General features: G+C 37.0%; 4 protein-coding genes and 1 pseudogene across 6 annotated transcripts in view; all 5 read left to right on the top strand.

Moving 5' to 3' along the window:
- The window catches only part of LOC141584822 (putative caspase recruitment domain-containing protein 17P), a 30909-nt gene extending 11215 nt beyond the window's left edge, over positions 1–19694 (top strand). The window contains exons 1-3 of one of the 2 annotated variants that reach the window (XM_074400499.1): positions 1–16846; positions 17470–17736; positions 18855–19694. The exon at positions 1–16846 is cut by the window's left edge and continues 11215 nt beyond it. In XM_074400499.1, the coding sequence (XP_074256600.1) occupies positions 16840–16846; positions 17470–17736; positions 18855–18895 (315 nt within the window). In that variant the 5' untranslated portion in view covers positions 1–16839 and the 3' untranslated portion in view covers positions 18896–19694. Of the gene's footprint in view, positions 18572–18854 lie in introns of both variants that reach the window. The other variant, XR_012518023.1, reaches the window with a different exon arrangement.
- A 3366-nt stretch (positions 19695–23060) lies between these two features.
- Positions 23061–48035, top strand: CARD18 (caspase recruitment domain family member 18). 2 transcript variants are annotated; one of them, XM_074400498.1, is made up of 3 exons: positions 23061–34615; positions 35292–35558; positions 36265–48035. In XM_074400498.1, exons 1-3 carry the CDS (start codon positions 34609–34611, stop codon positions 36267–36269), a joined length of 279 nt encoding a protein of 92 aa, XP_074256599.1. In that variant the 5' UTR covers positions 23061–34608; the 3' UTR covers positions 36270–48035. The 2 variants fall into 2 exon arrangements, with proteins under 2 accessions (XP_074256599.1, XP_010332910.2); XM_010334608.3 differs by having other exon boundaries at positions 35292–48035.
- Positions 48036–48122: 87 nt separating this feature from the next.
- Positions 48123–56461, top strand: LOC104650681 (putative caspase recruitment domain-containing protein 17P). Its single transcript, XM_074400497.1, has 5 exons — positions 48123–50508; positions 51128–51394; positions 51985–52186; positions 52471–52533; positions 56380–56461. Exons 1-3 carry the CDS (start codon positions 50502–50504, stop codon positions 52041–52043), a joined length of 333 nt encoding a protein of 110 aa, XP_074256598.1. The 5' UTR covers positions 48123–50501; the 3' UTR covers positions 52044–52186; positions 52471–52533; positions 56380–56461.
- On the top strand, positions 52606–61336 carry LOC101048706 (caspase recruitment domain-containing protein 16-like; annotated as a pseudogene).
- A 4637-nt stretch (positions 61337–65973) lies between these two features.
- On the top strand, positions 65974–137735 carry LOC101048062 (uncharacterized). Its single transcript, XM_010334611.3, has 26 exons — positions 65974–66082; positions 66702–66968; positions 68048–68110; positions 69868–69983; positions 70646–70819; positions 71245–71479; positions 71879–72022; positions 74193–74302; positions 74796–74891; positions 87215–87401; positions 91704–91810; positions 93983–94156; positions 95424–95658; positions 115355–115609; positions 118913–119022; positions 119831–120004; positions 121174–121408; positions 122260–122403; positions 123849–123958; positions 125325–125428; positions 127195–130600; positions 133702–133767; positions 133938–134016; positions 134843–134909; positions 136367–136476; positions 137565–137735. The coding sequence occupies exons 1-20, from the start codon at positions 66076–66078 to the stop codon at positions 125421–125423; spliced, it is 3042 nt and encodes a 1013-aa protein (XP_010332913.3). The 5' UTR covers positions 65974–66075; the 3' UTR covers positions 125424–125428; positions 127195–130600; positions 133702–133767; positions 133938–134016; positions 134843–134909; positions 136367–136476; positions 137565–137735.
- Positions 137736–144179: the final 6444 nt, after the last annotated feature.

Genomic DNA, 144179 nt, shown 5'->3' with positions numbered 1-144179 from the left:
ACCACTTCAAGTTGCCAGAGATAAACCTGTCAGGAACTTTCCAAGACTGTGACAAAGACTGTGATCATCTCCCCACCATCCATCTCCTATTTTTCTATAGAAACAGAACTATCCCATCTTTCTCATAATTAGTCTTGCTTAAAATTGGACTTTCCTACAACCTACTTCTCAAGTCATAAACTTCCTGACATAGGAATTGTACAAAATAGAGGGCTACATCAGGGTCACCTGGGTATTCCTCTCAAAGTTTACTTACCTGAAAAGGAGATTAATAATAAAAATACTTGGCTGATTTATTAAATCAGCTTTTGTGAATACATAACATTCAGTATATATTGTAATGTTCCTTGCAATTTGAAGCCAATAATGCTAACAGACAAAAACCAGGAATGCCTGAATGCAGCCAAAGCCACTGTCACATCTTCTTCTTCCTGTGAGATTGCCAAATGAGATACATACCCAGGAAACGATGCAAGAAACCTACTTGCTGCTTCTTCAATCAAGCTTTCCTCTGGAGGAGAAAGCAGAGCCAAGGCCAGGTGGGCCTGAACAATAGCTCTCTGCCAGCTCTTTGGTAAAGCCTGTTTCCTCCACATGCTGGCATGATTGCCTCCAACACAAACATCTCGTTTACCAACTTAAAGTCTCCCTACATGATGATGTAAGCTTGAGTAGATAATGGCAGTGGTGTAACAAGAGTGCAGCTTCCCTTTCACCTCTTGAGAGGATACCTGAGCAGACTGTCCTGGGGAAAGCCACAGGATAAGAGGGTCCAGGGTAAAACTCCACGTGGATATACCACGCCTGACCTGCTCTGCATAGACCCCTACTTCCAGTGAGTTCTGACCCAATTCATAGCCTCTTGTATCTAGTGCCCATGTTCAGTTTCTCTTCAGGATCCTGTCCCCTTTCTAAGATGCTGATGCTGCAGATTGCCTTAGCCAAGGAACAGAAAGGAAGACACACATCTTCAGCCACTGCTTCATTCTAGAAGAACTGTTGGAAGTCAATGGAAGGAAGAGAGAGATGCTCAAAGGGAAACCTGAGAGCTGTTTCCGAAGGAATTTTTCAGTCTTTCAGCAGTCTGACCACTTCTCTCCTGCCTCCCCTGCTTGAACCCGCTGTATAGATTCAGGGAGCCAAGCCAACACAAGGGAGCTCAAGCACAATTCCTTACCTTCTTATTTTGTTAGCCCAGTCAGCGGGAGCCTGGCAAACTCGCAGAGAGAGTTGACAAAGTAAGCGCTTACCTTTTGGCCAAGGGTTAAATTTCTCAAATGGGTTATATCAACACAATACTCAGTTACATATGTATATTTCCAAAGTGTCCAAGGTTTTTAATTTATTATTATTATTATTATTATTATTATTATTTGAGACGGAGTTTTCACTCTCGTTACCCAGTCTGGAGTACAATGGCACGATCTCGGCTCACCGCAACCTCCGCCTCCCGGGTTCAGGCAATTCTCCTGCCTCAGCCTCCTGAGTAGCTGGGATTACAGGCACGCACTACCATGCCCAGCTAATTTTTTGTATTTTTAGTAGAGACGCAGTTTCACCATGTTGACCAGGATGGTCTCGATCTCTCGACCTCGTGATCCACCCGCCTCAGCCTCCCAAAGTGCTGGGATTACAGGCTTGAGCCACCGCGCCCGGCGTGTCCAAGGTTTTTAATGTGGTACGAAGGTTTTTGGATCTGAAAAATAAAAAAAAAAGAATAGAGGATAGGTTAAAGGGTTTGAGCCCACAGTCAGGTTAAACTGTGCACAGAAATCCTAGACACAATCATGCTAAACAAACAAACAACCATACAAACAAAACAAAACAAAACAAAACAAAAAAACCCTCTAGCTGGTTGCCGTGGCTCTCGCCTGTAATTTCCAGCACTTTGGGAGGCGAAGGTGGGTGGATCACCTGAGGTCAAGTTTTGCGAACATGGCAAAACTCCATCTCTAGTAAAAATACAAAATTAGCTGGGCTTGATGGTGTGTGTCTGTAATCCCAGCCACTCGGGCGGCTGAGGCAGGAGAATCGTTTGAACCCAGGGGCAGAAGTTGCAGTGACCCAAGATCACACCATTGCACTCTACCCTAGCCAACGAGAGCAAAACTTTGTCTCAAAAAAAAAAAAAAAAAAAAGAAAGAAAGAAAGAAAGAAAGAAAAAGAAAAAGAAAAAAAACTCAGGAGTTGGGCAAAGCATCAGTTACAACCCGAAGAAAGAGCACCAGAATGAAAGGGCAAACTTGAGTCCCAGGAAGGGACTGTCGGATATAGGACAGAATGCGAAATACTTCTGAATGCTGTTTCTCTAGTAGAGGAGGGGACTGATTGTTGCTCTACCACAAACTTGGGCAGAGACCAGGGCATACTGGCTTTCTCATCAGGACATATCGTAATCCACAATAATGCTGTCTTCTTTAAGTTGGAAGACTGTGAAACATCGAGATTGCAATAACTGATCCACTTAAAACTTTTCAGTAAAGCCTGAAAAGATTTGGCAATTCTTACTATTACTGTGGTTGTACATCATGTGATTCTTAACTAGATTTTGTAAATGTTGAATATTACAAGACTGCAATAATAAACATCTACATTTACCCAATTAGTTAGAGTGAAGTGAAATATTCAAGCTAACTAGCTAAAAAGACAGAGTAATGCTCATGCCCATGAAAATTTAAAGGGATGTTTTCCACAAAATCTTACAGGTTCTTATTTGATTGTTTTCATCATAGCCTTTGTTTTGACCCAACCCTGTGACAATTGCTGTGATATTTCAAGTGGTTTAAGTTTACGAAAGACTTTTTTTTTAAACTTGGAGGATGTTAGTATTTTTAAGCAATTAATACTTAGGTTAACATCAGGAAAAAAATACCACCTATACTTGTACAATTTGAGACCACAAAGGAGACGCGTGCTGAGAAAGGACTATTTACTTATATTATTTATACTTTTCTAAAAGGGGCATTGGAAGCTTTCTGTCATTTATTTATTCAATCATTCCTTTATCGTCATGCATCACTTAATGACAGGCATGTGTTTCAGAAAAATATAATTAAGTGATTTCATTATTGTGCAAGTATCATGGCATGCACAGCCTATTACACACCAAGGCTAAAATCCGACAGAAAATGATAAATAAGCAAATAAGTGGAAAAGTAAATGAATAAATAGGTGTTCCCAAGTTTGAGGGAAATTATGGAATTATGGCTTGGTATGACTATGTGTAACTTGATAGATCTAGTAGAGCAGAAAATAGGGGAAATGGGCTAACGAGCTTTCATTCATATTACCACAAGGTCAAACAAAACAGAATTGAATTGAAGACATAAACATTAACTCATGGCCCCTTTGAGAGAAGAAAAAAATGTTCTGTTTCAGGATTGGCTAATCATACTGCTTCACTGTACTGTACATATTCGTGTAAAAATTACAAGATGTATTTCTATAGGCATCTAAATAAATTGGAAGCATCAAAATTTTTTTTCTCTAACACTGTTCCTCACCAAATTTAATCAGGGCTCATTGCAAAGTAGCTATTTCCATATTTGGGGAAAAGGAAATCAATATAACCCGGAAACATTTCCCACCCCCTCAAGAAGCCAATAATTATTTACAGAGCTTGAAGTTCGGGAAACTATCTTTTAAAAAGTAGGCTAGGAGAGGTGGTTCCTGCCTGCAATCCCAGCACTTTGGGAGGCCGAGGTGGGTGAATCACCTGAGGTCAGGAGTTTGAGACCAGCCTGGCCAACATGGAAAAAATCCTGTCTCTGCTAAAAATGCAAAATTTAGCTGGGTGTGGTGGCAGGCACATGTAACCCCAGCTACTCGGGAGGCTAAACCAGGAGAATCTTGAACCCTAAGGTGGAGGTTGCAGTGAGCCAAGATCACACCACTGTATTCCAGACTGGGTGAGAGAAAGAGATGCTGTCTCAATAAATAAATAAATAGTAAAAATATTAGGTAGCTAATGGTTCTAATATGAATAATTTAAATCCTCAAGATATCTGAATGTCTGGAAGTCTATGGAGGTTTTCAAAACAGACAGATGTATATTTTTGCCTGCTTTTGCATGGAAAGTTGATTGCTGTATCTAATAACATGACTCAGTGGAGGGTGGGAGATAAGGGGAATCAATTTTTAATTGTGATCTTCATACCAAACTCAGTAGGAGAATGCCCTAGGTGAAAGAGCATAAAGTCAAAGATGCTTAGAGACAAGGGATTGTTGAAGCAAGCCAGTTATGGCTACAATGTTAACTGTATTATTCCAAACATGCAGTACGAATTTGTCCCCCTCTCAAAAAATGGTAAAAAAAAAAAATCAGAATCGAGGGGTGGAAGGTGAGATAAAACTCTAATTTTGGAATGTGATATTAAACAAGCTGATTCTGATTTAAGAAACAAAGTCCTGACATTTGTAAACATGTTTTTAAATGGCACTGCATAGACTTTTAGTTTAAATCTTCCAAGTGCAAGTAGTAGCCTAAATCTACATTTTAAAATGCAGTATTCATCAAGAAATTGGCTTCTTCTTTAAGTGTGGTAGGATCCTACTTTGGAGGGACAAGACAGAATTTCTGTAGTTGCTTTCAACTGTTTGTTTTTGTATAGCTGCCTTCATGCACAACATAGTATAACCTTGGCTGAATAAACTGGGACTTTATCCCAAGTGAAGGTGTGAGTTTGGGTGTTTTATTTCTTCCCATCTATATACTAGCCCAATTGCAATTAAGAACTTTCATCTATGGTAGACTTTAATACAATGCTAAAGCCTAAGACAAAAAGATCTTTTGTTCTTTTTAAGGCAATAACTGGTTGCAGAGACAGAGGTGTGAGAATACCCAGCACATGTGTCCAAAAAAAGGGAAGCCATGAGTTAGTCAGTCTGCCTTCCAAGAAGTCGTGGACACTCACTCCACTCACCACTGCTGAAACATGGAATGAGAAAATTAAGAGCATTTATGCAGAAATGACCTAAGTCAGCTATGCCTTCCGATCTGCTGCACTTTTCCCTGTTCCTCTGGGCTCATTGAAGGAGAATGGTGAAGGAAGCTTCACTCTCAAGACAAAGTCACTTTCTTAAACCATTAGTGCGTGTGGTTACATTAATGCTCTAGAGCCCTATGTCAGAATAATAATTATTTTAAAAAACTATGAAAAGAGAGAGAGAAAGAACTAAAATTGGATTCATTGGAACGCTGGGTAAAGTTTCTAGATGTATGTTATTTGCAACCCATGAAATTAAACTTAAGGAGGACACAGTCAAATATTTAATTGTATCATTAGCTTTATGTATCTGTATTTGAACATCTGCTAGGGTGTCCTCCATTCTCCCTCAAAGAGTGATGGATATCATGAAAGCAGCTTTAGAATCTGAGTCATGCTACCCTCAGCACCACGTGCTTTATCAGTGCCTGCTCCCAATCCAGGAGGCCACATCACCCTTTGTTGTCATATCTGAGTCTTTGATCTGTGACAGTATTTCTGTATCTTCTTGATTTTGTGACCTTGACATTTTAGAAAAGGCATTTTGTAGAATGTCTCTCATCAAAGTTTTTCTGATGCTTCCTCATATTTAGACTGTGAATTTCAAGGAAAGTGACCACAAAGGAGAAGGGTGCTGAGAAAGGGCTATTTACATATATTATTTGTATTTTTCTAAAAGGGGCATTACAAGTTTTCTGTCATTTATTTATTTATTCAATCATTCTTTATCATCATGCATCACTTAATGACAGGCATGTGTTTCAGAAAAGTGTAATTAAGTGATTTCATCATTGTGCAAGTATTATGGCATGCACAGCCTGTTACACACCTAAGCAATATGGTATAGCCTATTGCTCCTGGTCATAAACTTGTGTAGCATGTTACTGCATTGAATGCTGTAGTTAACTATAACACAATGGTAAGTGTTTGTGTGTCTAAACATAGAAAAGGTACAGAAAAAAAAAATGGTATAAAAGAAAAAAATGGTGCATCTTTATAGGGAACTTATGATAAATGAACTAAAGGGCGGAAAGTCAGTGAGTGAGGGATGAGTGAATGTGAAGGGTAGGACATTACCGTAAACTACTATAGAATTTATAAACATTATAGACTTATCCAATATCAAATTTAGTTAAAAATACTTTATGTCTTCATAATATATTTATTTTAGCTTATTGTAACTTTCTAACTATGTAGTATTTTAACTTCTTAGTATTTTAAACTTTTTGACTTTTGTAATAACACTTAGCTTGAAACACATGCAGTACAGCTGTACAAAAATATTTTCTTTCTTTATATTTTTATTCTGTAAGCTTTTTTCTGTTTACAATTTTTATTATTAATTTTAAAAATTTTTTATTAAAAACTGAGACCCAATACACACATGAGTCTAGGTCTACACAAGGTCAGGATCGTCAATATCACTCTTTTTCACCTCCACGTCTTGTCTCGCTGGAAGGTCTTCAGGGGCAATAACATACATGGAGTTGTCATCTCCTATGATGGCAATGCCTTCTTCTGGAATCGTGCCTGAAGACCATGCCTAAGGTTGTTTCAGAGTTAACATTAAAAAAAAAATAACTGTAAAAAGTACACTATAAATAATGAAACAATGTATAGTATAGTAAAAACTATATGACAAATTTTCAGCTCTGTTATAATTTTATGTGACCATCATCTTATAGATTCTATTCTTGACCAAAATGTCTTTATGTAGTGCATGACTACATATCAGTCTGAACTCATGAATATTTATATAATTTTTGTGATGTCATTCAGTTCATTATTTATTTTGAAAAAAGTACGTACTTGGTTCACATAAATCCAAATGCAAATGATACCTGCTTTTTGCATCTGGATATACCTAAGTCTCTTACAAGTATTTTTTGATTTTCCCTCTTTTAAGTACAAAAAGTTTTTAAAATAATTAGGTAAATTGTCCTATAGAATAGTTGGCATTCTGGATTTGGCTGACTGCTTGCCATTAGGGTAACAAATTCATAGATGCAGGTAATTAAGACACAGACAGGTTTGGGAGTCCATTATTCTGCCAACCATGGAGGTAATGTTGAGAAACAAGGCACTTGGTGGTGTCTACCTAGGTCATCTGTGACCTAGATTTGTTGTCAAGTGAAAATTACTTTTTTTTTTTTGAGACAAGATCTCACTTTGTCACCCAGGCTGAGTGTAATGGCACAATTTCGGCTCACTGCAACTCTGCCTCCCGCATTAAAGCGATTCTCTTGCCCCAGCCTCCCGAGTAGCTGGGAATCACAGGCATGTGCTACCACACCTGGCTACTTTTTGTATTTTTAGTAGAGATAGGTTTTTGCCTATGTCTACTAAACATGTTTGAGAAAGGTGCCATTAGGCAATTTCATCATTGTGCAAATATTATGGGGTGTACAGCCTACTACACTCGTAGGCTATATGATATAGCCTATTGCTCCTAGGCCATAAACCTGTATAGCATGTTACTGTATTGAATGCTGTAGTTACGGCTGTTGGTCACACTGGTCTCAAACTCCTGACCTCAGGTGAATCCCTCCCAAAGTGCTGGGATTACAGGCGTGAGCCACCAGGCCCAGCCTGAAAGTTATTTCTAAAATTGTGATTAGATTCAGGCTGATTTTATTTTGCAAGAATACTTCTTAGGTGATGCTGAGTACCTCATACTGTAGAATATTAGAAGGTACATAATACCTGAAATGTCTCAGCTTTAATGACACTAGAAATGATCTGTGGGTTCGGCTTGGTCCTTTCTTTATAAAGGTCCTGGTCAACCTTCACTAATGATTTTACCATCCACTGATTGCCACTGCCGTAATCGTACCTGTCATTACAACCTGTGAAATTATAGATTTTCTATTTTTTTTCACCATTTATTAATTACCTGGACTTCTTAATACAATAATTTTCCCTTATGTTCTGGCTCCTAATTTTATTAGGCTGAAGCACCATTGACATGAGAAGATCACGATAAAGACTTAATTATTTCACTTTCATTATCAAATTCAGAAATATAATTCACATGAAAAGATCAAGATAAAAACTTAATTATTTCACTTTAATTATCAATTAATTGGTGCACTGGTAACTTTTACTGGTACTCAAGAGTTTTGTTTGGTTTCTCCTACCCTCTAAGAAACTCAGTTCAAACTCACTGCTTTTAATATACCCTATGTGTTTTAATAATTATTTAAAGACATTATTCTTTCTGAAGTTAAAATTTTCATATTTCGGCTGGTGGAAGTCCTTTAGTTTGGCTCCTTTGTCTCTTTAGCATGACCCATGAGAACTTCCTTGCTTTTTGCTTCAAGAAAACGTTCTACATTGATGTTGTAAATTTTTTGACCCCTGCCTGGGATTAGCTACTTCTCCAAGAAGTCCTTACCCCTTTTAGAGGTAAATAATATTTAGAAACTGTATTGGAAACTAGAGGTGATTATTGAACTACTAGACTGTCATAATGCTAGGCCTTTTTCACAAAGATAGGAAATACATATTTTGTTAAAACTGGAGGTATTATGAATTTGCAATTATATTTTAAAATCATATTTAAGATTTCAACACTATTACTTATTATATTTGATTTTATGTTGGCAATTCTTTTATTTCATGATGACAATGATCATAACAATCATAACACAATTACATGCTTTTAAATTTACAATCCACTGTAAAATGGGCTCAAAGTCACAGTATTCTATCACATTGCAATTTCCCTATGTCTTCATTTTTCAGATTTGAAAATTCAATATTCTGTAGTTTGCCAAAAAATTATTTAAAATTAATCTCCAAAGATAAAAGAAAACTTTCTCCATATCATCTAGGTAGTTTCAGAATGAGTGGAATGGTGATTCCCCTTTAATTGTTTCATAGAATACGTAGTATCACCAACTCAGTAAGAACTTTCTTACGGAAATTTTGCTGCCCCCAAGCGCCTTGTTTCTCAGCATTACCTCCATGGTAGGTAGAATAATGAACTCCCAAACCTGTCCATGTCCCAATTACCTGCATTTGTAAATTTTGTACCTTACATGGCAAAAGAAACTGCAGGTGTGATTAAGTCCCTTGAGATTGAGAGAACACCCTGCTCATCCAGATGCACCAGATTTAATCCCAACAGTCTTTATAAGGGAAAAAAGGCAGCAAAAGAGTCAAAGTAGATGTGAAAACAGAAGCACAGATCAGAGTGACACAGGGCCATGAGCCAAAAGATTTGAATAGCCTCTAAAAGCCAAGAAAGATAAGGAATTGTCCCCTAGAACCTCTGGAAGTAACACAGCCCTGCCCACACCTTCACATGAGCCCAGTGAAACCTATTTCAGACTCTGACCCCCAGAACGATAAGCTAATGGACTTGTGTCATGTCAAGCCACTACGTCTGTGATAATGTGTCACAGAAGCAGTAGGAAATTAATCCACCCCTCCACGTATTTGTTTTTCATGGTATGTATTATGACTAGCAAGTATTTTACTTATTGGCCTGTGGACTTATATTAAGTCCCTCTTTTCTACTGGAATGTAAGTTTTACGAAGTCAAGACTCTATGTTCTTATTAATGTATACTATTCTCACTGAGTATAATCTATGATTAGTAGGGTCACAGTAAATATTTTGAGTGAATTAATATGAATACAGCCTAAAAATTTTTTGGTCCACATTAGACTTACGAGAGAATGAAATAGCCGCAGGCTTTTGTTCTCTGAAATCAGCTATTGCCAAATCTGTTCACCTCTCAGTGGAACAATGGATTCCATACATCACCTGCCAACCATGCAGACTTTAACTTTGTAACTTCAATCGGCGTTTAGTTACTAATTCACATGTCAGCATTCTCTAGTAGTCAGCAAAAGTCCTTCTGGAAAAGGTTAATACCATATTCTTGTTTTATTAATAAATCCTTATATCCTAATTCAATTCCCTGACATTTATTAGATACTCAATAAATATTTCATAGATGAAAATAAAATGAAGAAATGTGTTATGATTAACTCAGTAATTCATATTCTTCAACATTTATCTCCCTTCACAAATTTCATTCACAAATATGCTATATTTGATATTTATTCTTCCTTTCACTCTAAATCATTTATATTTTACAATATATACTGATAACCATCATTTTATGTGATGTGACCATTGTTTTAGGTGATGAGGGTATTGAAGCAAAGAAGATGGACAAGTCATTATTTCCTAGAAGCCAATTTTTTAGAACTAGACAGACAAATAAATAAAGAAAAATATCAGTTACTAATAAGTGCCTTATAAAGAAACCAAATCATCCTGATAATTTTGTTTTTACAGTCTGCATTCTGATTTCTGTGCTTTAAATTTTTATGACATTCTATTGGAATGGAGTATCTTTCCATTGCTTATATTTGCACGTGAAATAGTCTGGGTTTTTTAATTGGAAGAGTGAACTTAAGTTTGATATCCACTGGATATTAACAATGTGATTTTATACAAGAGTTTTAATCTGGTTGAGGCCAGTCTGCCATCTGAAAAATGGGAATATACTACTAACATCTTCTTCACTGTGGTGCTGAGTGAACAATGCCCATGTACATAAAACACTCACCAAAATGCCTGATATACAGTAGGCTCTCCTTAAAAAGAGTTACCTTTGTTCTTCATTTGTGGATTCAAAGCACTGTCATTCTTTAAAGCCCTGAGTACTTTTAAATCCATGCTTTTCTGAAGTCCTTTTATAGCACTCTTAGATTGTCTTGCCCTTTAAAAAATTTTTACTTCTCTTTTGTTATCATATATTTTTCCCTGTGCTTACGCTTTTGTCCTTCGGTCTACACTTAGCCTTTTGAAAGCAGACCTCCCTCTACCCTCAGTATTATCTTCCTTGTCTTCTCAGAGGACTTGGCACAATACTTGCAAGAAAGGTGGCTTGTGATACTAGAGAGAGCTGGCCTAGGGATCAGAAAAACTAGATTCTCATTCTGACTCATCTCATCCCTTGACAAGTATACAGCCTCAATATTCATCAGATGAAGAAGCTATTACTTGCCTGTGCTATCTAGCTTACTTGTGAGGGTGCAGTATAAAAAGTACAAAAGAAAGCAGGTGGCACAGCACCTGCTTTCAGGGCTGTATAAGACAGTAACACTAATCTAACTCTAGCAATCAATAGAATGTATTAAGCTCTTACTATGTGCCAGAGTCCTGTCATCTTTTCTACAACCAGGTTCTGAGAGATGGCCTGTAATAATGATGAAGAACCAGATTCTGCAGCTGGGCCTCCTGGATTTGAATTCTTGCTCTACCACTTCCTTGCTTTGTGACACTGGGAAGGTGTTCAAGCTCTGTGCTTCAGTTTTCTTATCCGTAAAATGGGATTAATAATATTATCCACATCATATGATCGTTATATGTATTAAATGAGTAAGAAAGTGAAATGTCCATATACATTGCACTATATATAAAGAACCAATTTCCCAAATCATCACATTCAAGGTAATATAATTTTTAAAAGGAGATAGTAGAGAGAAGATTAGGTCCATTGGGGTTTAAGGCCTGGACAAAGCAGACAGAATTTCTAAAATGCTCAAGCAAAAGTTTGTTCTTCTTTAATATACTATTTATGTAATTATTTTTGTCTATACATAATAAACATATTTAATATTTAGCACCAATGTGTTCATGGTTAGGAAGAATCAATATCGTGAAAATGGCCATACTGCCAAAAGTAATTTACAGATTCAACACTATCCCCATCAAGCTACCAATGACCTTCTTCACAGAACTGGAAAACACACCTTAAACTTCATATGGAACCAAAAGAGAGCCCACATAGCCAAGTCAATTGTAAGCAAAAAGAACAAAGGCACACCACACCTAAGACCATGTCTATCTGTCCTCAGGGTTTTGGCTCTATCTGGTTCCAAGATGAGACTTTATAACTTGTAAAGGTTTTATGCATCAGTTGTTATCTGCACTGTTGGTATAGAAATCTGACACAAGGGACCACACACCTCCTGGCTTCCTGCCTGTCCAGGCAAGCTCTTTACTGCTTCATCCTAGCTCCTTCCTACCCTTCTGCAGCTTCTTTCTGTAGTCAGCACCAACTCCCAGACATTCTTACCCCTTCTCCTGTCACCAACACGCAGGCCACTCAGGGCCCAGCTCCTGGTTCATATGGGACCAGCAATGCCTCAAATAACATGCCCTATTAAATTCTGGATGTTGTGGTGCATGGAGTCTCAAGGGTGAGACTCAGGATGGTATTTTGATTTTATAATCTGAGGTTAGTCCAAGTACCAGTATTTTTAAATGGTTTGACTAGCAGAACCAATACAGATGAAATACCTATTGCAGGGCCTAGGCCTTGTTAAACACTTAATATGAAATAGTTACTTGAGAAGCATGTTAACATGGCTCTCCTACCTAGAAAGCTGCAATAGTTTCCTATTGCCCATCTGATCAGTTTTAATATGTTTCTGAGCCTGATTGTTATAAATTCTCATAGTCTAGAAGCTTTTAACTCAGAATTTATTTTTCACTGACACAAACAGCGCCTTTTGTCTACTTGCCTACTTCAGATTTCCCAGGGTACTGGCCAGTGGGAGGAAGCACATCAGATTGAGCAATGAGTGAGGCTGTGGACTGGCTTCTCACCCAATTTTCTAACATGTGCTTACCAAGGTTTTGAGCCAACTTTTTACCCGGTCTTCTTATTCATAAAATGAAATTAATGCTTATTTAACATACTGAAATGAAGCATAGAAAAAATTTTGAAGTAGTTAACCAAACAGTACATTTTGATATGACCTTGCTTCTGGGCTATAGGTGAAGACTAACATAAATGATAGGTGATGTGGCATGCCCTCCACACCTGGCATTGCATCCTAGAAGGTAAGAATGATTAAGAGCCTCCTCCTATACATGAGAACACAGAGGCTGAGAGACACTACATAACTTGTCTAAGATCTACAGCTCATAAACAGAAGTTGACCTCGGGACTATCAGATGCTAAAATCCACACTGATAAGCTGTGCAGAAGGGAGGAAGTTTTTAGACAAGGAAAAAATAAAATAACATGTTACAGTTGATGAGTGCTCTAAACTGTATTACTCAAAATGTGCTTATAGCCCATAAATATAAATAAGAAGAGGAGTGGGATAAACTGAAAGGGTGCATGATGTTCTAAGGCTTGGAAAGGGGACGGCCAAAACCCAAACTCAGGAATTTTCTGTCTTCCGTGTTGGAGATTATTGTAGTATCTACTCTGTCATTTAAGATAATATTGTTTCACAGTCTTCACACTGATGGAAGGATTTTTAAATCATTATGTGCATTTTAAATATTACTTATAGTAGAATTGCTACATTCACTCATTTTAAGATAATTTTACTTATGTAGTGCTACTTCCAGGTACATATTTCAGTCAATAAGTTAGGCCTATAAATTATCTTCATTCTGTCTACATATCCCCATCAAACGTGGATGGCAGGTAATTACATTTCAGTCACTATAAGAACCACTTACTCTTACCAGAATTATGACTAATTTGTGTGTGTCCTGAAATTAAAAAAAAAAAAATTCTAAATTAGTCTATTATTACTACCACCTTTTTCATTTCAAAACTGTAATGTTATTATAGAATAATTTACATCAAAAAAATGTACCCCTTTTGAGACTACAAATTGGTTATTAATGATATGAGGATATTTAGTATAATCATTTCCCAATGAATAGGCAAACCGATTTTGTCACTCCAGAAAGTTTTGTCTTGCCCTTTGTTCTCAATCTCCTTCCACTTCCTCCTCAGATAAGTAGTGAGTGAATTTCTATAACTTTACGTTTGTTTCTCCTAATCTAGAACTTCATATAATTGGAATCACAGGGTATGTGTTTCTTCTTATATGGCTTCTTTCACTCAAAAAGAAAGTTTTATTCATGTTTTTATTCATGTTATTGCATATCTTAGCAATATTTCCCTTTCATGACTAAATAGTGTTTTAGTATACATTCATAGTACAAATTGTTATTTTATGTTCCCAAGTTGGATATTGGTTTGTTTCCATTTTTTGAGCTCTTCATTTTTGAGAAAAACAGTGGGCTCTTGCAATCTAGTAACTCAATGTTTAGCTCCCCAGGACATGAGACTTGAGGCTTATGGTTCTTCGTTCCCAGGTATATGGACTAGTCTTGGCTTCTGTGTCCTAGATGCCATGTTAGCATGCTTCTACTCAGTAGATCATGACTATGGCTGGAAGTGAAACCTTTGTGTGAAATCATTAAGTTGACAGAGAAAATAAATAAATTTAAAAGCGAACGAATGGAAGAAAATTAATGCACAGGCAGTTTCTGCTTTCTTGCATGCTGCACATACTCCCAGTGGCAAGGAGCACAGATTGTGCTGCAAACAGATTAGGTCATTGGCAAAGTAAAGATAAAAACCTTGGTCAATTCTGTCACCCCAGATAGTTTTGTCATACCCTTTGTCCTCAATCTCCTGCCCCTTTCTCCTAAGATAAGCAGGGATTAAATTTTTATCACTGTATGTTAGTTATCTCTAATCTAGAGGTTTACGTAATTAGAATCACAGGGTATGTGTTTCTTTGTATATGGTTTATTTCACGCATAATGAAAGCATAATGTTTTCATCCATGTTATTGCATATATTTGTATTTTTTTCTTTTATGACTGAATCGTATTTCAGTGTATGTGTATAGCACAAATTATTTCCTTTGCTCCTAAGTTGGATATTGAGTTGTCACCTGTTTATAACATCTTCATTTTTGAGGCAACAGTGGGATCTTGCAATCTAGTGGCTCAGTGTTTGCTTTCCCAGGACATGAGGCTTGAGGCTTATTATTCTACATCCCAGATATATGGTCTAGTCATGGCTTCTGTGTCCTGGATGCCACTTTGGCATGCTCAGCTCAGTGGTGTATGGCTCTGGCTGGGAGAGAAACCTTCATGTGAAATCCTTAAATTAATAGAGAAATAAATGAATCAGTAAATAATTTGAAAAATAAAGGAATGGAAGAGAAGTGATGCACAGGTAATTTCTGCTTTCTTCCATGCTACAAATCCTCTCAGTAGCAAGGAGCACAAGATTCTGCTGCAATCAGATTAACTCATTGTCAGAGTAAAGATGGAAAATAAATCATGAGAAACTCCAGGGATTAAAAGCCACATCATCGTCCTCTTACACAGTGCATTCTACTCTAACCAAACACATTTATCTCTTAGCCTAGAGCACAGGAGGTAAAACTGGTGGCCCACATGTCAAAAGGTGGATGTTTTTTGTAACTTCGGGTCCTTATTCTCTAAAGATAAGGCAATAACCCAAGAAAAATTTTGGTAACGAAATTGATCAACATAAAGTACTATCTCCATTTTGTTATTAGTCCATGTTCCATCAAGGAGATTCATAAAATAAATTGGCCACATTGAGTTTATTTCTGGTGTAATCAGTTGAACACGTACTTGCAAAGACAGAGACCTCTTCTGGCCTTCCGTGGCTTCTCTCTCTACAGTTTTCATGAGTCTTCAAATATTTTGTCTCCTACTTCTCCAATTAATTTCTTATTCTTCTCATCACTTGCCATCTTTGCACATTCTGAATATCCCAGTTACATACTACATTCAGGGCTTCACATTTGTCTTCTGCTTTTGTATGTGAGAGCAAGGGGTAAATGACTGTGGTATGTGTTGACTGAACCCCTGGCTCCTCCCACCATATGGTCCATATATATTAGTTAAATGAATAACTGGATGCACTGCTTGAAGAGTCTAACAAAACTTAGCTGTATAATCCACAAATAATTATCCTTAATTTTTTTTCTAATGTAAAATATTTGTATTAATCATACTAATATCACTCATTATCTGCTTACCATTTGCCAGGCAATGTTCCATGCATTTTTTACATTTTTCTTTCACTTAATGCTGAAAACTGTAGGTATGTACTATTAATAAAATTATTTTACTGACAAAGGAACCAATGCATAGGAAAGTTCAATTTCTTGCTCACAAAATGAAGTTTAAAATGCTAAGTTCAACATTCTGAGTCCAGAGTCTTGGCTCTGGGCCTCTATGATGCAATGCCCCTCAAAAGAAAACCATCCTAGATGGGTAGATGGCTCATACCTATAATCCCAACACTTTGGGAGGCCAAGGTGGGTGAATCGATTGGGTGCAGGATGTCAAAACCAGCCTAGGAAACATAGGGAGTCTCTGTTTTGCAAGAAAAAATATTATCTGGCCATGGTAGCATGTGCCTAGGTTCCTCTGCTGAGCCCAGGAAGGTGGAGGCGGAGGCAGCTGTGAGCCGTGTTAGTGCCACTACACTCCAGCATGAGTGACAGAGTAAAACACTGTATTGGGAAAAAGAATCCCCTGAGAAGGAAGGACATTAAATAAGAAAAGCTTTAATTCTGGTAAAAATGTTTTCATTTCTTAAAGCAAAATTGTTTTACAGGGACGTAATTTTCCATGAATTCCCATGTGAGGTTGGCCCGGGAGAGCAGTGGACCCAATTCTCTAAATGTTGTGCTACTTTCTTAATGAATGGGAAACTCTTCACTGTGTGAGTTTAATTGTACACATACTTTCTCATTCTTTTCTTATTCTCCAAGTCCCAGTCCTCTCTCACCCTGACCTGTTCCAAGGGCTGGTGAAGAAATTCTTCCAAAGATCCACTCTCCGATGCAATCTACAGTTCAGGAATCTGATTTTCCCTGAAAAAAAAATCCATGCATATGCATGTGCAGTGGTTGTTTTGAAATATGTGTACATGCTCTGCTAAGAGAGGATAAAAGGAAGGTAAAAAGGAAGGTGAAACATGCTTCACTTTTACATCACACAAGAACAGTAGGAGAGAAAAGCCATGGCTGGTGAGTCTTTCACTGTTCCAAGGACATGTCCCTGGGAAGAAAGAGTTTTGGAAGGGGCTCACTCTTCTGGAAGCCATAATTAGTATCTCTGGAAGTTTAGGTGAGCCGAAGTGAGGCAGAGGAAGTACAGGAAGGAGAGAAGGAACTAGAAGACTCTTGCAGCCTTTAGAAAGGAAAAACAAGCCCAGAAAGGAACTGAGGCTTTAGGGGTAGCCTGCTGTCATTTTGTAATCTTAATTAAACTCTTACATATTGTAAGTCTAACAGAGGGTACAGAATTGGCATAGGAAGAGTACTAGCAGCTGTTGTTCCTAAAGGAAATGGGCTATTTCTGTTTTATTACTTCATTATTTAGAGTTATATAAACAGGGGACACAAAAGGATGGTCTCTGCTTTTCCAGAGACTAACCTGGAAATGGTAAAGTCAGTCTTCAGACCACTCCATGTACTTGTACGGGGACTATTGAGGGAAACAAGTAAGACAGCTATATAGTAAGAAGAGGGATTAAACAACTCTGGGGGCATTTTACTAATGAAACTTCAATAAGATCTCTTTCTGTTGATAACGTGAGAGGAATATGAGGCTGTTTTCATGATGTGAGAAATCCTTCTGCTCTGAACAGACAAGATCCTGAAGGAGAAGAGAGAGCTGTTTATCCAATCAGTGAGTGAAGGTACAATAAATGGCTTACTGGATGAATTATTAGATAAAAGGGTGCTGAACCAGGAAGAGAAGGAGAAAGTACAATGTGAAAATGCTACATCTATGGATAAAGCCCGAGCTTTGCTTAACTCTCTTATTTGGAAAGGGGCTTGGGCATGCCAAGTTTGCATCACATACATTTGCGAAGAAGACTATTACCTGTCAGTGAAGCTGGGACTCTCAGCAGGTAAGGATCAGGGACTCACGCTCAAGTGCACATAGGGCTTATCAACGTGCCTACCATGTGACGTCTATATTAGTCATGTTAAGTTGCAGACAACTTTCTTATCTCTGGCTTCAGGGCCATATTTCTCCAACAGGGCTCTTATTGCCTGTCCCTTGACTCTCCTTTCATTCTGTTTCTTCATCCTCAGTGGCCCTCTTCTGATTAAAGCTCATTTACTGTTCTGAGTATGTTGTAGTTCATTTGCTGAAGCTCATGAGAACTATCTGAAAAGCTTCACACTGTATGTTCCAGTGTTCCTGTCAAGGCATAATATTTGTTTGTGGATTTATTTATTTATTTTTTTAGTGATAGTGGACCTTAAGCACTTAAGTAGTTGTAAAGGCACATGAAGCTTTAAGGTTTGTAATCAAATACTTTTTATAACTTTTCTCCAAAATTTTCCCCTCCAAAAAGAATACAATATATTTCAGTGATGGTGATACACTCAGAGAACATATTGAATGTACAGAAAAATAAAGTTTTCTAGTGGGTTCGTTCCTCCAGTTGCCTCCTTTTATATATATATATATATATTTTTATTTTTTATTTTTTTTTTTTTTGTGTGTGTAAGATCACCCACTTGCCTGTTACCAGGTTGCAGTTCATGCTGTGAGGCCTGGACTGCCTCTACTTGAAGCCTTCTTCAGACCTGATACAGTGCTCAGGAACTGAGATGGCCAAATTTGATGACCACTTAGACCTACCACATGGTGAGGATGAGAGTTCTGGTGGATTCACAGTCACTGATCTCAGTGGAACTTCTTAAAGCCACTTCGGAGGGAGACGTTCTTTGAAAGTAAAAACCTTTTTTTCTAAGGGTTAGGGAAAGTTTATGGCTGTCTTAGCAGATATTGCAGATGTTTCTGTTTCATCTATATGTAACAAACACGTTTTTTATTGCTGTCTCTTTTATTTAATACCTCTCATCACTCTCTAAATTAAATAACATCTTGAACATTATTTAATGTCAGTCAGTCAGTGTTATAGGAGAAATTTTTAGTGGGTAGTGAATTGCACACTGGGGTAAAGTTTTCCAGAGATGATAAGTGACTATTTCAATATCCTTTATCTTTTCATAGTTCAAGCATCTGGACATCACCTTAATATGCAAGATTCCTAAGAAGTACTTCCTTCCTTCCCAGGTAATGCTGTTTTAAAGCAAGGGCATTCTTTGACCCTCCATCTTCCTTGACACTAATTTTGTAGTGTCATGGGTAAATGGGTAAATGTGCTATGGAGCATTTTCACAGATTGATTATATAATTTTCTTTTCATCATCTATTCTGCTTTTGTAGAAACTGTCCCACAGCTTCACTATCCATGTTTATATTAAAAATTTTGAATTTGTCTCAAATACTGATTACCCAAATAAGTACCAAATTTATTATTTAAGCCTACTGAAATATTCTCTCACATATCCCAGAGACACCCTTATCTAAACAATTCCAGAGCTGAGCATGCCATTCTTCCCCACCCTGATTCTCTTCCAGTTTTGTGTAACTTAGGTATTGGTCCTACCACCACCAGTTGTTCAAATCAAGAACTTGTAACTCATATGGAACCCTTTGTTCTCATATACCTTCAGTATTCAAGCCATGGCCAAGTTTTATGCGGAGTTTCTCAAATTCGGAACTATCTCTCCATTTTTACTTCTATTATTTTATTAAAGAACATTTATTCCTATAATGTCCTCTTAAAATAAAATAAACATATCTGAAAGCAATTTAGGGGGTAGGAATGCAAATTATTTATCAGTTTCAGATATTTATTGCATTTATTAAGGTTGGTTATCTCATGAATATTTTTTTCTCTCTCTCTCTTTTTTTATGAAAGTGAGAAAGAAAGAAGAAGAGAAAGGGGGAGAGAGAACAGGAGTCTTGCTCTATTGCCCAGGGTAGAATGTAATCTAAAAATGGTGTTAAAGGCCTCTTTTTTTTTTTTTTTTTTTTTTTTTTTTTTTGAGACGGAGTTTTGCTCTTGTTACCCAGGCTGGAGTGCAATGGCGCGATCTCGGCTCACCGCAACCTCCGCCTCCTGGGTTCAGGCAATTCTCCTGCCTCAGCCTCCTGAGTAGCTAGGATTACAGGCACGTGCCACCATGCCCAGCTAATTTTTTGTATCTTTAGTAGAGACGGGGTTTCACCATGTTGACCAGGATGGTCTCGATCTCTTGACCTCGTGATCCACCCGCTTTGGCCTCCCAAAGTGCTGGGATTACAGGCTTGAGCCACCGCGCCCGGCTCTACTAAAGGCCTCTTTTATGCCAACAATTGTGCTTAACAACAAAGATGGGAAGGAATAAGGGAAGAAAAAAACAAACAGCCAACCAATATTTCATTTAAATTTATGAAATTTATGCAATTGCCAAAAAATGATTTACTTCCAATTGTGTGGTCACTTTTAGAATAGGTATAATGTGATACTGTGAAAAATGTGTATTTTATGCATTTGGGGTGGAGAATTCTGTAAATATTTATTGCTTACTTGTTCAAGGACTGAGTTCAAGTCATGGATATCTTGTTAATTTTCTATCTCGTTGATCTGTCTAATGTTAACAATGGGTGTTAAAGTCTCCTGTTATTATTGTATGGGAGTCTCTTTATAAGTCATTAAGAACTTGTCTTCCAGTTTCACCCAAGTCCCTACAAAGAACACGAACTCATCATTTCTGATGGCTGTGTAATATTCCATGGTGTATATGTGCCACATTTTCCCTGTCCAGTCTATCATCGATGGAAACCATCATTCTCAGCAAACTGACACAAGAGCAGAAAATCAAACACCACATGTTCTCACTCATAGGAGGGTGTTCAACAATGAGAACACATGGACACAGGGAGGGGAGCATCACACACTGGGGTCTGTTGGGGGGAGATGAGGGAGGGACAGTGCGGGGTGGGGAGTTGGTGAGAGATACCATGGGGAGAAATGCCAGATACAGGTGAAGGGGAGGAAGGCAGCAAATCACACTGCCGTGTGTAATATGCAACAATCTTGCATGTTCTTCACATGTACCCCAAAACCTAAAATTAAAAAAAAAGAACTTGTCTTATGTATCTGGGTACTCCTGTATTGGGTGCATATATATTTATGATCATTAGCTCCCCTTCTTGTTACATTGATCCTTTTACCATTATGCAATGTCCTTCTTTGTTTCTTTTAGTCTTTGTTACTATTAAAGTCTAATTTATCAGAGACGAAAATTACAACTCCTGTTTTTTGTTTGTTTGTTTTTGTTTTTGTTTTGTTTATTTTTGGGTTTTTGTTTTTGTTTTTTTGCTCTCCATTTAATTGGTGAATCTTCCTCCATCACTTTGTTTTGAATCTTTGTGTGTCGTCGCATGTGGAATAGGTCTGGATACAGTGTACCGATGGGTTTTGACTTTATATTCAATTTGCCTGTCTGTGTCTTTTGATTGGGACATTTAATCCATTTAAATTTAGGATAAATAAATTTAAATTTAGGATTAATATTGATATATTTGAGTTTAATACTGTCATTTAATACTAGCTGATGTTTTGCTCATTAGTTGACATAGATTCTTCATTATGGTGATACTCTTTACCTTTCAGTAAGTTTTTGGGATGACTGGTACTGGTTTTCCTTTCTGTATGTAATGCTTCTTTCAGAAGCTCTTGTAAAGCAGGCCTGGTGGTGATGAAACCTCTGAGTACTTGCTTGTTCACAAAAAATTTTGCTTTTCCTTCACTTATGAAGCTTAGTTTGGCTGGATATGAGATTCTGGGTTGAAAGTTCTTTTCTTTAAGGATGTTGAATATTGGCCCCCCACTCTCTTCTGGCCTGTAGGGTTTCTGCTGAGAGATCTGCTGTGAGTCTGATAGGCTTCCCTTTGTGGGTAACCTGACCTTTCTCTCTGGCTGTCCTTAGCATTTTCTCCTTCATTTCAACCTTGGTGAATCTGACGATTATGTGCCTTGGGGTTGCTCTTCTTGAGGAATATCTTTGTGGTGTTATCTGTATTACATGGAGTTGAGTATTGTCCTGCCTTTCTAGGTTAGGAAAGTTTTCCTGGATAATATCCTGAAGAATATTTTCCAGCTTGCATTCATTCTCGTCGTCACATTCAGGTACACCTATCAAACATAAATTAGGTCTTTTCACATAGTCCCATATTTTTTGGAGACTTTGCTCATTCCTTTTTACTCTTTTTTCTCTAATCTTTTCTTCTCGTTTCATTTCATTAAGTTGGTCTTTGACGTCTGATATCCTTTCTTCTGCTTGATCAATTTGACTGTTAAAACTTGCGCATACTTCACAAAGTTCTCATATTGTGTTTTTCAGGTCCATTAATTCACTTATATTTCTCTCTAAATTGTCTATTCTCGTTAGCATTTTGTCAAACCTTTTTTCAAGTTCTTAGTTTCTTTACATTGGGTTAGAACATGTTCTTTTAGCTTACAGACACTTCTTATTATCCACCTTCTAAAGCCTAATTCTGTTGATTGATCGCACTTGTTCTCCATGAGGCCTTGTTCCCTTGTTGATGAGGAACTGTGGTCCCCTATAGAAGGAGAGGCATTCTGATTTTGAGTGTTCTCAGCCTTTTTATGCTGGTTTCTTCCCATCTTTGTGGATTTATCCTCCTTTCACGTTTGTAATTGCTGACTTTCAAATTGGGTCTCTGAGTGGACATCCAACTTGTTGATTCCCAGCACCGGAATCTGAGCAACGCACTGCACTGGCTGAAACAGTGGCATTGAGATTCGTGGTTTTTCTCTGCTGGGGAATCTCCAGTCTGGCTTCCCTCTTCAGTCTGTTTTTCAGTCAGCTAAATGGGCGACTCTGCCTTCCTGGAGCTCCAAATGTCAACCAAAAGGGCACCCAGTCCTGCTTACTCTGCACAGAAACCTGCCACACCGACCATAAGAGTTGTGTTGGCGACCCATGGGGCTCATCCGCTGGGAATCTCCTGGTCTGTGGACAACAAAAATTTGTCTGGAAATGTGGCGTCCACTTGTTCTCTGCACTTTCACTGGGAGCTACCATCATGAGCTGCTAGCAATCAGCCATCTTCGATCTTTCTCCTGAATATTTTCTTAAATGTTTCACAGCATGGGATATTCAATATATAAACAAATACTGTATTCTTTGCTATGGAAAAATAGCTAAAAATAACCTAAATACTTCTATATTTTTTTCTATTGTTTTCACACTTCTTTATGAAGGAACCAAACATTTCATCTGCTAAATGATTATTTTATAAAATTCTCTAATATATTTATTCTAATTAGTTCTTTTCCACATCAACATATTTCATAATACATTGTTTAACTGACTGTATAACAGTTTTTCAAATTTGTTCTTAAATTAAATATTATTTTTTGCCTTAATAGTTTCTAAAAGATCCTCCACATATCTAGGAAACTTATTTCTATTTTGAAACAAAGATTACATTAATTTCTTTAACAAATATATCACATTGTCAGATTGTGTTGAACCTGTGATGAAATAAATCCATGCTTCTCTGAAGTCCTTTTATAGCACTCTTAGATTGTCTTGCCCTTTAAAAAATTTTTACTTCTCTTTTGTTGTCATATATTTTTCCCTGTGCTTATGCTTTTGTCCTTCGGTCTACACTTAGCCTTTTGAAAGCAGACCTTCCTCTCCCCTCAATATTATCTTCCTTGTCTTCTCAGAGGACTTGGCACAATACTTGCAAGAAAGGCGGCTTGTGATACTAGAGAGAGCTGGCCTAGGGATCAGAAAAACTAGATTCTCATTCTGACTCATCTCATCCCTTGACAAGTATACAGCCTCAATATTCATCAGATGAAGAAGCTATTACTTGCCTGTGCTATCTAGCTTACTTGTGAGGGTGCAGTATAAAAAGTACAAAAGAAAGCAGGTGGCACAGCACCTGCTTTCAGGGCTGTATAAGACAGTAACACTAATCTAACTCTAACAATCAATAGAATGTATTAAGCTCTTACTATGTGCCAGAGTCCTGTCACCTTTTCTACAACCAGGTTCTGAGAGATGGCCTGTAATAATGATGAAGAACCAGATTCTGAAGACTCTACCACTTCCTTGCTTTGTGACATTGGGAAGGTATTCAAGCTCTGTGCTTCAGTTTTCTTATCCGTAAAATAGGATTAATAATATTATCCACATCATATGATCATTATATGTATTAAATGAGTAAGAAAGTGAAATGTCCATATACATGGCACTATATGTAAAGAACCAATTCCCCAAATCATCATATTCAAGATAACACAATTTTTAAAAGGAGATAGTAAAGTAGAGAGAAGAGTAGGTCCATTGGGGTTCAAGGCCTGGACAAAGCAGACAGAATTTCTAAAATGCTCAAGCAAAAGTTTGTTCTTATTTAATATATTATTTATGTAATTTTTTATACATATAGACATATTTGATATTAAGCACCAATGTGCCAGAGAGGCTTTACTGTCTCATTCTTACTGATAAGGAAGCTGAAGCTCACAAAAATCCCTTACATTTCCTAAATAAACACTGGTAGTATTTGCCAGGTATAAATTCAAGTTAGTTTGATTCTGAATTTTAAGCCATTTCAGGTAAACCAACAAAAACAAGGCAATATTATTTAGAACTTTGAACCATTCCAAATTCAGAACATCCTGCCTTTTGTGCCAAGAAAAGGGCTACAAAGCCCGAGTGTGGTGACTCACACCTGTAATCCCAGCACTTTGGGAAGCCAAGGTGGGTGGATCATGAGGTCAATAGATGGAGACCATCCTGGCCAACATGGTGACATGGTGAAACACTGTCTCTGCTAAAAATACAGCAATTAGCTGGGCGTGGTGGCACATCCCTGTAGTTCCAGCTACTCAAGAGGCTGAGGCATGAGAATTGCTTGAACCCTGGAGGCAGAGGTTGCAGTGAGCCGAGATTGAGCCACTGCATTCCAGCCTGGTGACAGAGTGAGTCTCTGTCTCAAAAATAAAAGAGAGATACAGAAAAGAAAAAAAAAGGGGGGCTCTCCAAAAACCCCCAAGACACAGCCACCCTTAGCAAAGGTAGTCTGTTCCTGACTGCTATGGGAAATGAACTAATCAGTGTTAACTCAGGTAAAGTGTCTTCAGCCTCACCTGCTGGCTGGTCTGATATCAAAAAAGGGTATCTATGATAAAGTATAGAAGAATCTTCAACAACACAAATGTGGGTTCACTTGCTACTCCATCACTTTGTAGCTGTTTGGCCTTAAGCAAATTGTGAAGTTCAAATGAAAGAATGTTTTCTAGAAAACATGACGTATAGTATCAAATATAAAAAAATAGTCTTGCATTCTCAATTACAGAACTGTGGTCCTAGAACCCTATTCCTTTAACTGTGATGCACCTTTGCATATGCATTTTATAGTAATCTAAGTCCATCATGTTACTCTTTATATATGGACACAGAAATCAGTCTTTATTTTTCCTACTTGCTTTTAAAACTGTCTAAAGTTATTTATAATCTTGGACTTTTTTAAAAAAAAAAAAAGAATGAAGGCTATAGCTCAGGATTTATTATTTCCTTTATTCAAAGGTAATGTTTTCTGGAGAAGTGCAAATGGGTCACTCTTAATCACACAACTGATAATGTTAAGTCCAAACATATTCTTGATGTTGTCACCTTGTGGAAATATTTGTAATAATAAGACCCATATTATATATTACATTCATTTATTCATTCATATAACCCAAAACAAATGTATTTGATAAGCAACCTGCATATTTTACACAAATGATACACAAACATATTTTATGTATATTATTCACACTCTGCTACATTTTGCTTTTTAATTATTCCCAAGCACTAAGTTCTGATAGCAAAGAAAGTAAATATGTGCTGAATATATTTATTGAAATATTAAAATTTTGAGAGTTAAAAAAGATATAAATTTTTTTTCTCTGAGAAAAAATAACTATGAAGATAACCTGTGATGTGGAATAATAGTTAATTATATATTTAGATTGTGAAAAACATTTGGTGTAAACATTTTTTGATAAATAGTAAGTTACTGTGTAAACAAGAATTGAAAGTTTCTAATCCAGAAAATGGAGTAAAAATAAACAGACACAGTCCAGGCTTTTTTTTTTTTTTTTTTTTGGAGACAGAGTCTTGCTCTGTCACCCAAGCTGGAGTGCAATGGCCTGATCTTGGCTCACTGCAAACTCCACCTTCTGGATTCAAGTTCTTATGCCTCTGCCTCCTGAATAGCAGGGACTACAGGCACATGCTACCACATCCAGCTAACTTTTTGTATTTTAGTAGAGATGGGGTTTCACCATGTTGCCCAGGCTGGCCACCAACTCCTGAGCTCAGGCAATCCACCGCCTCAGCCTCCCAAAGTGGTAGGATTACAGGCTGAGCCACCACGCCCCATCAGTCCCTGCTTTTATAACTAAAATTCTAGCAAAAATTATAGATGGTACAAAGCACAACACTCAAAAATAAGTTATCTCCAATTTCTAAAGTAAAGAATAACAGGTTCTGTGAAAGAGAACACAGAAGCTTTATGTTAGATGTGTTTGTGCATAAACTGAAAGTCTGATGAAGTAGGGCAATTCGTGTCTAATTTTTGTTGGCATAAAAGCAGACACATTTACTGGTCAATGGAAGAGATAAGGAAGGGAGTGGGAAGTGAGCTAAAGGAGAATCTGAAATAAGGTGTTATGGAAGAAAAAAACTTGAGACTAGAATCTCAGAGGACAGAGAGGAGCAGTTCTTGATAAGAACTGAAAGAAAGAATCTCTTTAAGGTTAGTCTCCAGTACATGAACCTGAGGTGAAAATTTATGGTTAAAATCAGAGATCTGAGATTCCTACTTTCTGTCAAGATGGCTTAACAGAGATTAGTTTTACACTCTTGTCTAAAACAAATAAAAACAGACCAAATGTATGAAGCAGCAGTTTCCAAAATGCTTAACAATGAGAGATACTGATTCCTGGAAAATAAACATGTGTGAGCCCTGTAATTATCTTGAGAGGGATTCCAGGGCACAGCGCAGGGAGGCAGAAGCAAGGCATGACACTTAACACCCACAATACATACTGGATGAAACCATTTATATGAAAATAAAGAACTAGCAAAGCTAATCCCTGGTGGTAGTAATCATAGCAGTGGTTTTCTTAAGCCTAGGTTTTTTTCTAACTGACTGTACAAATGGACTTACTAAGATAATATAAACATTGTATAAGTAGACTTTGGTAGTGTGCACATTTAGCAAAGCACTTTGAACTTCACACCTAAAATGGGTTTACATTAGCATGTGTAAAATATATCACAGGAAAGTGAATTAGAGATGAAGAAAGGTAAGCAGATCAAAGTGTATTTTCTATAAAGCAAGAGATAAAGATTTAAATACTGTTGGTATAGCAAGTTTCAAGTAGATATTAATAGTAGGTATTGATTTATATGTACTAACCCAAGAAAACAGGTGAGCAGATTATTCATCATTACAGATGACTCTCTTTCAGAAAATAGTATTAACTATGGTGAAACCAGTTATGTGAGTGACTTATCTGCAGCTACCTTTAACTTGGATCCATCTGTTGTTAGCATGAGGTACATGGAGGTTTAGCCGACATTTAAATTGACAGTAGTCTCATTGTACCACATTCAAACACAGCAATGCAACTCATAGGCAACTTACATTTCATGCGTAGAAATTTAGATGAGTCACTCTTTCAAGTACGTAAGCTGACAAATCAAATTTTCTCTGTTTGAAATCCTTCCAAATAAGTATAATAAGTTTAGAGTCAGAAGTTCACTTTCTTGACACCAGTAGTACTTATCTTGTGCAATAGATTTATTTCAGTTTGCTTACACGTAAACATGTGTCAAAATTTTATTCTAAAATAAACTTTATTACATTAATTAGTCATCCACCTAAATTCTTTTTCCTCATATCTCCAACACCAAACATCTAAACACAGGCATTTTATTTTTGATTTTTAAATTTTTACTTTTATATACTTAGGGATACAACTGTATATTTCTTACATGAATATATTTCAACATGGTAAAGTTGGGGTTTTAGTGCACCCAGCACCTAAATAGTGAAATTGTGCTCAATAAGTATTTATTCAAACCTAATCCTCCACCTATTCTCTCATCTTTTGGAGTCTCCACTTTTTATCACTCCACTCTGTATGTCCTTAGTACCCATTGTTTAGGTCCCATTTATAAGTGAGAACACATGGTATTTGACTTTCTATATCTGAGTTACTTCACTGAAGATAATGACCTCCAGCCATTGATGTTACTGCAAAAAAATGGACGTTATTCTTTTTTATTGTTGTATAGTATTTAGTATTCCATGGTGTGTGTGTGTGTGTGTGTGTGTGTGTACATATACACACATATACATATCACATCATTTTCCTTATTCAGTCAACTGTTGGTGGGTACTTAGGTTGATTCCTCAGCCTTGCTATTGTGAGCAGTGCAGGGACAAACATAAGTGTGCAAGTGTCTTTTTAATATAATGATTTCTTTTCCTTTGAGTGGAAGTGGAATTGCTGAGTGGAATGGTGGTTCTATTTTTAGTTCTTTGTGATAGCTATAGAGTTCTATTTTTAGTTATTTGAATTTTCTATAAATGTTGAGAGCTAAACAATGGGGACATATGGACATAAATATGAAGATAATAGACTCTGGGGATTCTAAAATGGGAAAGGGTGGGAGGTTTAAAAAATTGACTATTAGGTATAATGTTCAATATCCCAATGATACATTAGAAGCTCAGTCTCCACCATTACACATGTAATACTCATGTAACCAACAAGCACATGTACCCCCTGAATCTAAAATAAGTAAATAAAAACTCTTTATGTCCTTTCTTTCATTATCAAGATTTTCTACTCTTGATTTTGCTCTTATCATTCTCAGTGTCTGAATTGTCCTGGTCTCTCAGCTCTGCTTTGTACAGATACACAGTTATGGTCTTTCAACTTAAGTAATCAAATCACATTTCTCACTTCCCCTGACTTTATTATCTTGCATAAGAGGTTCATTTTCTGGAAGTATCAGTTTTCTCATCTGCAAAGCTGGGTTACAAATGCTGTTTCTTAGTGTTGCCGGGCTGGTTAAACAACCTTCTGTATTGTGCAAGGAAAGGATCCAGTTACAGCTTCTGCATATGGCTAGCCAGTTTTCCCAACATCATCAAGGTGGATTAAAGACTTAAAATTAAGACCTAAAACCATAAAAACGCTAGAAGACAACCTAAGTAATATCATTCAGGACATAGGAATGGGCAAAGACTTCATAACTAAAACACCAAAAGCAATGTTAACAAAAACCAAAATAGACAAATGGGATCTAATTAAACTAAAGAGCTTCTGCACAGTAAAATAAGCTATCAGAGTAAACAGGCAACCTAGAGAATGGAGAAAATTTTTGCATCTATCCATCTGACACAGGCTAATATCCAGAATCTACAAAGAACAAGTTTACAAGAATAAAACAAACAACCCCATCAAAAAGTGGGTGAAGTATATGAATAGACGCTTCTCAAAAGAAGACATGTATGCAGCCAACAAGCATATGAAAAAAACCTCATCATCACTGGTCATTAGAAAAATGCAAATCAAAACCCCATTGAGATACAATCTCACACCAGTTAGAATGGTGATCATTAAAAAATTAGGAAACGACAGATGTTGAATGTGGAGAAATAGAAATGCTTTTACTCTGTTGGTAGGAGTGTAAATTAGTTCAATCATTGTGGAATATAGTGTGGCAATTTCTCAAGGATCTAGAAATAGAAATACCATTTGATCCAGCAATCCTGTTACTGGGTATATACCCAGAGGATTATAAATTATCTTGCTGTCAAGATACCTGCACATGTATGTTTACTGTGGCACTGTTCACAGTAGCAAAGACTTGGAACCAACCCAAATGCCTATTAATGATAGATTGTATAAAGAAAATGTGGCATATATACACCATGGAATACTATGCAGCCATAAAAAGGAATGAGTTCATGTCCTTTGCAGGGACATGGATGAAGCTGGAAACCATCATTCTCAGCAAACTAACAGAAGAACCGAAAACCAAACACCACATGTTCTCCCTCATAAGTGGGAGCTGAACAATGAGAACACATGGACACAGGGAAGGGAACATCACACACTAGGGCTTGTTGGGGATTGAGTGTTAGGGAAGGGATAGCATTAGGAGAAATACCTAATGTAGATGATGGGGTAATGGGTGCAGGAAGCCACCATGTCACATGTATACCTATGTAATAAACCTGCAGGTTCTACATATGTATCCCAGAACTTAAAAGTTAAAAAAAAAAAAAAAAAAAAAAAGGCTGGGTGCAGTGGCTTTTGCCTGTAATCCCATCACTTTGGGAGGCCAAGTGGGTGGATCACAAGGTCAGGAGATCCAGACCATCCTGGCTAACATGGTGAAATCCCATCTCTAATAAAAATATAAAAAATTAGCTGGGTGTGGTGGCAGGTGCACCTTTAGTCTCAGCCACTTGGGAGGCTGAGGCAGGAGAATGGCTTGAACCTGGGAGGCGGAGTTTGCAGTAAGCCAAGATCGTATCATTGTACTCTAGCCTGGTGACAGAACAAGACTGTCTCTTAAAGAGAAAAAAAAAAAAAAAAAAAAAAAAAAAAAAAGCCAGGCTTCTTGGCACTAGCTGTAACCCCAGCACTTTCAGAGGCCAAAGTTGGTGGATCATGAAGTCAAGAGATCAAGACCAGCCTGGTTAACATGGTGAAATCCCGTCTCTACTAAAAACACAAAAATTAGCTGAGTATGGTGGCACATGCCTGTAGTCCCAGCTATTAAGGAGGTTGAGACAGGAAAATTGCTTGAACTCAGGAGGTGAAGGTTGCAGTAAGCCAAGATCGGGCCACTGCACTCCAGGCTGGTGACAAAGCAAGATTCAGTAAAAAAAAAAAAAAAAAAAAAAAAAGAAAGAAAATAAAAGAAAAAACTTAACTATATTACCTAAAAAAGGGCAAGCTATCAGCAAATTAGCAACCTCTTTCAGTGCTTACTTAAATGCCTTCATCCTACAGAGTCTGAAACATTTTATGTTACCTGTGTGAAATCTTCCTAATTGCTTCAGATTATATTTAATCCTCCCATCATTGATACCTCATAGCATCTTAGTCCATTTTCTCCTGTACTGAAATACAATATTTTCCTGTGCCTATGCCTTATCAGTCAAATGATTTTAAATTCCAAAAGGGCAGGCACTGAGTCCTCTTTTACCAGCTGATGTTCTTCATATATTCAACCACAGTGCTATGATGAGCAACAAGTAGCATATCACACAGAGCCTAGGATTGAGTGAGAGGCTCCTTGTGCCAGGTACATCTCTGAACCACCGGTAATTAGTATTTTCTGTAAAATGGGCATATAAATTTGGAAGCATTTTATAAAAAAAATATAAAGTACCAGGATACCTTCTTCCTTCAAGACTATTGCTAATGTAATAGCAGTCACTTACACATATAGCCAGGCAATGATTTCACATATTTATCTTAAACAGTCACAATAAATCTAGTAATAGTAATGATACAGATGAGGAAAGTGTCTGAATGGGAAAACTGAGGCTTAGATAGTTTAACCAAGTCATTCATCAACTCATACAACTAACAAAGTACACTTGAAGGGGTGATTTTATTCCAAATCTGGGAAGAGGGGAGGGCTTCTGGAAAAAATAAATAAATCTTACCTTTGATTAGTGATCCCACTAATGTATATTCCCTAGATATGTTCCAGAATGTTTATACCCAAGAACAGAGGAATGATAGAAAATTGAGTATCTTCAAAGAGTTATAAATGACACAAGTAAAGGTGGCAACTAGAGAACTTATGCTTTTATGTCATAACTCCTCCCTACTCCCACAAAAGTAATAAGTACTCTTATCATAATGACAAATCTGAACTGTCAGCAGCAAATACAAATCCAGAACTTTGAAATGAGCCTTGATCTAAATTTTCAACTCATCATTCATCATTTAAAACACTACCTATTGTTTAGCATGGAATTTTATGATAATCATATCTCAATTCAAATTACATTTTGCCTATACAAATACATTACTGCCTATACAAATAAGGTAGTAGATAATTCCAGTTTTGGTCGTTATGAGGTCTCTATTCTTGTACTCTTACCAGACTTACATATACTTGGATGTTCAGAAAAACAGGAAAAGAAAATCCTGCCTTTTCCATTGAAACTTCTAATCACTGGGACTTTGATTTTGAAGCCAGCAGTAGAGTGGCATATCTAAGAGTTCTCTCCTTAGCTTCTAGAGATCTGGGAAGCATATCTGAGTCTGGGAATCCTCATGCTTACAGTTTTGCTTTCTATAGGTACCATTTGGCCATCAGCAATCGTCAGGCACCATCTCCTGTACTTCCATAGAATAATGTGCTTTTCTGGCTAGTAGAGAATGAGGATAATATCATTCTCTCTGTGATTTCCACAGTGATGTTCCATTCTTTTTGTACCTTGTCTTCTTGTTCCAGGTTCCAGTGTCTTTCGGACCATCTCTAATTTCTATTCTGCCGTAAATATTCCCTAAAGCAAGAGGACACAGAGCCTGCTATAAGCTAGGTTGGGAAAATAGGGAGAAAAAATAGTGTCAAAGAAGTCAAAGATTCAAATCTCTGCAGTGTTCGACTATATGCTACCAAGATAAAAGTTCCCACTCCCAAGAAAATAAATGCCATTATCTGCCAAGAAAGTGGAAAGTAAATTGGTAGACTACAGGTGAAATGTGAACCACAGGCAAGCTTTGTTTAATTTTCACAGTGTTCTAAAGCAATAGCAAAAGTACTGAAAGAATTTTTAAAATTAGAGATATAGTACCCTCAAAATGAAAGAGTAAACTGAATTTTTATTTTCCCAGGCAAAACTAGTTGAGTCTGAGCAGCTCTGCCCCTTCAAAGAGGGTTACCCTTACCAGGTAGGCACAGCCTCCCCTCTCCAATTCACCTCATTTGGTGTATTCCCGGACTCATGAGCACCTAAACTGTAGCACCTTGCCCAGATTTTAAATATTTACCAACTTATGTCACATATATAAGCTAATACAAGTATTTTAGTGAAGATGATTCCTCAAATCTTCTGAAAATAGTTTTCTTTCAATTATTAAAGAACTCTGAAAATATTTTGTATCCTTTTTTTTATAAAAAATTATACAATATTTTGTCTCTTCTACTATAATACAACTTCTAATAGGGTAGAAAATTTTGTCTGTTTGGTCATTACTACATTCCCAGCATCTATAATAATGTATGGCACATACACTTGGGTCTCAGTAAATAACTATGCTGAATATTTATGTTGAAGAATTTATGGGATGAATAGCAAATTTTACATGGACACACATGATATAATTGAGGTGCTTCCTTTATGCCAGGGGCTATTTTAATGACTTATATTTGCTCATTAAATACTCACAATAACACTGCAAGATAGGAATTATCACCAATCCTGTTTGGCAGAAGGGGAGACTAAGGTTTGGTTAATTTTGTTCCCTGAGATCAGCAGTTAAAATGTGGATGCAACCATTCTGGCTTTGGAGTCTGTGCCATTAATCTTTGTGATACAATGTTACTTAAAATGGTACCATCTTTAGATAAAGAGCCTTAGAAAACAAAGCACTTTTATTCCAAATAGCAAAACTGCTTCATAGGAGCATACACCATTTCTGTGTCTGAAGACACTCTAGAGCTCAGGTGAAAAACATGAAAGGAAGTTAAGAAGCCAAGTCCATCTCACACCCATTAGAATGGCTATTATCAAAAGAATAGAAAAATGATATGTATTGGCAAGAACATGGACAAATTGGAACACGTGTGCTTTGTATGTGGGAATGTAAAATAGTGCAGCTGCTATGGAAAACAGCATACTGGTTCCACACAAACAAAAAAATAATAATAATAAATAAACAGAACTACTCTATGATTTACCAATTCCACTTCTGGATATTTATTCAAAATAATTGAAAGCAGAATCTCAAAAACATATTTCTATACTATGTTCATTCACAATAGCAAAAAGAGGGAAGAAACCTGTGTCCAATAAAGAATGGGTAAACTAAAATGTGATACATACACAGAATGGAGTATTATTCAACTTCAGAAAAAAAGAAAATTGTGATCTACGCCCACCATGAATAAACAGTGTGGACATTATGCTAAGTGAAATAAGTCAGGCACCAAAAAATTAATACTGAATAATTTAGAGAAGTCAAATTCATAAAGACAGACAGTAGTTGCCAGGGGCTGATAGAAGGAAAGAATAGTTACTGTTTAATGAGTGTAGAGTTTCAATTTCCCAAAATGAAAAGAATTGTAGTTGGATGGTATTGATGGCTCCACAGCAATGTGAATGTACTTAATGCCACTGGACTGCATACTGTAAAATGATTAAGATGGTAAATTTTGTATTATGTGAATGTTACCACAATTTTAAAAAGGAAATGCTTAGTACTTGATTTAGGTGGCAAAGCTACTCTATACTCTGGCTTTACTTTCTATTTAAATCTCAGTGAATTAAAGATTGTTTACTGCATATGTTTACCTCTGTATGTGCCTTCTCATTTCTCTTTTATTCTTGTTTCTCACCCTTCAAGGAATGGTGAAGTAATTTTCTTATGGTCACAGTTCATGCTACAACCTGAGGTTCAATTACTTAAAAATATCTTGGGAAATGATAATAACTAACAGCTTCTTTGGAAATAATTAAAAATGCACATGCGTAGGTGTAATAATTATTCATTCATCTGTGTAACACCCTACTTACAGGAATGTGCTTGTCGTTGCAACTGTAACACACATTGCAAGCACCAGCGTGAGGAGTCATGGCTGGTGAGTCTTCCATAGTAAAAGAATAGGTCCAAGGGCAGATTCATTTGGGAAAGGACTGTCTTTCTCATTAGGCTTGGTGAAGGTTTTTGTGAGCAGCCTTGAGGTGCACAGGGAAAGGAGAAAGGAGAGAGAAGGTGGGAAGATGCCCAGACTTTCATTTTTGAAGGAAAAGATAAAGGCCAGGAAGAATCTGGGCTCCTTCTGGTATCTGCTATAATTTTGCTAGTGTTGTCCTCATTTGAAGGATTATGTAGTTAAGGATAAGAATGGGCACAGGATGGGTATCAGCAGCTGTTGTTCTCAAAGGAAACGATAAATTCCTTTCAAAATTCAAGAAACTGCCATTTCCCTTCAAAATTCAAGAAATTGGGATGTGTCAGAGCAGAACGGCCTCTCATTTTTAGAAGATTAACAGAAAAATCATAAAATTAGCTCTTCCAGGTTACTCAGTGAGCATATGTGGGTAACGCTAGAATCAGAAGGAAGTACATGAAGTAAATGCAAAGTTGTAAGATTGTTCCTTGGGATTATTGTACTTGTCCTTGGAATAAATGTGCTTGTGGAGAGAAATGTTTATTTAAACATTTCTCTGTGTTTTAAACTGTTTTCCTGTTGGTGAATTGAGAGGAAAATTGTATCATGTTCATTATTTGAGAAATCGTCGTGCTTCCAACAGACCAACTCTTGCGTGAAAAGAGAAGAATTTTTATCTGTTCAGTGGGTGCAGGCACAATAAATGCCTTGCTGGGTTGCCTATTAGAAGATAGAGTTATTAGCCAAGAAGAGACAAACAAAGTGAGAGATGAAAATGATGCCATCCTGGATAAAGCTCGAGCCTTGATAGCCCTTGTTATTGGAAAAGGACCAGAGTCTTGCTGCAAATTTATCAAGCATCTCTGTGAAGAAGACCCTCCACTTGACTCAAAGATGGGTGTGCACAAAGGTAAGGAGGAATGATTTAACCAAATGTCCAAACGGTCCCTGTATCTTGAATTCAGTTACGATTTTCTTCTCTTGTCTTGCCAGTTGATAACAGGCTTCCTATTATCTCAGCCTCAGATCCCATTCCTGTGTACATGGCTCTAGTTTATGTCCCTTGTCTCTACCGTTCTATGTCCCTTGTACATTTTCTTTCAGTATCCTCTGCTGCACACAGCTCATCTCCAGTTCTATGTAGGCAGTAGCTCATCACTACAGTTCATTTAAAGAGTTTAGATGTTTTTATCCTGAATCCTTTACTTGTCCTGGGGAGCAATGTACAGTATCACTCCTTCTTTACCCTAAGAAGCCCATGTATTTATTAGTATAGAAGGTATAAGCTCTTTTTGTACTACCACCCTGCTCTTACCTCATCTCCCTATTAAGCACTTTTCAGAATATACAATGTTGATGAGTCTCAAAGAACAAATGTAACGTGTACGTAAAATTAAATATCCAATGAATATTTTTCATGAAATTATATATGGATTCTCTTTCGTAGTCATCTCCTTTGCCTTTTTTTTGGGGGGGGTAATATGGTCTACGTGCATGAGTCCAGTCTGCAGGCCATTGTCTGTAGTCTATCCCCTTCTATTTCTAGACCTACTAAGCCCAGATGCAGGCTCTTTTATCAGAGCTGGCCCACTCCAGTAACACTTTTTCCCCCACAGAGTGAAGATGGAAACTCTTGTGAACTACCACCACTTCCTGAAGCTTTTCCAGAGAAAATACATTATTGTGAGGGATAAAAAAGCAAAAAAACACAAATGTGTTTTTCATAAAGCTGATTAATGACATCAGTTTCAAATAAATCTCTCATTCACATGACTTGCTTCTTGTTATTTCTCTCCCCATACCAAAGAAGGATAATTCCTCAATAATAGTGAAGGTCATGTTGATTATAGTGTAACTGAGAAAGTCCCTCCCTTTCCTTTTCTTTTTGTTCAGCTTCTTTGCAATCCTGTAGAGACATGTACAGCCCACTTTGGTGCTTTTAGCACTGGGAGTCTGCTGTGATGGGAAACAAATGAAGGCCCCACTCAGAGTTTTAAATAACATTGCTTCTTCGTAATGTTCTCATCTAGTTTTTCAGGCCGAGGTCTGTAAAAATTACTCAACGTAAAAAACAAAACTTCCTTTCTGGGAAAATAATAGAGAAAATCCATGGACAAATAACCCATTGCCATAAATCAGGCTTTCAGAAAAAAAGTTTTCATGAAAGTACTGATAGCTTCACGTGCCGCATGGGCAGGGTGCAACAAGATATTACTTAACGTCGAGGAATGAAGATTTGTGGAGTCAAGATAGCGTGATGACATGCCATCGCTCTGCACCCTTCAGAGCAAAACACTGGCTATTAATTATGCTTAGGCTGCCTTTTCCCTGTGTACATGGTGTTAAGTCACGAAGCACTATCTTCTGGATGTCTCAGGAGGTCTTTTAATTTGTTAGCGCATGCCAATTCTTAAAATTTCTGGCATAAGTGGGAGCAAAGTATTTGGTTCCAGGAACAAAGGCCAAAAAATTTCCTGAACTTTTTTATGTTTTTGCACTTTTTCCAAGCTCTTTAGAAAACTAAAATAAAACTTAATGTGGTTCCTTTAATTTTAAATTTGTCAGTCATAAATTATGGCAAAAACAATCATTGTAGGTTGACATCAAATACAGGAAATAAGAATGTTTGATATTTTCCTCCAAAGAGGAGGTATATGCCACTGATAGGAAGTGTTTCTTTGAGACAAGTGATTGGAGTTAGGGTTCTTCTCATTGATAATCAGATAGTTTATCTGAGAAGATACATTTTGAGGGTGATTCTGTTTGACTGCGTGTCCGCACCAAAATCTCACCTTGTAGATAGGGTTTTACCCTGTCAGCCAGGATGGTCTCAATCTCCTGACCTCAAGATCTGCCCAACCCAGCCTCCCAAAGTGCTGGCATTACAGGTGTGAGCCACCGTGCCTGGGCCCATGGTAAATTTAATTAGAAAAATTGAGGCCCAGATATGTAAGCTAGAAATTAAGTATTATTATTCTTATGCCAGTGTTCTTCCCATTGAAAGTTCTACTTTCCCATTGTAACACATAAAAGTAAGTTAATTTTTCAGAATAGGCAGGCTGAAAAATCTAAGAATGAAAATTGAGGATGAGTAGGGCATAGAATGTTATAGGCGATTGAAGTCATACGTGCTAGAAGATAAGGTCACAAGAAAGTGGAACTATATAAATTTTAGAATCTTTGAGGAATGGAGTTTTCTTCTTTCAATGTATAGAAGTTGAAGTTTAAGACCTGATATGAAGAAATTGGAATCAAATTAGGAGAACAAAAAGCCTCCTCTAACTAAAGATAGAGTAACTCTAATGTGCTTTTCCATAAATAATCATAGAATAAAGATTTCTCACATAAAGGTTTGAAAAGGTAACTGATAATCACAAAAAATGAAAAATCATTTACTGACCCTTCAGAGAACATTCTGAGTTGAGATAGGGAATTGTGCTTTGAACCTCTCAGAATATCAAAGTTCACGGCATGGCAAAGAGACCTGAAACCAGCTTAAAAATGGATTATGAGGTCAAGATCTATGGCAGTGGATGTCTCAGTGGTCAGAAAAATGAAAAGGTTTTAGAGGTCAGGACTTAGGAACAAAAGTTTGGAATTTAAGCTTCAAGAGAATCATTTTGAGAAGATCAGTCCTCGATGAGATTGAGAGCAGACAACTTTGGGGTCCAAATCTCCAAAGAGTTTCCTCTGAAAGATATTTAGAGTCTCTATTTGGTGATCATAGAAAGAGATTACATGAGGTAATAAATGTCAAAAGATCTTGGGTTTAGATAGTTTATTTCAAGGTAAAGCTTCAACTGTGACCAAGGTAAAGGTCACTATAAAGAGATGGTGTGACTTGGATGATCCTCAGAATATCTAAGGGCTAGATATCCTTCGGAATTAACAAAGCTCTTCTCTCCTTATAATTCCACCAAAATTCTCAACTCAAGTTATCTTCACCTTGGTTCATGGTGCAATATTTATTTTTCTATGAAGGAATTCGAACCTGAAACACTCGTTTTATTTTCAGGTACAAGGATAATATGAAGAACTATATATAAATGCTCAGATGCCCCAAATTGAAATAGTATTCATCACAGGATATTTTTATTATTTCACAAGCAATTAAACATGGTATCATTAGCTCTTTTGGCAACTTACATAAATGACCAGAATGAAAGATACAATTTGTGATAAACTGAATCCTAATGCACCATCACTGACATGGTGATTACATTTACCTGCTGCTTTTTTTCTTGTGTTCTCCTGACCTTAGACCAAAAAAAAAAAAAAAAAAAAAAAAAAAAGGAAGCAAGGATATTTTCTGTAATAAAATGGGAATTACTTTCAAATAGTAATTTGTTTATCCCTACCCATGCAGCAAGTCCACACACATTATTATCTATCAGTAGGAATAACTGGACCTTAATTCAGCAGGAATAGTCAACTACAGAAAAGTCAGATCTTTGATCATCAGAGTACACAATTATCTTTAAGTGAATCCAATCTGAAATTATTATGAGGTATCCCTATGTATATCTAATGTTCAGTGGTTTTATTGTTGTGCTATAAAAATATCTTTCCAGAATGCAGAACCGAGACACTCAAAATCTTACTTCAGGGACTAAGTTAAGGTTCAGACATAGCTTCAATTTCTTATGCTAACAATCAAAACTCACTGTGGTCAAAACCTTTCCAATGTATACACTGGTGTCAATCAACAATTCATTTACAGACATCAACAGACAAAGATTATATTTAGAAAACTTACATATATTTTAGTAGGCTTTCAATTAGTAGTGCACTTAACAAATATGTTCTGAAATCAACTAAGTGTGGCAATTACTAAGTGACCTTTCGTTAATATCTAAAATTTGTCATCAATCACCCAGTCACAGAAATTCAAGCACAGTACCCACCACCATCTATGCCAAAACTTGTTGACCATTTCTCATCATCTGGGGATATTGCCACACACCACTATAAACGTTTTCTTGCAATTCCTTACCCATCTATTCTTTATCATTTCTGCAGGAAAAAACAATCCAGCCTTTCGGGACTACAGTCAAATGTACCATCCTGTTCAGTTTTTGCTGTTTCTTGCTGTAATCCAAGAAAATACAAAACAAACTGATACTTTATCTTAATGGTAAATACAATTGTCCATGAGGAGTGGATAAGTGGAAGTTTGAGATCAAAAGAAATAATTTACTAATTTAACACTATTTTACCATTTGTTCAATTGGGCTTACTGAGTAAACTGTACTTCAGCCGAATCAAAATTCAGTGACTCTGGAATCTTTTGAAGACATAACTTCCATGATAAGCCATTTGGTACTTGCCCAGAACCTTGGAATGCTTTTGGTAACTATTTTTGTTTTTGTATCTTGTGATATTTTAGAGGGTATTAGTTGGCTGAGGCATTTACAGCAGTGTTCTGAAACTTAATATTAAAAAACAAAAACAAAAAAAAACCTGGTGATCTTGTTAAACTGCCAACTCAGATTTAGCAGCTCTGGGTAGAGCCTGAGATTCTGTATTTCTAGTGAGTAACGGGTAATTTTAATGCTGCTGGGGTAAGACTAACTTTGACTGTCAGAGATCTAGTAGATACTCCCAAGTTTGCTGCAATACCATATTTGTAACACAAGAAACCTGGGACTGTTTCTGATTTTATCCAAAACTACTATTGGGTGACTGTTGTGTTGCTTTGGTGCAGGAAACATAAGGAATTTGCAAGTTTCTTGTTGTCTTTCAGTCTTGTTCACTGAATCCAACGGTTACTGCTAGATAACGACTTCAGTTTATTAATTTTCAAGATTTGTTGAGCACAATTAGCATTCTTCTTAAGAAAAAGAAATTATCCTTGGCTATTTGTGAGAAGGCATAACAGTGAAGTAGTGTGTGTGTGTGTGTGTGTGTGTGTGTGTGTGTCTGTGTGTGTGTGTGTGAGAGAGAGAGAGAGAGAGAGAGAAATGCTATTAAATTTCCTTTCGTTAATCAATATAGTGTTACATCATTTCATCCTCCCCTCTTGCATGAAATAGATACATTTACCCACTTTTTTGAAATCATCATGGATATATGCTGTTGTTTTTTCTATGAAAAATTTTCTTTTATGTTACTCATCATATTTTGCTAGTGAAAGAGGAATAGTAGGGTGAATGGTGGGTAAGAAAAAGAGACTAAGAGAAAATAGGAAATATGAGGATGATTACACCAACATTTGCTTCTTTTTCATGACTAGTAGCAATATGAAGAATCCATTCTGTGAAAAAAGAAAATGCATGTGTGAAGAACTCAGTAATATGACTGCAAACACTTCTTTGCTGGCCCCAGATGAAATCATTAATAAAGCCTGTAGTAGAAAGGATTTTTTTAAATACTGCAATCCCAAGGAAGCAATTTCCTAGACAGTTTTTGTGATTTGTTAGTATGCAGACTTGAATAAATCCAACAGGAGGCCATGCAATATGCAAACCTAAGCAAAGATGTTTAAACAGCTCAAATGAGGATCTTAGTATTTACAGTAATTTATATATGATTTTATACATTCATCTCTATGGTATCTCACATTCCACTTACAGAAGATAATTCTACATATATTATCCCTACCGTTTGCAGTTTACCTGTCATTTAATATTCTCTTCAAAGAGTAGTATGAGAATCACAGAAGAATATGTAGAGTTCTGTAAGACAAAAACAAAACAAAACCCCCAAATCTAAAAGTATGTGGTGTGGCTAGGCAGATAATACACATATAAATGGACATTATTCACTAGCTTGCTTGGCCTCAGCTAGTGAATAGACACTGTGGAAAAGGCTAAGACATAGCCTTTTAAGTCATCTCAGGAGCATAGTATCAAGGCTTGAAAACCTAAGGTAGGAAGGTTGTGCTAAGAAGTAGAGGCTATTAAAAATAAATGATTCTAGCACTCTGCTTAAAGAAAATTGCCAAAGTATAACTAATCTGGATTTGCATGCAAATCTATCCAAATTCACCTCTGCCCCATACTTGTTATTCGATGTGTGATTATATGTGTAATTAACTTAGCTATGGAGTTTTATCTGTGAGGAGAGTTAATCCTAGCCATTTTGTAATGTTGTAAGAATTACATGACATGATATGTAGAAAATTAGCCATAGTTCTGTTCATACTTAAAGTGCTCAATAAAGATGATGGCAACAATGATAGTGGTGGTGGTGGTGATGATAAAAACATAACTTGGTTGATTATGAAATAAGAGGAGTCAGGAACTTGAGTGTAGGTATTATTTGGAAAGTATTTCTAAGAAGCAGAAGTGAGGGAGTGGGGAAGGAGATGAAGGGACGACAATCTCCCAAAAAGTTGCATTAATGAATTTATTACTGCTCTGAGAAACTGGGTTTCAATCTTTCTTAGGGATCCTCTACAATTATGTACATTCTACCTTACTAGAAGATAGGGAGTTAGAGACATTCATCAACTGACTAATGCCATTCATTGGCTGAAATTAGCCCCCAGGAGCAGGTTCTCCCACTCCCACAATTCTGGATCCACATATGCACAGGTAAGCAGCCCCAATCCTTTGGTGAACATCTCCAATCTTCAAAGCAGAAAGAACCTGTGGGATAGTGGCTTGATGTGTGACAACAACCACATGAGGGGAAGTCCCCACCAGAGCAGCACTAAAGTCAGGTGGGCTGAAGTGGTGTGTCATGTAATAACAATGATTTTTCTCAGTGGGGGTAGACTTCAATATGTTTTTATGGGACACAATTCAACTCATAACAATGCCCAACTCACAGGGCTGTTAGAAAGCAATTATTTTTTAAACTTCTTCTATTAAGCATACATTGTACTTCTTCTATCAGTGGACACAAATTTTTCCCCAGCTCTGAAAAAATTGGTTTATATTTTGTATTTTCTATTCTCTCTCTTCTTTCTGGTAATTCGATCTGATATATCTTACAGTTTCTCATTCCATCCTTCATACCTCTGAAGCCCTCTCAAATGTTTCTGCTTCTCATTTCTGTTTTTGCAATCTAGATAAATTAGTGTAAACCTATGAACAACAGGGATCTGAAATGTCTTGGTTGGCTTACATGTGTATTTAAAACAAATAAACATATTGGGAAAATTTTTGGAGATCTGCTATAATTTGAACAAAATTGCAAACCATCTACACTAGAAATATGGAAAATTAAGTTAGATATGTAAAATATGCAAAAAAAAATTAAAAAGATGTTAGTCTATTTTATAATTTACTATCATATAAAATATGCACAAATCTATTATAGAAAGTTAAAGTTTGTTAAAGTTTATGCAAACATAGGTAATATGTAATACCATTTGCAATTGAGAGAAATGTAAACAAATATACAGATGTACATATGCAGGGTTAAATCCTAACTGCATAAAATTAATCATGCATACTGTACTCCTATATTTTCATAGCCATTCCTGTTGCTATTTCACTGAGCTCAATTTTTAATCCTGTATTGAAACTGAAGCTTGCATGTGGTTGCAGGATTTTTATACAGAAGGCGTATTTATAGACTCTAATATGATTCCAGAAAATGTTAAGTCATTGTATACAACTTAGAGCAAAAGAACAGGGAAGGATCTAAAGTTGGATATTTTAATGACAGCCAAAGACAGTTTGATAGTTTTGGAGTGCTTCTGTTTAAAAAATGTCAAGATTATCAGGAGATGCAGCTTTTGGTTATCAAGAGGCAGCAGATTAGTTTCCAGAAACTATTAAGAAAATCACTGAAGAGAAACTATACTACCAGAACAGGTTTTCAATACAGATGACAGTGTCTCATTCTAGAAAAAAGATGCCAAAAATGCCATTTATTAGTAAGAAATAGAAGCAAGCACCGAGATTTAAACCAGGAAAGGATAAGCTAATTCTACTTTTTTGAGAGAATGCAGTCGGGTTTATCATCAGGACTGCTCTTTATATAAAGCAACTAACCCCTGAGCTTTGAGAGAATGCAATCGGGTTTATCATCAGGACTGCTCTTAAATATAAAGCAACTAACCCCTGAGCTTTGAACAGAAAGGGTAAACACCAGCTGTCAGTGTTTTAGTTGTACAAGAATGTCCGGGCAACAGGAATATTTTTTTGTCTATTGATTTCATTGATGCTTTGTCCCTGAAGTCAGGAAGTATTTTGCCAATAAGGGATTGCCTTTTATGATTCTTTTGATGTTGGACAATGCCCCTGGCTACCCAAAACCTCATGAGTTCAACACAAAAAAGGTCAAAGTGGTCTACTTGTCCCCAATTGCAATATCTCTAATTCAGCTTCTGAATCAGGAGGACAGAAGGAATTTTAATGCCCATTACACACATTACTCTATAGAAATATTTGTGAATGCCAAGGAAGAGACCATTGGTAGAGATGACATCATGAAAGTCTGGAAGGGCTACACCACTGAAGATGACATCATTGGTATTAAAAAAGTAAAAGCCATGATTATGGGTGCAGTGGTGTGGGCATATGATCCCAGATACTAAAGAGGCTAAGGTGAGAGGATTTCTGGAGTCCAGGAGTTTAAGGCCAACCTAGGCAAGAGCAAGAGCCCAGTAAATTTCTGCTAGAGATAACTGTGACCAGAAGTTTTTCATGACTGCAGTAGGATTTATGAAAAAATAAATCAAGAAAATACTGAAAGAGATTTGTGGATGTGGCAAAAAAAAAAAGTGAAGGGTTTTACCACATGGATCTTATAAAAATTCAAGAGCTAATTGCACATCAGAGAAATTAACTGAAGATGACTTGACAGAGATGAGTGCTTCTGAACCAGCTCCAAATGATGAAGAAGAACATGTAGAAGGAGCAGTGCCAGAGCATAAATTGGCATTATAATTTGGCAAAAAGATTCTGATTATTCAAGGCAGCTTTTGACCTGTTTCACAACAATGACCATTCTATGATATGAGTGCTGAAACTAAAGGAAATGGTCAAAGAAAGATTGGTACCGCCTAGAAAAAATTTTAGGAAAATGGAAAAGCAAAAAAAAAAAAAAAAAAAAGATAGAAATATCTATGTATTTCCACAAAGATACACACAGTATGCCTGTTTTTCCTGCCTTCCATTTCACCACTGATTCTTTCGCCTCTGCAACCCACGAGACTGCAAGACTAAGCCATCCCCTTTCTCCGTCTCTTCAGCCTATTCAATGTGAGGACGATGCGGCTGAAGACCTTATGATGATCCACTTACACTTAATCAATAGCAGATATATTTTCTCTTCCTTATGATATTCTTAATAATATATTCTTTAACTTACTTTATATTACAACATATAATACAAATAAAATACAAAATATTTGTTGATCAGTGGTTTTTCTTACTGGTAAGACTTCCCTTCAATAGCAGGCCATTAGTACTTAAGTCTGGGGAGAGTCAAAAGTTATATGCAGATTTTTAATTATGTATGAAGGCCAGCACCTCTAAGTATTGCACTGTTCAAAGGTGAACTGTACTTCTTTGTATCCAGCTTCTTTACACTTTCACAGACTTTGTGTGTCTGCCTTTTAAGTTGTTAATTATTAAATGTAACTTTTGTATTTATACATGATCAATTTTATTGCTTTACTAATTATTTCTTATTGTAGAATAATTACTTTTTGCTCTCTTTATTTAAATCCTTCACACAGTTTCATTGTATATTTGATATTTTATTTGTCCAACATCTGAATGCCCTTCCAGATCTAAATTTATAGTCTCTTGTTTCTGCTGATAAATCCTCATAGTGGCTTGCTTTCCAGTGCATTTATATACTTCATCTGTCAGTGTAGTTTATATTTTGAGTGGGTTGAAGGAGAGGAATGGCTTCTGCTTCTGCTGCTAGGCAACACAACACATCCAAGACCATGTCTATCCATCCTCAGGGAGTTGGCTCTATCTGGTTCCAAGACGAGACTTTATAACTTGTAGAGGTTTTATGCATCAGTTGTTATCTGTACTATCAGTATAGAAATCTGACACAAGGAGACCACATGCTTCCTGGCTTCCTGCCTGTCCAGGCAAGCTCTTTACTGCTTCATCCTAGCTCCTTCCTACCCTTCTGCAGCTTCTTTCTGTAGTCAGCACCAACTCCCAGACATTCTTACCCCTTCTCCTGTCACCAACACACAGGCCACTCAGGGCCCAGCTCCTGGTTCATATGGGACCAGCAACGCCTCAAATAACATGCCCTATTAAATTCTGGATGTTGTGGTGCACAGAGTCTCAAGGGTGAGACTCAGGATGAGATTTTGATTTTATAATCTGGGGTTAGTCCAAGTACCAGTATTTTTAAATGGTTCGACTAGCAGAACCAATACAGATGAAATATCTATTGCAGGGCCTAGGCCTTGTTAAACACTTAATATGAAATAGTTACTTGAGAAGCATGTTAACATGGCTCTCCTACCTAGAAAGCTGCAATGGTTTCCTATTGCCCATCTGATCAGTTTTAATACATTTCTGAGCCTGATTGTTCTAAATGCTCATAGTCTAGAAGCTTTTAACTCAGAATTTATTTTTCACTGACACAAACAGCGCCTTTTGTCTACTTGCCTACTTCAGATTTCTCAGGGTACTGGCCAGTCGGAGGAAGCACATTAGATTGAGCAGTAATGAGTGAGGCTGTGGACTGGCTTCTCACCCAATTTTCTAACATGTGCTTACCAAGGTTTTGAGCCAACTTTTTACCCGGTCTTCTTATTCATAAAATGAAATTAATGCTTATTTAACATACTGAAATGAAGCATAGAAAAAATTTTGAAGTAGTTAACCAAACAGTACATTTTGATATGACCTTGCTTCTGGGCTATAGGTGAAGACTAACATAAATGATAGGTGATGTGGCATGCCCTCCACACCTGGCATTGCATCCTAGAAGGTAAGAATGATTAAGAGCCTCCTCCTATACATGAGAACACAGAGGCTGAGAGACACTACATAACTTGTCTAAGATCTACAGCTCATAAACAGAAGTTGACCTCGGGACTATCAGATGCTAAAATCCACACTGATAAGCTGTGCAGAAGGGAGGAAGTTTTTAGACAAGGAAAAAATAAAGTAACATCTTACAGTTGATGAGTGCTCTAAACTGTATTACTCAAAATGTGCTTATAGCCCATAAATATAAATAAGAAGAGGAGTTGAATAAACTGAAAGGGTGCATGATGTTCTAAGGCTTGGAAAGGGGACGGCCAAAACCCAAACTCAGGAATTTTCTGTCTTCTGTGTTGGAGATTATTGTAGTATCTACTCTGTCATTTAAGATGATATTGTTTCACAGTCTTCACACTGACGGAAGGATTTTTAAATCATTATGTGCGTTTTAAATATTACTTATAGTAGAACTGCCACATTCATTCATTTTAAGATAGTTTTACTTATGTAATGCTATTTCCAGGTACATATTTCAGTCAATAAATTGGGTCTATAAATTATCTTCATTCTGTCTACATATCCCCATCAAACGTAGATGGCAGGTAATTACATTTCAGTCACTATAAGAACCACTTACTCTTACCAGAATTATGACTAATTTGTGGAGATTTGAGTGTGTCCTGAAATTAAAAAAAAAAAATTTCTAAATTAGTCTATTATTACTACCACTGACCTTTTTCATTTCAAAATTGTAATATTATTTTAGCATAATTTACATCAAAAAAATGTACTCCTTTTGAGACTACAAATTGGTTATTAATGATATGAGGATATTTAGTATAATCATTTCCCAATGAATAATGGAACCGATTTTGTCACTCCAAAAATTTTGCCTTACCCTTTGTTCTCAATCTCCTTCCAATTCCTCCTCAGATAGTAGTGAGTGAATTTCTATTACTTTACGTTTGTTTCTCCTAATCTAGAACTTTAGATGATTGGAATCACAGGGTATGTGTTCCTTCTTATATGGTTTCTTTCACTCAAAAAGAAAGTGATATGTTTTTATTCATGTTATTGCATATCTTAGCAATATTTCCCTTTCATGACTGAATAGCATTTTAGTGTACGTGCATAGCGCAAATTGTTATTTTATGTTGCCAAACTGGATATTGTTTTATTTCTATTTTTTGAATTCTTCATTTTTGAGAAAAACAGTGGGATCTTGCAATCTAGTAATTCAGCGATTAGCTCCCCAGGACATAAGACTTGAAGCTTATGGTTCTTCGTTCCCAGATATATGGACTAGTCATGGCTTCTGTGTCTTGGATGCCATGTTAGCATGCTTCTACTCAGTGGATCATGACTATGGCTGGAAGTGAAACCTTTGTGTGAAATCATTAAGTTGACAGAGAAAATAAATAAATTTAAAAGCGAATGAATGGAAGAAAATTAATGCACAGGCAGTTTCTGCTTTCTTGCATGCTGCACATACTCCCAGTGGCAAGGAGCACAGATTGTGCTGCAAACAGATTAGGTCATTGGCAAAGTAAAGATAAAAACCTTGGTCAATTTTGTCACCCCAGATAGTTTTGTCATGCCCTTTGTCTTCAATCTCCTGCCCCTTTCTCCTAAGCAGGGATTACATTTTTATCACTATATGTTAGTTAGCTCTAATCTAGAGGTTTATATAATTGGAATAACAGGGTATGTGTTCCTTTGTATATGGTTTATTTCACTCATAATGAAAGCATAATGTTTTCATCCATGTTATTGCATATATTTGTATTTTTTCTATTATGACTGAATCGTATTTCAGTGTATGTGTATAGCACAAATTATTTCCTTTGCTCCTAAGTTGGATATTGAGTTGTCACCTGTTTATAACATCTTCATTTTTGAGGCAACAGTGGGATTTTGCAATCTAGTAGCTCAGTGTTTGCTTTCCCAGGACATGAGGCTTGAGGCTTATGATTCTACATCCCAGATATACGGTCTAGTCATGGCTTCTGTGTCCTGGATTCTACTTAGGCATGCTCAGCTCAGTGGTGTATGGCTCTGGCTAGGAGAGAAACCTTCATGTGAAATCCTTAAATTAATAGAGAAATAAATGAATCAGTAAGTAAACTGAAAAATAAAGGAATGGAAGAGAAGTGATGCACAGGTAATTTCTGCTTTATTCCATGCTACAAATCCTCTCAGTAGCAAGGAGCACAAGATTCTGCTGCAATCAGATTAACTCATTGTCAGAGTAAAGATGGAAAATAAATCATGAGAAACTCCAGGGATTAAAAGCCACATCATCGTCCTCTTACACAGTGCATTCTACTCTAACCAAACACATTTATCTCCTAGCCTAGAGCACAGGAGGTAAAACTGGTGGCCCACATGTCAAAAGGTGGATGTTTTTTGTAACTTCGGGTCCTTATTCTCTAAAGATAAGGCAATAACCCAAGAAAAATTTTGGTAACGAAATTGATCAACATAAAGTACTATCTCCATTTTGTTATTAGTCCATGTTCCATCAAGGAGATTCATAAAATAAATTGGCCACATTGAGTTTATTTCTGGTGTAATCAGTTGAACACGTACTTGCAAAGACAGAGACCTCTTCTGGCCTTCCGTGGCTTCTCTCTCTACAGTTTTCATGAGTCTTCAAATATTTTGTCTCCTACTTCTCCAATTAACTTCTTATTCTTCTCATCACTTGCCATCTTTGCACATTCTGAATATCCCAGTTACATACTACATTCAGGGCTTCACATTTGTCTTCTGCTTTTGTATGTGAGAGCAAGGGGTAAATGACTGTGGTATGTGTTGACTGAACCCCTGGCTCCTCCCACCATATGGTCCATATATATTAGTTAAATGAATAACTGGATGCACTGCTTGAAGAGTCTAACAAAACTTAGCTGTATAATCCACAAATAATTATCCTTAATTTTTTTTCTAATGTAAAATATTTGTATTAATCATACTAATATCACTCATTATCTGCTTACCATTTGCCAGGCAATGTTCCATGCATTTTTTACATTTTTCTTTCACTTAATGCTGAAAACTGTAGGTATGTACTATTAATAAAATTATTTTACTGACAAAGGAACCAATGCATAGGAAAGTTCAATTTCTTGCTCACAAAATGAAGTTTAAAATGCTAAGTTCAACATTCTGAGTCCAGAGTCTTGGCTCTGGGCCTCTATGATGCAATGCCCCTCAAAAGAAAACCATCCTAGATGGGTAGGTGGCTCATACCTATAATCCCAACACTTTGGGAGGCCAAAGTGGCTGAATTTATTGAGTGCAGGATGTCAAAACTAGCCTAGGAAACATAGGGAGTCTCTTTTTTGCAAGAAAAAATATTATCTGGCCATGGTAGCATGTGCCTAGGTTCCTCTGCTGAGCCCAGGAAGGTGGAGGCGGAGGCAGCTGTGAGCCGTGTTAGTGCCACTACACTCCAGCATGAGTGACAGAGTAAAACACTGTATTGGGAAAAAGAATCCCCTGAGAAGGAAGGACATTAAATAAGAAAAGCTTTAATTCTGGTAAAAATGTTTTCATTTCTTAAAGCAAAATTGTTTTACAGGGACGTAATTTTCCAAGAATTCCCATGTGAGGTTGGCCCGGGAGAGCAGTGGACCCAATTCTCTAAATGTTGTGCTACTTTCTTAATGAATGGGAAACTCTTCACTGTGTCAGTTTAATTGTACACATACTTTCTCATTCGTTTCTTATTCTCCAAGTCCCAGTCCCCTCTCACCCTGACCTGTTCGAAGGGCTGGTGAAGAAATTCTCCCAAAGATACACTCTCTGATGCAATCTACAGTTCAGGAATCTGATTTTCCCTGAAAAAAAAAATCCATGCATATGCATTTGCAGTGGTTGTTTTGAAATATGTGTACACGCCCTGCTAAGAGAGGATAAAAGGAAGGTAAAAAGGAAGGTGAAACATGCTTCACTTTCACATCACACAAGAACGGTAGGAGAGAAAAGTCATGGCTGGTGAGTCTTTCACTGTTCAATGACATGTCCTGGGAAGAAAGAGTTTTGGAAGGGGCTGACTCTTCTGGAAGCCATAATTAGTATCTGTGGAAGTTTAGGTGAGCTGAAGTGAGGCAGAGGGAGGACAGAGAGGAGAGAAGGAACTAGAAGACTTTTGCAGCCTTTAGAAAGGAAAAACAAGCCCAGAAAGGAACTGAGGCTTTAGGGGTAGCCTGTTGTCCTTTTGCAATCTTAATTAAACTCTTACATATTGTAAGTCTAACAGAGGGTACAGAATTGGCACAGGAAGAGTACTAGCAGCTGTTGTTCCTAAAGGAAATAGGCTATTTGTTTCATTATGTTATTATTTAGAGTTATATAAACAGGGGACACAAAAGGATGGTCTCTGCTTTCCAGAGACTAACATGGAAATAGTAAAGTCAGTCTTCAGGCCACTCCATGCAGTTGTACAGGGACTATTGGGGGAAACAAGTAGGAGGGCTACATAGTAAGAAGAGGGATAACCCAACTGTGAGGAGGGGGGCATTTTCCTGATAAAATCTAAAATAGGCCACTTTCTGTTGATGAGAGCAATATGAGGCTATTTTCATGATGTGAGAAATCCATGTGCTCCAAACAGACAAGGTCCTGAAGGAGAAGAGGAAGTTGTTTATCCGTTCAGCAGATGCAGACATATTAAATGGCTTACTGAATGAATTATTAAAGAAAAAGGTGCTGAACAAGGAAGAGATGGAGATAGTAAAATGTAAAAATGCTACATCTATGGATAAATCCCGAGCTTTGTTTGACACTGTTATTAGGAAAGGGGCCGGGGCATGCCAAATTTTCATCACATATATTTGCAAAGAAGATTGTTCTCTGGCAGAGAAGCTGGGACTCTCAGCAGGTAAGGATCAGTGACTCACACTCAAGTGCACATAGGGCTTATCAACGTGCCTACCATGTGATGTCTATACTAGTCATGTTAAGTTACAGACAACTTTCTTATCTCTGGCTTCAGGGCCATATTTCTGTAACAAGGCCCCTATTGCCTGTCCCTTGACTCTCCTTTGATTCTGTTTCCCCATCCTCAGTGGCCCTCTTCTAATTAAAGCTCATTTCCTGTTCTGAGTATATTGTAGTTCATTTGCAGAAGCTCATGAGAACTATCTGAAAAGCTTCACACTGTTCCACTGTTCCTGTCAAGGCATAATATTTGTTTGTGGATTTATTTATCTATTTTTTTAGTGAAAGTGGACCCTAAGCACTTAAGCAGTTGTAAAGCCACATGAAGCTTTAAGATTTATAATCAAATACTTTTTATAACTTTTCTCCAAAATTTCCCCCTGCAAAAAGAATACGATATATTTCAGTGCTGGTGATACACTCAGAGAACATATTGAATGTACAGAAAAATAAAGTTTTCTAGTGGGTTCGTTCCTCCAGTTGCCTCCTTATATTTTTTTTGAGTAAGATCACCCACTTGCCTGTTACCAGGTTGCAGTTCATGCTGTGAGGCCTGGACTGCCTCCACTTGCAGCCTTCTTCAGACCTGATACAGTGCTCAGGAACTGAGCTGGCCAAATTTCATCACCACTTGGACCTACCACATGGTGAGGATGAGACTTCTGGTGGATTCACAGTCACTGATCTCAGCGGAACTTCCTAAAGCCACTTCGGCGGGAGACGTTCTTTGAAAGTAAAAACCTTTTTTTCTAAGGGTTAGGGAAAGTTTATGCCTGTCTAAGCAGACATTGCAGATGTTTCTGTTTCATCTACAAGTAATAAACACCTTTTTTTATTGCTGTCTCTTCCATTTTATACCTCTCACTACTCTCTAAATTAAAGAACATCTTGAACATTATTTAATGTCAGTCAGTCAGTGTTATAGGAGAAATTTTTAGTGGGGAGTGTTTTGCACACTGGGGTAAAGTTTTCCAGAGATGATAAGTGACTATTTCAATATCCTTTATCTTTTCATAGTTCAAGCATCCGGACATCACCTTAATATGCAAGATTCCTAAGAAGTACTTCCTTCCTTCCCAGGTAATGCTGTTTTAAAACAGGAGCATTCTTTGACCCTCCATCTTCCTTGACACTAATTTTGTAGGATGAACCATGGGTAAATGGGCTATGGAGCATTTTCATAGATTGATTATATAATTTTCTTTTCATCACCTATTCAGCTTTTGTAGAAACTATCCCACAGCTTCACTATCCGTGTTTATATTAAAAATTCTTAACTTGTGTCTCAAATCCTGATTGCCCAAATAAGTACCAAATTTATTATTCTAGCCTACTGAAATATTCCCTCACATGTCCCAGAGACACCCTTATCTACACAGTTTCAGAGCTGAGCATGCCATTCTTCCCCACCCTGAATTTCTTCTGGTTTTGTATAACTTGGTTATTGGTGCTACCACCACCAGTTGTTCAAACCAGGAACATGAAACTCATATGGAACCCTTTGTTCTCATGTACCTTCAATAGTCAAGCCATGGCCAAGTTTTGTACAGGCTTTTCCCAAATTTGGAACCATCTCTCCATTTTTACTTCTATTATTTTATTAAAGAACAATTAATTATTCCTATAGTGCCCTCTTCAAATAAAGTAGACATATCTGAAAGCAATTTAGAGGGTAGGAATGCAAATTATTTATCAGTTTCAGATATTCACTGCATTTATTAAGGTTGGTTATCTCATGAATATTTTTTCTCTCTCCTCTCTCTCTCTCTTTTTTTATGAAAGAGAGAAAGAAAGAAGAGAAAGGGGGAGAGAGAACAGGAGTCTTGCTCTATTGCCCAGGGTAGAATGCAGTATAAAAATAGGTATTAAAGATCTCTTTTATGCCAATAATTGTGCTTAACAACGAAGACAGGAAGGAATAAGGGAAGAAAAAACAAACAGCCAACCAATATTTCATTTAAATTTATGAAATGCTATGCAATTCATGAAAAATGATTTACTTCCAGTTGTGTGGTTACTTTTACAATAGGTGTAATGTGATACTGAGAAAAATGTATGTTTTATGCATTTGGGGTGGAGAACTCTGTAACTATTTATTAAGTTTATTTGTTCCAGGTCTGAGGTCAAGTCATAGATATCCTTGCTAATTTTCTATCTCGATGGTCTAATGTGAACGATGTAGTGTTAAAGTCAACCATTATTATTGTGCGGGAGTCTAAGTCTCTTTATAAGTCATTAAGGACTTGTCTTATGTATCTGGGTACTCCTGTATTGGGTGCATATATATTTATGATCATTAGCTCTTCTTGTTGCATTGATCCTTTTACCATTACGTAATGTCCTTCTTTGTTTCTTTTAGTCTTTGTTACTTTTAAAGTCTATTTTTTCAGAGATGAAAATTACGCCTGATTTTTTTGTTTGTTTGTTTTTGTTTTTTGTTTGTTTGTGGGTTTTTTCCCCCTCTCCATTTAATTGGTGAATCTTCCTCCATCCCTTTGTTTTGAGTCTTAGTGTGTCCTTGCATGTGGGATAGATCTGGATACAGCTTACCGATGGGTCTTGACTTTTCATTCAATTTGCCTGTCTGTGTCTTTTGATTGGAACATTTAATCCACTTAAATTTAGGATTAATATTGATACATGTGAGTTTAATACTGTCATTTAATACTAGCTGGCTGTTTTGCCCATTAGTTGATATAGATTCTTCATTATGGTGATACTCTTTACCTGTCAATAAGTTTTTGGGATGACTGGTACTGGTTGTTCCTTTCTGTATGTAGTGCTTCTTTCAGAAGCTCTTGTAAAGCAGGCCTGGTGGTGATGAAATCTCTGAGTACTTGCTTGTTTGCAAAAATTTTATTTTTCCTTCACTTATGAAGCTTAGTTTGGCTAGATATGAGATTCTGGGTTGAAAGTTCTTTTCTTTAAGGATGTTGAATACTGACCCCCCATTGTCTTCTAGTTTGTAGAGTTTCTGCTGAGAGATCTGCTATGAGTCTGACAGGCTTCCCTTTGTGGGTAACCTGACCTTTCTCTCTGGCTGCCCTTAAAATTTTCTCCTTTGTTTCAACCCTAGTGAATCTAACGATTATGTGTCTGGAGGTTGCTCTTCTTGAGGAATATCTTTGTGGTGTTCTCTGTATTACCTGGCGTTGAGTATTGTCCTGCCTTACTAGGTTAGGAAAGTTTTCCTGGATAATATCCTGAAGAATATTTTCCAGCTTGGATTCATTCTCTTCATCACATTCAGGTACACCTATCAAACATAAATTACGTCTTTTCACATATTTCCCATATTTCTTGGAGACTTTGCTCATTTCTTTTTACTCTTTTTTCTCTAATCTCGTCTTCTTGTTTCATTTCATTAAATTGGTCTTCCACCTCTGATATCTTTTCTTCTGCTTGATCAATTCGATTGTTAAAACTTGTGCATACTTCACGAAGTTCTCATGTGTTTTTCAGGTCCATTAATTCACTTATATTTCTCTCTAAATTGTCTATTCTCGTTAGCATTTTGTCAAACCTTTTTTCAAGGTTCTTAGTTTCTTTACATTCGGTTAGAACATGTTCTTTTAGCTCACAGAAGTTTCTTATTATCCACCTTCTAAAGCCTAGTTCTGTTGATTGATCACACTCGTTCTCCATCAGGCCTCATTTTCTTGTTGATGAGGAACTATGATCCCCTTAGAAGGACAGGCATTCTGATTTTGGGTGTTCTCAGCCTTTTTATGCTGTTTTCTTCCCATCTTTGTGGATTTATCCACCTGTCGTCTTTGTAATTGCCAACTTTCAAATTGGGTCTCTGAGTGGATGTCCAACTTGTTGATTCCCAGTGCTGGAATCTGAGTAACCCACTGTGCTGGCTGAAACAGCGGCACTGAGATTCCTGGTACTTTTCTGCTGGGAACTCTCCAGTCTGGCTTCCCTCTTCAGTCCGGTTTTCAGTCAGGTAAATAGGCGACTCTGCCTTCCTGGAGCTCCGAAGGTCGACCAAAAGGGCACCTGGTTCGGTTTACTCCGCACCAAGAACCGCCGCGCTGGGGCACAGGCAAAACCACCGCGCCGGCCACCAGAGTCGCGCTTGTGACCCGTGGGGCTCATCCGCTGGGAATCTCCTGGTCCGTGGGCAATAAAAATTTGTCTGGAAGTGTGGCATCCATGCGTATGCATGTGCAGTGGTTGTTTTGCAATATGTGTACACGCCCTGCTAGGAAAGGATAAAAGGAAGGTAAAAAGGAAGGTGAAACATGCTTCACTTTTACATCGCACAAGAACAGTAGGAGAGAAAAGCCATGGCTGGCGAGTCTTTCACTGTTCCAAGGACACGTCCCTGGGAAGAAAGAGTTTTGGAAGGGGCTGACTCTTCTGGAAGCCATAATTAGTATCTCTGGAAGTTTAGGTGAGCTGAAGTGAGGGAGAGGGAGAAGAGAGGGGAGAGAAGAAACCAGAAGACTCTTGCAGCCTTTAGAAAGGAAAGGCAAACCAGAAAGGAACTGAGGCTTTAGGGGTTGCCTGCTGTCATTTTGCAATCTTAATTAAACTCTTACATATTGTAAGTCTAACAGAGGATACAGAATTGGCACAGGAAGAGTACTAGCAGCTGTTGTTCCTAAAGGAAATGGGCTATTTCTGTTTCATTACTTTATTATTTAGAGTTAAATAAACAGGGGACGCAAAAGGATGGTCTCTGCTTTCCAGAGACTAACCTGAAAATTGTAAACTCAGTCTTCAGGCCACTCCATACACATGTACAGGGACTATTGAGGGAAACAAGTAAGACAGCTATATAGTAAGAAGAGGGTTTACCCAAATGTGAGGAGGGGAACATTTTCATGATAAAATCTAAATGAGGTCACTTTCTTTTGATGACATGAGAGGAATCTGAGGCTGTTTTTATGACATGAGTAACCTTTGTGCCCTGAACAGACAAGATCCTGAAGGAGAAGAGAGAGCTGTTTATCCGATCAGTGAGTGAAGGTACAATAAAGGGCTTACTGGATGAATTATTAGAGAAAAGGGTGCTGAACCAGGAAGAGATGCAGAAAGTACAATGTGAAAATGCTACATCTATGGATAAAGCCGAGCTTTGATTGACTCTGTTATTCGGAAAGGGGCTCTGTCATGCCAAATTTGCATCACATACATTTGTGAAGAAGACAGTCACCTGGCAGGAACGCTGGGACTCTCAGAGGTAAGGATCAGTGACTCACACTCAAGATCACTCAGGCCCTGTCTTTGGGACTGTCATTTTGCAATCTTAATTAAACTCAACATGTGAGTTAAGAGTTAAGAAATCAAATATGTCTGCAGATTACCCTCTTATCTCTGGTGTCTGGGCAATATTGCTGTAGCAGGGCCCCTGTTGCATGTCTCTTGACTCTCTTTTATTTCTGCTCCTTCAGCCTCAGCAGCCCTCTTCTGATTAAAGTTCATTTCCTGTTCTAAGTACGTGGTAGTTCATTTGCTGAAGCTCTTTAAAACCATCTGAAAAGCTTCACATTCTATGTTCCAGTGATCCTGGCAAGGCACAATATTTATTGATTGATTTATTATTTTTGAGTCCAGGGTGTCCCTAGGCACTTATGCAGTTGTCTGACATGAGCTTCAGGGTCTGTAATCAAATATTTTTTATAACTCCTCTTAAAAGTTTTGCCCTCCAAGAAGAATAAAATAATATTTAACTGATGCTGATACACTCAGAGAATACATCCAATGATTATAGAAAAGTAAACATTTCGGTGGGCTCCTTCCTCCAGTTGCCTCTTTGGATTTTCTTTTGAGTAAGATCACCCACTTGCCTGTTACTGAGCTGCAGATCATACTGTGAGGCTATGTAGATCATACCTGCAACCCTCCTAGACCTGACACAGTGCTCAGGAACTGAGTTTGCCCATTCTTATGATCTCTTAGACCTATAACATGGTGAGGATGGGAGCTTTGGTAGACTTGAACATTCTTTACTGTCATTCAGTCAGGGTTGTGGGAGCAATTCATAGTGGGAATGTCTTATGCATTATGGTCAAGTTTTCTGGATAGATAAGTTTTCTGGATAGATAAGTAGCTATTTCAATGTCCTTCATGTCTTTTCTAGGTCCAAACACATGGAAATTAGCTGAGTACACAAGACTCCTGAGGACTATTTTCTTCCTTCCCAGGTAATGCTGTTTTTTTTTTTTTTTTTTTTTTTTTTTTTTTTTTTTTTTAAAGAGAATTCTTTGAACCCCATCTTCCTTGACATTAATTTAGTAGGATGAACTGTACTTAAAGGGACTAATGGAAATTCCCATAGATGGATTGTATAATTTTCTTTTTTAATCTATTCTGTTTTTCAAGAGCATGATCCCACAGCTTGACAACTCATATTTATACTAACATATTCTTAATTTGTGTCTGAAATTCCGATTATGAAAATAAGTACAAAACTACATTATTTAAGCCTATTGAAATATTCACTCACATCTTCCAGAGGCACCCTTATCTGAATAATTTCAGAGCTGAACATGCCATTCTTCCCCACTCTGCTTCTCTTCCAGTTTTGTGTAACTTGATTTTGGTGTCATCATCACCAGTTGTTCCACCAGAAAACTTGAAACTCATGTTGGCTTCTTTCCTCTCACGCACCTCCAATACTCAAGCCATGGCCAAATTTTGTGCAGTCTTCTCTCAAATTTGGAAGTGCCTTTCTATTCTTACTTCTATTATTTTATTTAAGAAAACTTATTCCTTAAGAGCCCCCTTAAAATAAAAGAAACCTATAATTAAAAGCAATTTAGAGACTGAAAATGCAATTTTTTATAAAGTTCAGATATTAATCTACTGAATTTATTAAGGCTGATTACCTCATGAATGTTTTCTTAAATGTTTCACAGCATGGGATACTCACTATATAACCAAATACTGTGTTCTCAAAGATAACCCAAATACTTTTTTTTAGTTGTTTTTTTTTATTGCTTTTACAAATCTTTACGAAGAAACCAAACATTTCTTCTACCAAATTTTATTTTATAGTTTTCTTCAATATATCCATTCTAATTAGTTCTTCTCCATGTCAACACACTTCATGCTGTCTTTGTTTATCTAACTGATTGTATAACAGTTTTTGACATTTGTTTGCAAAATTAAATATTACTATTTGACTTAGTGGTTTCTAAAAGATCCTCTGCATATCAAGAAAACACATTTCTATCTTGAAACAAAGATTACATTAATTTATTTAATAAGTACATCATATTGTCAATTGTGTTGAACCTGTGATGAAATAAAAGCTCAAGGCTTTTCTCACAGAAACTCTGAAAACATTGCCTCACAGGTTTGTGCAAACAATGTTTAGTGCTATAAATCCATCTAGAGCACACCTTGATTTTAGCATTAATCATTCTGTTTTATATTCATTCTAGTTTATATATAGTATTTAATATTCTTGTCCTCCCGTGTATATATAGTAGGAGGAGATGTTGAAGGACAGGACAAAGGATTATTTAAAAAATAATCCTAGTGCTTACTATCATATCTATTAGATAAATAAATAAAAAGATGAACATTTATTAAAAAATTAATTAATGTTAATTAAGACCAGCTCCCATTAAATTTTATCCTAGGGTTTGAATCTTTTCAAAACAAATTGTATCTTATTTTATCTCACACATTGTTTCCTGAGTGTGTTATCATGCATGGCCTTGACAAGCTTCCTGTCTATGTTTTTATCTAAAATGCTTGTAAAAATACTGAAATATGAAAGTAAATCCTCCCTGTAATTCATACCTAGAAATCTCTGGCTTGAAATGTGCTCCATTAGTGGCAAACTCACTCATCTATGTTAATGACTAGATTGATTAGGATTGTCCTCTAGGAATGTATTTCCTCCTCTGTAGCTTCATACATAGACAAAGCTATAAGAACAAAGCGGAACAAAGAGGGATACCACTGTTCATGATATTCCTTGTCTCTTGCAGCTCCTCAGGCAGTGCAGGACAACCCAGCTATGCCCACATCCTCAAGCCCAGAAGGAAGCAGCAAGCTTTGCTCTCTAGACGCTCAAAGGATATGGAAAGAAAAGTCACAGAGGTGCCATGCTCAGAATACAATGATAAAGGGGGGTAAAAGATAACACTTCAGGCAGTTCTGAAATTCAGGGGCTTTTTCTTAGAGCCAATTTCATTGAGCGGTTCTGGAGAATCACACTTCTGCTCCCCTTGAATAAAGGACTTTTATTTCCTAGAATTCAAGGTTTATATACAGAGTTGCAAATTGGAACTCATAAATTATCATAGTCTTCACCCAGTCTGTCTCTTAGAATTTATTTCCCACTGACACAAACAAACCATTGTCTGCTGGTATACTCCAGATTTTCCAGTGTAGTGCCCAGTTGGAGAGAAGCGTATCATATAGAGCAAGTATTGAGGTGGATTGGCTTCTCACCCAATTCTCCAACTTGTGCTTACCAAGGATTTGAGTTAACTTGTTGCCTGGTCTTCCTATTCACAAAATGCAATTAATGTTTATTTAACATATCAAAATGAAGCATATGAAAAATTTAGAAGTACTTTACTAAAAAGTGCATTTTAACATTACTTTGATTCTGGGTATAGATCATGATTACTATAAATGAGATGTACTGTGGCATGCTCTCTGTATCTGGCATTACATCTTAGAAGGTAAGAATAATTATGAGGTCCCTCCTACACATGAGAACCCAGAGGATAAGAGATGTTAAATAACTTGTCTAAAATCTACAGCTCATAAACAGAAGTTGACCTTGGGACTATTAGACGCCAAAGTCCACACTGATAAGCTGTGCACAAAGGAGGAAGCTTTTAGGTAAAGAAAAAATAAAATAACATGTTATAACTGATTAGTGCTCTAAGTTGTATTACTCAAAAATGTGCTGGTAGTCCAAAAATATAAATAAGAAGAGGAGCTGGGTAAACTGAAAGGGTACATGATATTCTAAGGCTTGGAAATGGGACGGCCAAAACCCAAGCACAGGAATTTTCTGTCTTCTATGTCAGAGATTATTATAATACCTACTCTTGTCATTTAAAATGATACTGTTTCACAGATTTCACACTGACTCTGCTATTTAAAATGATATTGTTTCACAGACTTCATGCTGACAGGATTTTAAAATGTTATAAACATTTAAAATACTATTTATAATATAAATGCTACATTCATTTAAGATGATTTTCCCTTTATTTCCCATGTATATATTTCAGAAAATAACTTGGTTCCTATAAATTATACCAACTCTGTCTACAAATCCCCATCCAACTTGGGTGGTTGGTAATTACAGCTCAGTCACTATAAGAACCACTCTTCTTCCCAAAATGTTTACTAATTTATGAAATATGTCCAGAAATCAATTAAAAAATCTGTTATTACAACCACTGACCATTTTGCTTCAAAATTTTAAGTTTATTTTAATGTAATTTACAGCAAAGAAAATGTACCCCTTTTAAGAATATAATTTGATTATTAATGATTTATGGATATTATGGTATAATAACATTCCAATGAATAGGCAAACCAATTTTGTCACCCCAGAAAGTTTTGTCATGCCCATAGTTCTCAATCTCCTTCCACTTCTCCTGAGATAAAAAGTAGTGATTCAATTTCTATCACTATATGTTAGTTTTTCTTAATCTAGAACTTTACATAATTGGAATCACAGTGTATGTGTTCCCTCCTATATGGCTTCTTCCACTCATAATGAAAGCCTAAGTTTTTTCATCCATGTTATTGTATATATTAGTAATTTTTCCCTTTTATGACTGAATAGCATTTCAGTGTACATGTATAGCACAAATTGTTATTTTATGTTCCTGAATTAAATATTGAGTTGTCACCAGTTTATGACATCTTCATTTTTGAGAAAACAGTGGGTCCCTGCAATCTAGTGGCTCAATGTTTAGCTTGCCAGAACATGAGACTCATGGCTCATGGTTCTACATCCTAGATATATGGTCTAGTCAAGATTTCTGTATCTTGGATGCCACTTTGGTGTGTTTCAACTCAGTGATTCATGGCTCTGGCTGGGGGAGAAACCCCCGTGTAAAATACTTAAGTTAATAGAGAAAAAAACATGAATCAGTAAATAAATTTAAATGTAAATGATTGTAAAGGAAGTAATGTACAGATAATTTATACTTTTTTTCATACTACAAATTTTCCCAGTGGCAACGAGCACAAGCTTGTGCTGCAATTGAATTAAGTCACTGGCAAAGTAAAGCTAAAATACCATGAGAGACAAGGTGTGGTGGCTCACACCTGTAATCCCAGCACTTTGGGAGGCCGAGGCAGGTGAATTATGAGGTCAGGAGTTAGAGACTGGTTTTGCCAACATAGTGAAACCCCGTCTTTACTAAAAATACAAAAAATTAGCCAGGTGTGGTGGTGTGCACCTGTAATTCCAGCTACTTGGGAGGCTGAGGCAAGAGAATTGCATGAACCTGGGAGCCAGAGGTTGCAGTGGGGTGAGATGGTGCCATTGCACTCCAGGATGGGAGACAGTGCAAGATTTTGTCTAAACAAACAAACAAACAAACAAACAAAAAAACATGATGGGAAACCCCTTAATTTAAAAGCTACATCAATGTCCACCTACACAGTGAGTTCTAGCCTAAGCCAAACACACTGAAGTCTTCACCTAGAGCACAGGTAATAAAACTGGGGGCCCACATGTCAAAAGGTAGATGTTTTTGCAACTCTGCGTCCTTATTCTCCAAAAAATAAATAAGATAACAGCCCAAGATAATTTTCAGTAAAAAATTTGATAAACATAACATACTGTTTGCATTTTGCTATTAGTCTATCTTTCATCAAATAGGTTTATAAAATAAATTAACCACAATGAATTTATTTTTGGGATAATCAATTGAACATGTGATTCCAAAGGCAGAGATCTTTTCTGGCCTTCCCTGACTCCCTGTTTCCTATTTCACCAATTAAGTTTTTATCTTTCTCATCACTTTCTACATTTGAACATTCTTAATATTCCAGTAACATATTCCATACCAGGTGTATTAGTCTGTTCTCATGCTGCTAATAAAGACATATTCAAGGCTGGGTACTTTATAAAGGAAAAAGAGGTTTAATAGATGTGCAGTTCCACATGGCTTGGGAGGCCTCACAGTCATGGTGGAAGGCAAAGGAGGAGTAAGGACACATCTTTCATGGCAGCAGAAAAAAAGGCATGTGCAGGGGAACTCCCCTCTGTAAAGCCATCGGATCTCATGAGACTTAACATGAGAACAACATGGGAAAAACCCACCTCCATGATTCAATTACCTCCCACCGGGTTCCTCCCATGACACCTTGGGATTATTACAATTTAAGGTGAGGTTTTGATGGGGACACAGAACCAAACTCTGTCATTCTGCCCCTGGCTTCTCCCCAGTCTCATGTCCTCACATTTCAAAACCAATCCTGCTTTCCAGCTGTCCCCTAAAGTCTTAACTTATTCCGGCATTAACCCAAAAGGTTTAAAAATCTCATCTAAGACAATGAGCCTTCCACATATGAGCCTGTAAAATAAAAAAAAATCAAAGCAAGTTAGTTACTTCCTAGATACAATGAAGGTACAGGCATTGGGTAAATACATCCATTCCAAATGAGAGAAATTGGCCAAAGAAAGGGGCTACTGTCCTCATGCAAGTCCAATATCCAGTGAGGCAGCTGAACCTTAAAGCTTTGAAATAATCTTTGACTCCATGTCTCATATCCTGGTCACACTGATGCAAGAGGTGGGGTCCCAAGACCTTGGGCAGCTCTACCATTATGGCTTTACAGTGTACAGCATTCCTCCCAGTTGCTTTTATGGACTGGCATTTAGTATCTGCAACTATTCCAGGTACATGGTGCCAGCTGTTGGTGGATCTACTATTCTGGGGTCTGGAGGATGGTGGCCCTTTTCTAACAGCTCCACTAGGCAGTGTCCCAGTGGGAACTCTGTGTGGGGGTTTCACGCCCCACATGTCCCTTCTGCATTGCCCTAGTAGAAGTTCTCCATGAGGGTGTCATCCTTGCAGCAAACTACTGCCTGGACATCCATGCATTTCCATACATTCTCTGAAATCTAGGCAGAGATTCCCAAACCTCAATTCTTGACTTCTGTGCCCCCACAGGCTCAGCACCACATGAAATCTGCCAAGGTTTGAGGCTTACAACCTCTGAAGTCACAGCCAAAGCTGTATCTTGGTCCCTTTTAGCCATGGATGGAGTGGCCCAAGAGGAAGGGTACTAAGTCTCCAGGCTGCATACAGCAGAGGGGACCTAGGCCCACCCCATGGAAACTTTTTTTTCCTCCTAAGCCTTCAGTCCTGTGATAAGTGGGGCTGCCTGGAAAGTCTCTGGCATGCCCTGGAGACATATTCCCCATTGTCTTGGAGATTAACATCTTGGAGATTAACATTTGACTCTCTGTTAGGTATGCAAATTTCTACACCTGGCTTGAATTTCTCCTCAGAAAATGAGTTTTGCTTTTTATCACACCATATGGCTGCAAATGTTTCAAGCTTTCATGCTCTGCTTCCCTTTTAAACATAAGTTCCAATTCCAAGTCATATATTTGTAAATACATAAAACTGAATGCTTTTAACAACACCAAAGTCATATTTTGAATGCTTTGCTGCTTAGAAATTTCTTCTGGCAGATGCCCTAAATCATCTCTCTCAAGTTCAAAGTTCTACAGATCTCTAGGGTAGGGGCAAGATGCCACCAATCTCTTCTCTAAACATAGCAAGAGTCACTTTTATTTCAGTTCCCAACAAGTTTCTCATCTTCATCCGAGATGAGCACCATTTCATTAAAGCCATTCAACAAGTCTCTAGGAAGTTCCAGACTTTCCCACTTTTTCCTATTTTTTTCTGAGCCCTAAAAGTTGTTCCAACCTCTGCTTTTTACCCAGTTCCAATGTTGCTTCTACATTTTGGGAGATCTTTATAGTAGCACACCACTACCTGGTATACATTTACTGCATTAGTCGGTTCTCACACTGCTAATAAAGACATAATCAAGGCTGAGTGATTATATAGAACAAAAAAGAGGTTTAATAGGCTCACAGTTCCACCTGGCTGGGGAGACCTCAGCATCATGGCAAAAGGCAAAAGAGGAGCAAGAACATGTCTTACATGTGTGCAAAAAAGGGCATGAGCAGGAGAATTCCCTTTTATAAAATCATCAGATCTCCTGAGACTTATTCACTATCATTAGAATAGGATTGAGAAAAGCAGCCCCCATGATTCAGTTATTTCCCACCAGGTTTCTCCCACAGCACATGAGGATTATTACAATTCAAGGTAAGATTTGGGTAGGGAGACAGAGCCAAATCATATCACCAGACTTCACATTTGTCTTCCCCTCTTGAATGTGAGGCCAAGGGGGAAAGGACCATGATGTGTTTCAACTGAACCCCTGACACCTAGAGCAATGTCATCCATATATGTTTGCTAAATGAATGACTAGATGCACTGCTTGAGGATTCTAACAAAAGATAAATTTGACTAGATAATCTGCAAATAATCATCCTTGATTATTTTTCTGAACTCAAATATTTATATTAATTGTAGTAATATCACTCATTATCTGCTTACCATTTGCCAGGCAATGTTCCATGCATTTTCTACATTTTTCCTCACTTGATGCTCAAAACTGTGTAGGTACATACTATTAATAAAATTATTTTACAGACAGAGGAACCAATGCATAGGGAAGTTGAATATCTTTTCCAGGAAGGGAAGTTTAAAATGCTAAGTTCAACATTCTAATTCCAGAGCCTATGCTCTGGGCCTCTATGATGCAATATACCTCAAAAATAAACCAACTAGGATGGGTGGGTGGCCCATGCCTATAATCCTAGCAAACTGAGAGGCCAGTGTGGGCACATGTTTGAGCCAGGGAGTTAAAGACAAGCCTAGAAAACTTAGGGAGATCCTGTCTCTACAAGATATACAAACATTAGCTGGCCATGGTGGCATGTGCCAGTAGTTGCAGCTACTCTGGAAGCTGACTTGGAGGAATCATTTGAGTCTGGGTGATAGAGGCTGCAGTGAGCCAAGGTCGAGTAACTGCATTCCAGCCTGAACAACAGAATAATATCCTGTAACAGAAGAAAAAAAAAAAAAAACAACTTAAAAAGGAAGGACATTCGATTTAAAAAGCTTTAATTTTGGTGAAAAATACTTCTTAAAGCAAAATGCCTTCACTGGAACATTTCCCACAACTATGCCCGCGAGGTGGGGCAAGGAGAAGTGTTTCACATTCTCCACAGGTTGTGTTATTTTTCTCCATCAAGTTTTCTAATGATTGAAATGTCCACTATGTGAGTTTAATTGTACACACACTTTGTCAAGCCTGTCTTACTCTCTAAGCCCCATTCCCCTCCTATCCTAATCTATTCCAAGGGCTGGTGAAAAGAAAAATCCCATGGATACCCTCTCTGACGCAGGCTACAGTCCTGATTCTTTCTCCGGAAAAAAAAAAAAAAAAAAAAAAAAAAAAAAGAAATAGACATGCTTACGCATGTGCAGTGGTTGTTTCCCAATATGTGTACACACCCATGCCAGAAAGGAAGGTGAAAAATGCTTTCAGTTTCAGCTCACACAAGGAGGATAGAAGAGAAAAGCCATGGCTGGTGAGTCTTTCACTGTTCCAAGAACATGTCTCTGGGAAGAAAGAGTTTTGGAAGGGGCTGACTCTTCTGGAAGCCATAATTAGTATCTGTGGAAGTTTAGGTGAGCTGAAGTGAGGGAGAGGGAGATGAGAGGGGAGAGAAGAAACCAGAAGACTCTCGCAGCCTTTAGAAAGGAAAGGCAAACCAGAAAGGAACTGAGGGCTTTTAGAGGTAGCCGGCTATCATTTTGCAATCTTAAACTCTACCTTACATGTTGTAAGTCTAACAGAGGGTAAAGAATTGGCACAGGAGGAGTACTAGCAGTTATTGTTCCTAAAGCAAACAGGCTACTTTATTATTCATAGTTAAATAAACATGGGACACAAAAGGATGGTCTCTGCTTTCCAGGGACGAACCTGGAAATGGTAAACTCAGTCTTCAGGCCACTCCATGCACAGGTACAGAAACTACTGAGGGAAACAAGTAGGATAGTGATACAGTAAGAAGAGGGATTACCCAAGTGAGAGGAGGGGGACATTTTACTAATGAAACTTAAATAAGATCTCTTTCTGTTGATAACATGAGAGGAATATGAGGCTGTTTTCATGATGTGAGAAATCTCTGTGCTCTGTCTGAACAGACAAGATCCTGAAGGAGAAGAGAAAGCTGTTTATCCAATCAGTGAGTGAAGGTATGATAAATGGCTTACTGGATGAATTATTAGAGAAAATGGTGCTGAACCAGGAAGAGATGGAGAAAGTAAAATGTGAAAATGCTACAGTTATGGATAAAGCCCGAGCTTTGTTTGACTCTGTTATTCGGAAAGGGGCTCGGGCATGCCAAGTTTGCACCACATACATTTGCGAAGAAGATGGTCACCTGGCAGAGAAGCTGGGACTCTCAGCAGGTAAGGATCAGTAACTCACACTTAAGTGCACATAGGGCTTATCAATGTGCCTACCATGTGAGGTCTTTCCTAGTCGTCTTAAGTTGCAGACAACTTTCTTATCTCTGGCTTCAGGGCCATATTTCTGTATCAGGGCCCCTACTGCATGTCCCTTGACTCTCCTTTGATTCTGTTTCCCCATCCTCAGTGGCCCTCTTCTGATAAAAGCTCATTTCCTGTTCTGAGTATATTGTAGTTCATTTGCAGAAGCTCATGAGAACTATCTGAAAAGCTTCACACTGTATGTTCCACTGTTCCTGTCAAGGCATAATATTTGTTTGTGGATTTATTTATTTATTTTTTTAGTGAAAGTGGACCCTAAGCACTTAAGTAGTTGTAAAGCCACATGAAGCTTTAAGATTTATAATCAAATACTTTTTATAACTTTTCTCCAAAATTTCCCCCTGCAAAAAGAATACGATATATTTCAGTGATGGTGATACACTCAGAGAACATATTGAATGTACAGAAAAATAAAGTTTTCTAGTGGGTTCGTTCCTCCAGTTGCCTCCTTATATTTTTTTTGAGTAAGATCACCCACTTGCCTGTTACCAGGTTGCAGTTCATGCTGTGAGGCCTGGACTGCCTCCACTTGCAGCCTTCTTCAGACCTGATACAGTGCTCAGGAACTGAGCTGGCCAAATTTCATCACCACTTGGACCTACCACATGGTGAGGATGAGACTTCTGGTGGATTCACAGTCACTGATCTCAGTGGAACTTCTTAAAGCCACTTCGGAGGGAGACGTTCTTTGAAAGTAAAAACCTTTTTTTTAAGGGTTAGGGAAAGTTTATGCCTGTCTAAGCAGACATTGCAGATGTTTCTGTTTCATCTACAAGTAATAAACACCTTTTTTTTTTATTGCTGTCTCTTCCATTTAATACCTCTCACCACTCTCTAAGTTAAAGAACATCTTGAACATTATTTAATGTCAGTCAGTCAGTGTTATAGGAGAAATTTTTAGTGGGGAGTGTTTTGCACACTGGGGTAAAGTTTTCCAGAGATAAGTGACTATTTCAATATCCTTTATCTTTTCATAGTTCAAACATCTGGACATCACCTTAATATGCAAGATTCTAAAGAAGTACTTCCTTCCTTCCCAGGTAATGCTACTTTAAAGCAAGAGCATTCTTTGACCCTCCATCTTCCTTGACACTAATTTTGTAGGATGAACCATGGGTGAATGGGCTATGGAGCATTTTCATAGATTGATTATATAATTTTCTTTTCATCATCTATTCTGCTTTTGTAGAAACTGTCCCACAGCTTCACTATCCGTGTTTATATTAAAAATTCTTAATTTGTATCTCAAATCCTGATTACCCAAATAAGTACCAAATTCATTATTCAAGCCTACTGAAATATTCCCTCACATGTCCCAGAGACATCCTTATCTAAACAGTTTCAGAGCTGAGCATGCCATTCTTCCCCACCCTGAATTTCTTCTGGTTTTGTGTAACTTGGGTATTGGTGCTACCACCACCAGTTGTTCAAACCAGGAAGTCATATGGAACCCTTTGTTCTCATGTACCTTCAATATTCAAGCCAAGTTTTGTGCAGGCTTTTCTCAAATTTGGAACCATCTCTCCATTTTTACTTCTATTATTTTATTAAAGAACATTTATTCCTACAGTGCCCTCTTCAAATAAAACTTATATCTGAAAGCAATTTAGAGGGTAGGAATGCAAAATATATTTATCAGTTTCAGATATTTACTGAATTTATTAAGTTTGGTTATCTCATGAATATTTTCTTAAATATTTCACAGCATAGGATATTCAACATATAAACAAATACTGTATTCTTTACTATGGAAAAATAGATAAAAAATAACCTAAATACTTCTACATATTTTTTTCTACTCTTTTCACACTTCCTTATGAAGGAACCAAACATTTCATCCACTAAAAGATTATTGTATAATTTTCTTCAATACATCTATTCTAATTAGTTCTTTTCCACATCAACGTATTTCATGCTGCCTTTGTTCATCTGTGCAAATTTTCAAATTTGTTCTTAAAATTAAATATTTTTTGTTTTAATAGTTTCTAAAAGATCCTCCACATATCTAGAAAACTTATTTCTATTTTGAGACAAAGATTACATTAATTTCTTTAACAAATACATCACATTGTCAGATTGTGTTGAACCTGTGATCAAATAAAAGCCTCAAGCATTTTCTCTCAAACTCTGTGAAAACATTTCCTCATATGCGTGCGTGTGTAATCAGTGTTTAGTGCTATGAATCCATCTAGTGTGCACCTTGATTTTAGCATTCATCATTCTATTTTATATTCATTGTCTTTTATATATTCAATATTCTTGTCCTTACACATGTATATATAGAAAGAAGAGATCCTGAAGGACAAGACAAAGATACATATTAAAAAATATTTCTAGTGCTTACTACCATGTCTATTAAGTAAATAAATAAAAAGATAAACATATATTTTAAAAATATTTCAGTAGATTTAATTAAGACTGCTCGCATTAAATTTTATCCTAGGATTTGAATCTTTTGAAAAAGTTTATCTTCTATTTTACCTCACACATGGTTTTCTGAGTGTTTTACCAGACATAGACTTGAAATTTTCCTTTTCTATGTAAGTATCTAAAATGCTTGTAGTAATGCTGATCTTGAAATATGAAAGTAGATCCCTGTAATACATACCCAGGGATCTCTGTATTGAAATGTTTTCCATTAGCAGCAAACTCTTTCAGCTGTGTTGATGTAGATCAGGATTGTCCTCCTCAGAGTGCATTTCCTCTTCTGTGTCTTCATCCATAGGTGAGGCTGTAAGAAACACATAGCGGAACAAAGAGGAATGCCATGGTTCATAATGTTCTTTGTCTCTTGCAGCTCCTTGGGCAGTGCAGAACAAGCCAACTATGCTCATATCCTCGGGCCCAGAAGGGAATGTCAAGCTTTGCTCCCCAGAAGAAGTTGAAAGGATACAGAAAGAACAGTCGGCAGAGGTGCCATGCTCAAAACACACGGATAGAGTGGGGTGAAAGATATACTTGGGGCAGTTCTGAAATGCAGTGACCGTTTCTTAGAGCCAATTTCATCGAGTAGTTCTGGAGAATTATACTTTTGCTCCTCTCACATAAAGAATTTCTATATCCTAAAATCCCAGGTTTTGAGAAAGAGTTCCAAATTGGATCCAATTCCTGGGTAAATAACATCAGTGATGGCAGCTATTGAATGCTTACTATGAGTGGGCATTGGTCTAAGCAATTTGCACACGATAATATATAATTTTAAACCTAAACATAGCCCATTTTAGAGATCAAGAAGCTGAGATATAGGATTGTTAAATATTTTGCCCAAAGATAAATAATCAGAAATTGAAGAAATCAGTTTTAGAATTCAGTCATTTTTGCTTCAAAGCTTGTGCATCTTTCAAAATCCTACATATCAAGAACAATGAAGTCAGTAGGTCAGCTGCCATCTGGGCATTTGCAATTTCCATGCCTCCTCTTGAAACAGCACTCAATTCTGTTACCCCTTTTCAATGTACAGTTCATGGGATTTGGTATCTTCATAGGACTAAGGAAGAGAAAGCTGTCATAAACCAGCAAGGTGAATATTTAATTGGAGAGGACAAGGCTGTTAATTCAAACTCCATTTCCTATAGATTTATCCAACAATGAATGGGTCAAGCCGCACACGTCTTGCTCTCATTATCTGCAATGAAGAATTTGACAGTCTTCCTAGAAGAACTGGAGCTGATGTTGACATCATAGGCATGGAAATGCTGCTAAAAAATCTGGGGTACAGTGTGGATGTGAGAAAAAATCTCATTGCTTCAGTAAGTTCTATTATCAGAACTAAGAGACAATGGTTATGCCCTTCATATAACTAAATAATATTAGAAAGCTTGGTTCTAAGACCAAGAAATGTAATCTCTTGATAATCTAAAATATAAACTTGCCAGAAAAGAGTGCTGGATACTACATAGTCCCTTGTAACATAAGAGTCTTTCAGCACGAACTTAGTGGAACTTAATTGGGGAATGTTTTATTAGCTCAGTAATGTCACTGTCTCACTACAAGATAACTCAGGATGACTTTCTATAACACTTTTCTTTCTCAAAATTAAGACTAAAACTTTTTTGGCACTCCATTGTTTGTCATGGAATTCCTTAAGCAATTCCTTAAGTATTTATTTATTGGCTTTCCAAGGTACCATGATAGTAATTACATAGTGCAAAATCAGCGGTATGGTCTCTTTCAGGAAATGACGACAGAGCTGGAGGCATTTGCACACCGCCCAGAGCACAAGACCTCTGACAGCACCTTCCTGGTGTTCATGTCTCATGGTATTCGGGAAGGCATTTGTGGGAAGAAATACTCTGAGCAAGTCCCAGATATATTACAAGTCAATGAAATCTTTAGAAATTTGAATACCAGGAACTGCCCAAGTTTGAAGGACAAACCCAAGGTGATCATCATCCAGGCCTGCCGTGGTGGTGAGTGCTGATGTCTTTGAAAACACCAGACATTAAATGCTATCCTCATCTGTATGCATCTAGGATTTTTCTGTTTCTTTTTGTCTGTCTTTTAATGTCAAAGAACATGTAATGTCAGTACTCAAGATTGTGGTTTCTATGAATTGACTGGCTGGTTGGTAGATATTTGTTCCATATTAAAGCTTGAGACTTTGATGTTTGGACATTTTTCGAATTTGTTTGATGGTCAGAAAAGTTGAGAATTGTTGAAAAGATTTTAACTGAAACGTATGTGTGTATTTGCATGTTAATTAATTATAGAGCAAACACATTAATAAATATCATGGAACAGAGGCTAGGAGGAAAACATCATCTTCTCAGCCATTGGTACTAGTAACAAACCAAACTGTGTCTTTCCAGAGAACGAAGGTGTGGTGTGGTTAAAAGACTCAGGAGGAGTTTCTGAAAACACATCTTTTCCAACTACAGAAGAGTTTGAAGATGATGCCATTAGGAAAGCCCACATAGAGAAGGATTTTATTTCTTTCTGCTCTTCCACACCAGGTAACAGGTTCTACACAGGATATCTTTGTTGGGGTTATCAATACAAAAAGTGACAATCACCCACTAGAGGGTCTATCCTGCATGGAATTTAGATAAGATTTTTAAAGACTAGCTCAAGCTTTGTTCCAAGTTATACACACAATTACCTTTATCCAAGAGATCAATTTTACATATCTGTTCAATGAATTCGTAATAAGATAATTTGTCTATGTTTCAAAATTTTTATTAGAATGCTGAGCCCTAACAGTTAAATGGAAGACATTCTGTGCTGTAGTACATTAGGATCTGACCCTGCATAGAAAAGTTCTGCCATGTTGAGATCATTCATTGGTCCAATTTTCCCAGACATCAAATATTTATAAAAGAAGAGTGGGAGCTGCATTCAGAAAAGTAGAATAGCAAGTGAGGCACTTTGGGGCCCTAAATTAAAGAGGGTTTTATCTATAAGCATGAAGTGTGTAAGTCAGAATATATTTGAATTAATCTAAATGTATACTTTGGAGTAAGAATTTTGCCATTATTGACTGATACAACCATTTAGTACTTTGTAAACCAGCTCTGCTAGTTCCTCCCTGGGTTTTCCTCGAATTGCTCACTAATATGTGGATATAAATATTATTTTTCTAAGGATTGAATAAATTAATATATTTGAAATATTGGACATGACACAAAATAAAGCACACATTAAAGATCTGCTATTATTTAAAATATTTTTATTTTATAACTTAATTCAATTACTTTCTAAGCAAGGTTTAAATAAAAATTCTTTAAATTCTTTCATTCACCACATTTGGCAGTTTGCTGAGAGGACTCGCATTCTCTCAGTCACCTGTTTCCCAAAGGCGCTGCCTCTGCTCAAATAGTTAAGTTTTCTAAAGTATTTTCTAAAATCAGTTATCTTCTTTCCTAAGCTTGGTTCTACATTGTGTTGAACATGCCCTGATGTAGAACTAAATATTTTGTTTCCAATATTCAGAAACAATGGTATCATACAAAAAAAACCATGCATTTTCATCCTGAGTGCATATAACATATAGTAGACTTTAATATCAGACAGAACTGGACATTTAATATCCTTTGATCCCAGACTTTCACATTCACCCCTCTCTGTGTGGCTCTTTGTAGGCCCCTGGCTTCTCATCATGAACCTGGCTGATTTATGTGTCTTTCTTTTCTTTCACTTTCCTTACTCCTCCTTTCCAGATGACTGTCAGGAACACTAATTTAGTTATATATAACTTCCATGTTAGAGCCATCTCCACATTCTGCTGTGCCAATCCCAACCACATCCCAGTAATTTCTTGTAGAAAAGTAACCATCTACTTTCTTATTTCACAAAACGTTTGCAGAGACATCTGTCGCCATCATCTCTTACCTACCTCCTGTTACCAGAACAAGTCTTAGTTAAAGACTTCCTTTAGCTGAGATAGCTATGTTTCTAAATAGAATTTTATTATCAATATATACTTTATGACCATTATAACTGGCTAAAATGTGTCATTAAAGAATGTGTCTGTCATTATACACGGAGCTATTGCTACTGTCTTTCTCTTAAGCTTTGCTTTGTATAATTTTAGATCTTCATTACTTCTATGTCTACCAGGTAATAAATTAATATTATTTTTCTTAGTATTTCTGTTCTTCATAAGAACTGTTTATGCTGCCATATGATGTGCTTATTTCCTTATCAACTCCTCCTAGATTTCTACTTTTGTTCTGTTTATGATTTTTATAGTTAATTTTTTTGTATGTAAAATCTTACTGTCAATGTTACTTAATTATTTTTAATGAAGTACATATTGAGAATTTATTAACATAGTTATCCTGTATAGACTGAATGTTACATATCCTGTGTTATCTCAGACACTCGTGTGACCTCAGATATCTCTTATGTACGAAATTATTACCATCCCTTGTATAGCTGAGTCTATTACATATCATAATGCATAATTAACTTAAATCACAGTCAGTAGTATCACTTTCGGAATGTACATTTAGATATTTATTTTCCAAATCCCAATCACTCCCCTGTACTCCATTCTGCCTTTTCCTTACTTGATACTAAATTTATGATTTTAAACATACCTTGGCTGGAGTAGAAATACTAGGGTTTCTTCTCTTGCTTCAGGCAAGAGCCTGTCTTGAGATTTGAAATGTGCTTTATCAACAGATAATGTTTCTTGGAGACATCCCACAAAGGGCTCTGTTTTTATTATGAGACTCATTGAACATTTGCAAGAATATGCCTGTTCCTGTGATGTGGAGGAAATTTTCCGCAAGGTAAGGCTCTAGTGGATACTATTTTCATACTACCTCCCTGAATGCTTGGCTATTGCAATTGGAAGCATAGAAAGCAGATCTGGACATGTTTATCTTCTAATACTACCCTTCTTTCCAAGAGTTTCGAAGTTCTTTGGAGAGGGGAGAAATCTGGGAGCCAGGTCCAACCTGTTATGACCCACAGCCTTGAGAAAACAATAATTCAGTTTCACCCTGCTCCTGCCCTGCAGAGACAAATAATTTACCTTATTTGTGGCCTCTAATTTGCCTGTGTTCCTCATGGCTATTAGATCCAGCAGCAGATTTTAAAAGCCCTGAGGAGGGTCATTCATTGCTTTGATATGTATATGGCTACACTTACTGCAGATGGAAGTAATTTTTGTTTTTGTCACTTATTTTGCTATGTTTGTTGTAGTCTTTTTGACATAACACAAGAATCTCTTGAAAAAAATCTCAGAAAAAAAAGGTCTACAGATTTTCCTTTCCCTTTTAGGTTCGACTTTCATTTGAGCGAACAGATGGTAGAGTGCAGATGCCCACCACTGAAAGGGTGACTTTGACAAGACGTTTCTACCTCTTCCCAGGATATTAAAATAAGGAAAGTGTGTGAATATCTGTGGACATGTATGTGTGTATGGTCGGGAGTGTGGGAAGGTTCAGGAAAGCATACTGAAAGTGCATTTTAGTCAAGGACTTTAGGTCTACAGGTTGAAAATCCTTAATCCAAACATTAGAATTTGAAATGCTCTAAAATCCAAAACTGTTTGAGTGCCCATATGATATTTAAAGGAAATGTTTATTGAAGCATTTCAAATTCCAGGTTTTTGGATTAGAGATGATAAACCAGTAAGTATGCTGCAGATATTCCAATATAAAAAAATTTCTGAAATTCAAAATACTTCTGGTAGCATGCATTTTGGATAAGAAATAATCAAGTCATATTATAATATACAGAAAATGCTGAAGTAATACCTTTCTTCTGTTCAGTGCACTGCACATTTCTCTTCTCCAAAAGTTTTTCATTTAGACCCCTTCTGAGAGTCAGCTGATATTTACCTAGAAGTGGCTGTAAGACTATGAATGCTCACCTTTAGATATTTCTCCCCTTCACTTCAGCAAAGTATATTTAAACATAGCATACAGTCTTTCCTTTTAAGATTGTGTGTGTTCCCATTGGTGGTATAACTGTATAACTTGCATGTCTTTTAGCAAAATTCTTTCCTGTTTATTTTTATTTCTTTTTCCTCATAGGACATGAAGTTATCCTTCACTCTTTAAAGGTTTTTGGAATTATGTCTGATAAATAAAAAACTTTTGAATTAATAAATCTGTTAGAAAAATGAAAACTTGTCCTGAGTTTTCTCCCACACTGAAGAAACAGGGGTTGGAACTTAGAGAGACTAATGAACTTAGAGTGTTTGACTTAATCTATATGACTCAAACTGGCTATTGGCACCTTTCTTTCCCAGAGTTAAAATAAAATACAAAAATACAAAAATAACATCAGACTTATGAACATAGCAAAGTTATTAATTACTTTCCTAAACAAAAATTTATGTTGTGCTATTTTTTAAAAGAAAAGAAAAACCATTTGCTAGACTTTCTGCTTTAGAGATGCAGATACAGATTACAGCAGGTATCTGACTTCAAATAATTTAGAGCTTAGCAGGAGAGATGGGGGAAGACAGTTAGTTATGATAGTGACAGTGCAGTATGATAAGGAACTTTTCCCAAATCTCATGGTTTACTACTGACAAATTCATAAACAGAACTTGCATACTTCTACCCTTTGCTAAAGTATTTAAGACAAAAAAAAAGTAAATTTTGAATCAACCCTAGATCCTCAGTAGTTCACAGAATCCTTGAAAAGATAAGACAGCCATCAAAAATGAAGCACTTGGCAGATGATGCATGACACCCTGAAAAAACACTAGGATGCACGGTATGTGCAATGAGGTCCCCCCATGGTGCAGAGAAAATGAGTTTGTGGTAAAATCATTCACTCCGAGATGTTAAGATTTAGGGAGGATTTGAAGAACTACCCTTTTACTTGCAAATATGGGTTTTTTTTTTTCTAATCTTAAACACATTAAATGAGAGTAAATTTTTGAGCTTTTAAAAATCTTCATAGTTGAACACATTACAATCTTTCTCTCTCTCTCTCTTTTTTTTTTTTTTTTTTTTTTGCTTTTGATTAACTGTTTTTCTGGGCATATCTCTTCTGCACTATCATGCACATTCTACTACAATCTGAAACTACATCTGTGCTCAAAAACTATGTCTTTGCTCAAAAAGCAGAAGTAAATTGCCACCCTCAGTAAACATGAACTGTTAAAGCAGTTTTAGGCAGTTGAAGAAAAGCATTCTAGGAAGTAGATAAGAAGATTCCTTCAGAATGATCTCCAATCAGAGGGTGAGACGACAGGAAGATGGGGAAGAAAAGACACCTTCATGATTCCTCAGCACAGTTTAAACAAGAAATACATTTATTGAATAAACAATCCTTTCCTTATTTATTTTTGTTGACTTTGTTATCAGTTGGTTATAGGTGTGTGGCTTTATTCTGGGGTTCTCTATTCTGTTCCATTGTGCTATGTGTCTGTTTTTTGTACCAACACCTTGCTGTTGTGGTTACTGTACACTTCCAGCATAGCTTGAAGTCCAGTAATGTGATGCATCCATCTTTGTGAAAAGCAGTTTGGAGATTTACCAAAGAACTAAAAGCAGAACTATCATTTATTTGACCAAGTATCCCCTTACTGGCTGTATCCCCAAAGGAAAATATACTGTTCTATCAAAAAGACATGTGCCTTTAAATGTTTGTCACAGCACTATTCACCATAGCCAAAAAAAATAGAATCAACCCAGTTGTCCATTAATTGTGGATTGGCTTAAAAAAAATGTGCTACATACCTACTATGGAATATTACATAGCCATAAAAATGAAATCCTGCCCTTTGCAGCAACATGGATGCAACTGGAGGCCATTATTCTAAGCAAATTAATGCAGAAACAGAAAACCAAATATCACATAATCTCATTTATAAGTTATAGGCTAAATATTGCATACACATGGACCTAAAGATGGGAATAACAGACACAGGGAACTACTAGAGGGAGAAGTGAAGAAGTAACGTAAGAGCTGAAATACTATGTACTGGGTGCTATTCTCACTACCTAGGGGATGAAATAAATTGTACCACAAACCTCTGCATCACCTAACATACTCATGTAACAAACCTGCATATGTACCCCTGAATCTCAAGTAAAAATTGAAATGAAAAACAAAGAAACCCAAGATATACGAAATATTTGGTTAATTCTTATGGGAAGATGCAAGGAAACTAGTTAGATTTTACTCATTCAGGACAGGTTTTTTTAGATGAGTAGTGGTAAAATAACTAACAGATCAGAAGAGAAGGATGAATAGAAGAAGGTATGGAGCTATGGAAAGAGAAAAGGAAAAAGAAAACCAGGCTGAGGTGTCAAACCACAGAACAATGTTTTGTCATTTGCATTTTTTTCCAAGGGAAGAAACTAGAGTTTAGGACTAGAAAGCCACTTGGCTGACTATAGGGCACTTCCCTATGATGAACCTAGAAGTTCCAAGCAGCAGCTTTATAATCTGTAATCATGTGTCCTCACCCCTTGCAATAAGGAAATACCTGTGACTTTTATTTCTGAGTCTGAGGCACTTTCCAGTGCTACATGAAGAGACAGGGGCTGTTAGCTATTGCTAGTGAGTCTGGGGTTCTTTTCTGACTAGGAGCTGGGGACTCAGGTCTTAGAAAACCCTTGATTTATTGCTGTGTGACAGGGAGAAATACCGAAAGGGAAATAAGCCAATAGTGCACACTGGATCTTTCTGTTATTGGTGGCATGTAGTTTGAATCATGAGACCCAGTGTTGGAGACACTGAAGAAGACTATGTTTTCTACATGTTTTCAAGCCAGCAAAAGGTTAATTCCTTTCTTTCAGCTTCTAGTAATCAAAGGGAGAGTAAAAAATAGACAGAGTAAAGTGTTGGTTTGAGAAAACTCCAGAAATTTCTAAATGCACTCTGAAATCTTCTCTGCTTCCTCTTGATCCCAAATTAATTTTCCAGACTATGAACCTTCTTCCTAGAAACAAATCTGAGAGTCTCTGTGTTCTCAACACGTTGTCATCTCTTGTCTTGAATTATATTATTGGGATGTTTAAAGTGATTGCATTTTTTTCCACCTTTCTATGTAGTCCTGGTACTAACTATTGTAATGCCATATTTCTTGGGTTGCCTTCACAGATTTTTAACTGGCTTCCCACTCTCCAAAGCTTAACCCTTCAGTCCATTCTGCACACTACTTTCAGCTGACTGTCTTATACACAGAAGCTGAAAAAGTCTAAGAGTTGGATTCCTGAGCTACTTAGGCAGCTAGTATTCCACCAGGTCATATTGCTTCTTTGGTTTCATTCTCCTTATTGAAAAAAGGAAGAAACTAGAATAGATCAGTGGTTTCTAAACCTTGTAACATATATGAATAATTTGTAGTCATATTTAAAACATTAGATTATACTATCTGAATAGCTAAATCTTTAATAGACTATAGACATTTATTACCCTTAAAGATCAGCAGACAATTCTTAGGAAGCTAGCCTGGCATAGATTCTTCTACAGGTTAGCATTATTAGCAAAGTTGGTCAGTTAGTTAACTCTCACTTCTCACATGCTAGGGATCTATTAATGTAATTTTCTTCCTCAGTAACATACATTGCCTTCCTATTTGCCATTTGAAAAATACCTAAACTTTCAGATAAGTGCTTCTATCTTTCAAAATATTCTTTCATTTTTCCATTAATCACTCTAAGGCATGATTTTAGGTTCATAAGAAAAAAAACAAGTATTTGCTCTATTTTACTTCACTCGTAGTTCCTTGCTATTGAGTTTCTTTATTAATTTGATTCTCCCTGTAGTTTAATTATCTCCAGTGTTTATGTCTCACCTCACAACATTCAATTTAAACTCCTAAAATGCAGAAATTGCTTTTTCATTTTTTTGTCTATTATGTGATACTAATAAAGCCTTTGGCCAGGGAGGAGTAAGACAAATTCACAGTCATGGCTATGCTACCTCTTTGGCCAGGCAGGCTGACTTTACCAGTCATGGACTGGAATCAGGGGAATCATTAGATAATAGATAAGAGAAATTGAAAAGCACAAATCAAAAATAAGTTAAGTGAATTAATCATTGTAAACAACCATGCGTAGTTTGTGTTTGTTAACTGAAACTTGTGAAAAACAGTATCCTATATAAAATGTGTAGGAATTTCACATCACTTTGCCTAGAACCAAAACTGTGCTCTTGATGAATTTGGCCTCTAAATTATTCCATTCATTTTTATTATCACTGCAACTTTAATTCTGTGATTAGTAAAATAACAAAAAATAATCAATGAAAACTGTTTTTCAAAAATAGTACTGCAAGATAGGTATATGCACTTTCTCTGAATATTTAAAGTCAGTCAATTAAGTTTGTGCTATTATTGCCATTTTATAGTTGAAGAAGATATCTGGAAAAGGACTAAAAAAAATTTATTTGGTTTAATGTCTGTTGAGAAGACTGAATCTAGGTTGGCCTGACTCTTAAACTCAACACTCTAATGTTATGTCAATTTTCAGCAAAGAAACATGTTCAAATGGGGGCCCTGTCTCTGATCACGCCCACTTCAGTTCTGGCCCAGCCCTCCCAGCTTCCTGATTACTTTAGACACACAAAAGCCTTTGTGCTTCTTCCCTCACTACTCTCTGCCACGAGACCAGTCCTTACTTGCCGAAGGGCCAAATTTCTTCTAGTCTTTCCAGTCTCAGTGCCAAGCCCTCCCACATCTGGACAGCTGTCTTCTCAAACACACTTTGCTCATGCTTATCTTGAGCATCTGCTCATTATTTAAATTCTTACAATGCTTTTTATTTTACTTATTTGCATATCTATCTTTCCACTTGACTATAAGCTTGAATGTATAAGAATATTCCCCCAAAATGGTACCCTCACCACTGAGAGAGCATTTTTCACAAACTAATGCTCACTAAATTTTGTGGAATGAATAGGAGAGTAAATATGCCTTCCCTCTGCTGAAAACTTCCAGGGTGTGCTTATTGCCTATTAAATAAAATCAAACTTACTTTTTATTAAATATTCTTCAAGAGTTGGGCCATACCTAAATTTTATTCATTTGTTTCTACATTCACTCAGCTAGTGATTCAGTAGATAATTATTAGACTTCCCTTGAATGTCAGTAGTGCAGGCCTAGTTTATGGCCACATGTCCTCATAGAACATAAAATCTAATGATGGATGCTGATAAGTAGGCTGGAAATTACAAAGGTAAAAAGTATGCTACTCTAAGAATAAACAAGGTGCCCTAGGGGCATGTACCACTGACACTCTGTCCCCTCAGATACTCAGAGAGGACTGCCTGAAAAAAACGTGCCACCCCATTTGGGCCAGGTGTGGTGGGTCACGCCTATAATCCCAGCACTTTGGGAGGTCATGGAGGTAGATCATGAGGTCAGGAGATCAAGACCATCCTGACTAATATAGTGAAATCCCATCTCTACTGTAAATATACACACACAAAATTACCTGGGCGTGGTGGTGGGTGCCTGTGGTCCCATCTGCTCCAAAGGCTGAGGCAGGAGAACCACTTGAATCTGGGAGGCAGAGGTTTCAGTCGGCCGAGATCGTGCCACTGCACTCCAGCCTGGGTGACAGATCGAGACTCCATCCTCCATCCCCTATAAATAAATAAGTGCCATCTAATATTAGACTTGAAAAATAAACAGAGAACATAACGAGAACAGGAAACAATGAGAAGGTGGAAGACTGGACTAAAAACTATGTGAAGAGCAGAATGTTTTGAATATAATGAGCAAGGTGGGGACAGTATCACATGGGGCTGAATGAGAAGGCCTAGGTTAGAATAAGCTGAGAGGTTTCATGGTCAAATCCAGATATTGGAACATTCTTCATTGTGAAGAATAGAATAGAAGGGACTAATAGAAGGTTTATAAGGGATTCTGTGTAATTAAGAAAGAAAGGGTCCTGTAATCCCAGCACTTTGGGAGGCCAAGGTGGGTGGATCACCAGATGGTCAGGAGTTCAAGACCAGGCTGGTCAACAGGGTGAAGCCCTGTCTCTACTAAAAATACAAAACATTAGCTGGGTGTGGTGGCACATGCCCATAATCCCAGCTACTTAGGAGGCTGAGGCAGGAGAACTGCTTGAATCCTGGAAGCAGTGGTTGTAGTGAGCCGAAATCATGACACTGCACTCCATCTTGGGCAACAGAGTGAGACTCTGGCAAAAAAAAAAAAAAAAAAAAAAAAAGAAAAGAAAAGAAAAAGAAAGAGGCTCACACCTGTAATCCCAGCACTGTGGGAGGCTGAGGCATGTGGTCAGGAGTTCAAGACCAGCCTGATCTAGATGGTGAACCCCATCTCCAATAAAAAAACAAAAATTAGCCAGACATGGTAGTCGGCACCTGTAATCCCAGCTCCTCGGGAGGCTGAGGCAGAGAACTGCTTGAACTCAGGAGGCAGAGGTTACAGTGAACAGAGATAGTGCCAGTGCACTCCAGCCTGGGTGACAGAGAAGACAGACAGACAGAAGGAAAGAAGAAAGAAAGAAAGAAGAAAGAAAGAGAGAGAGAGAAGAAAGAAAAATAAGGAAAGAAAGAAAAAGAAAGAAAGAGAGAAAGAGAGAGAGAGAAGGGAGGGAGAGAAAGGAAGGAAGGAAGGAAGGAAGGGTGTTGGACTGAATAGAAGTAATGAACATTTACAATTAAAACTAGCGATCAGATTCTGAAAATGTTTAGTAAATAAAATTAATGAAGTGTGAATTGAGTTAGGGAATAAGACATAAGGAAGGCAAAAGAAGTTTAGTATCACCAGGTTTTGCTGCTTTCCTGCACTTGGAGGTTTGATACTAATTTTTACTATATACAGGAAAGGAAGAATGGAAATAGAAAAAAAAATGAGCAGTTCATTTTTAAAAGTTCAATTTAATGAGGTTGTGGGATAATTTTAAGTGATGTCTCATTGTTGGACGTTTGGGTTTCCATATGGGATCTGCATCTGGGTTGATCTATACATTTGAGTAATTGATTGATTATTTTAAACTTATAATTGATGCTATGAGAATTTATAGATTATGAAAAGAGGATCTCAAACTAACTTCTTTGTTTATAAAAATTACTTTATTTATTTAATTGGCAAATAAAAATTTTATATACTTATGTACAAAATGATGTTTGAAATATATATTGTAGAATGCCTAAAGAGCTAAATAACATAGCATTACCACATATGCTTATTTTTTTGTGTGATTATAGCACTTAAAATTTACACTGTCAATTTTCAAGAATACATCATTAACTATAGTCACTATGTGGTGCAATAGATTTCTTAAAACTATTTATCCAATCTAATTGAAATGTTTCCTTTGACATCTCCCCAAAATTCCTGCCTTCTCCTAATCACTTCCATTCTACCCTCTGCTTTTATGAGTTTAACTCTTAGATTTTACATATCAATAAGATCATGTGGTATTTGTCTTTTGGTGCCCAGCTTGGCTTATTTTATTTAATATAATGTTATCCATGTTCATCAATGTTGTCACAAATGACAGGATTTGTCTCTATTTTCTAAAGCTGAATAGTGTTGTAATAGGGATATAAACCACATTTTCTCCATCCATTCATCCATCTATAGACACTTGGGTTTATTTTATATCTTGGCTATTGAGAATAATGCTGCAATAACAATGGAAGTATATATGTCTTTTCAACATACTGACTTAATTTTTAAAATATATGCTAAATATTTGGATTGCTAGATCACTTGTTACTTCTATTTTCAACTTTTTGAGGAGTTCCCTATTGTTTTTCATTGTGACTATACTAATTTCTGTTTTCATCAAAGGTATACTTGAGTTTCTTTTTCTCAACATCCTTTCCAACACTTGTTATCTTTTCTTTTCTTTTTTTTTCTTTTCTTGATAACGGCCATTGTTATCATTCTAACAGGTGTGAGACAATATCTCATTGTGGTTTAATCTCCCTGTAATCAGAGATATTGAGCATTTTGTACATACCTGTTGTGCATTTCTGCATCTTCCTTTGAAAAATGTCTATTTTGTTCCTTGGCTCATTTTGTAATATTTGTTTTCTTCCTGTTGAATTGTGCTTTTTGAATATTTTGAATTTATGTATTTTGAATATTAATATCTTATCCAATATATGGATTCAAATATTTAGTCCTTAACAGTTGGTTATTTCTTCACATTTTTGTTTCCTTGGCTTTGCAAAAGCTTTTTAATTTGATGTAATCTCATTTCTTACTTTTGCTATTGTTGACCATGTTTTTAGTGTCATATCCAAAAATCATTGTCTATACCAGGCATCCCCAAACTTCTTACACAGGGGGCCAGCTCACTGTCCCTCAGACCGTTGGAGGGCCGCCACATACTGTGCTCCTCTCACTGACCACCAATGAAAGAGATGCACCTTCCTGAAGTGCAGCGGGGGGCCGGATAAATGGCCTCAGGGGGCCGCATGCAGCCCGTGGGCCATAGTTTGGGGACGCCTGGTCTATACCAATGTCATTAAGCTTTCCCATGTTTTTGTGTAGTAGTTTCATAGTTTCAGTTATTGGGCTTATGTGTTTAATCCATTTGGAGTTGATTTTTGTATATGGTGACAGATAAGGGCCCAATTTCATTCTTCTGCTCATGGATATTTAATTTTCCCAACATCATTTATTGAAGAAAATGTTCTTAACCTATTGTGTGTTCTTAAACTTTGTCAAAAATAATTTACTGTAAATAACTGGGTTTATTTCTGAATTTTTTGTCCTGTTCCTTTGTTCTCTGTTTTTTTTTTTTTTTTTTTTTTTTGAGACAGAGTTTCGCTCTTCTTACCCAGGCTGGAGTGCAATGGCATGATCTCAGCTCACCGCAACCTCCACCTCCTAGGTTCAGGCAATTCTCCTGCCTCAGCCTCCTGAGTAGCTGGGATTACAAGCGTGCACCACCATGCCCAGCTAATTTTTTGTATTTTTAGTAGAGACGGGGTTTCACCATGTTGACCAGGATGGTCTCGATCTCTCGACCTCGTGATCCACCCACCTCGGCCTCCCAAAGTGCTGGGATTACAGGCTTGAGCCACTGCGCCCGGCCTATTCTCTGCTTTTATGTTACATTCTAGTTTGATTACCATAACTTCGTAGTATGTTTTAAAGTCAGGTTGTGTGATGCCCCTAGTTTTGTTCTTTAATCAAGAGTGCTTTGGTTATTTGGATTTTTTTGGTAATTCCATATGAATTTAAAGATTGATTTTTTATTTCTGCAAAAATTGGCATTGGGGGTTTAATAGGAATTTTATTGAATTCATAGATTTATTGGGTATAATAGACATTTTAATAATATTAATATTTACAATCCATGAACACAGGATAGCTTTCCATTTTTGGGACTCTCATTCAGTTTCTTCTGTCAATGTTTTATAGTTATGGGTATATACATCTTTAACTTTTTAAACTTTACATCTATACTTTATTATTTTGTGGAATTTTTTGTAGCTATTTTAAATGAGATTTTCACCATCCATTTTTAGTTTATTGTTATTATAAAAATGATACTCATTTTTGCATGTTGTTTTTGTATCCTTCAAATTTACTGCATTTGTGTATTAGTTCTAGCAGATTTTTGGTGGCGCATTTAGTGTTTTCTTAATATATGTAGGATAGTCTCACTCATAAACAGGACATATTAAATTCTTCCTCTCCTATTTTGATGCCTTTAATATCCTTCTGTTGTCTAATTTCTCTGATTAGGACTTCTAGTACCATGTTGAACAGAAGTGGTGGAAGTGGGTCTATGTGTTTGTCATATGTGGCATTTATTTTGTTGTTAATCTCTTTAGATTAATTGCCCATCATATTTCTCCACATATTGATTCGGTCAATACTATATTAGTTTACTAAGCACAGAAATAAGTTAAACAGAACTTCAGAACTCAGGCAGAGTAGATATCCACAAACTAACCTGTGTACTCTTTGCAAGTCTTCACATTCCCTGTTCCAACATTTACATTGCATTTAAAACCAACATTTTTGTCTCCTCTTCTAAGAAGCCTCTATTAACTCACATCCTGGAATTTTATCATCTTGTCTGAGTTCCTTAAGCATCTTATCAGTATTCTCTTAAGAAGCTCTTCATCAGCTGTCATGTAATGTAATTTAATGATTTCAGAGTAGGGCTCTGGATTCTGAACACTTGAAATTCTACTCCTACTCCCCAGTTACTTTATACTCTGTTTTCTTTTCACAGGATTACATTCAATTACTTAAGTTACCTAACAGTATATGTTTCCTTTTCCATATAAAAGAGGTTAATATGCATTTCGCATGGAGTTTTTGTGAAATTTCAGTAATGCACTTGACCTCATGGGGGTTCAACATACATTAACTATTATTACTGAAATTGTGTCATGGCTTACTACACGGAATGTGGTGTAAAAATAGGATTTGAACCTTAATTCGTGTTATTTAGGGTAACCTATTAAATAACTTATAAAATTGATAAAATAATAAATATTCTACTGGTTTATTGTGAGGGTCCAGTATACTGCTATTTGTAAAGTAATTAGAAGAGAGATTCGTAAGTAATAATGATAACAATGATAATTGACATTGTTTCATTTTTTAATCACAATAAATACATAGGAGGTGTTACCTTCATTAAATGCTATTAGGTAACTTTTCTCCTGTTTTGAAACTTCCATGTGTCTTTCTCATAATAGTTGGTTCATTATTGACATATGAACTCAAAATAACCTGGTAAATGAGCCTGGTACTTCTGGGCCAGTTTTGTTCAATGTCCTGACATGTTTTCTTTAGAAAATTTATTTTGGGTGAAAACTATCATTATATCTAGATGAACTAGATAACTATCTTTATAGATTTAACTAAGAAGAGAGGAGATATCTGGCTTTTCTACATACAACCTGCTTAAATCATCTCTCTTGTATTGAAATAAAAGATTTATTACATTATATATATGCATGTATGTATATTTCCCGCTAAAAATTTAAATTATACTAAGGAGTAATACATTAAGTCAGTGTCATATTAATCTACCATAATAGTTAGCAGATATTTTCAATTCTAAATTTTGGTTTGAAAATAAAAAGACCCTAAAGAATCAGCTATCTTGATGCACTTATCCACTTAATGATTAAGTTGGATGTTAGCTTATGAATTAAGCAAGCAGATTAAGTACTTTTAAGCATTTTGAGCAGAAAATTGTTAATTATCACAATTGGGTATAGCTTGTGTGTTAAAAAATGCAAATTCAAAGATACAGTGCTTTCACCAAGGAAGCTAAACACAGAGAAGAGGAAAGATCCTACAATCTAGTAGGAATAATTTACAGACTAGACAAGAGAATGTACTGTCCTGGGTGCATACATTTCAGGTAGATCATCATGAGCTTTGAGCAAGAGAAAGAGAAATCTGAATACAGTGAATGACCAGGAATTTAGCATTAGGCCCAATGCTGCAGAAAGGAAAAAGACACGTTATAAAAAACAAACTTAAACAGCAATGAATTGTTAAATGCAACCCGGTATGAATTTGATGGGCCAGAGAATGCTATAGGTACAAAGAAGTATTTGTTGGGGACATGGTAAGACAAAATGCATTTTCAAGGGTGTTTCACATTACAGAGCTTTGTCGAAAGCAAGGGCAGAACTCTTTAAGCTGTGCCCATAGTTGAAGGAGTCTTTCTGACAGAAGACAGCTGCAAAAACAAAACAAAACAAAACAAAAACAAAAAAAAAACTTTAACAATGTTGAAGCTCTGTTCAAATGTATGCTTCAGAACAGACTGAATAACTTGGTGAAGAAAAGAGTTCTCAAATTGAAGGAAAAGGAAAAGAAAAAAGATTACAATGCCAAAATTGACCTTGCCTGTGTCTTGACAGACTACATGCTAAAGGACTATGTGGCTGGACAAACATCTATCCAAACCCTACCTAATATGGCTAAAAAGTCCACCAATATAAAAGGTAAGACTGGATATTTACAGTGGATATCTCCAACTTTTTAGAATCTATTCAACTCTAAAACCCTTGCAGTATCTTCTGTGATACCCCTGTCCTTCCTTTACGAAACTATCATTTTCACTAAGCATATAATTTTTCTTTTGGGGATTACTTTGTCTCTTGTGGGGTGGGATCCAGTTTCCAATCAGCTAAAATGCTGAGTCCTTGGGTTCAGACTGTGCATGGAAATAATTAATAGTAGAGGCGTGTAGTAAGACATACTCAAACCTAAACCTAGATTCTGTCATTAGTAAGCTATGTGGCTTCCTGCATGTATCTTAGCTTCTCTTGCTGCCTAATCATCAGTCTTACCACCTATGAAATGGGGACAATTTCAGTACTTTCTCACAAGACTGTGGAAGGCTAGAAGCATTGTAATGGCAGGCATCAACATGTCAACAACTCCCAAGATATTAGCTCTTGTCCAGAACTCTCTTCTCTGAGTGCCAAACTAATTTAGCTCAAGCTGCATTTTCAATAATTCTGCTCCAGTGTTTCACTGGCTTTATTAAATTAAACACTTTTTCTTCCAACCAAATTTGTCCCAGCTTTAACCCCTTTCCATTTTAGTAAAGGAAACTAACATATATCAAATTTCTCCCACCAGAAGGCAACTGGTTTCTTTACCATTGACTGGCAGTAATTAGTAGAGTGCCAGGCACAAAGATTTATTGCTTTGATATCTGTATTTCCCGATAAAAATTCAAATTATGCTAAGGAGTAATGATTAACCTGATGTCACATTAATTCACCATGCTAGATTAGTCATCAGATTATTTGCAATTTCAAATTTTGATTGAGGAAAAGATGCTAAAAAATTAGCACTCTGGATGCAGTCATCCATTTGTTCATTAAGTCATGTATTTAGCAAGCATACTAAGTACTTTTAAGCATTTTGAGCACTAAGATGTTAATGAGCACAAAGATGTGAGTAGAGGATGTGTGTTAAAAATGCAAATTCAGAAATATAGTGCTTTCCCCAAGGAAGCTAAATACAGCAAAGAGGAAAGATTGTATCATCTAGTAGCATTTACAGTCTAGACAAAAGCATGGACTGTCCTGGGAGTGCACACTTCAGGTAGATCATCTTCATGAGCTGTGAGCAAGAGAAAGAGAAATGTGAAAACAGCGGGTGACCAGCAAGTTAGTTAGCATTATGCTCAATGCTAAAGAAGGGAGAAGAAAAGCCGTAAAAACAAATTTAAGAGGCAATGAATTGCTAAGCACAGTCTGGTATGAATTTGATGGATGAGAGAATTCTGCAGTTACAAAGGAAAACGTGTGCTATTCATTGGGGACATGGTAAAATAGAATGTATTTTTAGAGGAGTTTCGTATTACAGAGTTATGTCTTAGGTGAGAGCAGAATTATTTAAGCTGTACCCATTGTTGAAGGAGTCTTTCCATTTCTGACAGAAGACAACCGCAAAAACAAAACACTTAAGATGTTGGAATACCTGGACAAAGATTTTCTTCACGGTGTTTTTAATTATTTGTCAAAACACAATATTCTGCCATTGAAGGAAGAGGAAAAGAAAAAATATTATAATGCCAACATTTAAAACAAGGCCAGGTCTTAGTAGACTCTGTGCAAAAGAACCATGTGGCTCGTCAAATATTTATTCAAACCGTTCTCAATATGGACCAAAAGATCATCAGGGCAAAAAGTAAGCCCATGTCTAATACAATAAATATGTCAAAATTTCCAGAATTTATTCGATTCCAAGATCCATTCAGTGTTATCTGTGATTCCTCCTATATTTTCGTTCCTAAACTCTCATTTTCAGTAAACATGTCATGGTCCTGTTAGAAACCACCTTATCTTTTGTGGGATGGGTTCAAATTTCCAATTACCTAAAAAGGTGTCTCTTTGTGTTTAGACTGTGCATAGAAATAGTTAACAGGGGAGATGTTTTTAGTAGGGGGTACTTAAACCAAAACCTATATTCTGTCACCTGTGAACTATGCAGGTTCAAGCAAGTTTCTTAAACTTCTATACTCCCTAGTCATCAGTCTTACTGCCTGTGAAATGTGGACAATTCCAGTACTTTCTCACAAGACTGTCTACAGCTAGAAACATTGTAATACCAGGAATCGAATGTCAGCAACTTCCAAGATATTAGCTCTCATTCAGAACTCACTCATCTGAGCTCCAGACTCATTTAGCTCTACTGGCATATTCAACAGTTCTGCTCCAGTGTTTCACTGGCATCACAAAATGAATACAGCTAAAATTAAACACTCTGTTTTCCACAATAAACCTATTCCACTTTTAAGCCTTTTCCATTGCAGAAAAAGAACTAACATGTACCAAGTTTCTGCTACCAGAATGTAACTGGTTTCTTCACCAATTAATAGGAGTAATTAATAGAGATCCTGGCACATAGCAGATACCTAATATGTGATGAATAAACAAATATATGCATGCAATAAAGAGTAGTTTTCTTAATTATTATTTGGATGCTACAAGTTAGAATTTTCCAGTGTTTATTCATTTCTGTGTGTTACAAAAATATCATCGGGGAACAACTATAAAATGTTTAAATTTTATAAAATTTCAAAACTTTCGACCTAGTTTGAATTATCAGTATTATTAGAGCTTAAATATTCTCAGATTCACGTTTTCCAGGGATGGACTCAATTTTCTATAGATTTTAAACTGAAATCTTCTGCCCTGAACTACTAGAGTTTACACATGATCACGAACATAAAGCAACATAAACTGTTCAAACCTCACTACACAAAATAAACTCCCCTTATCTATAAGGAAATGTTGTTTCCCTCAACAGAAAGCACATGCTAATACAGTTGTCCAAGATTTTAGGCAAGAATGCATTACTATTAGTGTTTAAAATGGTCTTTTGCAAGTATTTTGCTTTTGCTCAAACCTGGGGTGGCATGGGAAAAAATATACCGGTTTTAAAAAATCAGAGGTAATGCAACAAATAGGAATCATATTTGTAGCAATAAGGGCTTAAAAATGATTTTGGCAATCCTAGATATCATACATAATGAGCACTAAATTCTAAACTGAAATAGTCTATCCAATCAGCAGAGGATGTGGTGAGAAGGAAACAGCTGCAGATCCCTGCAGGAGGGATCTAGTGGATCCCTGAACTCTAGTTGTATTTGGATTCTCCAGACTGATCAATCCCAGGATACTTTGAGTACACTGGTCCAGTGGACATGGAAGCCTGGTGGGCTGGACTATTAGAAGAGGTATAGGCCTTAGCCAGGCCTTCAGATATGGTTATAATTCTGAGGGTTTCCAGGAGAGCACTGGAATCTGGAGTGCAGGATAAGAAGAATTCTAGTTATTCATTTGTTCATTTAACAAACTGTTCTATATAGAGAGATATACCATATATATATGTATACACAGTATAGCAATACTGTGATTTAGTCAGAGAAATAACCACATAAGTCCCTATATGCTGTGATAAATTGTTTTTCTGACCCTGTACCACTCCTTTCTTGTTGTGTCAATGTAAACAGATTCCAGAGCATATTCCTGAGAGATTCCTGTTTCACTAGATAACAGATAATCTCAAATTGAAATTTTTAACTAAACTCCTAATACCCACATTACTTCCTGTTGCACTGCCAGGCTAATAGAAACTCTCTTTGGAAGCAGACTGCACTATAGTATTTATTATTTTGTAATAAAAATAATACTTTTATACTAATTCTACTGTAGGATATAAAGTAGAATATCTGTCTAATTTCTAATTTTACTTGAAAACATCTGTTCTACACACAGACACATAAAAGTCATTAGGAGATGATTGTTAAGTTAGGAAGTTCTCCAAACCTTTAAGTAGAAAAACATATCCTCACACTAGTAATGTATCAGGACTCCGGATGTCTTCACATTGGCAGAATTTTCTGAAATGAGAAGAAAATGCATATGAAAAAAGGGATGCTTAGAAGGTTTGGTTTCCTTACATACTTAGAACATGTTGCAACCCCAGAGCTCAGGATTTTGTCATACACTTTAGCAAGACATTTATTTTAAAATGTTATTAGAAATGAATAGAAACAAGTGATTGAAATAGAAAAAAAACACATGAAATACTACAAAGTAATATACATTTTAAACAGGTTAATATTACTTTACTCATGGTTCCTATGTCTTGGTTGGGTCATGTAACTAAACATAAGTAATATGCCTGTCCAGACATTCCTTTCCTGAAAAGAAATCTTGTTATTATATCTTAGTAAGCTTTTCTTCTAATTTGTATATATAAATTCCTTTTTTCTTTTGCAGAAGGAGGGCTCAATAATCTTGCACAATATCAGTCAAAAGAGATCAATGTTAGATTTCACAAGGGAATAGATCGGAATGATTCAGAACCAAAATTATCCGAAAGAGATGTATTATTTCTTCACATTATAAAATGTGAGTTAGAAAACTGAATGTTGGGTATCCAGTAGTTGAAAGACAAGATGTCTAGAGTTATGCCAGAATCATATACAAATATTTGTTCCTTTGACCTTGGACACAGTACTATTTTCACTAGACAACATTTCTTCATGAATAGGTGATTTCACAATTTGTTGAAAGATATCTGGCCTATTTCTTCTAGAAAAGTTAGTATTTCACATAAAGAATGCTTAAAAAATACCACGAGGGTACAGAATTCAATACTCTGTTAATACCATGATGGTATAGAATTCAATATTCTGTTAAGTGGTGTATACATGTATCTGTATGTGGTGTGGACTAGGAGGGGACTATGACTCCAAAATGGGATGTAGTCCTGTTTAGTTTTGTAGCCCCCCAGCCTCATGTAGCTATTAAGTACTTAACTTGTGGCTAGTGACACATGTTGGCATAATAACATTTTGTATATTATGTTAAATACATTATTAAAAATAACTTTAGCTTTTGTAAATATTTATTAGAGAATTTAATATTGCAAATGGAACTCACATTGTATTTCAAATAGATAGCACTCTGACAAGTATTTATTTAGTTCACTCTTGCCTAGACACAGTAGAAAGTCCAAATAAATGAATGAGCACCCTAGGGTAAAACCAGTGGAAAAATAGAACTGTTTTTATGAATATAGAAAAGTCAAATCTAACCCTAAATCATCAAGATTTTTTTCTCCCAAATAATCAGAATCTATGATTGCATTTTTTTTGGGGGGTGGGGTGGGTGGGGAGGTCTGCTTTTCTATTAGAAAATTCCTTTTTCTTTCTCATTAAGAATACATTTCCTTAAACTGGAAATTAGGTGCAGCTATAACCCCTACAAGCTAAGAAGTCCTTTTCCTAGGGTTTTTTTTTTCTCTCTCTCAAACTTCTTAGGTGATAAATTGAGTCACAGAGGCAGAAGCCATAATTTATATTTTGTATCCCACAGCTCTTTTGCAAATTGAGGCTGGACCACCCGAGTCAGCGGAATCTACAAATACTTTCAGACTTTGTCTTCATGAAGAATTCCTGAGACAGTGTAAAGAAAAACATGAGGAGGTGCTGTGCTTTCTGTATGAAATAGGGAAAAAGAGAGAAACAATTGCTTTTATTAAATGCACTATTTTTTTAATGGGGTCTTGCTCAGTTGCCCAGTCTGGAGTGCCATGATACGATTATAACTGACTGCTATCTTGAACACACTGGCTCAAGGGATTCTCCATTTTCAGCCTCCCAAGTAACTAGGACTACAGATGCACATCACCACCATGCCAGGCTGATGGTTCTAAAGTGCTGTAGAGACACAGCCCCGCTATGCTGCCTAGGCTGTTCTCTAAATCCTGGCTTCATGAGATCCACAGCCATGGCCTCCCAAAGCACTGGGATTACAGGCTGGAGCCACAATGCCAGCCATAAATGCACAAATACTTAAAGTACTAAATGATTTGGGGTGGTGACAGTGGAAACCTTTATGATTGATGCTTTCAGCAGGCAAGGGTTCATATGGCTTCAAATAGACACCAATGTTCATTCAACATGTGATAAAATGTAGATTCCTCATTTTTTTATTTATTGAATTTTGTATCTATTTGAGATTTATTATAATTTCAGCTATAGCTACAGAATAAAAATGTTCATAACATAACAGGGCTGAGTAATAATTGTACTCTAGTTGAAAAGCCTAGACATAAAACACATTTGAAAAATAAAATTATGGCTTGAAACTCACTATAAGTTTATATTTTTAAAATGTACCAAAATAGTCATAATACGGAAGACAAAGAATCTTTGTATATTCATTTTTACTGGAACCAATGAAAACACCTCTTGGTTTATATGAAATTTGATATGAACCTGAATATAAGAAATGGGTGAGTAGGTGGAGAAGAAAAAGGAAAATGAACGTGGTAGAAATTATTCTAGTTTCCTCGAGATTCTTGAGTAATCATTCCAAGATATGTCCTGGTTCTTGCTCTGGACTCTTGAGAGAAAGGAAGGCAGTATCTTTTGATAGAGGTTAGGGAAGGGGGCAGCTGCATGAGGTCTTAAAAAAGCAAAATTGTGAGGCATATGGAGGTTGAAAAGAGACTCGGGTAATTATCGTTACTTCATTTCCATCTCCTGCAGATCTATCTAATAAAGGAGAGAAAGGACCACAGACACCTGGCTCTCATCATATGCAATATAAAGTTTGACCATCTGCCTCCGAGGAACGGGGCTTACGTTGACATCACAGGGATGAAGGGGCTGCTTCAGGGCCTGGGCTACAGTGTGGTTGAAGAAAAGAATCTCACAGCCAGGGTAAGAACCCCTCAGCCACCTCACACTCATACATATTCAAAACATATTCTTCTAATAATTCGTTAGCTTTACAGAATCTCAACAAGGTTTAACCACCTCTGGGTTCATATGTGTGTGTGTGTGTGTGTGTGTGTGTGTGTGTACATGCACACATGCACTAGCAAATGAAAGTACTGAATACCTAAGTCCATGTCTCTTTTGAGCCTCGAATACCCTCAACTCCATAAAAGTAGACAAAACAAGACTGGCATGTAGTTGCACAATGCTTATTGCGTTCCAATATGATCAGGTGATTGGGATGTAGCCCCAAGATTCCACAGAAAATCATAGAGTAATATGTTTTAGCCAGGAGTGCACTTTTAAAACAAATATTAAATCCAAAATTTTGGGCCAAGAGCTTTTCCTGACACTGTGGATTGATCTGTAAATGAGACAAGAAGTTTCAAATTTACGAGGACCTAGGTTAGAGTGGAGGCAAAATCTCACAATAGAATCAAACCAGACAATTTCAGAGAATGAGTGTATGTATGTGTCTATATAAGAAAAACAAGAGAATTCAAAGTAGGCAAAAAGTAAAGTAAAAGGAAACATGGCGCTCCAGCCTGGACAATAAAGCAAGACTCTCTCTCAAAAAAAAGAAAGAAAGAAAGAAAGAAAAGACAAAGGAAAAGGAAACATGAGAGAGAACGTTGGATGGGATGCGATGTTTTGGGGTTGGTCCAGAAAAGCCTCTGTGGAGAGAGTTCGCAGAAGTTGGACTGACTACCTGAAGATGTTATCTGGGAAGATGCGAGTTCAGTGCCTTCCAGTAGGGGGAGTTACCTGTGAAGGAGCTGTGTGACTAGACATTGAAGCAGAAAAGATAGAGTGTGAGGTTGAGTATGGTCAGGCCAGAAGATTGATTTTATTCTAAGTGATGTCAGTTGGGTTTTACAAGAAAAGTGGTGTGATGCATTTATAACACGACTCTTACTAGAAAAGGAGAGAAAAGATCTAGATTTTTAAAAAGTAATATGAGTAACATATACAAACATACAATATATTAAGAAGACAGTGTACGGTATGTCAGCATGGAGAAAAAGTAGAACCCACAGCCCCATTACAAAGGAAAAATAAAACTATATAACAGCTGTCATGATTGAGTAAGCACAATGTGAAGCACCATGACCAGGATATTACATGTTTCCTGTTTCACTCATGGTAAATCTAGGATGTTCTATTAATTGTGATGCTTCTTTGATTGAAGTTAGACATTGCTCTTTTCCAGGATATGGAGTCAGTGCTGAGGGCATCTGCTGCCCGACCAGAACACAAGTCCTCAGACAGCACGTTCTTAGTGCTCATGTCTCATGGCATCCAGGGGGGAATCTGTGGAATGGCGCATGATGAGGAAAACCCAGATGTGCTGCTTTATGACACCATCTTCCAGATATTCAACAACCGCAACTGCCTCAGTCTAAGGGACAAACCCAAGGTCATCATTGTCCAGGCCTGCAGGGGTGGTGAGTGCTGAGACTGAACATCTAACAGTTATGAAGGTGTATGCAGAGGATTGTGATGTTTGATTTATATTTAGGGCCAAGTCTTAGACCCCATCCGGTACAAATAAAGTACATTGAATTTTGAAGAAACTATTCTGAAGGGGCTGGTATAATGAGAAATTGTCTCATCAGTGGAGAAATTTCTGTACAATTTCATCCACGGTAAGTGGTGAAGGATATCATCAGAATCCCTAAATCAAAGTTAAACAGAAGTATTCAAACTTTGGAATGGACTCATTTTGATGATAGCTTGATTTGTAAATCTTTTACGATGTTTTGACATTATGTGGTTTCTGAAGAATTGCATTTGAAACTGACATTATGTGATAGAAGCACCCTGTTTATTCATAATTATTGAGGGGAAAATTAGTACAGAGTTAAGGAAATTTTAGGAAATTTAAGTCAGTCTTTTCTCTCTTTTTATTCCTGACTTCCAATGACCTCATGACTATTGGGATGTAGGTTTTGTTTTTTAAGAAAGCAGCAATAATTTAATAAAAACTGGTAACGGCATGATAAATTTACTATTAATTGACACATTGTTTAATGACACTAGAGATGAAGCAAAGTGTGTGTGTGTGTGTGTGTGCGTGCGCGCATGCATGTGTTAGCATGTGTGAGTCTGTATGTATATATGAAACTAGTTAGAAAGAACATTGCATATTAACAAGGTGGGCAATTGTGATACCCATAATAAGGAAGGCACAGACATGTGCAAAAAGTTGATGTCTCTTGAACCAACCCAAATGTCCATCAATGACAGAGTGGATAAAGAAAATGTGGTACATATACCCCATGGAATACTATGCAACCATAAAAAGGAATGAGATAATGTCCTCTGAAGGGACATGAATGAAGCTGGAAGCCATCATCTTCAGCAAAATGACCCAGGAACAGAAAACCAAACATCGTGTGTTCTCACTTATAGGTGGGAGTTGAACAATGAGAACACATGGACACAGGGAGAGGAACAACACACACCAGGGCCAGTTGGAGGTTGGTGGGGAGGGGAGGGAGAGGTTTAGGACAAATATCTGATGTATGTGGGGCTTAAAACCTATATGATAGGTTGATAGGTACAATAAACCACAATGGCACACATGTAACTATGTAACAAACCTGCATATTCTGCACTTCTATTCTGGAACTTAAAGTAACATAAAGAAAATGAAAAAAAAAAAAAAAAAGAAAGTTGATGTCTCTACAGCAAACTGTGGGGATCTGTGGGTCAGCAGCTCTCCAGCATCCTTGGCAGTCACCTCTTCACAGTCACCTGAAAACCTGGAGGCAGATCCTGTTTGCAAGATCCACATAGAAAAGGACTTCATTGCTTTCTGTTCTTCAATACCACGTACGTGTCTTTTAGCAACAGTCAAAAATTTGAGGACTGAGGCCACCTTTGAATGATTCTACAAAATCAGGAAAGGCTCTATGCGACAATGATCTGAGGTAATGGTGTGTGCTCTCTACATACTTCACATGATCTTATATGTGCTGTGAGAACAGATGCCTTCACCCTCCCACACACACTTTTTTTTTTTTTTTTTTTGAGATGGAGTTTCGCTCTTGTTACCCAGGCTGGAGTGCAATGGCGCGATCTCGGCTCACCGCAACCTCCGCCTCCTGGGCTCAGGCAATAAAAATATACCTTTATTATAAGTGTTACACTACAGTAAAAGGCATGCTAAATATTAAAGCAACACAATACAAGAAACACCATTCACTGCACACCATTTAAATATAAATAATGGATTCTGTTTTTTTTTTTTAATTAAATCCATTTAACATTTTGAGTAGAGGTTTTATGGATCTCAGTACTGGCTGTCTTTCCCAAATAATCAACTTCAAGCCCTCTTCTACACATATCCCACCTGATCCTACAAAGAGCAGTGTTATTGCATGTCCAGATAAAAAAAGTCAATGGCCTTTAAAAAAAGTAGAAAATGTTGGGGTGGGGCTAATTAGGTCTAATTATAGGAAACAGTGGTTTGTATTTCACCTCTAGGTAGTCATCCTAAGGTGGCTCTTTTTACTCTCTCCAGTTTGCAAATTTTTAAGTCTTATTTTTAAATCACTTTATTGAGGCATAACTGACATACAAAAATTGTACATATTTAATGTACTCAACTTAATAAGTTTGGAGATAAGTACACACCCCTAAAATCATCACCAAAATCTATGTCATAAACACCTCTCTCTCCTCTAAAAGATTCCTCCAGCTCTCTATTTATTATTATATTCTGCAAGGTTGTGATAAGGATAATTTACATAAGATCTCTCTTTGCAAATTTTTAAGTATATAATACAGTATTATTTACTACTGGCACCATATTATACTGTATATTTCTATGATGTTTTAATCTTCTGTAACTTAAAGTTTGGATGTGTTCATCTAATTTTGTTTATTATATGCTGAAATACAGCATGGTGCAATCTGTAAACAATCTGGAGCCCAACAGCAGTTTTTTGTTGCTTGCTCACTGTGTGAATATAAAATTTGATTCATCCTTCTCAGATTCTATTCTTTCCTTTATGAAGTGGAAAAATTCCAGTTATTTCTCAAGTTCCCTTTTCTAAGCAAAGTGAATGACAATGTGGTCCATAGTAAAAAGTCAGTTCCAAAAATCAAAATACAATCACTAAACAATCTCTTGTAATGCTTACAAGCTGTTATTTTTGTTCAACCTCTGCCAGCTTTTCTGTCTCCTCTGTGTGAAACCTAAGTAAATGTTAGGTTATAAGGATTTCCGTAAATTTATCAAGTAAATTCCCAAGTTATGAAAAAACAAAAATATAAACAAAAACAGTAAAAGTCATAGCCCAAGGCATAGCATTCTGTATTATCATAGATAACGTGTCCTGGAGAGACAGCATAAGGGGCTCTATCTTCATCGTGGAACTCATCACATGCCTCCAGAAATATCCTTGGTGCTGCCACCAAGTGGAAGTATTTCATAAGGTAAGCTTCCGTTTCCTTTTCTTGGCATTTATTTATTTGCTCAGAAAGAATTTATAATTATTCACTAATCATATAAAAATGACACACTTTTTCAGGCAAGCAAAAGTAGAATGGCAACTGATTTCTGTTATTCAGGTGTTTAAAATCTGGTTTAGAGAAAGAAAATGTTAATATAACCCAGAACAAGAGCAAAGTAAAATAAAATAATGTCAACTATAAGCTTCATGTTATGGGTTGTCAGTTATTACAATTCAAAGAATATAAAATATTTTGAAATAATTTGATTACTTAATTTACTAAATGAATAAAAACCGAATGGAGGTGATGGGCTTCATCCTGATGACAAAAGGGTAAATGAGGCTTGCATGGCTTAACACTACCTAGGTCTCAGACTTTTGTGAGAGATATGGATACTGGAAATACGGGTTAACAAAAAAAAATGTGTGATTACAGATTGTGGTGGGATTCATAAAGGCATGTGAGAGGGAATAAAAGGAAGTCACTCTTTCAATGGAAAAGGGCAGAAGGGAATGTCCCTTGCCCAACTTGGGACATTCCCTGTTACCTGTCCTTCCAACTTTATTTTCTCCACCCAATAAGCATATATTAATAATTTATTCATGTGTCTGTTTCTTACCTATATTTACTCACTAACGTGCAAATTTCAGGATGGCAGAGATTTGCTCAGCATCTCAATATGCCTAACATATAGCAGACATTCAATTAATATTTATTGAATAAATAGATGCATAAATGAATAGACAACTGTTTCTTCTTTTCTAAGGGAAAATAGAATTGGTATTAACACAGAAAAGTGTGGCTGTTTCTAAATTAAAAAGTTTAATAACCAGTAAAACTTTTGTGGGAAAAGAAAGATATACCACTGGTGTTTAAAGAAGATTGTAGCATAAGTTGAGACAGGGTTTCTATGAATAGAGAACTAGGAAGCTAAGTCCTTTTGGATGATTAGGAATTAGACATTGTACTTTTGAGGGTATTCCTGGAAAAAGACTAGAAATATTGGATTTAGGGTAAGCAGGATCTCATTGATCAGTCCATGCATAAGAAGTTACTATGGTGGTGTGGGCATGAAAGTTGTTCCGTGTTCAGGCCTTAAAGCAAGATTCTGGGATTTAACTCTCTTTTAAATTGAAGAATCAGCTTTGGTAGGGGTTGAAAGTAGTAAGTCTTCTATATCCAGTTATCATGACTATATCTCAAGGGATATTTAATTTGATATTTAATTTAATCAATTAAATATTAATTTAATTAATTATACATGATGACCAAATGATATTTATTTGATGCTATATCTAATATAGCACTGACCTGACGCTAGACCGAACTCCTCTGCATGAAGTGTCTGGGTGTCTGGCAAACCTGTTGGAGGCACGGGATCAGGAACCCACCTAAGGAAGCAGTCTGGCTATCCCTTAGCAGAGCTGGTGCACTATGCTGAGGGACTCCCCCTTGTCTGGATGCTGGGACTCTTCAGAGCTGGCAGACAGGAGAGATTAATTAAGTTGGTTGACCCTGAGACCACAGCTGCCCCTCCCCCGAGATGCTCTGTCCCAGGGAAATGAGAGTTCTGCCTATAAACTTCTGGCTGGAGTTGCTGGAATTCCTTCAAGGATGCCTGGCCCAATGAGGAGGGATGGGTCCAGGTCCCACCTAAAGAAGCAGTCTGGCCATGATCTGCCACTGCGGCTGTGCTACACTGTGGAGAGTGCAGCACAATCCAAACTGCCCAGCCTCCGTAGCTCCGGTAGGGGAAAACCACTGAGGAGAGCTACAGCAATGGCAGTCGCCCTCCCCTGGGGAACTCGGTCATCTTAGGCAGACTCCATGCCGCTGTGCTGGCTAGTCGGGATTCTAATCCAGTGGATCTAAGCTTGTAGGCTTCTGTGAGAGTGGAAACCAGAGTGAGGCCATTTTACTCCCTGGCCTTAGCCCTCTTTCCATGGGAGTGGACGGTACTCTTGCCTCACTGGAGTTGCTGGAGTATGTAAAAACTCCTGCAGCTCAGTGCCTGCCCCAACAGCCGCTGACCAGAGCAGCAGCCGAGGGTCTACCCAGTTTTGTGCTTGAAACCCAAGGCCCTGGTGGCGGTCACGAGGGGATCTCCTGACTCTGGATTGCAAAAATCCTGGGAAAATAAGTACCCCCGTGCATAGCACAGTCCCTCCCTGCCTCCCTTGCCTGAGGGAAGGAGGTGCCTTTGTCCCATATAGCCCCTGGGTGAACTGCCACCCAACCCTACTTTTCCTTGCTCTCTGTGAGTTGAACCAACTGCCTAGATAGTCCCAATGCGAGGATTTAGGTACCTCAGTTTGAAATGCAGTAACACCTTGGGTGTTTGTCTCGGGAGCTGCAGACCGGAGCTGTTTCTACTCCACCATCATGGCTCCTCCCTCACCTTTTTCTTTCTCCTTTCATTAACTGCTCTTCTGGATATATCTCTTTTATACAATCACACATTAATTCTACTACAGCCTGAGACTACTTCTACAATCAGCTTTCATTCAGGGGATATCAAAAAGCAAAGGAAAACTTTCACCTCAGTAAAAATTAAACGTTGTGCCCATCTTTGGTAGTAAAAGGGAAGCATGGCAGGGAGTAGACAGAGGGTTCTTTCAGCATTATCTCCAATAAAAAGTTAAGACCACAGGGAGACGAGAGGGGAAGGCATCGTGAGGAGCCATCAACACAGTTTAAGCAGGAAATGTGAACTATCTGGTTAAGTCTTATGAGGAAATGAAAAACGACTTGTCAGATTAAACTTTTTCAGGTTTTGTGTTTTTATGTGATCAGAGAAAGAAAAATTGAGAGATCAGTTAGAGAGGAGACAGACGGATAGAAGAAGGTGGGAGGGGGCACAGGAAACAAGGAAAAAAACAGGCTTAGATGTCAACCCACGGGACAATGTTTTGTCAGTTTCGTTTTTTTTTTTTTTTTCTTCCCACAGGAAGAAAGTAAAATCCAGTACTTGGATGTCAATTTGCTGACGACAAGGCACTTCCTGACAATTAGTCTGGAAAGCTCTGAGCAGTAGTTTCACAATCTGTGATTACATGTTTCCGCCCTTTGTAATAGGAAATACACAGTTTACTTTCATTTTTGAGTGTGAGCCTCTTCTCAACGAAGTAGGAAAGGACAGAGGCTGTTACCTATGGCAGGTGAGTTCTTTTCTGACTAGAGCTTGTGAATAGGATTTTAGAAAACACTTGACTTATTGCTGTGTTACAAATACAAGAAAGGAAGCTGATAGCAAGCATACTGAACTCTTTTGCTTACTGGCTGTATGTAGTGTGTTAACCTGGTGTTAGAGACACTGAAAGAGATAATATGTTTCCAGATGTCTTTTAGACAGAAAGAAGTTAATTCCTTTCTCTTAGCTTCTGGTAATCAAAAGGAGGGTAAAGAGAGCCAGAGGAAGTTATTTGTGTGAGACAATTCTAGAAGGTTCAAAATGCACTCTGAAATCTTTTCTGCTTTCTCTGGATTCCAAATTAATTACCTACATCACAAACCTTTCTCCCATAATTAGATCTGAGAGTCTCTGAATTATTACCCTTTTTGCTGTCTCTTACTGTGAATTACATTCATGATCTGTTTAAAGTTATTCTGTTTTTTCCCCTTTCTCTTTAGTCCTGGTAGTGACTACTTAAATGCAGTATTTCATGGGTTACTATTACAGTTGTTTTGTTTTGCTGTTGTTGTTGTTGTTTAATTGGTCTTCCTCTCTCCAGGACTTAACCCTCCAATCCATTCTGCACACAAGTTTCAGGTCACATATCTTATAAACAGAAGCTGGAAAAGCCTAAGGGATAGAGTCAAGAGTTACTGAGGCAGCTAGTATTCCAGCAGGTCATATCACATCTTTGGTTTCATTCTCCTCGTAGGAAAAAAAAGAAATTGGACCAGATCAGTGGATTCTAAACCTTATAACATATCACAGTAATCCGTAGTCATATTAAAAAAGTCAGTGACTACCAATGACTAAAAAAGTCAATGACTACCCTATTTCTCAAACTGAATAGCTCAATCAATAACACCTTGCAGGCTCTTATTACCTTTTGAAGCTCTGCAGATAATTCTTATGAAACTGACCTGGCATAGGTTTGTCTGTAGATTAGTGTCATTAGAAACGTTGACCAGTTAGTCAACTCTCTCTGTTTACCTGCTAGTGATCTATTAATGTAATTCACTTTGCTCAGGGACATACAGTGGCTTTCTATTGCCTTAAAAAATATATATGAATATTCAGACAAGTTTTTCTACCTTTTGAAACATGTATCTGTTTTTTCCATTAATCCTTGTAAAGCATGATTTCAGCTTCATTAAAAAATTACTATGTTTACTTCATTCATATTTTCTTGTTGTTGAGTTTCTTTACTCCTTTGATTCTTGCTATAGAACAATTCTCTCCTGGATTTATGACTCAACTCACAACATTTAGCTTAAGCTCCTGGAATAAAGGGACCTTAGATAATAGATAATATTATATAATAGATTAGATAATAGAAATATTAGATAATAGAAGAAATTGAAAGCCACTAGTCAAAAACAAGTCATGGTTTGATAATTATAAACCTCCAATATAGTCAGTTATTGTTACCTTAAACTCTTGAGGAATTGTATCCTATAATGTGTTTGAACATTGCATCACTTTGCCTGGAACCAAAACTGTGGTCCTGATGAGTTTTTTCCTGTAACTGATTCCTTCCATTTTTATTATCACTGCAGCTTTCATTCAGTGATTATTATAATAACAAAAAAATCTATAATAATGGTTTCTTTAAAAAATACCATATAATAGCTATTTTACGCGCTCTCTCTGATTTAACATTTAAAACCAATCAATACGGTTGTGCTATTGTTACCATATTAGAGTTGAAGGGAATACTTAGAAAATGCCTTCAAATATGCTTTAGGTCAAAAGTCTGTTGAGAGGAGTGATCTCAGGTTGGCATGACTCTCAAACGCCACCATTACTCTAACTTTCTGCAAACATCTTTAAATATTTGCCCTGTCTCTCATGACTCCCACTTCAGTCCTTGCTTCACACTTCTATTCCTTCTAAAGCCCAGCTCTCCCAGTTTTCTGGTTACATCAGACACCCTCAAGCCTTTGTGCTTCTTCCCACACCACTCTCTGCCAGGAGACCAACCCCCAGTTGTCCAAGGGACAAATTCCTACTAGTCCTTCAGGTCTCAGTGCCAAGCTCTTTTTTCTCAGGACAGCTATCTTCCATCAGAGACACACTTTGCTTATGCTTTTCTTAAGCATATGCTCATTATTTACATCCTTATAATATATTTCATCTTACCTATTTGCTTATGTCTTTCTACTTGACTGTAAGCTCTAATGTGTAGGAACATGTTTCCAAAATGGCACCCCCAATACTAGCAGAATAAGTTTCAGGAATTGATGCTCATTAAATATTCCTGAATGGATTGAGGAATGAGCGTGTCTTCCTTCTGTTTGAAACTTCCAATGTGCACTTATTGGCTGTTAAATGAAATGAAACTTACTTGCTTTGCTATTAAGAATTTGTAACCCCCCAATGGGTTCACCTTGCCCACTGCTTAGACAGAGCTGATTTATCAAGACAGGGGAATTGCAATGGTAAAAGAGTATTCACACAGAACCGGCTGTGTGGGAGATTGGAATTTTATTATTACTTAAATCAGTCTCCTAGAGCATTCAGAAATCAGAATATTTAAAGATAATTTGGCAGGTAGGAGATTGGGAAGTAGGAAGTGTTAATTAGTCAACTGGGAGATGGCATCATAGGATGTCAAAGTGAGGTTTGATTGCTGTCTTCTCTTCCTAGGTTTGATGTCAAAACTTGTTGGGACAGATTACTGGTCTAAGTGGTGTCAACTGATTCCACTGAGTACAGTGTCTGCAAAATATCTTAAGTACTGACCTTAGGTTTTACAATAGTGATATTATCCCCAGAAGCAAGTTGGGGTCATTCAGACTCTAGGAGTCAGAGGTTGCATGACCCTTAAATTGTAATTTTTAATCTTGTGGCTGATTTGTTAGCCCTGCAAGGCAGGCTGAACCCCAGGCAAGAAGGAGATCTTTTTGGAAAAGGGCTGTTATCAATTTTATTTCAGAGTCAAATCATGAACTGCATTCCTTCTCAAAGTTAGTTTGGCCTATACTAGGAATCGACAAGGACAGCTTAAGGGTCAGAAGCAAGATAGAGTTGGTTAGGTCTGATTTCTTAGGTTGTTGTAATTTCCTCAGTTATAATATTGCAAAGGTGGCTTCAATCCCTCCCTTTGGGTTTTATAGCAGTTTAATCTTAAGGTGTAGGTTATGAAGATGGAAAAAGGCCACTGATCATTCTGGCTTCTACCTGCTGACAGGGGACATAGTGGAAATTGAAGTGAACCCCAAGGTGAGAAGAGTGGAACTGCTTGGCAACTGTCTGAACATACTCATGCAGGCCTGGCTGGGCCTCCAGTGCTTGCATGACAAAACATTAGTACTCTCCTCTGTTGTATTACTACAGTATTTATGTGAAGAGCCTCCTGTCAGGTAAATAATGAGTCCTAGGATGAGGAGTAAAATTCTCAATTTTTAAAACAAAGATTGACAAGCTTAGTTTGGGAACTTTTAATCCACAAAGAATTTAGGATTTATTCCAAACTGTAGAAAAAAACTTAAGGACAGCTAACAACAGGTATATTATAGGTTTTCTTTTGAAGCATAATTTTTCTGTCTCCAGACCCCATTTGTATTAAAAACAAATTATGAGAGAACTAATTTGTTTACAAAAATAATCTTTAGTCTTACTGTACTTGGCCTGATTATTTGCATAAAGTGCAGCAAGAATAACTATTTTTCATTTAGGCTGGTTTTTGTTTAAATTGGCCTTGACAGAACTCTGTTTCATGAGGAATCTCAGATAAGACTTTTTAAGTGCTATGCCCTGCCATGTGTTTGTACCCTGAAATATCTATGAATTGGGTAAATTCCTCTCCTCTCAAGATTCCAAGATAACTTGGAGCTCCTGAACCTGTTAGAAAGTGACATAGTGACATTCTTTACTTATTACAGATCAAGAAACTTGTACAAGGAATCTGTGTAGGCAAGGTATGAGGCCAGATTCCCCACAGGGCTTTTATTGGCTTTATAATTCAACTTTGATTCTTTAAAGGAAGCATGTTATTCCAGTCAAAGCCTTGGTAAAAACAATTTCTCCAATTGTGTCCTGTTACAAAAGAAAACAAATTCTTACTGCACTTATGCAATTAACTGTACTGTCATAAATTGAGAATACTTACAAATAGTTTCCAAATTCTGATAAATCAGGTAGAGAGAAACAAATATGCTTCAAAATTTTTTCACAGGAGTTTATTTTTCTTACTTGTTAAAATTTGCAAATAGCTCTAAAGAAGTAAGTTATCTTGACTCTGAAAACAAAAGGATTAGAGATTTTTAACACATCAGCTCTCCATGAGAATCCTAGAAGTTTCATTTTTTCCTCTATTCCAATAGCACAATTTTTTTTTTTTTTTTTTTTTTTTGAGACGGAGTTTCGCTCTTGTTACCCAGGCTGGAGTGCAATGGCGCGATCTCGGCTCACCGCAACCTCCGCCTCCTGGGTTCAGGCAATGCTCCTGCCTCAGCCTCCTGAGTAGCTCGGATTACAGGCATGTGCCACCATGCCCAGCTACTTTTTTTTGTATTTTTAGTAGAGACGGGGTTTCACCATATTGACCAGGATGGTCTTGATCTCTTGACCTGGTGATCCACCCGCCTCGGCCTCCCAAAGTGCTGGGATTACAGGCTTAAGCCACTGCGCCCAGCCCAATAGCACAATTTTTAAAGTTATCTGAGACCTGCAGTCAGAGTCCTATATCTGATTATAAACTGCCTTTTGAAAAGGACCAAAGCAAGGCAAAATATGTGTGGATGACAAAAATCTATAGACAGTTAAAGCTACAACTGACTAGGAATTTTTCTTACTTCTATGGCATCCAACAATTTTACATAACAATTATAATTATTAACAATGTACACAGAATTATATCAGAATTATAGAAGTTTATATAAAGATAAAAACAGAAAATTCAGCACTTGTAAGATTTCTATTTGCCAGCTTTTTAATTGGATTACTGGCTTCAGGGTGGAGCCCTTGGAGGAACAGGGCCAGGAAAGCACGCATTTTTTTCCCAGCTAAATAAGCAGGCATAGCTGAAGGCAAAGACAGATCTCCAAACTTAAGGGTGCAATTTTGTACTAGATCCTGAATCCCCAAAGGAGGGAAATACTACTGGAAAAGACAGTGCAGTCTCTCTACCCTGCATTTTATTGCAAGGCAACCTAAAGCCGATCAGCCCATTTTGAAACCAGCCTGTCCTCCATGATTCTTATCTCTCAGTAAGGGATAGGGATGTTTTCATATTTTCCAGGTGACCCAAAGCGTGCTTCTCTGATCCAAGTGTGCAAAGAGCCAAATATCCCTCCAAAAATACTATTAGCCATCCCTTAAAGTATATTTTCTACCTAGTTATTACATACCAAAGCTCTCTCACAATGCAAAGTAATTTCTGATATCCCCAAAACTCAAACTGTCAGATAACACAATGCAAAACAGAACATGGCCTTTGATTTTGAGAAGGATTTATCTACTTTTAATTCATAGGGTTTTATGAAAAAAATAGAGAGTTTTTTTTTTTTTTTTTTTTTTTTGCTTTTTGTTGTTTGTCATCCCCAAAACGCAGTCTGTGGTGCCTCTTCTATTTTTTCTGTGTTTTCACAGGGAATCCCAGGCTACAGAATTTCTCTTCGGGTCTCTCAAGTGTGTATTAAGAGTGGCAAGACAAAAAATAAAGAAAAATTATTCAGTTGACTGAAAAGAAGATAACCTTTTACAGAAAAGCAAGATCTAAGAAGAGAAAAACATAAAGGCCTTTTAAATGTATCCATAGCTTGTTTATTCACTTTTAATTAAGCTGACTTTTAACCATAGTGATCTTTAAAAAATCCTTTTAAATTTCTTATTACCCAACTTTTAGCCCTATGACCAATATTTCTCGCTTTGGTAAGCAGTTTCTTTTTACAAGATTTAGAATTTCCCCAAGGGAGTTCAGAGAAAGGAAAATTCAAGAGAGGAAAGCAGAAGGGAAACCATGGGGGTGTGGGGGAAACCAAGGAAATCATGGAGGTGTGGGGGAACCTCAATAAATAGCAAAGTTACGCAAATAGCAAACCAGAAAGAAATTATTTGAGAAGCCAAGAATAGAGCCCACGCTGCTATTGTCAAAAGGCAAAGTCTTAGCTACTGAGTTACAGCATTGAGCAGTTTCTATTGCTATTCCCAGGATCCTAGAGAAGCCAACTTTAACTTTGCCAAAGCTTTTACCTGCTTAAGAAAAACTTTTAAGGCTAGATGATGTAAACCAAAAGAAAGTATCCCCATATGGTCACAAGATTAAGCTCTTAAGGACACAAAATAAGCCAGAGAAATTTCATACAGTATTGGTTTTGAGGACATGTGGCAAAGTTTATAATTGGCCAGCCTGCTGAGCTGGCTTGAAAAGGAGTCTTATAGGGGTCCTAAAACCATATTCTATCCTGTGATACCCCTCATTCTATTACAGAACACAGAAAGGCAAAGACTTAACACAAAATACACCAGATTTACTACAGGCTAAGACTAGTCTTGGGAATTCTCTTAACTAGTAATTAAACCCTTGCAGAGAAACAAATAGTGATGTTTACTGTTTACACAGATGGAGAAACAGACCAGAATCTTGGTTGGTAAGAATTTCTTATCCTTTTTGCTGGCATACCAGGTTTCTGGATTCTCTTTCTCTGCAAGTTCGAGAAGAACAGAATGGCTTCTGATGACCCTGCTCACTTCCCCATAGCTGTGGGATTCAAGCCATTTTACAAGATAAAATTACCCTTTTCTATGTTATGGAACCATATGCAAGATTCTTAAAATGCAAGATACTTCCCAACCGGCTATGTGGGGAACCCAATTAACATTTTCCATTCCAGCAGAATACACATAACAAAACAGCCATTAGTCACCTTGTTCAGCACCCAATATCAACCTGCAAAGCTCAAAGTTTTTCCTGTTGGTCCCTGTTGTCTCTGATTCACTGCAGGTGGGGAGGGACTACCTCAGAACGGTAATTCACAACCGGGTCTCTGGGTAAGTCAAAGAGCAGATAGGCACCATGGAATAGGCCTGTTAAGCTTTCTCCAGGGCTCACTCAATGTAACCAGACAAATAAGAGTTCCCTGAATTAGGCCTGCTGGACTTCCTTTTGTAATTCCTTCTAAGATCCCCTTCACATATACAAACACACGCAAAGATGAGACAGACAGAAGGCGTTCCAAATCAGATGATCCCAAACCAAGAACTACAAGAGTATTCCTTCCAAACTATCCTCCTATTCTCTGTCTGAGAAATCTCGAAGTATTCCTGATTGAGGAGAATTTTCCTGAACCAAGACTCTTCCTACTAGTTAGAGCCAACTGAGACCTCCAAGGAGCTGAACAGACACCCCTTGGTGTTTCCCAGCCTACTTATCACTATCCACTGTTAGATTTTATGCTCTGTGAGAACAGAGGCCATGAACTACATTGACTTCACTACTGATTCCATAAATAATTAATAAATATCCCCCAAATGCCAAAAATAATGCAGGTGTAGTTCATGACCCTTGTCCTCTCAGAGCATAAAATCTAATAGTGGATAGTGATAAGTAAGCTGGGAATCACAAAAGAATGGGAAAAATTTTAAAAGACTGGATACAGTGGTTCACGCCTGCAATCCAATCCCAGCACTTTGGGAGGCTGAGACAAGTGATCACCTGAGGTCAGGAGTTCGAGATCAGCCTGGCCAACATGGTGAAACCCCGTCTCTACTAAAAATACAAAAACTAGCCAGGTGTGGTTGTGTGTACCTGCAGTCCTAGCTACTCAGAAGGCTGAAGCAGGAGAACTGCTTGAACCTGGGAGGGGGTGGTTGCAATGAGTCGAGATAGTACCACTGCACTCTGGCCTGGGTAACAGAGAAAGACTCTGTTTCACAAAAATAAACACAGGCATAAATAAATAAATGGAAAAAAATATGCCATGCTAAGGAGGTACAGGGTGCCCTAGGAGTATATATCTCTGACACTCTCCTCTGGAAGAATCGGAGAGGATTCCCTGAAGAAAGTGTCATCTCATCTGAGACTCGAAGGATAGACAGACAGCAGTAGGAAAACAAGAAGGAATTAGAAGGTGAGGGATGGAAATACAGAGATCTCTAAATAGAAGCTTTTCAGAAATCAAGTGAAGGGCAGAATGCTTTGAATGTAATAAGCAAGGTGGAACCAGTATGAGAAGATGAGTGAATGTGAAGGCCTAGGATAGAATAGACTGAGTGGTTTCATGGTCAAATCTAGATATTAGAAGCTCTCCATAGTGAAGATTAGAATAGAAGGGATGAAGAGCAGGTTGATAAGGTTCTTACGCATTTTTCGTTTTTTAAAAAATTATTTATTATACTTTAAGTTCTGGGGTACATGGGCAGATCATGCAGATTTGTTACATAGGTATACATGCGCCATGGTGGTTCGCTGCATCCATCACCCCATCATCTACATTAGGTATTTCTCCCAATGCTATCCTTCCCCTATCCCTCTACCCCCGCTATCCCTCCCCTAACCCCCCCACCTCCAGAGAGGCCCCCTTGTGTGATGTTCCCCTCCTTGTGACCATGTGTTCTCATTGTTCAACACCCACTTATGAAGGAGAACATGCAGTGTTTGTGTTTTTCTTGTGTCAGTTTACTGAGAATGATGGTTTCCAGCTTCATCCATGTCCCCGCAAAGGACATGAACTCATCCTTTTTTATGGCTTCATAGTATTCCATGGTATATATAAGGCATCCCCAAACTACGGCCCGCGGGCCATGTGCAGCCCCCTGAGGCCATTTATCAGGTCCCCCCGCCACACTTCAGGAAGGAGCACCTCTTTCATTGGTAGTCAGTGAGAGGAGCACAGCATGTGGCGGCCCTCCAACGGTCTGAGGGACAGTGAACTCGTCCCCTGTGTAAAAAGTTTGGGGATGCCTGGTATATATGTACCGCATTTTCTTTATCCAGTTTATCTTTGATGGGCATTTGGGTTGGTTCCAAATCTTTGCTATTTTGAACAGTGCCGCAATAAACAGACATGTGCATGAGTCTTTATAATAGAAAAATTTACAAGCCCATACTCAAATGAATTTATTTCTTAAGAAACAAAGGATGTTGCCTGAATAGAAGTAATAAACAATTAGAATTGAGAGAAGTGGTCAGATTCTGAAAATGTTTAGCTAATAATATCAATGCAATGTGAATTAAGAAGGGAAATAAGATATAGGGAAGGCCAAAGAGGTTTAATATCACCAAGTTTTGCTGCCTTTTTGTACTTGGGGTGTAGGTATTATTTACTAGTATATGGAAAAGAGAACAAAGGATGGAAATTAAAAAATCGGCAGTTCATCATTATAATTTGAGTTGAATGTGTTTGTAAGATATAGTAGAGATGTCTCATTGTCTATTGGATGTATGGGTTTCAATACTGACATCCATATCTGGGCTGAATCCATAAATTTGAGAGCAGTTTATTTATTATTTTAAGCTTAAAGTTGATGCCATCAGAATGTGTAGATTACACCTAAAGCCACATTTCTAACTGTTTAATTAATTTATTTGACAAATAAAAATCATATATATTTTCTTTGCACAACCTTCTGCTTTTGTGAGTTTAACTTTTTTAGATTCTATATATCACTGAGATAATATAATATTTTGTGCTTTGGTACCTGGTCTGGCTTATTTCACTTAATACAATGTTCTTTATCTTCATCAGTGTTGTCAGAAATGATGGAATTTACTTCCTTTTAAAAGCTGAATAGTGTTGCATTGTGTATGTAAACCACATTTTCTTCATCTATTCAACCATTTACATATACTTAGGTTGATTTTATATCTTGGCTATTGTGAAAAATTCTGCAAAGAAAATAGAAGTTCATATATCTCTTTGAGATACTGAGTTCACTTTTTTTGATATGCATTTAATAGTGGGATTGCTTGATGATACCTTTAGCTCTAATTTTCAGATGTGTCTCCATATAGATTTCCATAAAGACCATGCTAATTTATATACATATGTATGCATATATGTTTTAGTTTATTTTATTATTTTGACTATTATTATTACTATTTATTATTTTATTATTTTATTATTATTTATTTTATTTTATTATTTTATTATTGAGACTCTGTCTCACTCTGTTGCCCAGGCTAGAGGGCAGTTGTGGAATCTCCCCTCGCTGCAACTTCTGCCTCCAGGGTTCAAGCGATTCTCCTGCCTCCGCTTCCCGAGTAGCTAAGATTATAGGTCCCTGCCACTATGCCTGGCTAATTTTTATATTTTTACTAGAGGTGGGATTTCACCATGTAGTCCAGCCTGGTCAAGAACCCCTGACCTCAGGTGTTCCATCCAACTTGGCCTCACAAAGTCCTGGGAATACAGGCATGAGCCACTGCTCAGGGCCTAATTTACATTTTTACCAAGAGTGTACAAGAGTTTCTTTTTTTCTACATCCTTTCCACCATTTGCTATATTTTGTTTTTTTGGTAATCACCATTCCAACAAATGAGAAATGATATCTCATTGTGGGTTCAATTTCCCTGATGACTAGAGAGGTTGACCATTTTTCATATACATATTTTTCGTATGTCTGCTTTTGAAAAATGTTTATTCTGGTCATTTGTCTATTTTTAAATGTTTGTTTTCTTTCTGTTGAATTGTTTGTATCCTTTATATTTTGCATGTTAATTCCTTATCAGATGTATGGTTTGCAAATATTTTCTCCCATACTGTTGATTATCTCTTTAATCCTTTGGTTATTTTATTGGCTGTGTAAAAGCTTTTCAGTTTAATGTAATTTCATTTGAGTATTTTAGCTTTTGTTTCCTGTCCTTTTGTGTTATATCCAAAAATCACTGTCTAGACCAATGTCATGAAGTTGTTCCCCTCTGTTTTCTTCTAGTAGTTTCACAGTTTTGGTTGTAACATTTACATATTTAACCCATTTTGAGTTTATTTTTGTATATGTTGAGAAATTTTATTCTTTTGCATGTGGCTATCCAATTTTCCCAATAACATTTATTGAAGAGTTTGTTCTTTCCCCATTGTGTTCATAAACCTTTATTGAAAATCAATGAATGTAAATAATTGGTTTTTTTTTCTGGGTTTTCTGTCCTGTTCAATTGCTCTCTGTGTCTATTTTGATCATCATAGCTTTGTAGTCTATTTGAAGTCAAGTAGTGTGATGCCTGCAGCTTTGACCTCTTTACTCAAAATTGCTTTGTCTATGCAGGTTTTTATTCTTGTGATTCCATATAAGTTTTAGGACTTGTTTCTATTTTTGTAAAAGCTGCCATCAGAATTTTGATATGAATTGGATCGTATCTTTAGATTTCTTTGGGTATTAGGGATGGACATTTTAATATTAGCAATTTTTCCAGTCCATCAACTGAAAATGTATTTCTACTTATTTTTGTCTTCTTTAATTTCTTCTATCAATATTTTAAAGTTTTGGAATTTGTTGTTACTGTTATTTTTGAGACAGGATCTTGTTCTGTAGCCAAGACTAGTATCACAATTATACTCACTATAATCTCAAATTCCTGGGCTTAAGGAATCCTCCCACCTCAGACTTCCAAGAAGCAAGGACTATAGATACATGCTACCATGCCCAGCCAATTCTGTAAATTTTTTTAGGGACAGAGTCTCACTATGTTGATCAGGTTGCAGTTTCATAATTTACATGTATATGTTTTTTGCCTACTTAGTTAAATTCATTTCTAAGTATTTTTGTGGCAATTTTAAATGGAAATTTATTCATTTTTTAAAGATGATTTATTGTTATACAGAAACACTACAGATTTTTATATGTTGATTTTTTTATCCTGCAATTTTTTTGAATTTGTTTATTTGTTCTAAAAGATGTTTGGTGGATCCTTTAGGGTTTTCTATATATAAGACCATTTAATCTTTAGACAGGCACAATTAAACTTCTTCCTTTCCAATTTTGATGAATTAAGTAGTTTGATGAATTAAGAATGGGGGCTCTGGATTCTGAACCTTTAGATTTCAATTATTGTTCACAGTTACTGTATACTCTGTGTTCTTTCACATTATTTGAGTCAATTACATGTTACCTTTTATTTTCCAATTAAGAGAGGTTAATATATGCTTTAGATGGAATTTTTATGAAATTTCAGTAATGCACTTGGCATGACTGGGGCTCTATGAATACTATTTCAATTGAAACCATGTCATGTTAACTATATAGAATATAGTGAAAAAAACAAGATTTGAATCTTAATTCATGTGATATGAAGCAAGTTATTATTTAAATGGTAAATATAAAATAGGGAATGTAATAACTATACCACTGGCTTATTGTGAGGGTCCAGTGTATTAAGATTTGTAAAAACCTTGGCACAGTGATTTGTAAATAATAATGATAATTATAATGGTTTATATTGCTTTATATGCATTGATATTTTAATTTATAATGAGTACATGGGAGATGTTATCTTTTATTAAGTTAATTTATGTTAGGTATCTTTTTTCCTGGTTTGTAATGTCTAATGTCTTTCTCATAATAGCTGCCTAATAATAAACATTTATTAAAACATTAATTCAAGATAACCCAGATAATGAGGCTGGTGCTTCCGTGCAAAAGCTCTTGTATAATGTTCTGACATATTTTCTTTAGACGCCATTTTGTGTCAACAGTATCCTTACATCTACAAGGATTGTATAACTGTCTTCATAGCATTGATTGAGAATTGATAAGATACTCAACATCTCTGTGCAAAATCTGCCCAAATCATATCTGTTGCATTGAAATAAAGGATGCCTTATTTTGATATCTATATTTCCTTATAAATATTCAAATTATGCAAAGTAATACATTAACGTGGTGTCAAATTAAATGTATGCACCACACTGGAAGATTAGTAATCAGATTACTTTCAATTTAGAATTTTCATTGAGTTCAAGATTCAAAAGAATTATAAATAAGGTACACTCATCTGCTTATTCTTTAATTTATGTATTTAACAAGAATATTAAGTACTTTTAAGAATTTTGAATACAAAGATGTGGGATAGGGTGTATGTAAGTTTAAAATATTCAAATTCAAAAATATAGTTCTTTCACCAAGAAAACTAAATACAGAAAAAAATAAAAATCATATAGTCTAGTAGGAAGAATTTAAGACAAGAGCATTGACTTTCCTGGGAATATATGTTTTAGGCAGATCGTTATCACTATAGGCTGTGAATCAGTGAAAGAGAAACACGAATACAGTGGATGACCAGGAAGTTAGCATTAGATCCAATGCCACAGAAAGAAGATGAGAAGCTAAAAACGTTTTTTTAAAGAAGGTAGAGAGAGAGAAAAGAAAAGAAAAAAGAACACAAAAGAAAAAAGTATTAAGTGGTAGGAACTTGATGGGTGACCGAACTCTACAGATACAAGAAGACAGATGGTAAAATGGAACATAATTTCAGGAGTATTTCACATTATAAAACTATGTATAAAGTGAGGGTAAAACTCTTTAAGCTGTACCCATAGTTAAAGGAGTTTTTTTTTTTAAATTTCTAACAGAAGGCAACCGAAGAAAAAAACCACTTAAGATGCTGGAATCTTTGGGCAAAGATTTGCTCACTGGTGTTTTGGATAACTTGGTGGAACAAAATGTGCTGAACTGGAAGGAAGAGGAAAAGAAGAAATATTATGATGCCAAAACTGAAGACAAGGTTCAGGTCGTGGCAGACTCTATTCAAAAGAAACAACGTATGGCAGGGCAAATGCTTCTCAAAACCTTTATAAACATAGACCAATTATCCCCCAATGACAAAGGTAAGATTGGGTCTTTTACAATGAATGCCTCAATTTTTCCAGAATCTGCTTAATTCCAAGGTCTAAGCAGTGTCTTCTGTGATTCCCTTATCTTTCCTTTCCTAAATTATCATTTTTACTAAACCTATCATTGTCCTTTTAGGACCACTTCATCTTTTGTGAGGTGGAATCAAGTTTCTAATCAGCTAAAAAGCTGAGTCCTTGTGTGTAGACTGTCACAAAAATAGTTAAAAATGAGACCTTGTAGTAAGGGATACATAAATCTAAACCTATATTCTGTCACCTGTGACCTATGCAACTTCCTGCAAGTTGCTTAACCTCCCTAGCTTCCTGATTATCAGTCTTACCACCTGTGAAATGGGGACAATTCCAGTACTTTCTCATAAGATTGTCTAAGCCTAGAAACATTATAACAGCAGGCACCACATGCCAACAACTCCAGGATATTAGCTCTTACCTGGAACTCTCTCCTCTGAGGTGCAGACTCATTTAGCTGTAGCAGAATATTCAGCATGTCTACTTCAGTGTTTCACTGGCATCACAAAACAAATACAGCTAAAACTATATACTTTGTTCTCCAGAACAAAACTGTTCAGTTTTTATTCCTTTTTCATCTCAGTAAGCAGAAAGAATGTCTACCAAGATTCTCCAACCAGAATGCAACTGGTTTCTTCACCAATTAATAACAGTAATCAGTAGTTTTCTTGGGACATAGTGGATGCCTAGATAATGTAGGATGAATAAATAAATAAAGTATATGCATGCAATAAATAGTAACTTTCATAATTCTTATATGGATGCTATGAATTAGACTTTTCCAGTTCTTACTCATTTCTGTGAGTTACAAAATATGATCAGGAGAATCTATATAAAATGTCTAAAATTTTAAAACTTCTTTTAGGAACTTTTGACTCAGATTGAATTATGTGTATTATTAGAGCTTAAATATTCTCATAGTGAAGTTCACTAGTGACAGACTCAATTTTCCCCAGAATTAAGCTGAAATCTTCAGCCATGAAGTATTACAGATTACCAATAATGATAAATAGTAATAAACAAAAGACAACATAAATTGTTGAGGCCTAACTAAATCAAATGAGCTTTTCAATCAGCACTTTTCTTTGAAGAAGTGGTATTCCCATCAAAAGAGAGGACATGATAGTATAATAGTTGTCCAAGATTATAAGACAGGTTGCGTTCTTATTAATATTTAAACTGGTCCTTTTGAAGGTGTTTTGTTCTTTTTCTTAAACCTGGGGCGGCATGGAAGCAATCTCCATTTTTAAAAAGTTAGTGATAATGCAACCAATGGGAATTGGAATTGAAGTAATAGGGGCTTCACAATGATTTTAGCAACCCCAGGTATCACAATGAGCATTCAATTCTAAACTGAAATAACCTAACTGATTCGCAGAGGCTGTGGCAGGAATGAGGCAGCTGAAACCCCTTACAGGAGGAGCCCAGGAGCTCCCTGGGCTCTGTCTGCACTTGGAGTCTCCAGAGTGATCTCAGGAAACTTTAGATATACTACCAGTATACCTAGGGTGTACCCAGCCCTCTTTGGGCAGCAACCTGCACTATAATATGTACTATCTTGTAATGAAATGATTTGCTTTGATGCTAATTTTACTATTGGATATGATAAAAATTCCACCTAATTTCTAATTTTATCTGAAAATACTGTATCCACACATAGACACATAATGATCATTAGGAGATGACTAAGGAAGCTCTCCAAGCCTGTAAGTGAACTGGAAACAGAAGACTTGGATGATAAAAACATGCCCTCTGACCAGGGAATATCCAAGGTTCCAGCATGTCTTCACCTTGGTAGAATTTTCTGAAATGGGATGGAAGCTATTTCTGAAATGGGATATCACTGTGTCATCTATGAAAAGAGATGCCCAGAAAGTTTGATATTCATGCACACTTTTAAGACTTGTTGTAGATCCAGAATTCAGGCTTTTATCATACATTTTAGCTAGACATTTATTTTAAAATATTATTTAAAAACAAATAATTGAAGTAGAAATAAAATTATAAAATATTACAAACAAAAAGTTTTACATAGGATAGTAGTATTTTTTCTTATTTCATCAGAGAATGTCTTTTTTGGCTCACATAATTAAATTAACAGAAATAATATAACTGCTCCTTTTTTTCATGAAGAGACACTTCATTATATCAGACCTTGGTAAACTTCATTTCTAAGATGTCTTTTAAAATTCCTCTCTTTCTCCTTCAAGGGAGGGTTCTGAAATTTCCCAGTCTTGTGCACAATCTCATTCAGAAGGGATCAAGCATTGTCAGATAATGTTAGATTTCTCTAGGAGATTGATCAGAATGAGTCCGAAACAAACTTATCCACAAGAGATATATTATTTCCTCCCATTATAAAACACAGGTTGAAAAGTTTAGTGTTCATTGTTCAGCACTTTGGAGGCAAGGCATCAGAGTTATGTCAGAATGTCTGACAGAATAATTGTCTCTGACCTTGGACACAGCATCATTGTTACTAGACAGCACTTCTCCATTAAATAGCTGGCTTTACCATTTAAACAGGGATAACTGAAGTTCATTTCTCCTAGAATCATTAAAAATAAAGAGTAAAGTTGCTTAAAAAATAATGCCTTGAAAGTACAAGACTCAATATTCTGTGGTTTAGTATGTATGTATCTGTATGCGAAGTGGGGGTCAGGAGGGGATGATTACTCCAAAATGAGATGTTGTCCCATCATGTATGGTAGCAATATGTAGCTATTAAGCACTTGGCTTGTGGCTGAAAACACATGTTAAAATAATACTTTTTATATGTGACGCTAAATAAATGTTATTATAATTAATTTTACTTGTTTAATTTTACTTTTTACATGTGATCGTAGAAATTGAATATTGGTCATGGAACACACATTAAATTTGTAATGGATAACTATTTACTCAGCATACTCTCGTAAAGACACAATAGAAAGTCCACATGGATGAGTGAGTATCCCAGAATAAAACCTTTGGAGAAATCAAATTCTTTTGACTATATAAGGAAAGGCTAAATTTAACCCAAACACCATCAGAATGTTTTCCCCAAAATGATCAGAATCTATGATTGCATGTTTGGGTGGATTTGCTTTTCTCTCTTTTCCAGTAACAATACATCTCCTGATATAGAATACTAGATATGAGATACAACTATAACCCCTACATATGGAGAAATCTTCTTCCCAGGACATCTTCTCTCTCAATTTTCTTAGGTGATAAATTGGGTCACAGAGGCAGAAATCACAGTTTTTATTATGTGATATCTTGCAGATAAGCCGAATATGGAGGTTGGACCACCGGAGACAGGAGAATCTACAGATGCCCTCAAGCTTTGCCCTCCTGAAGAATTCCTGAGACTATGTAAAGAAAGAGCTAAAGAGGTACTGTGCTATCTGCATAATGCAGAAAAAAAGATGAGAAATCACTGGTTTTCTTTAGTGCACCATTTCTTACAGCACTAAATGAATGATGGCAGTGGGAGGGGTTTGATGGCAGTAAACATTTTCATAAATGCTTTGAGTAAGGAAAATATTATGTGACTTCACAATGATACCAATCCTCTCTCAACCCATGATGCAGATCATTTTATCATGGGTTAGAAGAAAATTGGTATTTCTATTGCTCCTGTATTCATTCTTGCAATTATCTGGATTTTATGACAATTGCAGCATTAGCCATGGAGTAAAACTATTTCTAAGATAACATAGCTGAGTAGTAATTGTTCGCACTTTAGTTGAAAAGTCTAGACATAAAGGATACTTGGGAAATATAATTAAAGCTTGAAAAACATTATAAGTTGATGTTAAAAATAGTACCAAAATAGCTATGTTTCCAAAGGCAAAGACTTTTGCTGTATTCATTTTTCACTGGAGCCAATGACAACATTTCTTGTGTTTTATGAAATTTGACCTGAACTTTGCATGCTAAGAAAAATTTGAGTAGGTAAAGATGAAAAGGGAGAAGAAGGGGGTAAGAATTATCTAGTTTCCTCAAGATTCTTCAATAACCATTTCAGATATGTCCTGGTTCTTTCCCCAGGTTCTTGAGAGAGAGAAAGTCAGTGTCTTTTGATGCAAGTTAGGGAAGAGAGCAGTTGCATGAAGACTTAAAAAAAGCAACATTGATAGGTACAAGGGGGTTGAAAGAGACTTGAGTAAATTAAATTCACTGCATCTCCATCTCCTGCAGATCTATCCAATAAAGGAGAGAAAGGGCCGCACACGCCTGGCTCTCATCATATGCAACACAGAGTTTGACCATCTGCCTCCGAGGAATGGAGCTGACTTTGACATCACAGGGATGAAGGAGCTGCTTGAGGGTCTGGACTACCGTGTGGTTGTAGAAGAGAAACTGACAGCCAGGGTAAGAACCCCTCAGCCACCCCAAACTCATACATATTCAACACACATACTTCTAATAACTACTTAGCTTTAAGGAGCTCAACAAGATTTAACTGCCTCTGGGTGTGTGTGTGTGTGTGTGTGTGTGTGTGTGTGTGTTGTGTGTCTGTGTGTGTGCACAGGCAAAATGAGAGTACTAGATTGGTAAATCTATGTCTCTTTTGTGCTCCAAATATCCTCGACTCTGGAAACCAGACTAAACATGATTGGCACATGTTTTCATGTTTCTTATTGAATTCCAAAATCACATGATGGGAATACCCCCCCTAAAATTATAGAGTAATAAATTTTAAATAGGAGTACACTTGTAAAGCAAATATTGAGTCCTACACTTGGTGCCAAGAGCTACTCCTAACATTGGGAATAGGTCTGTAAATGAGATAGGAAGTTCCCTGCTGGCATTCATCTAGGTTACAAAAGAAAGAAACAGTGAAATTGTAAGAAAAAAGACAACTTCAGGCACCAGGTGTGCATGTGTGTGTCTATACAACAGTGACAAGAGAGCCAAAAGTAAGCAAAAAGAAAAGAAAAAGGAAATGTGAGACAGAATTATAGGGTGGGAGCAATGTTTTTGGGTTGGTCAGAGACTACTCCAGAGAGACATGAATGCAGTGCTTTCAAAGTAGGAGAAGCTACCTGTGAAAAGGCTGAACTGAAAAATCAACCTGGCACAGGAAAAGCACAAGAGAAAACTAGTGTGACCAGAGTTTGAAGGAAAAGGGACATAGTACGAGAGTGGAATATGGTCAGGCCATAAGTTTGATTCTATTCTAAGCAAAGTGGGATGAGTTTTACAAAGAAAGTGGTGTGATGCATTTATAACACATGACTCTTGGTAGGTAAGTAGAGAAAAGATTGAGATGGAAAAGAAAAAGAAAAAGTAAAATGAGTAACATATAAAAATATACAATATATTAAGAAGACAGTATGTCAGCAGGGAGAGAAAGCAGGAACCCATAGCCCCATTGAGAAGGAAAAATAAAACCATAAAACAGCTGTCATAATTGAGTAAGCACTATGTGAAGCAACATGACCAGGATATGTAAAATATGTTTCTTGTTTCACTCATGGTAAATCTAGGGAGTCCCATTCATTCTTCTCCGACTGAAGCTAGACATTGTTCTTTTCCAGGATATGGAGTCAGTGCTGAGGGCATTTGCTGCCCGACCAGAACACAAGTCCTCAGACAGCACGTTCTTGGTGCTCATGTCTCATGGCATCCTGGAGGGAATCTGTGGAATGGCGCATGATGAGGAAAACCCAGATGTGCTGCTTTATGACACCATCTTCCAGATATTCAACAACCGCAACTGTGTCAGTCTAAGGGACAAACCCAAGGTCATCATTGTCCAGGCCTGCAGGGGTGGTGAGTGCTGAGAATGAACATCTAACAGTTATGAAGGTGTATGCAGAGGATTGTGTGTGATGTTTGGTTTATATTTAGGGCCAGCAGTCTTAGACCCCATCAAGTGCAAATAAAGTACATTGAATTCTGAAGAAACTCTTCCTAAAGGGCTGGTATAATAAGAAATCGTCTCATCATAATTAGCAGGAAAACTTCTGCACAATTTTATCCACAGTAAGTGGTGAAGGATATCATCAGAATCCCTAAATCAAAGTTAAACAGAAATACGCAAACTTTGGAATGGAATCATTTTCACGACAGCTTGATTTATAAATATTTCCCAAACATTTTGACATTGGTGGGGTTTAAGAAGAATTACATTTGAAACTGGGCCATTATATAAAGCAGCATACCTTTTCAACATAATTTTTAAGGGGAAAATTATTAAAGAGATCAGGGGACTTTAGAATATTGCAGTTCAACTTTGTTCCAGACTTTCAATTGCCTCATGGCTGGCTGAGGATGGTGGCTCATGCCTATAATCCCAGCACTTTGAGAGACCAAGACAGGAGGTTGATTGATGCCAATAATTTGAGACCAATTGACTTATAGCCCTTGGAAGCTATTTTTCAAAAGAAAACAGAAATTTTTTCTCTAAAAAATGGTAAAGTAAAGATGATTTCACTATCAGTAGGCACAATGTTGAATGACACTGGAGAGAAAGTAAGGTGGTGTGTGTGTGGGTTTGTATGTGTGTGGGTCTGTATGTATGGAACTAGTTAGAATGAACATGCAGAAAGAACAAGGTGAGCAATTGTGATAGCCATATTGTGGAAGGCACAGCAGTGTGCAGAAAGTTAATGTCTCTACAGCAAACCGCGGGGATCTGCTGGTTCCAGATGCTCCAGCATCCTTGGCAGTGGCTTCTTCAAAGTCACTTGATAACCTAGAGGAAGATGCTATTCACAAGACCCACGTGGAGAAGGACTTCATTGCTTTCTGCTCTTCAACCCCACGTATGTATTTTTCAGTGGCAGTAAGAGATTTGTGGGCTTGAGGCCACCGTTGAATGATTCTACAAAATCAAGAATCCCTATGAAACAATAATCTGATAGAATGTTGTGTGCTCTCCACATACTTTACATGATCTTATGTGTGCTGTGAGAATAGATGCCTACCCCTCCAAAACACACAGTTTTGAAAATTATACTTTTACTATAAGTATTACACTTTACAGTCAGAGGTATATCAAATATCAAAACAACACAATACAAGGAACCCCATTCACCACTCATCATTTAAACATGATTAATTCTGTTTTTTATTAAACCCCCATTTAACATTTTGAATAGTGTTTTATGGATTCCAGGAATGGCTTCCCTTTCTCAAATGATCAACTTCAAGTCTTCTTCTCCGTATTTCCCACCTTATTCTACAAAGAGCAGTGCCATTGCATGCCCCATTAGGAATATGGATATCTTTTAAAACAAGTAGAAAATTATAGGGTGGGGATGATTCCGCCTAATCTCAGGGAACACTGGTTAGTATTTCACTTCTAGGTAATTATCTTAAGTAGCATACACTTAACTGTTTTTAATTTGTCTATTTCTAGATGTTATTTTTTAAAAGCACTTTATTGAGGTATGACTGACATACATAATGGTACATATTTAATGTATGCCACTTAATTAATTTGGAGATAAGTATTCACTCCTGAAATCATCACAACTATGCCATAAACATATCTCTCTCCTCCAAAAAATTATTCTACTTCTCTGTTTATTATTATCATCATTCTGTGAGTGTGTGTGAAAAGAATATTTAGCATAAAATCTACTTTTTAAGCAAATTTCAAGTACATAATACAGTACTGGTTACTATTGACACCGTCCTGTAGAATAGATTTTTATCACTTTTTTTTCATCTTATATCTATAACTGAAACATTGCATGTGTTTATTTTACTATATGGTGAAAGACAGTGTGGCATAATCTGCAAACAACTTTGGAGCCTGGTGGCAGTTTTTTGTGGCTTACTCACTGTGTGAACATGGGGAAGTTCCTTCGTCTCTCTAACCTTCTATTCCTCCCTCTGTAAAGTGGGATAATTCCAGCTATTTCTCAAGCCCCTATAAAAGTCAAGAGAATGAACATGGGGTTTGTAGCAGAAAGTCAGTCCCAAGAGGCCACCTTTGAATGATTCTACAAAATCAAGAATCCCAAGAGTCAAAATACAATCACTACACAATCTCTTGTAATGCTTACAAACTGTACCATTTGATCACCCTTTGCCAGGTTTTCTGTTTACTTTTTGTAGAAAGTATATAAATGTCAGGTTGTAAGTGCTTCCTACAAATCTGCCAAGATAACTCCCAAGCTATGCTTTTCTTTTTAAAAACATTCTTAAGACAAAAATATAAACAAAAACATAGCCCAAGGTATACCAACCTGTATCATCATAGATAATGTGTCCTGGAGAGACAGCACAATGGGCTCCATCTTCATCACACAACTCATTGCATGCTTCCAGAAATATTCTTGGTGCTGCCACCTAGAGGAAGTATTTCGAAAGGTAAGCATCTCTTTTCTAGTTATTCATTTATTTGTTCAGGAAGAATTTGTCATGATTCACCTTTCACTTCACAATGACAATCTTTGTCAGGCAAGTGAAAGAGCGATACCTAGTTTCTGTCATTCAGCTTTTTAAAATATGGTTATAGAAAAGACATTTCCAATACATCCCAGAAAGAGATCAAAGTAAAACAAAACAATATCAACCATAAGCCTTATGTTATGGACTATAAGTTCTTAAGTTTTAGAGAATGACAAATATTTTGAAAAATTTTTATTACTTAATTTATTAAATTAATAAAATCTGGGTGCTCTGCTAAATCATGGAGTTCTTCCTGGTGACAGAGGGGTAAATGAGGCCTACATGACTTAAGCCTACCTCACATTTTCATGGGAGATATGAATACTAAAAATGCAGGTTAACAAACAAATACGTGCTTACAGATTATTATAGGATCCATAAAGGCATGCAAGAAGCAACAAAAAAGAAGTCACTCTTTCAATAAAAATGTGCAGAACAAAAAGTCTGCTACTCTTTGCACTACTTGGGACATTCCTTATTCCCACTACTTTCTATGTTATTTTTCTCCATAGCTCATATATCCACCCACTAAGCATATAGTAATAGTTTATTTAGGTGTCTGTTTTTTTATTTGATTTTACTCACTAACATGCAAACTTCAAGATGGCAGGGATTTACTCAGCAACTCAACAAACCTGGCATGTAGCAGATACACAATTAATAATTATTGAATCAATAGATACATAAATAAATAGATAAATGTTCCCTCTTGTTTAAATCTTTTCAGATAATTAGGAGTTAGAGATTGTACCTTCAAGGGTATTCATAGAAAAAGGAACTAAAAATTCTGGATTTAGGATAAGTAGACTCTTATCAATTAGTCCATGCAAAAGACTACAAGTTCAGCTTGGTGGTAGAGATATGAAAGTTGTTCATTGTTCAAGTCTTTAAGATACTGGGATTTACTTTTCCTTCAACTGAAGAATCAAACTTCGTGGGAGTTGGGAGTACAGAATCCTTCTTTATCTAATTTTCATGAAGAATTTCCAAGGGATAACCTGATTGTTATATCTGTAGGTCAGAAATGGAATATAGATGAAATGAAGGTTGAAAGGCCTTAGATTAGACATGGGGTGTTTATTTTGTTGTTAAGAGTACAATCTGAGATGGAATGTCAATTCTAAGAGGTAGGATACAATGTTCAGGAATTAGAATGCCAATGGGCTTGGTTCTATGAAATCTGAAAGCTCTCTTCATTCCACGCATTTTCTGGTTCATGGTGCAAGATGCTTTCTAAGACTTCAAAAGAGTTGTATCTCATTTACAGCCTATTTTCTTTTATCAGGTGCAGCAATCATTTGAAACTCCAAGGGATAAAGCCCAAATGCCCACCATAGAACGATTATCCATGACAAGATATTTCTATCTCTTTCCTGGCAATTGAAAACTGTTAAGTATTGAGAGTTGGTGGTGGTGTGTGAAATAAATGAGAGCATGATATTGGTGGTGAGGTCCAGTGACCATGATGGCTGAATACTTGAATGGTCAAACTGGTGTTTTTGTTGACATAGTCTAGTTATTATCTGCTATTTTTTTCCAACATATATGCATTTGGATTCCCCCAACTCTACAAATAATCAGGCAATTAATCAATCAAGGAGGTAAGGAAAATCATGGCAGAATGTGATAATGAAAAACCAAGGGTACCAATTATTAAAATAGAAACATTCTAATGCTTCCATTACTATTTATATTCATTTATCTCTCATACTCTTTTTCTCTTCCTTTCTTACACACACACACACACAAACACACACACACACTAAGTAACCAAACACTGCATTGAACCCTGAACAAAACAGAGTAAATAAAGGAGCCAACTTTGGAGAAAGCAGCACTTTAATCATCTGAGTGTGAATATCACAGCAAATACCACATTACTGACATTCATTTACCATTACCAGATAGTACAAAAATACATCCTATATGGTAGAATTTGTGTTGATTCAGTCTCTGGTTCTCAGTCTGTTCTCACAATGCAGATCACCAATCACTCAGAGTCTGCTTTCAATTCCTCAATCACACTACAGAAGTTCTTTCAAGCTCCCATGTAACTTTTTTTATTATTTTGATCAAAATGTTATAGATTGGGTACATTAAGTTGGGACAAAATGATTACTTTCTTCACTCATAATAGCTTTATTTAACACTATATTATAAGCCTATTATCAATCTCCCTCTCGGACACACACTTAAAATTGTATTTTATAGTAAAATGTATAAAGCTGATCTCAATACTTCCAATATTCACCACATATTTTCTTACTCTTGGTTTCTGACACTCCAGTTAAAAAATTGCATCATTTTAGCATGACAGCTTCCAGTGCCTAATCCATCCAATGGAGCTACATTTGGACATTGAATTGTTTGTTGAATAATACTTGCTAACACTAACCATGCACCAGGTTCTCTTCTAGATGCTTGGAATATGCCAATTAATAAAGTAAATAGATTTGTTAAATCTATTTAACAAAGTAAATAGATTTCTTAACTCAGAAGGCTTATAGTCTAGTGAGTTGAAACAGACTGAATACATAAACAAATATATCACAGGCCAGAGGGCAAAAAAGATAAAAGGAAAAATAAAGAAAGACAAAGGCAAACACAGAATGATGGATGCTATACTAGTAGACATATTTTACTCGGAAAGGCCTTCCTTGAAATAATGAAATCAGAACAAAGAATGGACAGAGTTGGGGAGTGAACCATGTGGTTCTTATGCAGGAAAAGTGTCCTAGCACAGAATACAGCAAGTGCAAATGCCCTGGGGGCAGAAATGCACTAAACATGTTTAAAGAACTGCAATGAGTGTGACCGAAAGAGAAAGTGAGTGGGGAAAATGGCAGAGACATATTAGGAAAAGCAGTGAGAAGCCAGATCTCATGGTTGTTGGCTATCACAGGGTAAATCTTTAAAAATTATTATCTAGGTGAGACTGGAAGCCTTTCTAGTGCTTTAGAAAAGATAAGTAATATGCTTTAAATTAGGTTTTACAGAGATCAAATATTGGTGAATAGGCTAAGAGGTCACAGATGGAAGTCAAGAGAAGTGGCTAGAGCACATAGAAGAGGTTGGAAAAAAAATCATGATGAGGGATGGGAGGAAGGCAGCAAAGGGTAACCGTCTTGACCTTCTGTTCTTTCTCTCCCCTGCAGGAAGCCACAAGTCACCTAGCCCTCCTTCATCAACTTCAAGGAGCACCTTTATTAGTACGGCTTGCATATTTAACATTTTATGTTTCAATAAAAGTGAAGACAAAATGAACTGTATCTTTTTCTAACAGAGAATATAATTTCAATAAAAATGGTGGGTGAATGGAAATGAAGTGGAGGAAGCTAACTGGATTTTCGAGCTATGTGGCTCATGTAATGTCTATACTTGGTTGATGAAGAAAACTGACTGTGACTTACCTTCAACAATAGGATGAAAGAGGGTGGTGCCTAAAACTATAGTGAGATACTGCCTCATACCTATTTGAATGACCCAAAAACAAACAAACAAAAAGCCCAGAAAATAACAAGTGTTTTCAGGGACGTAGAATAATTGGAACCCAGTGATCTGTTGGTGAGAATTTCAAATAGTACAGGCAGCTTGGAAAACAGTATGGTAGTGCCTCATACAATTAGAAGTAGAGTTACCATATGCTCCAGAAATTCCACCTATAGGTACAGCCTAAAGTAATTGAAAGTAGGGTCTCAAAGATATATTTATATTCCTAAATTCATAGCAGCATTGTTCATAATATCTAAAATGTGGTACTATCCAATTACTGATAAATAGATAAGTGGAATGTGGTATATACACATAATGGAATTATATTCAGCCTTACAAAGGAAGAAAGTTCTGGCATTTGTTACAATATGGATGAACCTTGACAACATTATACCATGTCAAAGTAGGCAGCAACAAAAAACACATACTGTATGATTTCACTTAAATGAAGTACCTAATTGAGTTACCTAGGGTATCAAATTCATAGAGATAGAAAGTAGAATGGTGATGGTCAGGGGCAGTGGGGAGGAGGAAATGGGGAGTTATCATTTAATCATATAGAATTTCAGCTTTATAAGATAAAGAGGAATTCTGGAGGTAGACGGGGGTGACTGTTATAACATTATGAATGTAGTTAGTATCACTGAACACTACATTTAAAAATGTTAAGATGGTCTATTTTGTGGTATATATTTTTACCACAATAGGAAACTGGGAAAAAAATGGTATAATTGGAGTAGAGAAAAGATGAAATAAATTGCACGAGGGAAACTCTGATCAACTTACACAGAGGAGAATTAAGGTATTATGCAAAACTGATGAAAGAAGAAATGAGAGTAAAGTTTATTATTTATTATTTCAAAATGAATCAAGGAAATAATAGGAAATCACACTATCATCAAATATTAGGTAGAATAGGAGAGAGAGATTTGGCAGTGTGAATGAGCTGCATTTCATTTTTCATGTGAGACAGCTAATAGCATTGTTTGTAATCTATACATCATGAAATAGATAAAACAGACATTATTAGGAGTTGCAAAGATTGCCACCAAAAAAAAAAGCAAATAACTTAGGGAAATTACACGTAGTTTATGGGAGCAAAGTAAAAAATCATAAAAATCTGATTTTTATTGTTGCCTTTTCTGTACTACTGGATAAGCTACCTTGTGAATGTTACTACTTTGACAAAACTTTTTTTTTTTTTTGGGCGGGCGGGATGGATTCTTACTCTGTTGCCCAGGCTGGAGTGTAGTGGCCTGATCTTGGCTCACTGCAAACTCCGTCTCCTGGGTTCAAGCAATTCTCCTGCCTCAGCCTCCTGAGTAGCTGGGACTACAGTCACATGCCACCACACCTGGCTATTATTTTATTTTTAGTAGAGACTGGGTTTCACCATGTTGGCCACTGCACTCACTCAAAACATTTTAAAAATATAATCTATCAACACATTAATACTATACAGCCATCAAAAAATCAGATAATGTTTCATGTGTTGATTTTTTAAAAATGTTTGTCAGACATTGTGAAGTTAAATAAAGCAAATTATCAGTAATATAACAGTAAGATAATATCACTATAGGAAAAAAAATTCTGTGGGTAATTACAGGTCTGTTAGTTATCTATTGTTCAGTATCAAAACACCCAAAAACTCAGTGGCTTTACACAAGAAGCATTTATATTGTTCATGAGGTAGCCAGTTGGCTGAATGTTTCTTTTCATCGCTGCTGGTATTGTGTCTGACATCATCTGTGTGTAGGGTAGGCCTCTCTGCTGACAAGGCTGAGATATCTCATATGTTGGGAAAACACTTGGCTGGAAACTGGTCTAGTATGGCCTTGACTGGGATGACTGGGCTCTTCTCCAAGTGATGACTTTAATCGGCTAGCAATCCAGCTCAGGCTCATCCTCATTTAGCTTCAGGTGTTCAAGAGGGAGAAGGGCACAAGGATTTGTAAAACTCAGGCTGGAAACTGCATCAGATCCCTCTACTGCATCACGCTGGCCAAAACCAATTCATATTGCCAGTTCAGAACTAACATAAAGGCCAAAAATGCTAGGCGGCCAATGATTAGAGCAGGCTTCCCCAAACTACAGCCCGTGGGCCGCATGCGGCCCCCTGAGGCCATTTATCTGGCCCCCCTCTGCACTTCAGGAAGGGGCACCTCTTTCATCGGTGGTCAGTGAGAGGAGCACAGTATGTGGCAGCCCTCCAATGGTCTGAGGGACAGTGAACTGGCCCCCTGTGTAAAAAGTTTGGGGACGCCTGGATTACAGCCATAGATAATATCATTTTTGCATTAAACATTTTATAAAATTATAGAAAAAATTACACAAAGATGCAAGCTAAACATGTAATTGTAGTTACCTTGTCATGTGAAATTAAAGAACTTAGATGATCTTTTCCCATTTTATAAATTTTTCTATTGTTTGATTTTAATTGCACATATATATCTCAAAAATAAAGAGTATTTTGTTCATTTAATGAACAAAAATACTTTCATCTCATGGATAAACAACATCCCAATTTAAAAAGGATTGGAGCAGGAAAGACAGAAGAAAAGAGATCACTTGTGTGGGTTTATCAAATAGTGAAGGGAGTATCACAACTTAGCAATCCTCAGTCAGCCTCTTTCCCTTATCTTCCAAATTCACACTTCCGAGGTTGAGTAAGTATTAGTGAAGTAAAGATTCCTGACCATTTCGAGGCTGATGGCGGCAGAGAGACAAACAGAGGTTTAATGTGATTTATTAACAGAGTTAAAAATAGACGGAAAAACAGAGCACAGAAACTTGTTCTCGTGAGAGTGTGCATGCTTTCATTCTGATCACTTTGTTATACCAAAAAGAAAAAACACCCTCTGTTTCCTATATTCCAAAGGAAAGCAGTTGCACATTTGATCAGGAGTCTAATTGTATCTTGGCAAAGAAAAGGAGAATTTGAGGACCTGGAGTTTTCCATTTAGGGTAGTATCAACAAGCTGGTCCACTGAGAGAGGAAAGCAAGCATGTTGAAATTGCTTTCGTTTTCAAAGCATTTTCCTGTCCAGGAAGCAGGAGCAGTCATGGCTGGTGAGTGGCGTCAGTTTTTCTGTTCTTTATGGCTATACTTTGAGAAAGTTATAGTTCAAGGGAAAGAAGAAGGCAGACTGGAGGGGGATCTCCCAAGACCTAATTATTTTACTCTGGGTATGGAGGGAGATATGGGAGGTTGGGGCACAGCACTAAAAATGCTGACCAAGTGTCTTAGTTAGTATGTTACAACTTCTCAAATGAAAGAAAAATGCAAAAACATCTGGATCTCTGTTCTTAAACTTTTCCTTTGATTTTAGACTCTTCTTTTAACTCATACTGACCCAAAATTCTCACTCATTTCATAAGTGTTCTGTTACGGGGAGGGTGGAAAGCCAGGCGGTTGAATAGGGTAAGTTGCATTTCCTCCATATTTCTGCTTTCTGTGTGACCTTTCCATTACAGCAGCAAATGGATCAGCTACAATATGTGCTCTAAGTCACAGCATATGGAGCTTCCCTGCCAGCCTTGATAAAGAAAACAAAAAAGGTGTTATTTTATAGATGAATGTATTTATGTTTTACTGCTGCACGTATTGAATGCAATGTCCTTTCAAACCAGTTATTAATAAAAGTGAAAGAAAATAAGAGATCATAGAAGATGCAAAGACTAAACTGAGTCAGTAGTCACTAAGTTCCTTAGTGAATTCACTAGGCTTCTCTGATTCTATTTCACTATCTAAGAAAATGGAGAGAGTTGAACCAAGATAGGAGCGTTTATACCTGTGATCCTTGCAACAGAGGCCTTAGCATGACCTGAGAAATTGTTAGAAATGAAAATTTATGGACCCATTCTCACCTATTAAATAAAATTTTGGGGTGTAGGGTGCAGGAAGCTCTGCATACTAAGCTTTCTGGGTGATTCTTATGCACATTAAAATTTGGGAACCACTACCCTAGAATGGGGTATCTAAAGTTCTGTCCATATGTAAGATTCTATCATTCTCACAGGTAAGAAACCATTCATAGAGAATTTATTCAACATGACGAAGATGCTGACTGGGAAATTTCTAAGTGGCATTTCTGATGAATTGATGGCAAATAGTCCATTAGATGCAGAAGAGTGATGGATTCTAGTAGTAGGTGTGAACTTCATTCTGAAAAATGCTGGAAACCTTCTTGATAATAACACTGAGACAGCTAAAGTGACAGATAAAATATTTAGGACCACCTATTAAACCCCCCAAACCAATTGAGTTTAGGTGAGTATTGTGGGGCTAAGAGCTAGTAACTCACTCTTTCTGTACTATTCTTCTTACTTTTTTGTCTTCTTTATTTTTTCCTCTCCAAATGGAGAATCAACTATCCCCATCTTAGGTCCTTCCTTCCTTCCTTCCTTCCTTCCTCCCTCCCTCCCTTTCTTTCTTTCTCTTTCCTTCTTTCCTTCTTTCTTGGCAGAGTTTCGCTTGCTCTTGTCACCCAGGCTGGAGTGCAATGGTGTGATCTCGGCTCTATTCAACCACCGCCTCCCTGGTTCAAGCAATTCTGCCTCATCCTCCTGAGTACCTGAATTTACAGGAACCCTCCACCACACTTGGTAATTTTGTTTTTGTTTTTTTGGAGATGGAGTGTCCTTCTATTGCCCAGGCTGAAGTGCAGTGGTCAATCTTGGCTCACTGCAATCTCCTCCTACCAGATTCAAGCGATTCTCCTGTCTCAATTTCCCAAGTCGCTGGGACTAAAGGCATGCACCACCATACCCAGCTGCTTTTTATATTTTTAGTAGAGATGGGGTTTTATCATGTTGGCCAGGATGGTCTCGATCTCTTGACCTCATGATCTGCCCACCTTGGCCTCCCAAAATGCTGAGATTAAAGGCATGAGTCACCGTGTCCAGCATTTTATTTTATTTATTTATTTTTTAGTAGAGATGGGGTTTCACCATGTTGGACAGATGGGTCTCGAACTCCTGATCTCAGGTGATCCTCCTGCCTTGGCCTCCCAAAGTGCTGGGATTACAGGCATGAGTCACCAGGCCTAGCCTCCTGTTTGTCTCATTTAATGCCAAAAAATGCACTAATCCACCCTAATTACTTTTACACTGCTGCATACTTTTATAACAATACTCACTCTCATCACTCCGTACAATTTACTTACTCATTATATTATTATGTCTCCCTCTGTTGAAATGTAAGCTCCACCTTGTGAGGGATCTTTTTCTGCTTTGTTCATGAATATATCCTAAACATATAGAACTGATACCTGATACATAATAGGTGCTTAGTAACTATTGTTAAATGAATGGTGCTGGAGACATTAAATTCGGTGACAGCCTTTGGCTATTCTGGGCTACTCTGTGGCCTTTAGAGTTATTCTCAGATACAGAATGTATAATAGGGGAATATCCATTATCTTTTGCTTAGCTGTGGCTTTTCCCCAGAAAGAAATGTCTGGAAATCTAGATTTCTATTTAAGAAAGGAATAGGGAATTCATGGGTTAGTGGGGTATAGATGTTTCTTTCTCCCTGGAGCACAGATTGGCACACTTTTTCTTTGAAAGATAATGAATATTTTACTCTTTCTGGACCATGTGGCCTCTGTCATGACTCAAATCATCTATTGTAGCTCAAAAGTAGCAACAGACTATAAATACATGATGGGTGTGTTGATGTGTGTCCCAGTACAACTTTATTTATAAAAATGGGTTTTGGCTGAATCTGACCCACAGACTATGGGTTGCTGATTCCTACTCCAGACTAATATATAAATGAGTATATTCTCATTTGGACATGCATCTGGAATTATTTTTGTTGTAGATAGACTATTTTTTATACATAGATGTACTTTTCTTCCTCAGAATGAACAGTGCTGTTCCATGAAAACTTTGATTAAAGATTTTGATTATTCCTTGAATTCTGGAAGTAGAAAGATAACAAATTCTTCTTTGTTTTATAGAAACTTTGCCTCCCTTTTCACTTGGCAGAATGTCATATTCCTCTAGAACAAACTTGATGCTTAGAAAATGGGCCAAATCTTCATGCTTCATAGAGTAGCTCCATACTAGCATAGTCATCTACTCATTAGTGCAAAGGAAAGAGTGTGAAGTGTGTAGGTTCTCAAAACTTAGTTCTGCTAACAAATCTGTTTTTCATATTGTTTCAGTATATCATTCTGAGAGTGAGAACAATGAATCTGAAGAAGGCTCTGCATAATCTTCCTTTTCCACAGGTAACTGCCTCCAAACCCCATATTCCAATAGAAAACTCTTTGACCTCCACTGTTGTGAGACGGTATCTCAGTAAAGACTTGGGAAACCTGTGTTCACAGTCAATTTTAATCTTTGGAAATGGCTTTCAGATAGAGTACTGATCCTAAACCTTTTCTTCATTCTATTGCAGAATCTGAAGAAGAAAATGAAGAAAGTAGAGACGAAGAAAGAGCTGCATCAGCCCAGTCAATGCCTGTTTCTCCAAAAAGGTAAATTGACACCAGAAAAGTGGTTGCTAGCCTTACAAGGAGTCCTGTGTTATAGGGGAAACACCATTGCATTAAGGTTAAGACCACGTAGGTTATCTCTCACCTCTCCATGTAACAAAGTATCTCAAAACAAGATTAGCACTTACATGCCTGCTCTTTGGTTCTCCTCAGAACTCAGAAATGAAAGTGAAAATGAAGAACCTGAGCATAATGCTGTATTGGTAGGAGCATCAATACCAACATGAACAGGTACTATCTATCCATGGACATATAATGACATTATTTGAGATAGGGCAGAATTTTAAAAAGACTTATGGGGTAATGCATAGAGAACTGGAGTAAACGCCAAGAACACTGTATATGCTGAGCCCATCACTGTCACTACCTATGTGCTTTGATGTAAATATCCACACCTTTCTGAGACTCATATTTTTAAATGGAATTTAAAATTGAAGAGCAGGGAAGTAAGTGCTAATCTTGCTTTTAACATCTTTAAAAAATGTGCAAAACTACAGATACATAAGAAACTACTAACTGCACAAAACAGAATAAGGAAGCAGTTAAGAAAAGTACATACAAAGTAATAAAAACTGCATACAAGTAACACATGCTATGTAGTCACCAAGGAAACTGATCAATTATCAGGCTACATTAAAGAATTGTGGTGTAGAATGGTAGATGAGCAGAAGTGATAATACCGTCTTTCGAGTACCATAATTTCAAAAGTTCTGAACAAACTTAAAAAGGAATAAAAACCTATAACCTTTTATCATGGTTTTATCCATTTAGTATCTATTAATTGAAAATCTACTGTATGCTGTTCTAGTACTGTGTATGGCAGTAAGCAAGACAGACAAAGCTCCTACCCTCATGGACTTTGCAATGTAGTGAAGGTATGTATATAATAAACATGTAAATAATAAATGGTATGATTTCAGAGAATGCATAAAAGAGAATTAGATTATAGAAAGATGGTGTGTGTGTGTGTGCCAGGGGTGGGCAAAGGAAGGCCAGTGAGCCACGGTGGTTAGCCATGACCTCTCCCCAGAGGTGGCATTTCAGTACATGCTTGAATGTGGGGATGGAGTTGTGCCAAACTCTGAAAAAAAAATGTTCTCTGGAAAGGGCAAACAAGAGCAAAGACCCCGAGACAATAATGCTCTTGCTGTTCAGGAAGGCTACAGACAATCTGACTGGAGAGTAGAAAATTAGGGGGAGCATAAGTAGCAGAGCTATTAAAGAGTCAGGCTGGGGATTTTATTTGCAATAGAAAACACGGGATAGTTGTTGTTTTTTTTTTTTTGGACAACTGTTTATTAGTAGTTGATGATCCTTATGAATTCCAGGAGGGTTGCATAGCCTTTGCTCTTCCTAGCCACCTATTACATTTAACGTCCATTGCTAAAACAAGTGCTTAAACTTGTATAAGTATTAAAGAATATTTTTGTGCGAGCTAAGTTTTTTAAATAATAATCTTCAAAGTGAAAGAGAGCTGTTAATCTCCCACTTTTCTTTCCCTGTCTCTTTTATTTCCCCTTTCTTACCATCTGTTTTATTTTCTTTCCCAATGACATTCTTTTTCTTATTCCTCTGTTATTTCCTCTTCTCTTTCTTCTTTTCCTTTTTCCTAGCATTTACTTTCTTCCCTTTGTACTCTCAATTCTTCCTTTAATTTCCCTGCCAATGTAGAAATCATGACATGCTAATAGAGCCAAGTAAATTGCAACTGCAAGGACATGACCTAATGTCTACAGCAGAAAAATTATAAATGATGAATTTTGCCTGCATTTATACTACCGTAGAAGTTGTTAAATGAGGAGTGATAGGATAAGTGGAGCATCAAAAAGACCCATTGAAAATGATTTAAATATTTCAGTTAAGAAGACAATAGCTTTTAGACTGGGTTTATGGCAATAGTGTTGATGAAACGTTGTTAAATTTGGGATACATTTTTGGCAGCAGAATCAATGAAAATTAACTACTGGATTGAATATGGGATGTGAAAGAAAGGAAATAATAAATCATGACTAGGTTTTTGGCTTGGCAATTGGGGTAAATGGTGCCATTTACTGAGTTGGTGAAAACAGATGTGCAGGAAACACAGATTTGAAGGAGTGTACAATATCAAGAGTCCTGTTTCTTATGTTTAGTTTGGAACATGTGTTACCTCCAAGGGTGAACATTGAATAGGCAAATGGATGAGTTCACAGGGAAATCTAGACTGGGAAAAACCTGGAGATTCATCAGCATGTAGATAGTATTTAATAAAAATACCAAAGATATGACTCCAGGAGTCTTCCACATGTGTAAAAGATCACATTCTCCAATATTTTGATGACTTTTATTGCAGATAATGTTACTTGAAGGCATGAAGCAAATGGCTCTATCTTCATTTCCAAAATTATCCACTAATTCAAAGAGTATTCTTGGAGTTATTATCTAGAGGGAAATTTTAGAAAGGTAGGGATCCTCTTTTATTTTCAATGTTATGCCCCAGAAAGCTTTGCAAAACCACTTGTGAATTTTTGTAGGGAATCTTAAAGCTCTTAAGTCATTTTGATGATCCTTCCTGTACTCCAAGTTTATTCAAAGAGGGAGTGTTACGAAATGGTACATAGAACCAGTGTGGGTTTTCACAATAACTTGATTCTGATAGCTTGGCTCACCCAGGGAATTCTTTTTAGAGTAACAATTCATTTGCGTATGTGCTATATCTAAGGAAAAGCTAAAAACATCTTCTGTTTATATGACCTAGCTACAGCCTTAATACAAAACATGAATTTTCTCACTCCTGAGTCACATTTTCCTTTTATAAAATCTCTTTCTTTACTACTTTAAGTTCAACATTCATTTGAGAGACCAAAGGTACTGACCCAGTTGCCCACCATTGAAAGAGTGTCCATGACATGATATTTCTATCTCTTTCCTGGGAATTAAAACTCATAAGAAGCAACTCAGGTAAATATATTCTAGAAGTGGATTTGAGGGCGCCCTGCTCAGTCTATTCAGAAAGTCTGGATAGAATGGAGAACAATGATGGCCTGTGAGCTGCCCACTAGTTATAGAGGCTCATGTCATTTCCCTTTTCTTAGCAACCCCAATTAAACCCTGGTTTTATACGACATCAGCCATAGTATTATGGTTGTATAAGTAATGGCAGTCCAATAGAGTTCAGCTAGAAAACCCTTCATTTATAATTTCTCTCAAAGAACTACTCAGTGAGTAGGGAATATTAGATTCTGATGCATGCAGAAAATAAAGCCATTGAAAATGTGATGCACAGCCAGTGTTTGTCTCTCTTTACCAAAAAGTCAGTCTTTTGGAATCACATTCTCCTCTGCTTGTGATGAGGCTTTCCTATACCATATGTCTGACTAGCTGTTAAATCTATGCTGAGGCAATGAGAATCTAGTAGAGATCTTCCCATTTGGGGATGACAGGTCCATAGCCTTTTTGTGAAGGTGTTTCTCACAGTAGAGATTAGTTATATTTACATCTCACCTCTAATAGCCAGATTACTCATGTTCTTTTCTCTCTACTTTCTCTAGGAAAATGAAGGCATTGTGGTGTCTATGAATCTGCTACTTGAAAAGGTCAATTTTTGATTAAGAATATTTTTATACCAAACTGCTCAGCTGTCCACCTTTTGCAAATACCACACTAAAATCAATCTCATGTTTTTGCTAAATTAAGCCTTAATAAATTTGTTTATAAAATTGTGCTGATTTTCTCATTTTCTCATAAGTCATGCTTATAGAAGAAAAAATACATATTAAAAAGCCTAAAAAAGAAAAAATAATAATCATTGTCAAACTTTTTTAAATGATTCATAAATACTCAAGTTATTTAAAGAAAAATGTCGTTCACATTTGAAAAGTGAAGTTGTTAACAAATCAAGGGTAAGAGGGGAGCATTTTAGACAGGAAAGGCAGTGTGTATGGAGAACTTACAAATAAAAAGGAGCTTAGGAGAGAGGTCTGGGAGGCTGGAACACAGCATCAGAAGAGATGCCAGTGGGGAGGCTGGAAAATGAGGCAGGCACTGAAACATCTGAGGCCTTATATGGTCCTTCATACTAGAAGTAATAGGAAATTCTACTAGGCTTTAAGCAATTAAAAGATAAGATCTTTGTTATTAAAGATCACTCTGGAGGTTTTGTGGGGAATAAATTGTAGTACAGCAAGAGTAGATGTATGAGGAAAGGTTAAATGCTAGTGCAATATTGTAAGTTAGAGATGATACTGATAGTCTTGGGATGTAATAAGTTGTATCTAAGAAACAGTACATGAAAATAATATGACTATTTATTTTGTATACCCAATTTTGTTTCCTTTTTATTATATTTTTATAACATTATTACTAGTAATAAAAATGTCCTAAATATAACTTTTAATTGTATAATGTTGATCAGGCATATATAGTACATACTATGGTAACTTTCTCCTTTTAGATGTTGATTTCAATATTCATTTATTTTATTTTATTTTTGTTTATTTCAATAGGTTTTTGGGGAACAGGTGGTGCTTGGTTACATGAATAAGTTCTTTAATGGTGATTTATGAGGTTTTGTACACCCATTTACCCAAGCATTGTACATCATAACCTAATGTGTAGTCTTGATTATCAAAAACTATGTTTTTCAAATTCATTGTCATGAATATTTTTAATTTTTGAGCAAATGTTTATATTTTTCTTTGCATAATATCCTCTCAGAACAGAAATAAGAGTCAAAAGCATTAAGTTTTAACTCTTCTATGTAAAAGATTGTTAACAAAATTGTCCAAATGGGTACCTCTGTGAGCAGAAAGTGACAGAGCCCATGTTTCTATAGTTTGACCAATGTGATATATAATTCATCATGTTGATCTGTAAAGCCAAAAACAAAATCACCTTAAGTGTTTTCTTCATAAATTCGTTAAGCATCCTTCCATATGCATATTGGTCATTTTACACAAGTTACATGTTAGCTGGTGTCTGCCGTTGCCCACAGGTTCTATACAGGTTTGCTTTGGACCTAAAGGAACTGTCTCCTGGGCTATACCTCTCCAGTTTGAAAACCCACCAAGTTTTCCTCTTACTTGCTAGGCACATTCTCACTTTAGAATTTGCTGCCATTACTGTCACTGCCTAAAATAATATCACTTCTCATCACCATACTCATATGATGTGCCACTGCACTTATTTTAGCCCTTATTGGCAAAATCTAATAAGCTAGCCAACCAAGGAAAAGTAGGGTTTACGGAATTCGAAACCTGAAATCATAGAGACAAAGTACGGATGGGTGAAATTAAAGTTGATAAATAATTGTTTAATAACTGCTACAGTACACAACTGTGTCTTATGTAGCTCATCAAAAATCACTCGGCTCTTCTTAGTGTTACAGTAGCATTACCATAGAAATGGAATGAGACTGTTTCTACCTGTATCATTCAGAATTTGATCAGAGAAGCAGAATTCTCTGGAAGCTGTTTCAATGGTCTGTGTGAGGCTGGTGCTTCTTTGTCTATGACTGGAGCCTGCAGTTCACAGGGTAAGCAAGAGGTGAGTGAAAACAGACTTGATGGGAAGGAAGGAAGACAAGCTAAAACCTGTATGAATCAGCTAAAAACCAAAAGACTGGATTAAACTCATTCCAGTCTCTAAAACTGTTGCTACACTTCCAGTTTTGGAGATGGGTGTGTCCTACAGAGGAGCTAATGTTAAAGTTATACCTGGATCTAAGGTATAACTTAGATTGAAGAACTGAAGAAGAACTGATTGAATCAGAACATCATCTGATTGAAGAACTGAAGAAGCTGACGGAGAAAACTGACTGGAACCGAAGGAACTGTGGGCCTGGCTGTTTCACCAGCCAACCACATGAGTGGCAACAGACCTAAGTTGCAATGTGGCTCATGTTCTTCACCAACCTTCCATGTCTAATAAAATATGGTTGCTGCTTTACTCTCATCTTCCAAACATCATGAAAAAGTAGCTCCTGTGACCTAAGCTAACCTGGAACTATATAGGAAAGGAATTTGGAGAAACCTAGTTTCAGCGTAGTTAAGTTGACACAATAAAAAACTAAAAAATTGGCCTGAATATAGTCCACTATAAATATGCATGCATAAATGGTCATATATGTTGATCCACTGACTTCTCTTATCACTTCTACATTCTTTTCTTAGTTGAAATCATGTAATTTCATTGTATTTATTGTCATCTATATGTCGATACCTTCCCAACTTGGCATATACTCAATAGATTGTCTTCCAAGTTTCACATTAATATTTAACAAATTGCCAACTGGGTATATTCTTGGGACATAATTTCAAAACTAATTTATACTTATGATGTCCTTCTACTATTCAGCTAACTCTTCTTTTATTCTTCCTACACTTCTTAGTGAGTGATACTTACACAGAACCAAAAAACTTGGAGTTATCCTTGGTATCTTTTTCTCCTGCATATCCCACATAAAATAGGTCACCTAGTTCTGTTACTTTTCTCTCAATTTCATCCATTTTTTACATCTTATGTGGTAGGCCTAGGACAAGGCAAAAATCATCTTTCACTTGGACTTTGACAAATGTCTCTTAATTTCTTTAATAAATGCAAACTCTCTCTTTTTTTTGTATGGAAAAAAGTGGGGAATAGAATGAATAAATTTTGTGATTATAATAATAATCAAATTAGATGGATTGGATAATGGCATTCTGTTATGGGATTTTGCTGTACTGTTGAGAAAGTTCAGTTCAGCTCTAGAAGTTAAAAAAATTAGGATGGATGGAATTCTTAAGAAGTGCTAAACACAGACAATTATATGCTAGAAAGTAAGCATATGAGATATTGGCAAAACCCATAGAATAGGTTTATTACATAAAATGAAAAAGAAGTAACTTGTGAGACATAGGTAGAATTCAGATAATTTGGTAAAACAGTAAGTTAGTAACCTGTAAGACAACCAGAGATAGAATAAATATAAATTATAATGGAACAAAAATGTGCTACTTAGATGCAAAGGATAAAAAGACACACATCTCAAGGATGCCAATTCTTGACTGAGAACTTTATTAAACCTCAATTAGCCACCATTTATTTACATACAACGTGGTTCTATTCTAGTCCTAACCAAGAAATGCAAATAAGGTTCCCAGTATGATTCTATTCTGGTCCTGCCCAAAAAGTGCAAATAAAACCAAAGGTTGTTCAACAAGTGAATTGATGGCTGCTCTCTAATCAAGCACACTACTCCTGTATCTCTCTGAAAGAGAAGGTTTGTGTCCTTGGCTCAAGATATCTTCCCCTGTGGCCCTTCTTTGTTCAGACATTAACTCTGGATGGTTCTTTATCATTGAACCATCACCCGTGAAGGCTGGTGTATCAAAAGAGAAGCAGGATTTGTGAACGTTGTGAACTCTAGGACTCAGAGAGTGTAGTCCCTTCATCCAGTTTACACTTATCTAAGTGAATTACCTTATCCCATTTCATTCTCTTTGTTTCTTGCCCAGTATTTTAATCAATTAAAGAAACTATGTGGTTTGGTCATTTTAATTTGGTCTGAAAGCCTTTCTGTTCCTTGACTTCTGGGTCAGCTCACCACTTAGTGCTTCCACTGCATCAAGGTAATTTCCCATATAATGCATTCTCAGCTAATGTAGTGATTTTTGTCTTGAAAGAAGACTTAGGAAGTAGCCAAATGCTTTTCAGCATCATAATATGAATGTTATTATTTTTCAAGTCAGGTCAAAGTCTAATTGATGGGATAAATTTATATTCCTTAATGAGACTAAACTATGTGTGCTTTAGAGAAAAATGTAATACACTTGGAACTGGTGTGTCTGCCCTTAAGTAATTTAAGAAAAAATCTACCTTTAATCTTTACTGTTGGAGAAAATGAAGAAAATTTCCCAACCCAAGAGAATAGATTCCCCAGCTTTCATCAGTGTTAGCAATGCCTGGGCAGAAGAAAGCCTGCACTGACATCCAGCCAAAATTGAAGGCACCAGACTTTGAATAACTCAGGAAGGAAAAGAGGTGCACCATCCTCCCAGCACTCAGATGTGTTCACCAACTCAGAAGCTCCTAAACCCCATAGTTCAAAGATTTTTATGGAGGCCTTATCACAGAAGTCATGACTGAGTCATTTGCAGCCCTTCTCTTCTCTATGAGGAACAGGGGGTGGGGCTGAGAGCTCCAAGCATATGATCATGGTTTAGTCTTTATGATGACCAGCCCCATCATAAAACCCACCGAGTCATCTCATTGCAACAAAAGACACTTCTATCACCCAGAGAATTCAAAAGGATTTAGGACCTCTGCCAAGACCCTATATCAAAGACCAAATATTAGAACAAAAGATTCACCTATCACCTTTATCTACAAAGGTACTAGGAGCTTTGTCTCAGAAACCAGGGCAGAGACCAAACATTAGAACAAAAGATTCTCTTAGGAATAGGAAGATGGCCACCTAAGAACAGCTCAGGACTTCAGCTCCCAGTGAAAGTGCAGAGGGTGAGTGGACGCCACATTTCCAGACGAACTCTTTTTTTTTTTTTTTTTTTTTTTTGAGACAGAGTTTCGCTCTTCTTACCCAGGCTGGAGTGCAATGGCACGATCTCGGCTCACCGCAACCTCCGCCTCCTGGGTTCAGGCAATTCTCCTGTCTCAGCCTCCTGAGTAGCTGGGATTACAGGCATGCGCCACCACGCCCAGCTAATTTTTTGTATTTTTAGTAGAGACGGGGTTTCACCTTGTTGACCAAGATGGTCTCGATCTCTTGACCTTGTGATCCACTCGCCTCGGCCTCCCAAAGTGCTGGGATTACAGGTTTGAACCACCGTGCCCGGCCCCCCAGACAAACTCTTATTGCCCACAGACCAGGAGATACCCAGGCAGAGGGGTCGCCAGCATTGCAGTCCCAGCCGGTGCGGCTGTTTTGGCCCCCGCGGGGCTGATTCGGCCCGCATGACTGCTGTGACCACGTCTGTTGCTGCGGTTCTCCGTACAAAAGCCACTGGTCTGGGAGCCCTCTTAGCTGCTGAGCAGAGCCCTGAGACGGCAGAGTTGCCCATTCATCTGAAATAGTGAGCCAGGCCAGGAGATTCCTAGGCAAAAAATCCGCCAGGAGCCGGCGCCGCAGTTCGAGCCGACTCAATGAGTCACAGCACGGGAGATCCCGGCGCCTTTTCAACAAGCGACTGGAACGCGGGGTCTTTCAACTTAAAAGAAAAGACTCTGAGTCAGGGAGCCAGGCGATCAGGCTCGGTTGGTCCCAGCCCGCCACCCCCAACAACAACGAAAACAAAAACAGTAATTGGAAACCCTCTGGGTTGAGCCCTTCAAAACAAGCACAGCTGAACCAGGATGGTCCAGCTAGGTGGGGGAGGGGCTTCCGCCATTACTGAGACTCTCTACCTCTACGGAGGCAGGCTGCCGTTGCCAAGGCAACCCGCCATTGCTGAGGCAACCTGCCACAACAGAGAGAGTCCACCATAACAGAGGCGGGGCCACCATTGCCAAGACAATTCTAACTACGCCCATATAAACAGGACTGCAGGGAAGAGCTCAGGGCAGCTGGGCAGAGCCCACAGCAGCTCAGCAAAGCCCCTGCGGGCAGGCAGTGGCTAGGCGTGCTGCTAGCTGGGCGGGTCAGACCTGAAAGAAAAATCAAAAAAGGCAGTAGTGCAACGGAAACTCATAAAGCTCCAACTCCCTGGGACAGAGCACCTGGGAACAAAAAGTGCTTTATGAGTTCAGCTGCAGCAGACCTAAACATACCTGCCCAGCAGCTCTGAACGAACAATGGAGCTCACAACTCAGGACTTAAGCCCCAATAAAAGATAGACTGTCTCCTCAAGTAGCTCCCTGACCCCCATAGATCCAAAGACTCACCTCATAAAGGAGAGAATGGACTGACAGTAGGCGAGCATCCTTATGGGACAAAGATAGCAGAAGAGGAAACTGGCAGCAACTCTTACTGTTCTGCAGCTGCTGCAGGTGATCCCCTGGCAAGCAGGGTCTGGAGAGGACCTCAGCAGTCCTACAGCAGAGGGACCAGACTGTTAGAAGGAAAGCTTAAAAAAAAAAAAAAAAAAAAGAAGTAACTTCAGCATCCACGAACTAGAAGCTCACTCAGACACCCAATCTGAAAGACAGTAATTACAAAGACAACAGGTGGATAA

Source organism: Saimiri boliviensis, chromosome 6, assembly GCF_048565385.1.
Source record: "Saimiri boliviensis isolate mSaiBol1 chromosome 6, mSaiBol1.pri, whole genome shotgun sequence".
NCBI classification, from domain to species: Eukaryota; Metazoa; Chordata; class Mammalia; order Primates; family Cebidae; genus Saimiri; species Saimiri boliviensis.
The sequence above is the reverse complement of the archived record's forward strand: the minus strand, read 5'-3'. Positions and strand labels throughout refer to the sequence as shown.

Bases quoted from the DNA above. Each gene is read 5' to 3' on its own strand.
- LOC104650681 (XM_074400497.1), top strand. The intron at 51,395-51,984 runs GTAAGGATCAGT...GCCTGTTACCAG, and splicing joins GAAGCTGGGACTCTCAGCAG to GTTGCAGTTCATGCTGTGAG.
- LOC101048062 (XM_010334611.3), top strand. The intron at 70,820-71,244 runs GTAAGTTCTATT...GGTCTCTTTCAG, and splicing joins GAAAAAATCTCATTGCTTCA to GAAATGACGACAGAGCTGGA. The intron at 123,959-125,324 runs GTAAGCATCTCT...TTCTTTTATCAG, and splicing joins TAGAGGAAGTATTTCGAAAG to GTGCAGCAATCATTTGAAAC.